The sequence below is a fragment of the Schistocerca americana genome, chromosome 1 (genome assembly GCF_021461395.2).
Source record: "Schistocerca americana isolate TAMUIC-IGC-003095 chromosome 1, iqSchAmer2.1, whole genome shotgun sequence".
Lineage (NCBI taxonomy): Eukaryota > Metazoa > Arthropoda > Insecta > Orthoptera > Acrididae > Schistocerca > Schistocerca americana.
In genome coordinates, this window is record NC_060119.1 from 266,489,688 (window position 1) to 266,631,855 (window position 142,168).

The 142,168-nt window shown below is 39.7% G+C and overlaps 1 protein-coding gene across 1 annotated transcript; it reads right to left on the reverse strand.

The window, feature by feature from the left end:
* Positions 1 to 34,318: 34,318 nt before the first annotated feature.
* LOC124581692 (translation initiation factor IF-2, mitochondrial) lies at positions 34,319 to 117,357 on the reverse strand. The gene is made up of 15 exons (XM_047131291.1): positions 117,285 to 117,357; positions 116,292 to 116,457; positions 116,104 to 116,212; positions 113,129 to 113,312; positions 106,561 to 106,721; positions 104,852 to 105,028; positions 104,706 to 104,755; positions 103,888 to 104,102; positions 69,487 to 69,691; positions 60,882 to 60,986; positions 44,808 to 44,931; positions 44,587 to 44,727; positions 39,585 to 39,749; positions 39,293 to 39,433; positions 34,319 to 34,552 (listed from the first exon to the last, which is right to left on the reverse strand). Exons 1-15 carry the CDS (start codon positions 117,320 to 117,322, stop codon positions 34,380 to 34,382), a joined length of 2,154 nt encoding a protein of 717 aa, XP_046987247.1. The 5' UTR covers positions 117,323 to 117,357; the 3' UTR covers positions 34,319 to 34,379.
* Between the last annotated feature and the right edge of the window lie 24,811 nt (positions 117,358 to 142,168).

The following is a 142,168-nucleotide window of genomic DNA, read 5'->3' on the forward strand; positions in this document are numbered from 1 at the left end:
CGACGAGGTAAAGCCCGGTGGAAACCAGCAAAAGAAATGCCATTAGCTTCGTTCTACGGAAACAGTTTCTAACGTACATTTTCTCGTATTTGGCAAATAATTCGTCCACTAATTCCAAAAGCTCAAAAATCTCTGTTATATGTTTGCTTCCAGTAATCACACACTCTGTGAGTAGCACAGCTGGTTCTAGCCAGCTAAGCAGAACAAATAAAACATCTATAAATGTAAGTGTCTTTGGCCGATGAGCTACTTGTTCTACACAGGTCTGGCTGTAGCTGCAGAATAATCCGGGTACTACTATACACGCCAACCAGACTGCAGACAGCCCTGTAACACTCATTCTGCTGCGAATGGAGGGCCCTGGATCATCTGACGTCAATGGAGCCACACCACATACCTGAGTCAATAGGTGTATGGGCCTGATGGCACTTTTTAACTCACACTTCGTCATGCCCAAATAGATATAAGTTATTTACAGAGGAAGACAACAAGTAAGTCTTAATGTAACATTCCTTGTAGATCTGTGAACGAGCAGTCGTGAAACACTGAGAAAACGGGTACCAAATAAACACTTAACTGTTGAATAATAGTACTAGTAGAAACTACAGTTACTAGTTACTCCAGACACAGTCACGACAAATTTCTCACTCTGCTATCAAGAAAACAGCGCTACTTGTATTCAACGTGCTTAGAGTAGGTTAATTTCGATCCACTGCACGTTTAGACTGTTAAAGAAACTGCAGTAAGTAATATTGGATGCACTGTTTCTAGGTCACTGTGTACACTGGAGGAGCGATCGAAGTTCGTTACAGTTAATGAATCGGCACTAAACTGAGAATATGTAGACACAGGCGACTACTAGAATCTAAATGCTGATGTTGGTCTCCCCATATCGATCTCTTTTTGAATATTTCATTATAAAGAGCGGTTACGACCGATACCCTCGTCAAACTTTCTGTCTCCGTGGTAACACTTGTGTAGACACGCACCAGAGTATACATATATACATATTTTAATTTCTTAAATAACGCCATTTTCATCATGTAAATATGCGTCGATGTTATCTTAGAAAGTACAGGCACCCAAAACTTTTCTGAAAGTCCTGTTATCAACGAGTCTCTTCGCAGAAGAAACAGTGGGTACCTGACATATTCAGTCGATGCAGTAGGCGATCTATAAATTTGTGCTGTAGTCTTCTTATGAAAACTTTAATATATTTGCGAATATCGCTCTGTTAAGAAATTAGTAGATTACTAGCTTCGGCAATGTAAATTGCCGTCTTCACGTTTACAAAAGAAAATATGCCGAGGTTACAGGCTTAAGGAAATGTGAAAGAACACAGTGGGGCAGACAAAAAAATTACATACTCATCAACCGGACAAAGTTTATCACATCATACATCCATTTCAACCACTGTCATTTGAAGACCATAGTGTTCTGTAAGATAATAAATCCCATAAAATTCTGTTCATATGGACAGATAATGAATGTGTCTACTTAATAAAATTAAGCAAAAACATACAATAAGAAAATCGAGTAATTACGATAACACGACAGATGTGCAACAATATACCGGGTGTTCAAAAGGTCAGTATAAATTTGAAAACTGAATACATCACGGAATAATGTAGATAGAGAGGTACAAATTGACACACATGCTTGGAATGACATGGGGTTTTATTAGAACCAAAAAAAATACAAAAGTTCAAAAAATGTAAGACAGATGGCGCTTCATGATCAGAATAGCCATAATTAGCATAACAAAGTAAGACAAAGCAAAGATGATGTTCTTTACAGGAAATACTCACTATGTCCACCATCATTCCTCAACAATAGCTGTGGTCGAGGAATAATGTTGTGAACAGCACTGTAAAGCATGTCCGGAGTTATGGTGAGGCATTGGCGTCGGATGTTGTCTTTCAGCATCCCTAGAGATGTCGGTCGATCACGACACACTTGCGACTTCAGGTAACCCCAAAGCCAATAATCGCACGGACTGAGGTCTGGGGACCTGGGAGGCCAAGCATGACGAAAGTGGCGGCTGAGCACACGATCATCACCAAACGACGCGCACAAGAGATCTTTCACGCGTCTAGCAATATGGGGTGAAGAGCCGTCCTGCATACACATCGTACGTTCCAGCAGGTGTTTATCAGCCAGGCTGGGGATGATGCGATTCTGTAACATATCGGCGTACCTCTCACCCGTCACGGTAGCAGTTACAAAACCAGAATCACGCATTCCCTCGAAGAAAAAAGGCCCGATAACGGTAGATGTGGTAAATCCAACCCATACCGTGACTTTCTCGTCGTGCAATGGAGTTTCCACAACAGTTCTAGGATTTTCGGTAGCCCAAATTCTGTAGTTGTGGGCGTTGACAGACTCTCGGAGCGTGAAATTAGCTTCGTCGGTCCACAACACGTTACTCAATCAATCGTCATCTTTCGCCATCTTTTGAAACGCCCACACTGCAAATGCCCTCCGATTCACTAAATCGCCAGGTAACAGTTCATGATGCTGATGGATTTTGTACGGGTAGCATCGGAGAGTACGCCAACCAAACAGTACTGTACGGAATGCCGGTGCGACGTGCGACTGCACGAGCGCTGACTTCCCCGTGCATAGACGAACCCGCTACAGTCTCCATTTCTTCCTGAACTGTCTCAACAGCATTACGCCTTGTGCTCGGTCGGCCACTACGGGGTCTATCGTCTAAACAACCCTTGGCTTCGAACTTCGAAATCATTCTCGCCACAGCTGCATTTTGTCAACGGATCTTTACCCGTTCGAATTCCCTTCCTATGGCGATAAGATCGTAACGCTGAACTAGCACATTCCCATTCTGATAATACAGCTTCACTAAAAGCCCCTTTTTAGGTAACGTCAACATGCTACGACTGCTGGCGCATCTGATCCTCTATCTCATTACACCTCCTTTTATACACGATTGTCATCGCAGTCACTGACGTTTTGCTGTCCAGCGCCATCTGTCAGACATTTTGTGAACTTTGTTTTTTTTTGGTTCTAATAAAACCCCATGTCATTCCAAGCATGTATGTCAGTTTTTACCTCTCTATGTACATTATTCCGTAGTTTATTAAGTTTTCAAATTTATACTGACTTTTTGATCACCCGGTATATACACAACTTAGAATTTATATACCATGAACAAACCCCATAGTTTGGTCCCTTACTCCCCAAACCAATCTTCCAACCATAAACAAAACATGCCACGTATAATTTCACTTAGGCAAAATACCATGTTGGCTAAGAGAGTAACTGTCGATTAGACACAGAGTACAACGGAAATGCTAAGTGATGAGAGGTACCACCAGATGGTGGTCCGCAACGCATTACCTCAATTAGAAATAATTCAATAGAGTCCCACATTTGTTTTATATTACAATTAACAAAGGTAATTTATCATTAAAAATGGTATGTACTAAGTAATTATAACGGCAAAATTACAGAAACTGTACTTAAAGAGACACCGCGTGCTGTAAGTTGTCATGCATAACTGACTAAAAAATCTTTTGACGTAACGATAAGACAAAAAACAAATTTGTGAGCCATTTGGAAAATAATTTTTCATTTGAAATATAATAGCATCAAGGCTAAAACAACCTATTACAAACGATACGTTGATGATGTAATAGTTCTTTATAATGGTACTGTTGATGAGCTGTTTGACTATCTAGCGGCGCTGAACTGCATGCGTCCCCAAGATAAAGTTCACTTTAGAATTTGAAAATAATAACTTCATATTTTTTTAGGTTTAACTATTACTAAGTTAAATAGTAGACATGCAACTGTAAATGAGAAAGTCGTTTAGTTTCAGAATTTGCTTTCACTATTTACCACAATTTCACCAGTAATTACACAGCATGTCTTATCGCCAGGACATGAGAACAACGAAAGGTAACTTTTACTAATGCTAATAAACGAAAAGCGTAAATCTTCTTTTGTCCGTCAGTGTTAAATACTTTTCAAATTAATCTTTGGCATGAGAGTCGAATTATTATCTATACATTTATCAATAATAAAACATTACTAAGTTCCTTTATAATTATTAAAAAATATAACAGAAAATAATAACAACTGTGTACTCTTAACCTACTAGGAGTGTCAGAGTAGATACTGGATCTGGCATAGTACTGATTACACACAAAAGGCCCACAGTTAACCACTCTTCGCATAATCGACATTGATTCCAGGTTTCATCGTAAGAGCTTCCACATCCTAGGCAGGTAGTGGCATCATCTTCATCATTGTACTGAGGTCGTTGACGGTAGCTGGTTTTCATAACGTTTTGTTTCTCTTTTCTGTCGTTTTTTTTACTCGCTCGCTTTCGTTTATCGATTTGTCGATTTGTTACGGAGTTTCTCGGTTTTTCTCATTTTTTTCTTTTTCTTCCGAAAGGGCTTCATAGGGTGAAGATGTCAAGATTGCTGACTTTTTCCTCTGGTTCAGATTTTCTTTTATCCTTTGCTTTAGGAGTGGTAAAATTAATTAATGCTAACAGTAATTATTTTTGTGAGCTTTGGCGTCACATCTTTTTCTGGCTATGATTAGTCTGTCCACGGCTTGGATCTACAAATGCATTTGAGTTTTGATTGACGTCTTTTGTTGCCACCAATGATAGAGCATTAAGTTCTTTCTCAATTACGTGAGGATTAAATGACTCTATGCATGTAGCTGCAAAAAAATATTTTTCAATTAATTCAACTATTGCAGTAGCTGTGTAAAACTGAACAAAATCTTGAAGAGGCTGAGAGTAGGTAGTGAATAGCTGCGAACTCTTGACCTCCTTGTTAGCAGTTTAGTAAACTACCACTAGACACCAACACGTTACGTTGAAATTCATTTTACTCTACAGTTTGCTGACCGAATGTTACAGTCACCAAACGCACATTGTAGCAGCTACATTAACCCAATCGCATCAAATAAAGAGCTGTAACAGCTTGAAATTGCTGTCTCATTTAAATCATCTGACGAGCTTAGATCTCAAATGCGCGCTACATTAAAGTAGTCCAAAGAATTCAATTTCTAGCCAATAGATGGCTCTTAAATGTATTCTAAGACGAAGCACAGGCCATGAGTGTCATGTGATAGCTGGTCTTGGCAAACAATCAAGATGGCGAAAGTCTAGTTGGAGGTTATGATGAGGCGGCGTCACAGAGGCTTGTGCATAGTGTTTTCAATAGTGCTGTGAATTTGTGCTAACGAAGTATACTGCAGCACGACGTACTTTCTGTAAATAATTGTTTCACTCTATATAATGACAAATATTTACGATCTATGATGGAAAAATTACAGCGAAATGTAAGAAAAGAGAATTTTACGTTTGAACTGAAACTGAAGCGCAACAGACCGGTGGTGATTCGTCGTATTTCATCACAGTTATAGCAACACTAAACGTCACAATGGCGATTCTCGTTTGCGTTTCCAACAATGCAAAATTGTGCTGCTTATTCTTAACAGTCTACGTACTCTTACCCAATGTTCCATACAAAGTAGTTCTAAACTGCATACGCGTTTGGGCTATAATACGTTGAAATTCAGTTTACTCTACAGTTTGCTGACAAAATGGTACAGTCACCAGACGCACACTGTAGCAGTTACATTAACCCAATCGCATCAAATAAAGAGCTGTAATCGCTTGAAGTTGCTATCCCATTTAAATCGTATGACGAGCTTAGACCGTAAATGCAAGCTACATTAAAGGAATGCATATAATTCAATTTCTAGCTAATAAATGGCTGTTAAATGTATTCCAAAACGAAGCACAGGCCATGAGTGTCACATGGTAGCTGGTCTCGGTAAACAATCAAAATGGCGAAACGTCTAGTAGGAGGTTATGATGAGGCGGCTTCACAGAGGCTTGTGCACAGTGTTTTGAATAGTGGTAAAGAATGGAATGAGTGGCGTAACCTCCAAGACCAGCTGGCAGCTGTCTTTCCAGACATACGACATACAATGAAGGGATATAAACAGGTCCTCTTTCAGCTCGTTGACTGTGTATCGTCAACTCCATCACTGGGTATCGCGTGATCAGTGAAAAGAAGAAACCTGCTACACCGAAAACTTGCTACACCGATATCAGGACCAACGTTGCAGAGCAAGTGCTACAGACTGCTCAGCTATCTTGGCACTCTGTTTGCAGGCAAAAAGGTGAGCTGGTGCACACACTTACAACTGGGAAGAAAAAAAGTCGCAAAAAGGTGTGTTGTGTACTACTAAAGAGGAAAAAGAAAAGGAAGTGCACCGCAATGTAAAAAGTGTGGTGTTGCTCTACATTTAGGAGACTTTTTTGAGGTCTACCATACCAAACAAACATGCTATCTGATACGTAAAACAATCATACTAGCTGACATGTTTAAGGGACGATCAAAAAGTTTCCGATTTAGGGAGTTGAAGCAGCGTATATGTAACGTAACGCTACTACGATACGGGTATATAAGCACCAACATAAAGGCAAAAGACTAATGTCTTTCCGACGTGCATGCAGTGAATCTGGGAACGTGAGCTATAGTGATGTTGTTATCAATTGGGTGCAAACATGACGAACGTGCCGTCATTCATTTCTTGGCCACCGAAGGACAAACACCGGTAGATGTCTGTCGGAGAATGAAGAATGTGTGTGAGACTGCATGTCCGTCGAAAACCACCGTTCCATATGCTGCACCAAGTTCTGTACTGGTGGCGATTCGACACGAGACGCCGGCGATGTGGGAGTCCAGCCTCATCCCATTACGGGCAGCAGAGACAGGTGATTGATGAGGTGATTATGGTGGATCAGCACGCAGTCATTCATGTGCTGGCAAAGGATCTCGACATCAGCTTCGATAGCTTCCAATACATTATCCGGCAGGAATTAGGCTACCGTAAGATCTGCAGCCAGCTGATACCCTGGGCGCTGAGTGTCGAACAAAGAGCAAATCAGATTACTGTTTGTCTGAAGCACCTGGCGTGTTTCGGTGCTGAAGGTAACACGTCCCTTAAGTGCACTGCTGCAGGCGATGGAAGCTTATGCCACCACTGGAAAATGGAGTCTAAAGCATAGACGATGCACTAGTACCATCCATCGTCCCTTGTCCCAAGAAGTTCAAGAGCGAGCCATCTGCTGCAAAGGTGGTGCTCACCCTGTTCTTTGACGACCGGGACCCTTTGCTTATTGATTTCAAGAAACCTGTTGTCTACATAACTGGGGAAGGTACTGCCCAAAGCTGGTGGCATTAAGTCGTGCAGTTAAGGCAAACGTCCAGGGAAACTGCCACAAGGGCTGCTGCTTTATGGTAACTCACGCCCCCATATCGCAAATTTCGTAAGGCAGAAGTTACGCCAGTTCAAGTGCGAGACACTCGAGCACCAGCCCTATAGTCCAGATCACTCCCCATACAATTATCATGCCTTCGGTCCCTTAAAAAAAAGCATTGAAGGGTGGACGATTCCTGTCAGATGACAAGTAGTTACAGACTTCTTCACACAGCAGGACATGGCGTTTTACCAAACGGTTATCTTTAATCTGGTGCTTCGGTGGGTGATTGCCTCAATACTCACGGCGGTTTTACCCGATGAACATATCGATTACGGGCTGTACGGTGTTAGAGTGGAAACTTTTTGATCGCCCTTTATACTAAATCTGATTTCACAGCAACCAGTGCGATATACAAATAAGTTGTCATAGGGTGAATCGGAATCAGTGGTAAAACAAAGCGAATAATCATACACATCTTGAAACATATACTTCCAAGGTATTATACACCATCGCGATGTCTCTTGTAGGTAGCTGTACTGTATCATTTCTGTCTCATCCGCTGGCTATGGTGGGTGCTGATAACCGTTGGGAAGGGGTCTTTGTCTAGCCTGTAGATGACGGGTGAATTTTTCATTCTAATTGCCATAGTAAGTTTTCACTCTGCAGCGGAGCTTGCACCATATGAATCTTCTTGGCAGATTAAAACTGTCAGCCGCAGTTGGACTCGAACCTAGGTCCTTTGCCTTATGCAGATGAGGTCTCTACCGACTGAGCTATCCAAACATTCTGTTCTTGAAAGACAAATGTCCCAGTTTCGCGTCTTGATCTGATATATTGTTGTAATCTGCCTAGAAGTTTCTTTTAAATGGATTTTACTCTGACCTACTATGTCGGCTAAATGACGAGCGATATCCTATGGTGGTAGTTGTTTTCCAACATTTGTTGGAAACGAACTTCGTAAAACCCTGGTAGGAAACATCTCTTTGGAAAATAATGTGTAAGCTTTCTGTATCATTTATTTAAACATGAATTACTGAGTATCCTTTTTTTTTTTCAAAAACTTTCGCCTCGCGTGACATTTACTTTAGATATTGTATTCAACTGCAGAGCAAAACTGACTTGGTTGGCCCATGTTGCTCAAGGGAACAGTGTCATAATATCAAAGTTAAATCTTAATGAGATGCTGAATTTGAAATAATGAAAACGAGTCTAATTGGAGGCACAAAAGAAACTAATTATGTCATCACTGAAAACTATTTAATTGACTCTCAGTACTGAAGTACTTGATTAAAGTTACGTAATGTGGAGTGCAATATCTGAGTTCAAAATATCCTCGAAATAAAATACTGCTCAACATGGAAGAAAATAACTGTTTGATATTACGTTCACTGTTCACTGTAAATTAACTGGAATAATTTGGAAATTTATGGTAAGGTCTTAAGGGACCAAACTGCTGAGGTCATCGGTCCCTAAGCTTACACACTACTTTATATAACTAAAAACTAACTTACGCTAAGGACAACACACACACCCATGCCCGAGGGAGGACTCGAACCTCCGACCGGTGGAGCCGCGCGGACCGTGACAAGGCGCCCTAGACCGCTCGGCTACGCCACGCTGCGGGTAAATTAATTTGCTTACTTAATACAACACCTGAAAATTCTGACTTAGTACTGTCTGCTCACAAGAATGCAAAGCGAGAACTCCCTTGAATGAGAAATAACTCACTCCTTGCTCAGCATGTTGTTTTGTGTCTGGTAAGTGACTTTCTCGAGAGCAAATGGAAATCAGAAAAATCAGTAGCTAAAAAAAGAATCTCCCTTTTTTTTTTTTGGTTAGAGCAAAATATTCGCAACTTTATTATGAGGGAGGACGAGTCACTCAATATTTTTGATATTCAAGTCTACTCTTTAACATTGATTTTACACCCAAGACATCATTTTTGTAAGACAATGGGAATCTAACAACAAGAGCAGGCACTGATGGGAACATGTACGTTGTTAACGCATGTGGGATATTTGTGCTGGTTCTCCTTCAAACAGTATTTTCTGGTGTTGAGAACGAACCGGCAGTTTGGTCATTTAACAGTAAACCTTACACAGAACGTTTGGAGCTTGTAATACACGTGCAGCTATTAGGGAAAGGAACATCTGGAACCACTTGCCGGGGACAGACTGCTGGTCCCAAGAATTTCCCACACAGGTGTACAGATAATGCTTTTGGCCGAAGAGACAGAAAAGCTGCCTACCTCGGCCTATCTGTTACACACCTCTAACCACGGCAGGGGCACGAGGGAAATTCAGGATCACCCGGCCAAGCCCTTTCGACAGATACGAAACCATTTATAGAATGGGCGTTTATAGTAGTTCGGCTTGGTTAGAATCGATTTTTACATAGGACTTCAGTGCAGTAGCAAATCTAGGTGATATTGTGTAGCAAAGTCTACATTATCCGTTTGTTGAATCTCTGTAACTGATGTATTTGTAACTGTCATTTATTAGCTTATGGTACGACTTCTTGAGGAACGTGGACAAATGAGTAGCGTGGTTGTTACAACATGTTATAAACGCGTTCACGGCCTGTCTAAAAATCAAAGTCCGGATTAAATAGTGATTCGTATTAAGTGACAGCTCCTAATATTAACTAATACCACTTTGTGGCATGATAACCTCTGCACGCTTACTGAACGAAACTCAGGGTTCAACCCGCATTTACCTACGTAACAAAAGGCCACTGTGTCTTTGGACCGTACTGTCGTTGTTCATTATCGTGCTCCAAGGAGTAGAAGAATGTTAGTGAAGACACGATCGCATTCTGAACATCTAATTCAGCTGCATAATTCTCGTAGTAGTGTCTTCCATAATATCACTATGGCCTGTGAGAGTATTTCTGTCCTTTTTCCGCGGTGTCTTACGCACTGTCGTAGATGGCGAGTGTATGTTGCTTTCCGCTATTTAGCGATGACGAGCTTGCGGCCATGTCGCTGTGCATACTTGTCTCGATTTTCGCGTGTGTTATGATGGTGTCAGCAGCCCACGTATGAGGTGCCTGATGACACTAAGTCTGCTGAGATTATGGGCCCTCGCCAGTCATGCGATAAAGTATTCCTCGAGGGCTTTGTATTTTGTTGGCGCCATGAGAGCGCCGTAACCAAAATCATTATGAGGTACGAACATGCACTGAGCGACTCACGGTGGTGTGCGCCTCAGGTTCAGGAAAGGAATGGCAGCAGTAAGAAGGGGACCATTGGTGAGATAAGGATCAACCTGCATTGGAGAACTAATTTATCTCTATATATTTTATTACAGCGGCGATCCAACAAGAGAAAATTGGAGGCATTTTTGTAACATGTAAAGCAACAGGTAAGTGGAAACTAATGGCAATTGTAAGTTTCAGATGTGTGAATGCAGGAGCAGTTGTCATGAGACAGAGCATCTATACAGATGAATGGGAGTGTGGTTTCAGACCACTTTGGCATTGGATGACAATGCCACCGAAAGTACTAAGAACAGGAGCAATATCTCTAGCGTAGTCAAAATCTAAGAGTAGAAGTAAAGTTGACAGGTGTTACGTAGAGAACATAAGTTAATATTAAGTGTTGTGTGGAAACAGCATGTTGAGTGAAGAGTAGATGCAGTGCTGGTCTATCATACAGGTGTGAATGACAGGAAATGGCATTAACACAACTCTCGCACACAGACAACAGACACTTGACACCATATTTTTAACGCAATTGTAATTGCTAAGGATATCATGTTTAGTCAATACGATTACACATATTTCTTCTTTTCATTTTTGTTACAGTCACTCAAAGAGCTTTTTTTTTTTGGGTTGTTGTTCTATTCATAAGAAATTATTCATTGAGATCGATGTAAAACCTTAGTACTGAAACGTACTACGAGGACTGTGCAGATTTTGGGAGCTGTCAAACCCACTTTGATACATTCTGTCGCTGTTGCGAGGCATCACCCTGCAGCTGGCGACAACAACCACATGACAGCTTGAAGGAGAACACCTGAGGCGGGCGGTCCAGAGACCTGCCGAGTTGAGGGCCAGTTGCCAGTGCTGAATAAATAATGCTGGGACAGCTGGGGATCTGCCTGCCACCTTCGCATCCCTACAAATATGGAAGCAGAGAGACAGCTGTGCCACATGCTGTGGCTGCCATAAACCATACTACCTGTGGTGACTATTGACTATCAATGGAGGCAGCCTGCTGCCTGCTGGACAAGGGCGGGAGGGGGAGGGGCGGGGGTGGCACACCATTTATGTCACATCACTTCTTCAAAAGTCTGGTGGACAGCCTGGTGCTGACTAAATGACAGCCGACAGCAACCAGCCACCGAGCAGTTGTGAATGGGACAGCTGGACTGGATGCATGTCCTTCACATAACGCCACGTCCTCGAAGGATCTGCAGATGAACCTGCTCCACAACAAGGCTCAGAGGAATCCCCCAGGTGGACACACCACTCTACTGATGGCATGCAAATCAGGTGGCCACGATCCGGATGAGTTGCTCCTGCAGTCATCCATTATGATGAAGATTCCTACTGGCAACTTTGGGAACAACACAAGCTCTCTACCGGCGCATTGAGAGAGAGGAAATCAATAGGGGATGGGTTGCACACCAAACGCAACACTGTCGCACCACCTAATCCAAGGGAAGACTGCACTCTTTCAGCTACTTGATTGGGAGACAAGGCAGCATCAGAAGTGTCACTAACTGAATTGGGGGTGTTGGGTGACATGCATCCACTCCAGTGTCTTATTTCCTCCCACAAGATATCATGTTCATTGCACTCAACAATGCGCTGGACTACCAACTGCTGTCAGGTCGAGATGGTGCCGACAGCCCAGCTACCTTACTGATGGTCGCCAGAGCCATCTGCTGCTGTTCCTACATCAAGCACAGAGTGAAGGGCGACCCTCTTAGTGCAAGCTCGCTGCACCCAGCAGTGAGAGAGGACGAGTCACTCTCTCAGTATTTTTCAAATTCAAGGCTACTTTTTAATATTGATTTTACATCCAAGACGTCATATCTGAAATACAGTGAGAAGTTATCAACATAAGCAGGCATTGATGGGAGCTTGTACATTGTTAATGCGTGCGGGATCTTTACGGTGATTCTCCTTCAAATAGTATTTTCTAGCAATTTGGTCATTTAACAGTAAATCTTGTAGTGGATGTTTGGGGCTTAGAATACACATCCAGCTGTTAGGGAAAGGAACATTTCGATACACTTACCGGGAACAGAATGCTGGTCCCAAGAATTTATTGCAACAATGTGCAGACGATCTTTTTCGCCAAAGAGGCAGAAAAACTGCCTACCTGGACCTACCTGTTACTCACCTCTAGCCACAGTAGGGCCAGGGGCTCAAGGGAAATTTTGGTCGTCTTGCCAAGGTGCTTCGACACTGTCATAAACGCCCTTTGTGGGCAGAGATGGTGACCATAAATATTTGCGAGTTTCCATTTTATCTGTGGGCCAGACACTGTTGGGGGAGCCGTCAGATGGTGACATCCCTCTGCTGCTGACATTTTGCAAAGCCTCGGGTCTTCAAAGGAATTTTAGAATGGAATGCAACTTTTATGGCGGCTCTGAAATGATCTATGTTGGGACGCAAAAGCACTTCTATTACTTTATCCAAGGTCACTGGTCGGACACGCTGTAACGTTTGGACCTTTCAGATAATGATCTCTGTGATAAATGTGTTGTTCACTTTAGGGCTAAATGGAGACTCAAAACGCGCTGCCTAATGTGGCTGTACGAAAAAAACAAATCAGAAGTACAATGGCTTCTCCTCTCTGAGTAGGAATTTACGAGTCAGGGACTGGTTGCTTCTCCAGAAAAGAGAAGGCTATTGTCAACTTTGATCAGGACTGCCCGATGGGTAGAGCAGATGAGTTAGAGGGAAGACAAGGAGCTCGTGAAGTCTTCTGATAGGCACAATACCCTTGTGGGGCAGTTGCGTGAGTGCTTTTCTGGAGTTTACTGAGGTTTCATGGAAAGTGAGGAGAGGAAAAATTTGGTCTTTTGATCCAGGTTCCAGTCTAGAGAGGATTCCAGTCTTGACTCTTGATATGATTAGGTTGCACTTGAGACAGTTGTCCTGAGTGTGACTTCGCACTAGAGTTGGCCCTGACTAGGGAGCCTGTAGTGGGGACTTAACTGTGCCGACAGTTTAAACCACAGTCACCTCGAACTACATGCTGTGCCGAGGGCAGTCTTATTCATGTCAGGTCTGCCACCTTAACGTTTGACCTCCTTGTGTGCTCTGCCATATAAGTGAGTCAAATTGATCCATGGTATGACCGGCGAACGGGAGTGCCACACGTTGGGATCTGCCTAATTTATGGGCTTCTTTAGAGAGCAACTGCGATCTAACAGATTGCCAGCTGCGATTTTGCATATTTCGTGTCCGCGATAACGAATTACAGGCGCCACATATTGCCACCCTGCAGACGTTTGAACCATGACTGTCACCTGCTCCAGCTTGCTAGCGTAAACAGAATCACAGTCTTGCCACTTATTCTCAGCAGCACCAACATAGTATAACTTCTGTGTAAAACAAATCCATCAAAGTCTATTCTGCGTTAGATAATTTCAGATTGCATTGTCTATGTTTTGAGCAAGATTCAATAGTGTAATCAGACAGATTTTACTCTTTGCCAATCAATCGCCCCCTAGTGGAGCGTTAACTATTTCTTGTATCTATTTGTGATGCCAGCAGATCATGATTTATTCGTCATCATCCTTAAATTATACTGTTTGTCCTGTTTTATGATCAATAAACCTGGGCCATAATTTTTATAAAATATCAATCCCATGTTGAAATATCAATATCCATCAACAGTTTACTACGATAATGATAAGGTCACCATTCCATTAAATTATTTCAGCATTCAAGTTGATTTAGATTCTGATAAAAATGATAACTTCTCATGCAGGCAAACAACAACCACAATCACGAGGCAAAATCAATTTAGCAGACACATGGACCAGGTAGTCAAGTGGGAGGCTTACTAGTTAACGTGATTGCTGTCAGGGCGTTAACTCTTAGTCGCCTGCAGCGTTTCAAATCATACCGCAAGGCCAGAGTAGTTTTGCAACCAAGAATGATGGAGGAGGGTTTTATTTTAAAGAACGTCGTTTTGAGAAACTAAAATATGATTATTGTAAGAAAAAAAATTACAACATAAGAAGACTCAAACAATTACGAAATTTTCTCAGTGCAAAAATTACAGACTTTCGAACCCATTGCGTTATTTGTGGCATAATAAAAACAAAGAAATCAAATCAACATTGATCATGAATCTTGTTAGTTGTCTGAGGAACAAAGATGTCCTTATGTCCTTCAGTTAATAGTTCTGACAAAAAAATATTTTGTTCTTCCATATGCCTTGGTTACCTTGAAAAATTCGCCCAAAAAGTCTTATCCATCAATATAATAGCTTTAGAAACAAGTATTCATCTCCATAATAAAGTATTCCAGGTAATTTCTCCCAGATTCACAAATATCATATCTCCTTCTCTAAAAGTCAGCTGCTCGCTACTTTGCCTCAATTAAGAGTGCCCCAGCACTGCACAACTGACTGGCGACTGAGTACACCACAGATAACATTACACACAGTCAAGGATCTTATCCACTACTCATGCAGCGCACTCGTACATCTTTGCCCCAGTACAGTAAAGGTGAATTATGTAATATGGCAGAAAACATATAAAAACCTTACAAGTGTTATTAGAGGTATCAAGAATTGAGCAACAAAATTACTACTTTCTGTTCCTCAGGTTGACTAGCTGCAAAGGGTTACATGTAAAAAAAAAATAAAATAAATGCAGGTGCTTGGAGTTTGTGAAGTCGAGGGATCGGCTTGCAGCCCTTACGAATGTAGGAATCGAATGATGGACCAAGTGGGACAGATGTGTTGTTCTAAGTGTGTTGTCAGGAACAAATAACTCTTCATGGTCCATAAGTCAATAGCATTCTAGTTAGTGAGTTTCCGGTTACCAACGTGAGTGTGGGGGTTTATCGAGTGTGCATGTGCTCGGTATATAAGGTCTCAGATGAAATCTCACAGTCAGTAACTAGATGGAGGTGGTATTTAGTGAACGAGGTGGACAAGGAGTCGTCCAAGCAAAGCCAGTAAATTCCATTAGTTTCTGTGGAAACTACAAGTGTGACATTTTTCTATGATATTTGACCTATTGAGATTGAACATATAGGCGGAAGTTGACAGGAGCCGCTGGCGGTGTGTATAAACTGTTAGCGGTCTACATTTTCCAGTGCTTGGTCGGATTTAGGGATCTTACTGAAAGTAGTAATAAAGTTTCAGCTCTTTAATTATGGACTTGGGAGTGGTGAGAATGTTAAACCTCCCTCGCTGTTCAATGAGAAGCTGCAGGACCTTATTTAGACAGACTGAGTAGTGTAGCAGTGCAGAGAATTAATCTTCGTCGGGCGATAAATGTTTCCTGTGAAATTTGCAGAGCAACACGGCGCGTAATTTTCCTCGCGCGTGAACAAAGTGCGGATTTTGGCGGCTGCTACGAGTGCGACTTCTGGCAGTGCTACGAAAGCTCCGAGAACTAATAAAAGGAAAGTTTCAAAGCGTGCTGTTTACTTTTCAGACTAGTTACTTCCATAATTTCTCGTTGGAATGACTCTACACAAGGAGATTAGAGCTGAGTCCAGGGGATAGTTCAATCCAAGCCTAGAAGGGAAATTCAGACAACTTCTGACACAGAAGTTGGTGACACGCTGCCCACGATAATGATATAATAATAATAATTAATAAGATGGATGATCATCTTTTTATTACTGTCAACAATTTGACATACTGAAAGAACCTTCGCTTACCTATACTAAACTGATGCTCATAAATTAAGGATAATTGCAGAATGTGGTGTCACACAACGTGGCACTACACAAAACTGGCGCCAATAGCATAGACACATAGGGAACACACACGACACAGCTCTGTAATTCCACGGTATTGGTTATAAGTTGAGAAAACTGTCCCGAAACACGTGCTACAAAACGCCACTGCTTTCTGTGCATGTACCCCGACATCAATATGGGATATGATCACCAGGCACACGTACACAGGCCGCACAACGGGTTGCCATACTCTGGATCAGGTGGTCGAGCAGCTGCTGGGGTACAGCATCCCATTCTTGAACCAGTGCCTGTCGGAGCTCCCGTGTCGTAGGGGTTTGAAGACGTGCAACGATATGCCGACCGAGAGCATCCCAGACGTGCTGGATGGGGTTTAGGTCTGGAGAACAGGCAGGCCACTCCATTCGCCTGACATCTTCTGTTTCAAGGTACTCCTCCACGATGGCAGCTCAGTGGGGCTGTGCATTATCATCCATCAGGAGAAAGGTGGGACCGGCTGCACCTCCCCCCCCCCCCCCCGAAAAGGCGGACATACTGGTGCAAAATGACATTCCGGTAGACCTGACCTGTTACAGTTCCTCTATCAAAGACATGCAGGGGTGTATGTGCACCAATCATAATCCCATCCCACACCATCAAACCACGACCTCCATACAGGTCCCTTTCAAGGACATTAAGGGGGTGGTATCTGGTTCCTGGTTCACGCCAGATGAAAACCCGGCGAGAATCGCTGTTCAGACTATACCTGGACTCGTCCGTGAACATAACCTGGGATCACTATTCCAATGACCATGTTCTTGACACCAGGCTTTACGGGCTCTCCTGCGACCAGCTGTCAGTGGAATGCACCTTGCAGGTCTCCAGGCGAATAAACCATGTCTGTTCACTTGTCTGTAGACTGTGTGTCTGGAGACAAATGTTCCACGAGCAAGGCTACCTGCAGTACTCCGTGGATGTCTGCGGGCACTGATGGTGAGATATTGGTCTTCTTGTGGTGTTGTATCTGTGGACGTCCCGTACTGCAGCGCCTGGACACGTTTCCTGTCTGCTGGAATCGTTACTATAATCTTGAGATCACACTTTGTGGTACACAGAGAGCCCGTGCTATGACCTGCTGTGTTTTATCAGCCTCCAGTCGCCCTAGTATTCTAGCCCTCATAACTTCATCAATATGTGTTCTTTGAGCCATTTTCAACAGAGTCACCATTAGCACGTCTGAAAACGTCTGCACACTTACTCGCTGCACCGTACTCTGAAATGCACCAACACACCCCTATGTATGTGGACTGCTGCCACTGCCACCGGTGCGATGACCGCAGGTCACATGCACTGCATGGTCATACCCCAAGGTGATTTAAACCTGCAAACCGGCCATCAGATCATTGTTTTTCACCATGTATCAGCATTATCCTTAATTTATGAGCATGAGTGTACGTTACTGTTCATATTAACATTACATTCTCCAATCACATTAATGTAACCACCTGTCGGAAGCCTAAAGAATCACTGTCTGCTGAACAGACTGCCGCAAGACGAACAGGAAAAGAGTCAGTGAGATTCTGCAAAGTACCGACAGAGATGTGGAGCCACGTTGGCTCCAGTGCCGTGGCCAGCTGTGCTAGGTTTCTCAGATGGGAATCCATGGCATGAACAGCCCGATCGTGTTGGTCCCACAGATCCTCGATTAGGTTTCAATACGGGGAGTTTGGTGGCCAGGGGAGTACCGTAAACTCGTAACGGTGCTCTTCAAACAACCCACGTACAAAGCGAGCTATGTGGGGCCTTGCATTGTCATGCTGGTAGATGACATTCTGCCCAGGAGTAACAAACTGCATGTAGGGGTGGAAATGGTCTCCAAGGACAGGTGCACACTTGTGCTGATGCATTGTGCCTTGCAGAATGACAAGATCACCCAAGGAATGCCACATAAACATTCCCAAGGCCACAACGCTTCCTCCTGTGGCCTGGACCATTTGCTTTCAGGCGTTTCACGCTGTACACGTCGTCGGCTGTCTGTCCAACGGAGCATAAAATGTGTTTCATCCGAAAACGCTGCCTGTCGGCATTCAGCTGACGTCCAGTTGCGGTATAGGCGAGCAGATTCCAGCCTTCACCGCCGATGAGCAGTAGTCAGCATGGGTGCGTGAAACAGACACTTGCTGCAGAGGCCCACACGCTGAAAGGTCGTCTGAGTAGACAGTTCCTCGACGGTCAGACATATGTTCACCCGTACACACTTCCGCAGCCGCCATTCACCTCTGTCACCTATGGCCCATGTACACCACAGTTGCATCAGCGCCAGTGTTGGATAGCGCAATTTGCATGCGCTGTGTGTTTTGACCACGAACCATCGTCCTCCTGAATGCGAGTCCAGTGTACTAACCACTGCGCCACCTCGCTCGGTCTAAGATCCATGCTCTTGCATACTTTCTGTGCAGAACCTTGGTTGATATTGCTCTTCTTCAGGAACTTACCAATATATTATTGTTGTGTGTCATATTGCCATTTTTAACGTTAGCGAAGCTTCTACTAGCACTGCAGTCCTGATGCAAGATGGCATTCCCTTCACTAACGTCCAGTGTCTTCATAATGGTCCAGGTATCTCATGAACGGTAAAGGGGATACAGACAGTAAACATCTACGCTCCATCATGATGGATCAAATGACATGAGAATTCTCTGATTTTTTTACACAAAAGACACCCAGTTTTATCAGCACCAACAGCAGTTCGATAATCATTGCTGGAAACTATAACCTCTTCCTCCATCTTAAGGATCAGACGCCAAATTTCAGTAAGTGTCATCAACTGCAAAGTCTGATCACTGGTCTTCACCTCGTTGACACTTGGGAACAGTTTCACTGCCCTCATATCGACTTTACATGTCTGTCCCAGTGTGCAGCAAGAAGATTGAATAAGAGATGTGTCTCTCCCACTCTGCAACTACATGTTGTTAGCAATGCCACAACGCCAGTCAGTTTTTCTGACCACTGTGCCTACTCCTGCTTTATAAATCTTCAAAATCAACCGGTCTCCCGTGGTTTCAGTTAAAGGAAGCTGAACATCCTCCAAGCTGAAAAATGAAGAAAAACTCAACTACGTGCAAATTTTTTTTTTTTTTTTACATAGGTATCACAACTCCGATGCTCTGATGTGGTGGATTCGTTATGCAAAGTCTAGGTTTCAGCCTATAGTGAAATAATATGGAAAGCAGAATCGCTCCTGGAAAAAATCGCCGGCCGGGCTGGCCAAGTGGTTCTAGGCGATACAGTCTGGAACCGCGCGACCACTACGGTCGCAGGTTCGAATCCTGCCTTGGGCATGGATGTGTGTGATGTCCTTAAGTTAGTTAGGTTTAAGTAGTTCTAAGTTCTAGGGGACTGATGACCTCAGAAGTTAAGTCCCATAGTGCTCAGAGCCATTGTTTTGGAAAAAATCTAGCATATCTGCATCAGGGACCTGTACAAGAAAACACTACTGTCCTAGACGCAGTAACGTATACAGAGCTCAAGTAATTTAAAGCTAAAATCACTTACATATGGCGAAAGCGGCTGTCTGGAGTCCCTGTTGAGTCTCCACCAAAAGACGTAGCTGCTGAAGGAAAGGTTTCGCACATCACACACCGATGGAAAGCTCAACTAATCACTGAAGTTGTGAACGACTTCAGCTAGCAAGTGGATACCCAGAGGGGGATTATGGACTGTGTCCATATTTGTTATAGTACCCTATATGACAAACAAGACGTCGACGATCAGGATTGTCATACAGCACTCAGCTCTATCCAGTAACACCTGCATGAAGCAGATAGATACAGCCTAGAAAACCCGTTCACGATCAGCCCAATTGAAGAAGCAATCTTCCACACAATCCGCCTCAGTAGCTCAGGGTAAGCATGGCAGATTGTTACCTGAAGGGTCTGGGTTCGGTTACTGGCCAGGACAGAGAGCTGCTCTGCTTAGAGACATGGTGTTTTGTTGTCCTTAACTTCGTATCGTTAAAATCGGCAGGGATGTCGCTTCAAACACACTGTCATATCATTTTTCACCAACTGAGATGGCTGTATGGGCACAGACCAAAAAGCCAATAAGTTTTAAAAAATCCAATAAGTTTTAAAAAAGCCAACGCTATTGGAACACCCTCAAAGACTCCCATCAAGCTGTTGCACATGATGTGCAGCGAGCCGTCACGATACCAAACACTTTGAAGGAAGGGATAGTCGTTCTTCTCCTAAAAACTGCCTGGAGCAGCCACGTCTATAACTTCCGGCCTATCACATAGCTTAGCACTGATTTCAAAATGGTTACACAGATGACCAAAATTCGCATGGAATCACTCTTACCTGCCAAAAAAGACAAACAACGTTCCACCACCGCGCCGCACGGTGGTCGCTGAAGCATGTCCAGAGCTTACGGTGACATGGGACAGGAGGCGCTTACCACTCCCCAGCTCAGGAATTTAATAGAAGTGATGAAGATAGTGGGTTATGGAGATCGTATCACAACAGTCGTCCATGACTTATTATCAGATGCTTCCCCTCCGATTTTAATCACTAGTCACCACACAAATTCACTCCATACTGATCTGTCTGTTCGTCAAGGATGGCCAGTATTGATGGCCCTGCATGCCAGAGCGATAAAGATACTACTGCATCTCACTGAAAGCAGAATTAGAGAATCAGTGGTCCACAAAAAGTAGTTTGCTGCACAGTGTACACAGATGATGTATCTGTTGTTGTGTCTTCCCTAAAATATCTGGCCTCCCTGAAAAACGTAATTAAAATCTACGTGAAGGCATCTGATGTCCCGATCTACAGCAGGAACACGATCATAATTTCTCTCAATGGAGACTTTGACCAAACATGTGATGTGACATGGGTCAAGCAACAGGCCTTTCACCATTCTCTGGGCATCTACTGACAGAAATAAAATAAAATAAAATCGACCAGTTAAAACTACTACAGCAGAGCTAAAAATTTCGGATTTTAGATAAAACATAAAAAAAAAGAATAATGTTTATGTGGATACTTTCGATTGCTTTGAAATATTGGGTTACTACATAAACTGGGAAAAGAGATCAGTGCTAATTTAATAAAAACAGTTAGAAACTAGCTACAAATATATGACATAAGAATCAGTGCAGCATTGCTAAGACAATACTGTAGCTGTTGCCATGTGGCATGGCCTATTAGACTGTATGCGTGAACGTTCAGGGTGTAAGACTTGCCCCCGTCTGGTCTATGTAGTAGTTCTATGCTGTCATCCTCCAAAATCCGTTGTATCCCAGAATGGCACTACCCCTAGTTTGGAAGTATTTTGCGAAGTGTGGCAGCAATGAAGTACAGTGCTTAACAGCTTAAAAATGGAAGGAGGCACAACAATCAAATGAGGAGAAAACATCCACCATGTTTCTTGAAAGAGAAGATAAATTTGATTGACATGTCTACAAACATGGGATAATAACTGAATCATTATTTTTGTGGTTGCTTTATGGTGAAAAATTGATATGATCCAATAATGACGATGCAGGAAAGTCATCAACTTGTGCCCTTTGCTCGCACTGTCACCAATGCTGTCTCCTTCACCTTCGTTATCTTTGCTGCAGACAGTGAGACCTATTTCTGCCACAGCCTCAACCTCATATCAATCAACATCTCCTACTCCTTCCCATAATACAACACGCAATAACACTATCCTTGCGCAAAGCCACTGTCAGTGCCACGCAACAATCCTTCGTCATTCAGCATAGGCGTGCGTACATTATGACTACTTCGCAGAGAAAGTTGATGCTCTGACTGAACAGATTAGTGAGCTGCTGTCTCGTCGCAACTCCAGCAGTGACTGGGTCTGCTATTGTAGGATATTGTGCAGCTGTACCTCCCTGAACAACTTGGTAATAAATAATGCGAAACAGCTGCCTTTGATGGTCTCACAGCAACTTTGGAGACCAGACATGCAAGTGCACTTCACTGTGTGCTAACCCAAATGTTAATGGCACTCAGGCTAGAAGCATCTGATTGCCGACTGCAGTCTCAGATTCTCTTCATCAGCAAACGGAAGACAGTAAAAATATTTCTTGTGAACACTACTAATGGCATTCAACGTATTGAGTGGGACTTGGGACTGCACAGTTTCTTCACCTTGAATTTCACCATCACTGACGTCATAAGCCCATAATCAGACCAGACTTCTCGGTGTACTGTCATCTGCTGCAGCATGAGTGTAAAACTTGTTGACAGCATCAAAGGTCTTACAACTGCCAGATTCCAAAGCAGCACAGCGATACCTTATGCCAAGCTCATCCAAGTGGTAAGCTGCCAAGGTAATTGAAGTTTCCAGCTATAGTGCAATCTCTAGGTGGTCCGGTCCGAGGGAGCTATGTCACAATACCATTCATTAAATTAAGATGGTTGATGACCCGCCAGTTTTGCGGAGAGCTAGACAATTAGCTCCTGACTGTCTCGCTATTGCAAAGACAGAGTTTGACTCTATGCTCAGAGAAGGTATTATTTGCTCTTCTAGCAGTCTGTGGTGATCATCTATCCATCAAGAACTCAATAAATGTGGCAAATGGTGCCTGCTTGGAAGTTACTATGTCCTTATTGCAAGGGCAGTGCCAAACACATATTTGATACCCCCATTGAGAGATTGCGACTATGCTCTGTGTGATACCACTATGTTTAGTGTGCTAGACTACACAAAAGCCTTCTCACAAATTCACTTGGCAGATGAGGACATCCCAAAAACAAATATAAGCACACCATTCCATTCTCCTTGCTGTAAGGATTGTCATTCCATTTCGCTTACCTAGATAATACTCTCATCTTTTCAGTCACTGGAGAACAGAACTAGCAACACTTAGTAAAAGTTTTTAAACCGTCTTTGCTCAAATGCAGTCATTTCACTTATATTCCAACTAAAATTACTTTGCGTTTAACATTTCAGTAAGTCGAATGGTAGGGGCCAGGCATCAATCACAACTGTTTCTAGGGCTCCAAGTGTTCACTGTGTTGCCTATTCTACTTGAATGGGGTGCAGGGTTTTGCCATGTGGCACAGGCTGCAGGGTTTTGAATGAGGCCAGGAGGTGGGCCTCAAGGGCCATAGAGGAGGGGAGGCGAAGGAGTGCCAAGCACGTAGTGATTTTTGCACTACTATAAAAATATTTTCATGCAAATAGGAGAAACAGTATCTACTGCAGAGGTTAGTACTTTAGTAAAAATTTCAGTTTCTGCACATACATATTGAAAAGAAGTATGTCAGATTCTCAGTCTTAATCAAGTGATCTAAATAAATCGGTTCAAAAGTTACATTCCTTTGCATCTTATAGTATCACATCATACTTACTTTAGTGGTTATAGTTATGATGTTTTGAAATTAAGAAACCTACAATCACAAATTTAAAGAGCTTGCAGGGGAAAATGTGCTTGGTACGTTAAGTTTAATGGGCATTGTGACATATGTTACTGTGCACAAAATGCAGCCATTGAATTGAAATTGTTTTCAAGGGTGTAAGGAGAGCGATAACTCACTACAATGTGGAGTAAATACAATTTACATAGTCGAAGTTGGCCCTGCACAATATGCTGGACTCATTTAGCCCATGTGTTTTGTGTTTCGTTTTCTTAAGCAGTTTGTCAGGTCAGTCACAACAGCAATCTAAGTTGGCATTACAGTAACAGTGGATGATAACAAGATTAAATTAAATGAAATTGTCCATGTAACACATTATCGTAAGACTAAAGCACTGGACTGGTAATGAAAAGATTGTGAGTTTAAATACAGTACAGAACAAAACTCTTTTTTAAACTTATTTGTTATTTTTCTTTAAGAAAACTGTCTTCTAGCAATAATGTGGTCATAAAATTAATGGCTTTCAGTTACCTCTGTATGTTGTGAATGAAATGGCAAAAAATATGGGCACAGGGTACTCAGACTGCCAACATACAACTGCCACTTCAGGTTTATTGAACTCATACAGTAAAATAAACATAATATTGAGTGACTCTACAATTCAAAACAATGTGACATGTATAACATGCACAAACAAAGTTCACATTTGGCACAGTCGCTGATGGGACGTGATCGTAAAAGCATTTCCCATTTGTCATCACTACCGTCAGCCACTGCACAGAGTGTCAACTTCATTTGTGTGTATAATATAACAGTACACAGGGAGATGAGCTTTTCCAATTAATTGCAAAGTTAAAAGAACCCGTCAGCAATGAGGTAAGCTCTTTTATTTCAGTTAACTTGCTGTCAGCTGTGAGGGAGTGCTGAAAAGCAATGCCTTTGAATTGCTTGTGAAACCTCTTAAAGCTTTTTAAATGTGCCAAACATTATTAAAATCCTACATCTTTATTCTTCATGTCTACATATTTATTTCTCAACACAGTCACCCTAGTGACAAAAATAATTCTCCCAATGAGAAACCAGTTTGTTGATACTGTCAGTGTGGAACGATTGACTTTGTTGACAGAAACACAACCTCACTTCTGCTCTTCTGAAGTCCTCGAAGGCGTTCTTTAAGTTTGGCAACAAATGAAAATCAGATGGGGCCAAGCTGGAACTGTATGAAGTATGTTTGGTGACAGTGAACACAAAGTGTCAGACTGTCGAAGATGTAACAGTTTTCGTATGATATCTGGCATTGTCATGCTGAAGGAGTGTGTGCTTCATATATTCAAAACTCAATTAGGGCACGCTGTTTTTCACCTGCCAACAGTTATGTTACACTCTGCCTTGTTACACCCTACAAATTGGCGCCCTCTATCTGCAGAGGCATACAAATATATAGAAATGAAGAATAAAAATGTAGAATGTTAACAATGTTTGTTTTATTTAAAAAGTTTTTAAGTTTTCACATAAAAATTTTGCACACATTACTTATCAGCACATCCTTGTATTAATATTATTGGAGTTTTATTACAATTTTATTTACACCACAATTTTACTTCTATGATTTGAAATTACAAACAGCACTGCAGTGAAGACGAGCTTTAAAATTGATCAGGAACTTTGACCATTCTCCACTGGGACACTTGTGAAGCAATGCCACAATTTGAAGCAGTTTGTCTGTCTCGTCATACATTCGCATGCCGTATAGAAGACCACAGTGCAGATGCTGAATGACAAGTAATGTAGAGAAGGCAACAATTCATAGCATATTCTTTGTGCCTTGATGAAAGTTCTGATGTTACTGATATAGCACCATTGGGTACTTTTGTCCAAGTAGTGGTAATAGGTCTGAATATCACAGAAACACTTCTGGATTTAATCCCCGTGATAGATACATGTACTGGTGAAGAAATATTTTGTGCTGTTGAACATGCTCTTGAGAACACAAATCTGCCCAGATCAAGATGGTTTCTGTCACAACCAATGGAACCTCAAATGTAGCTTGCTGTAATGTGGGATCTGTGGGACATCTAAAAACTAAGTTGAATCCTAGACCAAAATTTCACTCAGTGCATTGTGTTTTATTCTCTATATGTAGTACAGCATTCTGTGAATGTTATATAGAACAATAGTTTCTTGCCAGAGAAGACAATGCCTGTCAAACTCTTCTCTAGCACTAATGAGTCATACATCTTATCTAGTATCTTTTCTGTGTTTTTTGGTTAACAAATGTTTATCCGTTTTTTGTACACCAGTGTTCATATTCATATAAGTGGCTGAGTTGCTTGAAATGCACAATTATAGTTGTTTGGATGCCTAACGCCTTGTTGTGCGAACAACTGTAAAACTGACATTAGTGGCATCCAAAGAAATGTAAGTTATACAGCAACTGCTAAAACCATAGCACTGCCTAACTGCAATCAGCCACAGAATGCTACAACTGACTACATGAAAGGTTTAGTGAACGCATAGGAAATCGCTTGTAAGAAGTGTACGAGAATTCTGTAATTCAAGGGCAAGTGCCCCCTCTTACCCTTAGTGCACACATGAACACAAGCTCAAATTGCCTAGAGAAATCCAAGCAACGTTGATGAGGGGAAAAAAAAATTATATGAACATATCATATGAATGAGTGTTTTAGAGTATCGCTGCGATGGTTTGAGAGAAAAGATGTGGCTACACTTGCTGAATTGAATGGCTTCAAAACTTCATTTACCAGATGAGTTGCTATGGAAAACCATTGACATTTTGGAACTGATTCTAGCCACACTTGGGTGTACCCGTCTTTAAATTTCTGTTCTTACGTTGTTAATTTATTGTGGCACTTCTTCAAACCACAGTTTTGCATCCAGAAGCAACCAATAGTCAATCATTAACGACTTCATTTAAGCTTTTGCATTTAAAGGAACAGTACAGTGATATCGTTTCAAGTATCATCTACCACTGTTGTTGTCACATGATTGGTGTATCATCACATATTTTTCACAGATGGATTCTTTTTATGTATGCAATGTGGCTCATCACCTACACACTACTCATTACTTGGCATACGAGAACGCTTTTCATGTGTGTGCCATCAAGTGCAATACACGGAAGATTAGTAGAGGGCAATCCCCTTAATCGACAGAGAAATGGTGGAAATTTATTATCTTACTATCCATCAGTGGCAGCTGCTGTGTTCGAGCGCAAGAGCACGTAAATCCCTAACTTTTGAAACCCTGCAGCTTTATTGGTTCTTATTCTTTGAATGCCGTTAAATGTAACACATAACAAGCACACTCCTCAGACATCCCACTTCACTCACTATATAGTAAAACTGGATTGGATGTCATTATTATGCTACTACTACTACTACTACTATTATTATTATTATTATTATTATTACTACTGGCAGTGGCTGCAGTTGTATAAATTTGTTCATAATCATAACTGTTATACAGAAGATGCTATTTCACACTTTCAAGTTTATCAGCATCAAAAAGTTTGTGAACATCCAAAATGTATACTCACGTGCTGCCACTGCTATCCATCAAATATGAAAGTAATGTCTTCATAGGAGACAGGAGTGTTTGTTGAGGAGTACTTCAGTTTGTGCTCATACATACATTTCTTTCTGTGATACTGTGGTGCAGAGATACGTAGAAATGATATGCTTTGTTCTTATTTATAGTGCCGTGGATGACTTTTCATCCTACACTCAGCATTACCATTTTTCTCTGTAGTGACACATTACTGTTTTTCTTTGAAAGTGCTTATATGCTGGAAAATAAATCTTTCTTTTTCCAAAATGATGTTTTTATAGAACCTTGGAGACCTTTCCTACGTAAAATTTTCATTGTGTGTTTCAAAACAATTAACAATTTTTATGAGTTTCTATTCATTTTAAGAAACTAATGTACAAGATGACATGTACAATAACTTGGAACAATTGTCAATTGCAGCTACTGACAGAGACAATCAGTCCTTCATTGTTTCTGTTGTCTCACCTTCTTTCTTGATTCAATTACCTAATTGTGTTTTCCACCTATAGGGTAAGGCATTTAAAACTGTCTGTTGAAATATTTGGCAAAATATGCATAAGATTAAAAAAAGTGGTAATAAAGACGGACATCCATTAACATAACGCTTAACCCCCCTGCACCACCCCTGGAGGCAGAAGGGGGGCTGACTTTGGAATCTTAAATACAAACCCCTTTCTTTATTGCTGATTTGGATTCCTGGTGAAAAAATATGTAACTTGTGCATGAAACATTTCTTTTGTTTCACGATAGATTGCACCGTAATTGGCACTCATGAATATGGGGACACAATTGTTGTAAAACGGTAATGACTCCCAAAAATACAGATCCGATTATGAAAATCAAAGTACATGATTCGATATTTGAAAAATACTATCATGTGACACCGTCCACCCTCCCGCAATGCATTATTACTCTACATTTAGCGTTACCCAGGAAGAACAACGTGGCTGTAGTAGTAATGTGTTACCTTCAGGGTACTTGATTTTCGTGATTCCCTTTGCCTCTCTCTATCTCGGGGTGCTTGATTAATGTGAGTCCCCTTGCCACTCACAAGTGTTTCAGCAAATGTTCGAAATGCTGTCAACTGTTTCTATTGCACATTGCAACTCTGTGTCTGAATCACAATTCGACATGTATTAGTGTCTCTGTGCCAATGTTTGCACATTCACTGTAAATTCGCTGCCGCATATCTCCAGGAGTTGTTGGTACATTCATGTAAACTGTCTCTTTTTCCCATCCTCACACAAAAAAAGTTGGCAGAAGTCAAATCAGGTGGAAGTGTGAGCCACGTCTGAGGACCTCCTCATCCAGTCCATCAACCCGGATAGCTTTGATTCAAAACTTCTCGAGCTAGTCATGAATAATGTGGTGGGCACCCATCGTACTGAAACCACATATCCAGTCTCATTTGAAGTGGAACATTGTCCATTAGTGTGGGTAAAACACTATCCGCAATGTCGCTATACATTTGACCAGTCAGATTACCTTCTATGAAATATGAGCCAATTACCTGCATATCTAAAATACTGCAGCAAACACTGACACTCCACGGGCATTGATGTTCAACTTGTGTTACCCAATGGGGATTCTCCACTGATCAATAATGCACATTATGCTGATTCACTTGACCACAATTTGTAAAATTTCATTCATCGGAGAAAAGTATCTATGAAATGAAATTATCCTTCCTGTATCCAGTTGCAGAATTTCAGGTGATTGTGAAAATCATCACCATGCAGTTCTTGATGCAACAATAAATGAAATGGATACCTTGTGTGGCATGCAGTATGCATAGAACACTTCTTTGCAAAATTCCTGAACCTCGCACAATTTGCCGAGAACTAGTGTGAGGATTTGCAGCAACCGCAGCTAAAACACTCACAGTGTTATGTTTGTTTGTCACAGACGGCAGTCAGACTCTTTCTAAAGGTTTAACACTTCCCATTTCAGTAAACAGGTGGACAATACTGCAAAACGTCATTGCAGACGGAACATTCCTATTGGGGAACAGAGTAGCATACCTTTGATGAGCTTCGTCAACATTTCTATGAGCCTCAAAGTATGTGGCAATGATATCGACCCTCTCTGCAGTCATTAACATTGTGGAACAATTGCAACAAGATGTATAAGTCCAAATCACTGAAGTAACATGCACAGTCTGACGCAGACTGAGCACATGATCACAGACTTGCTTCATTCAATTGTGGGAAGTGTCACATGATAGCATTTTCGAAAATATCCAAAAAGTACTTCGATTGTCTTAATCGGATGTGCATTTGTTTGAGATAGTACCATTTTGCAACAATTGTCACCTCATTTCCATGTTTTCCTATTACAGTGCCATATATTATGGAACAAAAGAAATAGTGGTTCCTATTTACCCCCCCCCCCCCCCCCCCCCCCGCCCTCCCTCCTGCCCTGGGGGTCGAGCGTTTCGTTAATGGATGTCCCTCTTCAAGGTGAACAACGTTTATTGCCACTTTTTTTTAAATCTGTGTGTATTTTGCAAATACTCCGACAAACAGTTTTAATGCCGCACCCTGTATAATCATTCTGCTCTTTTCTCTGTGCTTCTTAAAGTAATTGCTTATTAGACAGTGCATGGCTTGAATGTCACCCTTTATCAATTGTGTCAGTATCTCCTGCCATCATTCCTCCATGCATTCTTCTTTGGCTTTTCTACATTTCTGGATGATTTCATTTCCAAGTGATCTACATTTTACCTGTTCATTTTCAACATCATTTTATTAATTCCAGTAACTTATCTGTTGTACGTGGCTGCCTCTTTTCTACCTTCTTTTTCAAAGCTGCATCTGGCCACCCAGGTTTAGGTTTTCTGTAATTTCCCTAAACTGCTTCAGGTAAATGGCGGGATGGTTCCCTTGATAGGGCACGGCCGACTTGCTTCCCCATCCTTCCATAATCTGATGGGACTGATGACCTCACTGTTTGGTTGCCTCCCCCCAAGTCAACAAACTAACCATACTCTGTGAACCACTACAAAGTGCATTGCAGAAGGTACAACCGATTGTACCAGTTATTAGGGTTTCATTACTTTCCATTTATGTATGGTGCATGAGAAGAATGATTGTATGAATGTTTCTGTGCAAATTGTAATTATTCTAATCTTGTCTTCATGATCCTTATACGACCAATATGTTGGGATTGTTGCGTATTCCCAGAGTTACCATTTAAATCTGGTTCTTGAAACTTTGTTAGTAGACTTTCTCAGGATAGTTTATGTCCACCTTCAAAAGTTTGCCAGTTCAGTTTCTTCAGCATCACTGTAACACCCTCCCAGAGACCAAACACCGAGCGGGGTGACGCAGTGGTTAGACACTGGACTCGCATTCGGGAGGACGACGGTTCAATCCCGCGTCCGGCCGTCCTGATTTAGGTTTTCCGTGATTTCCCTAAATCGCTCCAGGCAAATGCCGGGATGGTTCCTATGAAAGGGCACGGCCGACTTCCTTCCCCATCCTTCCCTAATCCGATGAGACCGATGACCACGCTGTCTGGTCCCCTTCCCCAAACCAACCAACCAACCTAGACCAAACAAAGCTGTCACAATTAGTGGTGCCCTTCTCTGTGTAAGTTTAATATACCCTGTTATTCGCATTTGGTGTGGGTCCCACACAGTTGAGTAATATTCTAGAACTGGTGGTACAAGTATTTTGTGTGCAATCTCCTTTGTAGGCTTGATTGCACTACCCAGTATTCTACCAATAAACCGACATCTCCCCCAGCTTTACCCACAACTGAGGAAGGGCATAGTTTTAAATTTTGAATATTCAAAGCACGCTGCCAATCTCTGCACCACTTTGAAATCATATCAAGACAAGAATGAATATTTATGCAGCTTCTTTCAGACAGTCCTTCATTATGGATAAGAGCATCATCTGCAATAAGTCTGAGGTTACTATTAATATTGTCTGCAAGATCATTAACATAAAACACGAACAACTAGGGTCCCAAAACACTGGTTCCCCTGGGGACACACCCGAAGATACTTCTACATCTATTTATGATTCCATCAAATACACTCCTGGAAATTGAAATAAGAACAACGTGAATTCATTGTCCCAGGAAGGGGAAACTTTATTGACACATTCCTGGGGTCAGATACATCACATGATCACACTGACAGAACCACAGGCACATAGACACAGGCAACAGAGCATGCACAATGTCGGCACTAGTACAGTGTATATCCACCTTTCGCAGCAATGCAGGCTGCTATTCTTCCATGGAGACGATCGTAGAGATGCTGGATGTAGTCCTGTGGAACGGCTTGCCATGCCATTTCCACCTGGCGCCTCAGTTGGACCAGCGTTCGTGCTGGACGTGCAGACCGCGTGAGACGACGCTTCATCCAGTCCCAAACATGCTCAATGGGGGACAGATCCGGAGATCTTGCTGGCCAGGGTAGTTGACTTACACCTTCTAGAGCACGTTGGGTGGCACGGGATACATGCGGACGTGCATTGTCCTGTTGGAACAGCAAGTTCCCTTGCCGGTCTAGGAATGGTAGAACGATGGGTTCGATGACGGTTTGGATGTACCGTGCACTATTCAGTGTCCCCTCGACGATCACCAGTGGTGTACGGCCAGTGTAGGAGATCGCTCCCCACACCATGATGCCGGGTGTTGGCCCTGTGTGCCTCGGTCGTATGCAGTCCTGATTGTGGCGCTCACCTGCACGACGCCAAACACGCATACGACCATCATTGGCACCAAGGCAGAAGCGACTCTCATCGCTGAAGACGACACGTCTCCATTCGTCCCTCCATTCACGCCTGTCGCGACACCACTGGAGGCGGGCTGCACGATGTTGGGGCGTGAGCGGAAGACGGCCTAACGGTGTGCGGGACCGTAGCCCAGCTTCATGGAGACGGTTGCGAATGGTCCTCGCCGATACCCCAGGAGCAACAGTGTCCCTAATTTGCTGGGAAGTGGCGGTGCGGTCCCCTACGGCACTGCGTAGGATCCTACGGTCTTGGCGTGCATCCGTGCGTCGCTGCGGTCCGGTCCCAGGTCGACGGGCATGTGCACCTTCCGCCGACCACTGGCGACAACATCGATGTACTGTGGAGACCTCACGCCCCACGTGTTGAGCAATTCGGCGGTACGTCCACCCGGCCTCCCGCATGCCCACTATACGCCCTTGCTCAAAGTCCGTCAACTGCACATACGGTTCACGTCCACGCTGTCGCGGCATGCTACCAGTGTTAAAGACTGCGATGGAGCTCCATATGCCACGGCAAACTGGCTGACACTGACGGCGGCGGTGCACAAATGCTGCACAGCTAGCGCCATTCGACGACCAACACCGCGGTTCCTGGTGTGTCCGCTGTGCCGTGCGTGTGATCATTGCTTGTACAGCCCTCTCGCAGTGTCCGGAGCAAGTATGGTGGGTCTGACACACCGGTGTCAATGTGTTCTTTTTTCCATTTCCAGGAGTGTATGTCTTTCTGCATCCTTGCTACCAAAAAATCCTCAATTCAGTCACAAATTTTGCTTGATACCCCTTATGACTGAACTGTTGACAATAAATGTAGGTGTGGTACTGAGTCAACTGTTTTTGGAAATCAGGAAAAAATGCATCTACCTGACTGCCTTGATCCAAGGCTTTCAGTATGTCATGTGAAAAAAGTGCGAGTTCTGTTTCACATGACTAATGTTTTCGGAATCCATGCTGGTTGTCATGGAGGCCATTCAGTTCAATACCTTGTTATTTTTAAGCACAGAATACATTCTAGGATTCTACAATAAATCAATGTCAAGGATACTGGACAGCAGTTTTTTGTATCAGTTCTACTTACCCTTCTTGTAGACAGGTGTGACCTGTGCTTTCTTACAACTACTGGGCATGGATTTTTGTTCAAGAGATCTACAATAGAATATAGTTAGAGGAGGAGCAACTCAGCCACAAACTCAGTATATAAGCTGACAAGGACTCCATCAGGACCTGGAGCTTTGTTCAGTTTTAACAATTTCAGCTGTTTCACAACACCACTGACACTAATACTAATTTCACTCATCTTTTCAGTTGTATGAGAATTAAATTGGGGCAAATCTGCTTGGTTTTGAGCAAAGGATAGCAGAGCTGTCAATAGAGCAATGTGTGAAGCCTTCAGTGATTACTATAGTAGAATATTGGCAGATGGTCTTTCACAAAACCCAAAGTAATTCTGGTCATACGTAAAGACAGTGGCACCAAAGTCAGTGTCCAGTCCATAATGAATGAGGCAGAAAGTGAAATTCTGATGTGGTTGAGAAGAGCACAATCTGGCACCGACTCAGTGTACCAGTAGCCAAGTTCCTACTTTATCCTTTTACAGGGGAGAGTGTAATCATGTTTCTGGTTATTTGTTTCAGTTGTCAACAGAAGCTTCAGTAATACCATGTTGTCTCGATGCTGCTCCAAAATTAGATGCCAGTCATTGTGTAGTTGTTCATCCATCACTTCTTGTCAGTAGTGGCAGAAAAATGTATGAAGGCTTATTACGCCTGGCCAACCTGGTTTGTATCCAGCCTAAACACCTCTGGTGAACTAAATCAGTGACACAACTTACAGACAACACATCCACCTGTAGTGACTGTGGTGAGGATGAAATTTTACCTCTGAACTTCTTTCTGTTTGGGGATGACAATCTGCAGAACATGCAGCAAGTGGGTGATCTTTGTCTTCAATTGACTGATTATTTTACCATTCAATGTTTTAGTCAACAACTCTCACTCATACGTAGAGATAACACCTTGCACTTAATGCGAGAATGAGTTTTGGTGAGGGATTGTGCACTGTTATTAGACCTGTGTATTCCATTTGACAGTACAACCTGAAGAAAATACTTTTGTGCGACTGCTGACGATGTTAGACAGCACAGTGTCACACTGATAGTAATTTCTTTAGTTGTCATGCTTTTTCTATCGAGCTACTTTTCAATTTTCCTTCATATGCTACACTTCTCAACGTTAATAAAGCCTTAAATACAAGCTAGTGCTGCTACCCTTGTTGGTGGAAGAATGACTCAAAGATTCACTCGATGTATCAAATACAGGAAAAACAAACAAGGAACAATGTTAGAGCTTAATATAAAACCACCTAAATTATTTGGATTTTGATAGACAATAATGCTGCACTCAAATGGGATTCAATGCACAAAATTATTTAGTTAGTATCGATTAACAGAATATTAAAATGTATCAGCAGGTATACATGTCAGCCAGAAATAAATAAATCTGAATAACGACAAATTTTTTTATCTACAAGAAATTATACACAGTGTAGCATATAAATTAGAATAATCAAAATCCAGGGTCCCAATCTGTTTCTTGAGGCTCCTTGATAACTTCATAACACACTAAATTATCACCTGGCTGAAAGCGAATACTTGGATCAGAAAGACGTAGTCCACATTCTACATCTTTTTTGATACTATCTACCTCATTTTTTACATGTCTCATAGATTCTAGTGAACCTGCAACAAACCACAGAAGAACAATGATCAATTTTTCATTTGTTTCGACAAGTAATGTTGTTGCATCTTTTAACACTAACTTATGTTGGGTTAACTATTATCCTGTCTATAAAACTCACTTTGCAGAAGGAAACTGTTAATAAAATACATTAATAAGAGTTTGTCTGAAGACGAGTGATATGCAGGAAGAAATTAAAGCAATGAAAGCAAGCACAAGCTGACAATGATCAAAGATGGAAAAACATCAATTGTGTCTTTTTCATATTTAGTTAAATGTTTCCTACACCATCTGCATAATTTCTATTGAACTGATGTGGAACAAGTCAATTTACAGGGTACATATTGCCATGTACTTGCAGTACCCCTAAAGGGATTGACAAGCCCTCAAAACAACGAAGCATCACGGGTTTGGATATGTACAAGGCATCGCCTTCCCGGACTGTGTCAATCACAAGGCCGACAGACAGCAGGACAAGCGGCACCAGAGGTCCTCCATACCAGGGACCTATTTTCCTCGCCATGTCATGTATGTGGAACTGGATCAGCATAAATTCCTCCACAGCCCAGCTATACAGGGTGATGTCAGTTCACTCCTCTAGAGTTCTGGGCCAATTCATGCACTGGCTTTCAGCAATCCATCAATCACAGCCCAGTCAGAAGCCACTGCAATGGGGCCTATTACTTTCCAGTGATATCTTGAGACATACATATCAGCCAACTATGCCAGCTTCTTAAGGGATTATCAGTGGCATGATCTTCATGTCCCACTATGTTTGTTCCCTGTGTACTCCAGATGTATGCCTGTTAGTGTCTGAGAAGTTGTATTATTTTTTATTGAGATGAATTTTCCTTAGTTACTGAATGTCGTTTACATGTGGTAACATGAAGTTTACTTCATTGACATGTTTTATACCATTTTGTGATGTTCAGAAATATATAAACTTGAGTTTATATATCATGATGAAACTGTTTATGAAGCATTTTCTATGGTGTTTCAGAAAATATTTGTCATTTCATTTTTTCAGTTTGTAGACAGAGTCAGTCCAAACAAATACTGCTAATCAGATGTTGCATGACATGCCACCCAGTGTCATCAGAAAGCATTGGTATATTTGCCATTGCAAAGAAAATTATTTTTTAAGTGCAGTTTTTGATTTCCACTCAATATGGCAACCTCAAATTAATGTAGTATGATATCTGGTGTATCAATATGTACTTATATGGATAATAAATCTGAAAAAAAAACAGTACACAAGAAGTGATTTGTGCGATGCCCTCTCCCATGTTGTCTGCTACTACCATGTCGCAGTGTTACTCAGTCACTGCTGGTGAACCAGTTATTTTTCCTGTTTTACTGACAATGTGTGGTTTGTGGGGCACTCAACTGCACGGTCATCAGCGCCCATACGAAGTCCCAATTTTGACACAGTCCAATTTTTTTCACACAGTCTAATCTAGGCACTGTCACGAATGATGATGATGATGAGGAGGAAATGATGAGGACAATACAAACACCCAGTCCCCGGTCAGAGAAAATCCACAACCCGGCTGGGAATCAAACCCAGGACTGTGTGATCCAGATGCAGCAATGCTAGCTACTAGACCATGAGTTTATTCCTGTTTTACTGTCCCTACCAATTCATCATGACGAACCAAATATAACACCAGATTAATTTGAGACCACACTATCAAATGGGCATGTAAAATTCCACTTTAAAACTCAAATTGCTTTTAACAGGAAACAAACTGATGCTACTCATTAACACTGGGTATTGTGGCTTGTTGACTGTGGATGAATACCAAACATTATTCTCATTGCGTTTTTTTTTTTTTTTTTTTTTTTTTTTTTTTTTTTTTTTTTTTTTTTTTTGAAAATATGCAATATTTATTAAGCTATTGATTTGTTTGTTTCCAAAGATAGTAATTTTGCGAAGGGCAAAAATTGTTGAGCTACAGATATTGGAGAGGCTCAATTACATGTTTCTTCCATCTCAAATTTTCATTATCATGCCCACCAAAAACATCTGAGCATACTTCAGAGGCGTCCAGGAAAATGTAGACACTCTTTGAAAGTTAATATCTTTGGAACAAAATGACTTATTGTGGCAATTTGGTGCAGTACGGAAGTCCATTGTTTTCTCAAGAGATCTCAGCACACGTTTTCCTGCAGACAACAGTGCAGCAATGAAGTAAGATTGTCATTTGCCAAGGCCATACTGAAGTGGTACTGGAAGTACGAAAACATGACAGAGGTACAACAGCAATGGTGTAGTGTATACGGAAAAGAGTGACCAACAATTTATCATATTATGGATAAATTTGAAGCTGACATTACTGTTCAGGATGTGCATACGGAAAGATCTGGCTGCTGAAAAACATCAACAGGTCAAGCTTCCAGTGCTGCTGTGTTGCAACATTTTACAAGGACACCTCATAAATCTGAGAAGCAGGCTACAAGCAAAAGTGGGCTAAGCCAACAAAGTGTATGACAAAGACTGCAAAGTGGAAAGTGTATTACCAATATCACTGCGCATACGAATGAGGATGACCCAAATTGAATGATGGAGTACCGCTAGTAGTCTGAAGGCATGCTTCATGAGGATGAATGGTTTGCAGGGATGTTTATATGGTCTGATGAGGAGCAATTCAAACTGAATGGTACTGTAAACCACCACAACTGTGTATACTGGGCTCCTGAAAATCCTCACATTCACATGGACAAATATGTTAAGCTACCGGGTGTTAATGTGTGGTGTCATTTGTCATCGTGATGTTTGATTGGCACATTCTTCTTTGAAGGTACTGTAACTGGTGAGGAGTAGCTTCATATGCTGCAATCATCGATTTTACCTCCCATCCAAGACGTATTCAAAAATTAAAGACTTTTACCTATAATAAGATGGCGCTCCGCCTCACTACCACAGAGGTGTCAGAGCCTACTTGAGTGAAAACTACCTGGACGATGGATACATTGAAGAGGAGTTCTCGTGTACGCACTACCATCTCCAGACCTTGCACTTCTCTATTTCAACCTGTGGGGGACCTTGAAAAGGGAGTTTATCAACAGAACCCAGCTATACTGAATGAGGTGTCCTGCACTGCTATCACACCGACAACACTGACAGCCATAGTTCGGTGAACAGTTCAGTGGCATCAATTCCATTTGGCTGTTAATGGGAGTCACTTGAAACATATAAAGTAACGTTCCCCCCTTGCAAGAATTGTAATGGTGTGTTTTTACGTTCTCTTAACAGTGACTATCAAAGAGTGTCTACACTTTTCTGGACCTCTCTGTAAATAATACTTAGCTCTTACAAATGTTTGCTAATTGCTGGTGGTGTTACATTTCTTATTCTGAACTGACTAAACTCTATTTTCCAAAAAATAAGGAAGATTCTACTACATGGGTGGCAAGTGAAAGGTTATTCACTTATTTAAAGTACACAACAAGAACAAAAATTGAACCCTGATAGACTCCATTCACAATTTCTTCCCAGTGACTAACTTTTTTCCACTTCAGAAACCACTCACCACCATTTTTAGTATTATTTTTGTTAAATATCATTCTATCCAGTCGATAGGAACACTAATAACTCCATAGAACTTAAGGTTCTCTAAATGAGTGTTATAATCTATGTAAATATGTTAGACAGGTCACAAACAATATCCCCTTGTGATATTTTGTTATTTATGTTTCGTGATAGCTGGTGACTGAATGTGTAAATGGCATTCTCAATTAAGCATTCCTTCTGGAACCCAATATATGCTTTACTATGTAAATTGCATCTATTTAAGTGTGACAATACCCTTGAATACATTACTTTCTTGAGTAATTTAGAGAAGGATGTCAAAAAAAGGATCAATGATAATTACTTTCATTTTTCTTGTCACCTGTTCTAAAAAGAGATTTACAATGGCATAATCTGTGAAAAAATTCCCTGTACTTGTGGTGCATGCATGGCATACATAATGTAAAATATGATTTCTTAATACAGAACGACTTCTCAAAATTCTGTTCAAAATTCCATCTACATTCTATAAGCTTTCGTTTTTGAGAACTTTATAATAATATTAATTTTAGTGACGTGCATTGCGTTAACTTAATTATTTTATTTTAGTTAATCAGCTATATTTAGAAAAATATTTCAAATGGTTTTAATTACATTGCCAGTTTCATTAGTTTTTGTCATGATGTGCAAACTTCAGGACATTTTAATAACTTTTCTTCATAATTGCAGGAAGTCTTACAGTACAGGAAGTCCTTTATTTTTTCTAAAAAACTATATAAAATTTTCTTCACTTTTACAAGATATTTTAATACTTCTAGTTATCCAATGATTTTATGGCTCTTAGTCTCTTTTTTTTTGGAAAGGTAGTTTCGAATCTGGACACAAATTTATAATGATATACAGTGAATTTCTGAATTTCACATTAGCATATTTTCCATTTATACATTAACCAATTCCACCTCTTTTGCACTTATTCTTAAAACATTGTATTCTGGAATCATTAATTAGCCTTCTCGTTATGTATAGATGTGCCTCACTATTGTATGATGTTAAATTGTTATTCTTAATAAGAACTGTCCCAGTATTAACCTTAAGCGATTTAGGTAAATCATGAGAAACCTAAACAGCACTTCCTTACACACAAGTCTAGTATCCTAACACTGTACCAACTCCCGATTATCATGTAGGACATAGGAAACGTATGTGTTCAATGCACATTTCTTGCTCTCACCTTCATATAAAATTTCTTCTCCTCGGACAAGCCTATATAATGCATTCTTCTTCAAAATTCCTTTTGTGCATCTGCATCCTGCTACTGGGATCTTCTTCCGGCCCTCGTTAATGATAAATTCCTGAAGGACATTTGCTTCACCTAGAACACACATTGTGATTGTAACTTAACACAAACCTGAAAATGGGTAATAACTTTCATTGCTGTACCATCATATAGGTGAACATATTTCTGGAAGCCAGCAACAACCTAAATTATGTTAAGACTTTCTTAGTAATTTTATTATGCTTACCTAGCGTTTGTTCAACCTCTTTTTCTGGTAGTTTTGTACTAATTTCTTTCTTTAAATCATCAATAAGTTTATATATGACATTATGGTGACGGATTGAAATATTCTTGCTGTTAGCCATTTCTTGTGCCTTCTTTAATGTACTCACATTAAAGCCATATATAATTGCTGTAATTTATTAGAAATACAGTTATTTGTGTTCATACTAAATGTGAATTAAAATGACAAGACAATCATTTATCTTCAATCTACAGCTTTTAAAACAAGTAATATGAAAATTCACAAATACTTTCCAAAATTTGGTTGATTTTAAGTTTTAACATCTAGTAAAAATACCTACAATTTCATAGAAAGGACTGCTTACTTACATGAAGTAAAAATATTACATGGTTTCCAAAACAAATGTATCAAGCATATTCACATAATGATCCCACTAATACACTTATTGTAAACACGTGTATGTATTTTTTGTGTTAAATAAATAATCAAGAGAAGTCCGACAAGTGACAAAAACCACAGTCTAACATACACAAACGATACTCAAGGCTAAATAGTTATCATCATCTCACAGTTGGAACAATACTAGCTCCCCTAGAGGCAAGAAAGCCACCTGTAAAATTAATGTTTTTGTAATTATTCTTCTACTTGTTCCAAGCTTTAGTAAATTATCAAGAGACATGAATGTCTATGAAATAATGTGAAAACAGCTGAATCTCAATGATTCAGTGGCATAAGCTACAACTTTTCCTCAAGAAAAACTTTCGAATATATGTATAATAGCAGCTTACTCTGCCGAAAGCCAAGAAAATATAAAGCCATATTTCATTTATGAGAATCATGTATTTCTGTTGTGTTTTCTTATTATGACAGGCACTTTCCTTGATACCTAATAATTTTGTACAGTGTCTCATGATTTACACTTCAGTCAACTTTCTAATGCATGAATATTTGTTTGTAACTGTAATTATTTTTCTTTCTGTGTTTATGGCTCAAATGCAGTGACAGACAACTGCAGGATTGGTCTCTTCTGCTCTGGGAAATAGTTTTATTACTTTTGACATTTGATCATAATGTTTGTGTGGTTTTCCATTTGTCGACAGTTGTGGTGGCTTATTTGGTTCATTAAATAACACAGGTACTGCATTCCATACAAGTTTCCTACATTCTTCATTCACTGATTTAACTGTAAATGCAGTTAAGAAAACTCCAAAATGTTGAATAGATATACATCATCTTTCTGCAGAAGGTGAGGCTTCTCTTTGTGAATCATTTCTTTGTGTCTTAAAGGAAATGATATTCTTCAGCCAGTTTCTGTAGCTTACAAAAGAATCATAAATAAACTGTCTTGTAATACCTTCTTTCATACATAACAGGATCCTTAGAGAACTTTAAAGACAAATGTTGTGTCATTTTTAGTTAGTGCCAATTTTTAATGGCACTATTTATGCTCTCTGTTGTAGTAACTACGTTACAAATCAATATAAACGATACTATTCACACTCATTTGATATCATACTCAGATGTCCACTTGGAGCACTGCAGTCATGGTGTATAGCAAAATTCAGCAGGAGTATCTTCACTGTATCATATTAAGCAAAAACTTCATAAAACTGTGGGAATTACACTTCATTACTGTTATTTTCTAGCTAATATAATAAATTTAGGCTTATGTTAGTCATTAACGCTCTGTGTCGGCAATTTCTAAATGACTGTGCACACACAATTTGGTAAAGTATTGAGGAATGTATAATTATATACAGATAAGTGGTGTCTATTTCAAATCAGCTGCTTTGATAAACTGGGGGCTATATGTATTTTCCTTTTTAGAAGAGTTCGATCTGCAAATAGAACCACATCAAATTTATTTGATATGACATTTTGCTGGCCACAATGAAGAACTGTCAATTTCATACAGATAAAAGTTACATGTGGACTGAGCAACAAGAAAAAAAAATGTCATTTTGAATAACGCATTTCATAAAAGTATTTTTTAAGAATACTTGCAAGGTCCAAAAACACAGATTTAACAAATGAACATTCACATTACAAATGCTTGTACTGATTTAAGTTATTTATGACATACAATATGGTACCCGCCAGGTTAGCCGAGAGCGCTAATGCGCTGCTTCCTGGACTCAGGTAGGCGTGCCGGCCCCGGATCGAATCAGCCCGGCGGATTACTGATGAGGGCCGGTGTGTCAACCAGCCTCGATGTGGTTTTTAGGCAGTTTCCCACATCCCGCTAGGTGAATACTGGGCTGGTCCCAACATCCCAGCTCAGTTACACGACTTGCAGACATCTGAACACGTTCGCACTATTAAATGGATTAGACTAGACACAGACAGCTGGGGTACACTAATTCCATCCCAGGGGGTACAGGGTGATGACAGGAAGGGCATCCAGCCACCCTCTGACACTAACAATGCCAAATCAGTAGTAACGAGGCCGATCCCGTGTTGAAGTGGGACACGGGCACAAGAAAATGATGACGACTTACATGGTGAATATAACGTTAATGCCAGTTTTGTGCCCAATCATTACACAAAAAATAAGATTTTTGTTTGTGATTAGACCAAGTTAGTTGAATAAATATAATGAATTTTAAAGGGACATTAAGAGTTGTCATCTCTCAGGTCTCCTCGGTGTGTCCAATTACTGGTGTGCTACCTGCTGTTCAGCTCATTTCAGAGTTGCTATTGCAACCATGAATCACAGATGGTGGTAGTGACACATACGAGGTTTGTCCGGAAAATACGTACAAAAGTTTGATAATAACTTTATTTTACAATTATTCAGGTATTACAATATGGTCTCCTTCAAAGTACTTGTCCTGAGACGCGATACACTTCTGCCAACGCCGTTTCCATTGTTGATAACATTGCTGAAAGTCTTCAGTTGTGATGATGTTCAGTTGCCGTGTCGTTTCCGCCTTGATGGCTTCCACATCTCGCAAGCGCCGCCCCCGAAGCACCATTTTGCATTTCGGGAACATGAAGAAGTAACACGGGGCTAAATTGGGAGAATAAGGTGGGTGGTCTGTCATGGTGATTGAGCTTCGGGCCAAAAACTTGCGCACAATGAGCGATGTGTGAGTGGGCGCATTGTCATGATGAAGGATTCACCTGCCCCCTTTTGCCAACTCCGGTCGACCTCGGGCCACACAAGCTCTGACACGTCAGAACTTCAACGTAAAAATTTCCGTTCACTCTCTGGCCGGGAGGTACAAATTCCTTGTGAACAATGCCCCTAGAATCAAAGAAAACAATCAACATTGTCTTCACATTGGACTTTGATTTTCGCGACTTTTTTGTTCTCGTTTCTCCTGCTAGTTTCCATTCCTTGCTTTGAGATTTGAGCTCCACATCGAATTCGTAACACCAGGACTCGTCTCCAGTGATGACTCGGTTGAGAAAGTCCCCTTGTTCCTCTGCTTCCATCCAATCCTCACAGCACTCAACCCTCTTTGCTTTCTGTTCTGGCGTCAAGAGCTTCGATACAATTTTCGCACACAATTTCTTCATTTCAAGTTTTTGTGTCAGGATTGATACAGCTCATCAGCAATCATTCTGACTGTCAATCTACGATCTTTAAGAACACAAGCCCGAATTCGTTCAACTTTTGCACCGGAACTCAATGTCGACGGGTGTCCTCGGCGAGGGTCATCGTTCACTTCTCGGCCATCCCGGAACCTTTTTAACCACTTGTTCACGGTTGGTTCCTTCAGAGAATTGTCTCCGTAAACCTGTTTCAAACACTCAAAAATCTCACGGTCATTCTTGTCTAGCTTTGCAAGAAACTTGATGTTGACGCGCTGTTCCTCAATCAGAGAGAGCTCCATGCCGACGGCAGGTGAAAAAGGGTAACTGTCAACAAGCTGCCACACACTCCCACCTTCACGCAGAGTGCTCTGACTCGAACTGAGTGTTGATGGGATTGATTACAGCATTAGTCCCACCTGGCAGTGACTACAGCTTGTAACATAAAGACATTATTCAACTTTTATACGTATTTTCGGACAAACCTCGTACATACACAAGGCAAAAAATGACAGTTCATTGGTGGAGCTGTCAACTGTACTCATGTGATTCATGTGAAAAAGTTCCTATGTGATTATGGTCGCACAAAGGGAATTAACAGACTTTAAAAGCAGAATGGCAATTGAAGCATCACACGCAGGACATTCCATTTCAAAAATCATTAGAGAATTAAATTTTTCAGAGACCAATGGTGTCAAGTGTGTGCCAGGAACACAATATTTCAGGTATTCCCTCTTACCATGGACAATAAAGTAGTTGCTGGCCTTCACCTCATGACGGAGAGGTGTGCACGACATCACCTACAGTGCCTCTTCTGGGCTCGTGATCATATCGGTTGTACCCTATACGACTGGAAAACTGTGGCCTGTACAGATGAGTCCTGTTTTTAGGTATTAAAAGCTGATGGTATGGTTCGAGTGTGGCACAGACCCCACGAAGCCATGGACCCAAGTTGTCAACAAGGCATTGTGCAATCTGGAGGTGGCTCCATAATGGTACGGGCTGTGTTTACATGGAATGGATCATTGACCAGAAAGGTTATGTTTGGCTACTTGGAGACCATCTGCAGCTACTCATGGATTTCATATTCCTAAACATGTCTCTGGGCCACAATTGTTCGCAATTTGTTTGAAAAACATTCTGGGCAGTTTGAGCAAATAATTTGGCAATCCAGATCGCCCAATACAAATCCCATCAAACATTTATGGGACATAATCGAGATGTCAATTCGTGCAAAAAATTCTGCACCAGCAACACTTTTGCAGTTATGGGTGTCTGTTGAGGCACATGAGTCAATATTTCTGCAGGGACTTCCAACGTCTTGCTGAGTCCATATTACGTCATGTTACTGCACTACGCTGGCCAAAAGGAGGTCCGATATGGTATTAGGAGGTATCCGATGACTTTTGTCACCTCAGTGTACATTGTTCTAACAATAAGTAGGTTAGTGATATTTATCACAACTCACCACCAAAAACTTCAGCCAGTTCTATGTCAGTCTCTGTGACACCACCTACACCATAGTGTACTAAATCAAGTTTGCATTGTGAATTTGAGTGATATGTTTCCAGAACATCAAGGATGGCTTCAACTGACCCATCAACGTCTCCTGAAACACAGATTACCGTAATTAAATTGAAAAATTTAAACTATACTACTGAGACAAATGTAATACACATCAACTTTTACCTTTAATGATGATGCTAACTCTAGGTCCTTCATCTTCACTCTGTATTTCCTTTGGTCTTGGGCCAGACGGTTTTAATCTGAACCTACCCATTAACCTTTTCTTCTCTAGTTGTTCTCTGTAGGCCTGTTCACAAAAAAGCAACTAAAATAAAATGCTACAACCAAGCAGGTATTCTGTTTTAATTTTTATTTTTCACAATAACAAGTGTGAAATTATGTCCCTTTTCTTAAGGAAAGGAATTAAATTCACAAATATGGGTTAATACTGTACATGCGTTACTACAGAAGCTGCAGTATTGTAGAAAATTATAAAGACTTTTTTAAATTTAATAGTACACATGGTCATGAATTTATAACTGAATGTCACTCTACTGTAATCTGAACCTCCTGTATTTGACCAGAACTAGAACTAATCAGCATGACAAAATTTGACTCATAACAAAACACTGCTGGACATAATAACAGTATTGCAAAACATTGTACGTGATCTGACAAGTGATGAAGATCACTGAACTCTGAATGTGCATTTAGACTTCTCTTGGCGTCAATCAAAGATAGCTTTTCATAATTTTTATGAACAACTCCTGAATTTGGTATAAAGATTGGAAATATTTCAACATATCCACTGATCCTTTATTTGTTATGTCAAGTTTGTAAATTCATATTTTTTGCAATGTTTACTTTGTAGAATTGGAGAGGAAAGGCATTATGGAATACACTGACAAGAAGAAGGTACAAGATGATAGGACATGTATTAAGGTATATAAGGCATGTATTCACAATGTAGAAAAAGACAGATTGCTACTTACCGTAAAGATGACATGTCAAATTACAGAGAGGCACAATTAAAAGACACTTACATAAAGCTTTCAGCCACAGCTTTCATCAGTAAAAGAGAGGCACACATTATTCACACACACAAGCAAGCACACCTCTAGCACACGTGACCACAACCCCGGCTGGCTGGAGCTGGTGGTTGTGTGTGTGAGGAGTGTGCTTGCTTGTGTGTCTCTCTCTTTTACTGATGAAGGCTACTGTATTTACTCGAATCTAAGCTGCACTTTTTTTTCCAGTTTTTGTAATCCAAAAAACTGCCTGTGGCTTAGAATCGAGTTCAAAGTAAGCGGAAGTTCTGAAAAATGTTGGTAGGTGCCGCCACAAATTACTTCTGCCGTCGAATATATATAGCGCTACACAGGCATGCTTTGGAGGCACAAAGATAAATACTGGTGCCAAACCCTCTGCGTCAGTAAATAAAATAAAATAAAAAAAAAGGTGATAGACGAGCTTTTTTATCCGCCACGAGTTTCGACCACTGCATTTTCATACATTATCCAATGAAGTAAATACAAATTCCGTATTGTCTATCTTCAAATGTAGCAGCATTTCAATGTACTACTAAAATCCGACTGGCAAGACTGTTTGGGATGTTTGTCAATATGGCCAACTCTACGTTCTGAATTTTTTCCTACCTGTGAGAAGAGATGGTTCCTTATAGGAACTTTTACGAATTGTGAATTGCAGGCAGTATTCTCTTCACCATAAGAATAATATGAATATAAACATTTTGCCATGTATTCTTTCGTGTTTGCTGCTAACTCATTTAAATCCTGTCTAACTCATTTAAATCCTGTCTGCCTAATAAACTATGAAACTACAGTGAGGCAACAGCAAACGCGGAAGAATATACATATCATGTCATGTTTATATTCCTATTATTCTTATGCCTAATAGTGATACAGTCAGAAATGAAGCACGGCAATTGACTAGATTTTTAAATCTAAGATGACTCTAATTTCAGCGCAGAATGTAATGTGCTAAAGAGGCGTCTGCAAAGATTTTCAAACGGAGAAAATTTTTCGCTAAACTCTCGTTCAGAACATCTATCATACGCTGTCTATTATTTGGTTCTTGTTGATCACTATCAAAGAAAGCAGCAGTGTAAGTAACAACAAATAGCAGTCTCTTGCCATTGTTTCGCTAATGAGACGATTCCTCTCTCTTTTTTTAATTGTAAGCGGCGGTAGCGTGCACAAAAGCAAGCCATGCCGCGAGCGGCGACAGGTCGTAAACACTCATTATCAGAATGCGACAAACAATGCATGACACAGTACAGTAATGCATTTTCAGCTTAGAGTGACGTAAACATCTATAACAAAGAGAACGGCACTTATCAGATCAAAGAAAAATAAGCAATCAGTTCAAACCAGACGAAGTACGCGAAAAAGGAAGGGCACTCACATAAATACGGACAGAGCACCTGGCGCATAGCAATGGCTACCTTGTAAAGCTTAACTGCTAAGCTTACGACTCGAACCAAACTACTGTAGCTGCATCGTCATTCATTCGACCTAAATTGTGTCTCATATTACAATGGACCAACTTTGTTTCGATTTGGAGGTGCGGCCTAAAACTGTTTTCTCCCCTTGAATTAGAGTCTCAAATTTCAGGTGCGGCTTAGATTCGGGAATTTTTTTTCCCTTGATTTCGAGTCTCATTTTTCAGGAGCGGCTTAGATTCGAGTGTGGCTTAGATTCGAGTAAATACGGTATAGCTGAAGGTGCAACCTGACTTGTCTTCTTTACAGTATGTAGCAATTTGTCTTTACCTGCATTTTTGATATTCCTACCTGGATTTTCCATTGTTAGACATACATTAAGATATATAAGATAACATGAGCAGCTGGAAATCCCCCTGACTGCTGTCAAACGATTGGCAGCTACTGTGCATTGGTGTGCTGGAAGAGCTCCCGAGAGTCGTGTACACGTGATACTTATACCAGGAGTACCTCAAGCACTGTCCTCTCCTGTGGATCCTGTCTCCTCTGCAGAAAGTACAGAATCTGTCATTACTTGTCCACTTGTCTGTGAGTGGCACATCAATGGTAGATCTAGGTATCCTGTACAGGGTGGATGGGGACCAGGGAGGACTCAGGATGTTATACTGATCCTTCTAATCAATAAGTTTGAGGTGCTGTCCAGCTTGTTTTCGATAAACCTGTTTTGTCCAGTACCAAGAGAAGGCAAACACAAAAGGATTGGGATCTATTAATCATTGGCAGTTCAAACATAGAGTGAATGATGGTACCCCTGCAGGAAGGGATACTAGGTGCACTCAGTGTGTATGCCTGGGGGCCTCATTCAACAGGCTGAAGAGGCTATTCCAGCAGCCAATGGGAGAACAGGGTGCAACCAACTGCAGATTGTGGCGCACGTTGGGACAAATGGAGCCTGTCGCCTGGGCTCCGAGGTTGTACTTGGATCATTCCAGTGACTGGCAGCCAAGGTTGAGAAGACCAGCTTTGCACGTGGAATTCCACTGAAGCTCACAATTTGCAGCATTCCCCAGAACTGATTGTGGACTTTTGGTTCTGAGTCAAGTGGACAGACTAAACCTGAGACTTCGAAGGTTCTGTGACAAGCTAGGCTGTGACTTTCTGGACTTGTGCCATAGGGTTGAGTACAACAAGGTCCCCTTAAATGGGTCAGGTGTGCCCTACACATCATAGGCTGCTACTCAGGTAGTTGACTGTGTGTGAGGTGTACACAAGGTTTTTTTAGATTAAGCAACTCTTCATCGGATCTAGATAATGATAACTGTAGAAAAGCCAGAAGTATCAGTGTAAGATTGAAAGAAATGCATCCCACAGGTTAGAGTACTAAAATCCTAATGGTTAACTGCTGAAGTGTCAGACTTTGAAGCACTCCTGAAAAGCAGCGAGTCTCTCATAATACCAGGTACAGAAAGGTGGTTGAAACCTGAAATTAATAGCAGTGAGATTTTTGGGGAAAATTTAAGTCTATATCAAAAGGATAGGCAAACAGGAAATGGAAGTGGTTTATTTGTCGTAGTAGACAAGAAACTCAAATCCAATGAGGTAGAAACTGAAGCTGCATTGAAATTGTTTGGCCAAGACTTAGTACAGGGGTGAGTATAAAATGATAATTGGATCCTTCTACTGCCCACCACACTCATTTCTTGATGTATCCAAAAGCTTTAGAGAAAACCTCAGTTCACTTGTAAGTTCCCCAATCATACTGTAATCATTGGTGGAGACTCTAATCAACCAACAATAAATTGGGAAAACTACAGTTCTGTTAGTAGTGGGCACAATAAGACAGTCTGTGAAGCATTATTAAAAGCCTTCCCCAAAAATTACCTAGAACAGATAGTTCGGAACCCGATTCATGATGGAAATATATTGGATCTAATGGCAACAAATACACTGATAAGCCAAAACATTACGACCGTTGCCCACTGTTACGTTGGGTGCCACCTGGTAACATTGCCAACAAATGACACAATAACAAAAATATGTATGTAGAGCAGACACAGACTGGGAATTATCTTAGTGAAGATGTGGGCTGCAAATGGAGAAATCCATTGAGATAAGTGACTTTGACAAAGGGCAGATAATTATTATGCACAGCCTGCGAATGAGTATCTTGAAAATGGTGAAGCTAGTCAGATGTTCACACGCTACTGTTGTGAGCATCTACAGACAGAGGTAGAAGGACGTGAAACTACCACTAGGCGCTAAATGGTTGCACACCAACAACTCTTCACAGATCGTGGGGTTTGGAAGCTTATCTGCTCTGTAAAGTAGGATAGAGGGTGATCTGTTGCATCCCTGCTGAAAGAGCACAATGTTGGTGCACGCACACGTTTCGGAGCACACTGTTCATCATACATTGTTGAACATGCAGCACCAAAGCAGACCATCCCTATGTGTTAACACACAGTTACGACTGCAGTGGCTGCAAGAACATCAGGATTTGACAGTCGATCAATGGAAACATGTTGGCTCTTTGGGTGAACCACATTTTTGCTATAACAGCTCAATGGTTATCTCCACAAATGCAATCACTGAGGTGAACGGCAACTCAAGATGTGCAGCGCACCACAGATTCAGGCTGGTGGCAACAGTATCATGCTATGGGAGGCATTCCTCTGCACTTACACGGGACCTGTGGCAGTCTATATGGAACTGCGTTCCCTGTAATTGGTTCCATATAGACCAGAGAAGCAATCACTATGGTACGATTTGGTCTGGACCCATCCACTATACTGGAATCTGGCAGTTTGTAATCCATGACATACCATCTTTTAGCAGTGTTTTGTTTTGACGGACAACAAATGTTGGGGAAAATGATTCCGAGCTTTTCTTCTCTAATGTTTAATCACATGTTCACCTGAAGATACAGCTTTTAGTGGCACAAAACTGGTAATGATTCAGTAATAAAGGACCAAATACAGCCGAAGTGGTTACTAATACCCAAGATGAGTACTCATAGCTGTGATCGCCACACCTACAATGTTGCCTGCAAGATCACAATTACAGAGGCAATCAAACAATCATTCTTCCCACACTCCATACATGAAGGGGATGGGAAGAAACCCAGTAACTGGAGCAATGGGGCATATCCTCTGCCATGCAATTCATGATGGTTTGCGGAGTATAAGCATAGAAGTAGATATCAGGGAATAACTTCCTTGGTACCTGTTAGAAGGAGCCTGGAATACATCCAACAAATAACTGACAATGTTGGTTGCTTCTCTGTGATCAAGAGATCAGCAAAAAAAATGAAAGTTACACTGGGCTATCAAAACAATAACAAGAACAATGGACATACTATGTGTCATATAGAACAGCTAAAGTATTGAGACAATCACTTTTTTCATTCTACAGTGACATCCTCTATAGTGTTTGACAGGCTATTTGTGACAACTGTACAATCATGATACATCTGAAAAATATGATTTCTAGACTACGAGTTGGTTTGCTGAACAGTATTTTAAGTTTTGCTAACACTTAATTTTCACAATCTCACTTAATATGTTGAATATTTGAATGCATCTGTTGAGACACTCTTCTTGTGAAAATATGAGGGTCGTCCAAAAAGTAAGTTCCGTTTCTATTTCTATCCGTGGCAGCGCTACGATTGCAGTTCCGAGCATGCTCGGCAGTTGCTCTGACTCAAGGAGAAGACATGTACCCCATTTTCTGATCGCTGCTGCTGAAGTGTGCTTTGTAGTGCTTCTTTATAATGTCAGCTGTAATTGAAAATGCTGCCGCGTGCGAAATCACATCTGTGATTTATTTTCTAAATGCAAAGAAAGTTAAACCAAAGGAAATTCATCGGCAAATCTATGAGGTTTATGGACAAAATGCTATTAGTGATTCAATGTTTAGAAGATGGGTCAGACTGTTCAATGAAGGACATGATCCAGTGCACGATGAAGAACGAAGTGGATGCCCATCTGTGGTTACTGATGAACTGGTTCACACAACTGAAGAGAAGATTAAGCACACACTTAGTGCCCTTGCTATGCAAGTTCCGCAAATCTTACGATCACTGATTCATAAAATTGTTACTGAAAAACTGAACTTTCAAAAACTTTGCTCACATTGAGTACCCAAAATTCTTACTGAACAACACAAAAAACAACGGATGGCAGTGCACTTCAGTTTTTGACACACTACAATGAAGAAGGCGATGGTTTTCTTTCTTGGATAGTCACAGGAGATGAAACTTGGGTATCGTACCACACCCCAGATACAAAACGGCAATCAGTGGAGTGGAGGCACACTTCATCCCCAATGAAGATTAAGCCTAAGCAAATCATGACTCCTTGAAAAGTCATGTGCGCCATTTTTTGGGACAGAAAAGGCCTTTTGCTGACTGATTTCTTACCATGAGGCCAAACAGTCAATGCACATGGTTACTGCGAGACCATTAAGAAATTGCGCCATGCAATACAGAACAAGGGCCGAGGATTACTGTCAAAAGGTGCTGTTTTTTCTACAATAATGCCCGACCTCCACGGTGAATATGACCAAACAACTCTTACAGGAATTTCACTGCGACACGTTTGATCATCCTCCGTACAGCCCAGACCTTGCTCCTAGTGACTTTCATCTATTCCTAGACCTAAAATCTGGTCAACACTTCAACAACGATGATGAGCTGAAAGAACATGTTACCACATGGTTGAATACACAGGTGGCAACTTCTATGAAGAAGGCATACAAAAGCTTGTGCCACACTATGACAAGTGCCTACAAAATTTCGGTAGCTATGTAGAAAAGTAGTTTAACAGCTGTAGATTTTTGTACAACAAATATTTTTTTCTGAATCTGTACACATTTGTTTTATATAAGCAAACAGAACTTACTTTGTGGACACACCTCGTAATTTAAAGCTAGAAGTGATGTGAACAGTTGTTTTCAAAACAGAAGTGCAATTGTTACAGTTATCAATTTCGTTTATTATTTTTGTTTCTATTATTATTTTTTTACTTGCTACCCAGTTACACAAAAGAAGAAGAAAAAACTAATTTAATAGTGTTGCATAATCTTGACAATTCACAGTGATTAGAAAGGATTTCCTTCATATAATAAATGGTTCATCACAGTATTTTCAACCTCCCCCTTGTTGTCAGTCACTTACACTACAACTGTGACCTATCAAAAATAGCCAAATTTTGTGAATACTGTACGAAAAAGCAATGGCACATTTATCTGTAGTCCCTTGGATTGTAACCATATATCATTCATGTTCCATTTTATCATCCGTCTGATACCATTGTGACACAGCATGAACATAAGATGAATTTCTCTACTCTTAAGAATTCAAATAAACACAATAATGTTACTTGTAAAGTAAATAAAATTATTGTTGTTTATTTGTTCTAGAAGTTTATAAAAAAGAAATACAAATCAGATGATTAGTATTGCCATCGTTTTCACAGCAGCAGACTTAAATTCATCATGGTTCAGCAAATTTCCATGAAACATGTATAAATTAAAAACAAAAACTTTCCTCGTGAATCAATCTACCCATTAGTCAAAATTGGATCAAAATCCTTACAGTAGTTTCTCCGATTAGTCTAACCCCCCCCCCCCCTTACACACACACACACACACACACACACACACACACTTGCTGGATTTGTGATGGTACACACCAGTACCTCTGACAAAAAGTCAAAAACATAGTTTTGAGATGCAGTACAACACAACTTTTGCTGCAGTTGAAGCGATGGAAAATTGTGCACACATGGTTCGAAACTAGACTATAACTGATCTAAAACATATGCAGTGGCAAGCAGTTGGAGATGGCTGTGCCCAGTTGTATGATAATCCTCTTCCTGCCTGCTCCACAGCTCTGCAGGTGCTCCACTACTGCGAACTGCCATATATCCCTTCAGTCAGTTCAGAGACAAGAGGCATACAGTGAAAACCTTTCAAAGCTATGTACTGTTTTATAAACCATTAATTAAAACATTTAAATTTCTTCCCTTTTTCAACAGGTTATAGTACAAACTTGTATGTGTTCAGCATTATTGTAATTTCTTTTTTGTACCAAATTGTAAACTGAAATATAAGCACCATCAATAAATCATGCAAGAAAAAATTGTAGGTGCACGAGGGAGTTTTATTTTTTACCCACATAAACATTATCATCACACTTTCAAAATGCTCATAAAAGTGTTAAAATAATGTTTTAAGAAGTCTAAATTTCAGAACCACCCCAAGGAAGGTCATAATATTGGAACCTCTTTTTTTATTCATCTCCTAAGAGTCACCAGGCACATTTTCTCTGGTGTTTTGGCAGATTTTTGTAATTTGTTTATTGCATTGTGCAGCTGGAATCAATCCAAACAAATAGAGCTCATCATGAATTTCAAGACCCCTACCGTCGATGGAAAGATCAGTTTGCTTCCCATTACAACAAAATGGTTTTTAAAGTGGAATTTTATGTGCCCATTTGACAGAGTGGGCCCAAATTAGTCTATTGTGATATCTGTTTCATTGATATGTATTATTAGGGACAGTGACACCTGAAGAATAACCATCACTACTGCAGCAGTTGCAGCACAATCATGGCCTGCACTGACTGCTACTGCCAAGCATGCAGCACTAAATGAGCCACTGCTGGACTGCTGTTTATTACCTGCATTTTACTGCCCCTGTTAATACATATTGATAAAACAAATATTGGACTAGATTAATTTGGGAGCGCTCTGTTGAATGGGCACATAAGAACAGTAATTATTTGGCCTGACTCCACCTACACAATGCAAAAAATAAACTGCAAATATCAACTGAAAAAGCAGAATAAATGCCCCTGACAACTCTTACGAGACACGACTACGACTAGCAGAGTGACACAGAGGGAGAGAGAGAGAGAGAGAGAGAGAGAGAGAGAGAGAGAGAGAGAGAGAGAGAGAGAGAGAGAGAGAATGAAGCTACGAACAATCATAAGACACCTATTTTCTATTTTAGTGATGCCTTTGAATGGGAATAAAACTTGTTTTCTTTAGAAAGCAGACAAATGTGAAAGCTATGCAGCATTTCACTAATTTATGTTTCCTAATATGGTCTGATGCAATAAAACATGATAAAGTTCTCTGTACAATATATGAATTATCTTACAGTCCCTGTTTATCTGACAAATCAAACCATGAGAAATATGTATGTATTTTCATGTAACAAACAATAACCATTGAAGCTAAAAATATCTCAACAGCATAAAATCAAACAACGGAAAATCCAGGATGGAATGTTTCAGTTGCCTGAGACTGCAGTCGTGTGAGGTGTGTGTGTGTGTGTGTGTGTGTGTGTGTGTGTGTGTGTGTGTGTGTGTGTTGACAAAGGCCTATGGCCAAAAGCTTTAATAGTGAGAGTCTTTTTGTTATGCCTGTCTACAAACTTTGTTTAATATTGCAAAAGTTTATTGTTAAGTCTATTTTTTATACTGTTGACACTGACCATATAGCAGAGATGCTGAGTCATAGATAGGCATAACAAAAAGACTCTCATTATTAAAGCTTTTAGGCATAGGCCTTCGTCAACAATACACACACATACGCACGCATGGGTGTGTGCGCGCGCGCGCGCACACACACACACACACACACACACACACACACACGCAACATCTCACACGACTGCAGTATCAGGCAATCTCAGGCAACTGAAAAATTCCATCCTGGATTTTCCATTGTTTGATTTTATGCTGTTGAGATTATATATATTTTACAAAAAAAATTAATGTTTTGTATTGGACTATAATGATTTTCAACAAAAATGACACCAACAATTAAACAATATTTTTAATTCTTCACATTTTGTGTTTTGCGCACCATGCAGTCAGTCCCAAGTTATCAGAATATGTATTTGAGGATTACAGAACAAAACAACATGCTATATGTGGGTATGACACCATCAAAGGCTACAAGACTGTTTATGGCTTCTGATTTATGATCTTAGTGAGCACACAGACACTAACAAAGAAGTGTAGGACTATTTGTGATATGAGAAATTTTATTAAGAGGTACCGATAAGCCTGATGGTTTCATATCTCACCTGCTATAAAACTAATAATATTTTTGGCGTGAAAGGTTTATTGTTCAGTATCTCTGTCAGCTAAATTTTATGACCAGAGCACCATTCATTTTTCTTAATGATCAGCACAACCTCCCTGCATGGCCTTTCCATTCTTTCTTTTTACATCCAGTTTGATGTTTTACTCCTGTTCTTTCTCCTTCGAATTTACGTACATTGGCATTAACTTTCTTATGATCAGTCATTCTAATACAGAGCAATTTTCTACCTATTTTCTATTTACTAATGCTTTGTTTGTTGTCAATTATAGATCTTCATCCAGCTTACTATTCATTTCCCTTTCTTGTGTCTATTTTATACAGGGCTATTACAAATGATTGAAGCGATTTCATAAATTCACTGTAGCTCCATTCATTGACATATGGTCACGACACACTACAGATACGTAGAAAAACTCATAATATTTTGTTCGGCTGAAGCCGCACTTCAGGTTTCTGCCGCCAGAGCGCTTGAGAGCGCAGTGAGACAAAATGGCGACAGGAGCCGAGAAAGCGTATGTCGTGCTTGAAATGCACTCACATCAGTCAGTCATAACAGTGCAATGACACTTCAGGACGAAGTTCAACAAAGATCCACCAACTGCGAACTCCATTCGGCGATGGTATGGCCAGTTTAAAGCTTCTGGATGCCTCTGTAAGGGGAAATCAACGGGTCGGCCTGCAGTGAGCGAAGAAATGGTTGAACGCGTGCGGGCAAGTTTCAGGCGTAGCCGCGGAAGTCGACGAATAAAGCAAGCAGGGAGCTAAACGTACCACAGCCGACGGTTTGGAAAATCTTACGGAAAAGGTTAAAGCAGAAGCATTTCTTAAACAGGAGATTGGAAAACCGATGGATCGGTCGTGGTGGAGATCATGATCAACAATTCATGTCATGGCCTCCACGCTCTCCCGACTTAACCCCATGCGATTTCTTTCTGTGGGGTTATGTGAAAGATTCAGTGTTTAAACCTCCTCTACCAGGAAACGTGCCAGAACTGCGAGCTCGCATCAACGATGTTTTCAAACTCATTGATGGGGACACGCTGCGCCGAGTGTGGGAGGAACTTGATTATCGGCTTGATGTCTGCCGAATCACTAAAGGGGCACATATCGAACATTTGTGAATGCCTAAAAAAACTTTTTGAGTTTTTGTATGCGTGTGCAAAGCATTGTGAAAATATCTCAAATAATAAAGTTATTGTAGAGCTGTGAAATCGCTTCAATCATTTGTAATAACCCTGTACTCTATTACATTTGTTTGTATTGTCTGAATCCCATATCTGACTCTGTGCCATGCTCAACAATTTTTATTCCTATGAAAGCATGTCTTCATATTCATTGAGTTTCAGATACTAACCCTCAAGCATTCATTTTTTGATGCAATCTTGAGAGTCAAACCAATTGTGTCTGCATTCATTCATTGTTTGATGCAACCTTGATAATCATACCAACTGTGTCTGGATCTGTTCTCTCTGTAATAGTCCAGTGTAACATACTGTTACTACTGCACTACGTGTAGTGTTTGTTTTACTCCCTTTTCTCATCAATCTTCCTTTCTGTAATTCTATGACTTTTAGTTCTATTTCATGGCATGATAAACAGAGACAATGTTGCCATTAGTAGCAGACTGCAGAATTGAAGCTATGAGAAATAGCCTTCTTCCTTCCCACAACTATCTTCATCTATTCTGTCTTGACACACTGTTACTTCTGAATCAAAGCAGCACTTTTTTTTCCCCCCAGGAACTCGAGTCATGTTTGCTTCTACATCAATGTAAATGCTCATAAATGTCCTCTACTGATACAGTTGTTTTATAATTCCAGCTATACCATTAACTGATGAAATTGCATGGTACCCAGTAGCGGCCAGTGATCATGTGCTAATGCGCTACAGCACACTGTAAATATCCCGTTTAAATTATTCCATTTCTCTTCAAATGAGAGCTAGAAATCACATTATAAGCACATCTTCCTCTTTGAATGTGTGCTAGTGTGAAAATAAAAAGGACAAAAACATGTTTTGTAGCATTCTCTCCATGACAACTATGTAGAAACAAGTGTCGAATGCTGAAATGATAGTCACCCACGCTAAAATCAACTCAAAGAAGACACACAGCTATCTGTTTTCGACTGTGTATGCTCTGATGTGGCATTATCCCTTCTGGCACTATGGATGCTACATTGCACACAGTACTGGTAAGTATTTTTCTTTGAAAGTGTGCGTTAAGTATTGTGCATGCAATATGGCAAATTCTGTAGATGATTTGCTGAAGAGCCCTTTCCAATAGATCTTTAGAGTAGGCAGTGAGAGTTAAATAGTTAGGCAGATCTATTCCAAAATTTAATCTAGCAAGAGGAGGGCATGGGACAGGACTCACTGATTTGGCTCGAATTAGTTGAGTGCATGCAGGTTCAAGTTCCCAAAATATTTCACCTGAGTAGGTTGCAGGAAAAGGTAAAATGCTATCTAAGATTTAATATGCAGACTATGAGGAACTTTTGAACAGCAGTTGTCATATGGTGCCATGGCACAATGGTCAAGCACACCGATGCAATTCGTCGACTCGGGTTTGATTCCTGCTGCTATCATCATTTTCCCTCTTTTTTCCATTTTATTTAATTCCTCATTATGTTAAACTAATAATTATAAATTATAAAATTTAAATATATGTAAGGAGTTCAATTTATATATGTAAAATTAATATACAGTGTAATCCCGACTATTTGTGTGTGAATTATCTGGTTTGCGGGTTATTTGTGCATCTGGAGGGAGGGAGGGAGGGGGGGGGGTAAAGAAGAAGAAGAAGAAGGAGGATGTGAAATATTTTTTCTAGCAAACAGCAATAAACAAACCCCCCCCCCCCCCCATGTGACAATAAGTGCCATTCCCATTGTTTCAATGACTGCCACATATCAACAGAATACGGTTTCCATTGTTATTGGCCAGTTTGTTCCGAGTAAATTGAAAACTGATGTTAATTGGCTTTTAAGTGTCAACAAAACAAGTTACAAGAAATCTGTAAAAGAATGACAGAAATACGAAAGACACATGTGTTGACATTAAAACAAAAATTAGAATTAGGTGAAAGATCTGAGAAGGGGAAACAGCTGCAAAACTAAGTGCTGGTATTGGTTTTCATGGTGGCTATTCAAACTTGGAAAAAAAGTCCCTGAGAATTCCAGGTGTCATGACCAAGATGGTGTCAAGAAACTCCTGATAAATTATTGGCAAGTGGGGAGTGGAGGGGAGGGGAGGAGGTTATCATACCACACAATAATGGCTTTCCTTTCCTGTCAATAATTTATATGCAATAATATTCAAATAATTAATAGACTTTGAAGTATTAAGTATTTTAAAATTTGTGATTTATGAAAGTCAACAAAATTAAACTCCAATGCTAGGCAGAATCCAGAATTCCTTGATATATTATGAAATTCCCTGAGATTTGCCTGATTTTTTTTTTTTTTTTTTTTCAGGTAAAATATAATTCCCTGAGAATGCCAGGTTTCCCAGAAGAATCGCCACCCTGGTACTGAAATGCAGAATTTCCAGGACATTCAAAAGGATAAGCAAAAAATACAGACTCTTGCCAGGACATGCAATTATAGTTCTGGACCATCTGCACACAAAAGCATGAAGAGATCTATATTTTATGAACTAGATGCTGCTCTTTTGTAATGGTTTAGCCAAAAATAAGCGGGTGTGATGTATGCCAAAAAAGCTAAATTTTTTCATGAAGTTGTAGTGTTACAGGGAGAATTTAATGCCCTACCCGGATGGCTAACCAGATTCAAACAATTTCACGGTATACAAAAACTTACTGTTAAAGGAGAACTGCCTAGTTCAAATGTTGCGGTAGCTGATTCTTTCCAGGAAGAGTTAAAGAAATTTGTGGAAGCAGAGAATTTCACACCAGACCAAATTTATAATGCAGACAAAAGTGGTCTGCATTTGAAATGTATACCATACAGAATTCTTGCTTTCAAGTAATCTAAAGAACGCATTACAATTTTGTGACTGCTAATGTTTCTGAAAACCACAAAATGAAACTACTAGCGACTGGGGGGGGGAGGGGGGGGGGGGGAATCAATCCTGAGCATTCATAGATATCACAGCTAAGGCTCTCCCTGTGCATTATTGTACACAAAAAGGAGTATTTGGGGGGGGGGGGGGGGGTAATGAAATTTTTAAAAACTGGTTCCACACATATTTTGTACCACAAGTTCAGCAATTTCTAGAAGAGAAAGGATTGGCACACAAGGCTGTTCTACTGTTTGGTCTCTTGTATATGACGATGGTCTTACTGCGACTAAGTTTTCACCTTCTAACGTGACTGTCATTATACAGCCAATGGTCCAAGGCATAATTGCATAGGTAAAACAGCACTTCTGGGCTGGTCTATTGAGAATGCTAGGTGATGAGGATTATTTGGTGGCATTCTGGAAAAAGTTGACAATTCTATACGGCATACACATGATTTCTGATGTCTGACAGGAAGTCAACCCACATACACACATTTCATCATGGAGGAAAATTCTTCCACATATAGAAGTGATTTTCAAGGTTTAAGTGATGAAGAAATACAACTGCACAAACAATGAATCTGGCAATGAGTTTAAAAGGTTTTGAAGATGTCAATGAAGAAAACTTACAATAAGTGGCTACAGACTGATGCATATAAACCCAGCTTCCACTACACAAGTGACACCGACATGTGCCCGCTGCTTCACTAAACAACAAGGGAGAGGACAGTAAATACAAATGTGAATGGGGGGGTTAAGAACGGTGACTTTGTGCTGCACTGCAATGTGTTAATACTCTTCTGGAATATATAGGCCACAGGGGTTTCTCTACAATGATATTATTGCCACAAAACAGTTTGAAATGCAGTGCGAAAAATTTTTAAGGAACAAACATGCCTACAATAATTATGCACAGTACTTGGATAAACTTTTGAACAAAGAATGTATGTTTAAAAAATCTTAATTATTTGTGTTTTTAGATTATTTGTGGATCTTCCCCTGCACATTCCCCTGAATAATTGGGAGTACACTGTATTCAATTTAGTCATGATAACTACCCTCATAAGTCGAAAGACTAAAGGTGGTGTTAAAAAAAGCAGGTATACGAGGAAATTTGCTTGAAAGCACGTTGACAAGAGTTGGCTCTGCAGATGTGATGTTCAAAATGCAGTTTTTGCTTTTCATGTTTGTTATTTGGTAGAAGTGATGCATGGGATACAGGATGAGACCTAAACATCTTAATGCAATAATAATAATAATAATAACAATAATAATAATAAACCATGGTGGAAATCATAAGCACACAATGTATTTGATCTTAGTGTATTAGGTAAAGCTAATATTACACCAATATTAAACTGCGCCTATCATGACGACATAGTAGAACACAATCTGTTTATTTTTCTAATATTGTAGCACATTGGTAAAATTTTTCACGAGTTTCCCCTGTTGGTACAACTAGAACATACTGATGGAAGAAGGTTATTACTTGATGTTTTTCTCTCTTACAGCTTCTGAAAATGAATGTGTAAACCAAACATAACTGAAACCAAAGAAACAATACATGGAAAAGAACATTAAATATAATTTTCTGTGTTTTCATATGTTATTTGTGTTACAAAGCAAAAAGTGTAGAACAAAATGAAGATATATTCTTAGTTACCTTACGATATTGTTCTGTCTTTTCTTCAACTACTTCTTTATCGGCCTCCATCTTCTGCTGCATCTGCTGCAGTTCTCTCCATTTCACAACTTCATGTGCACGTTTCTGGCCAGGAAATATAAAAGAAGTTAACCATATAAGACTGAGACAAAAGTAAACAGTAAAAATGTCACTTTAAATTGGAATGCATGTTTATTACGCAAAAAGGAGATGCATAGATTGATGCTAAGAAGAGGTATGGATGTGTTTAAATGATAAGTATGTTTGTACGAGGATGAAGAGGCGAGCGACTGTGCTGGCACAACGTAGCCACAGAGGTGTCTTTCTCTGTGTCTCTAGTATGAAACACTGAAGTAATGAAAGCTACAAACAGTTTTTCTATTGATTGTATTTGCAATTTTGTCTCCTGAGGACCTGAATGCAAGTACTAGCTTAAGAACATGCCATCATCTTTGTCATGATTCTCATCTTATTCGTTAGCCAACTTCATCTAACTTTTTCTTTTGTTTCTGTATTTCCTGGTTTTCATTCTAGTGATACGGCTGATTTTAAGGACACAGCCAACTGTTTGGCTTATATAGTTACTTCCTTGCTCCACTAAGTTACTAATATTTATTACTATTAATAAGATTGATAAAGATTACAAAAACTATGAAAATGTAGTAAATAATACCATAAAATAATGAGAAATGCCAATGTTTCAGAATTTCCTCAATAGGAGATATCAAAGGTGTAAAAGAAAGAAAACTTCCTCTTGGGACACAGAGACGATTTACCACATCATCAGGGTAGAAACTCAAGTCACAGCCACAAAACCTGGATGGCTCAGAAGTTAAGAACTTGTATACTAAGGTGATAAAAAAAAGCTGAAGAAACAGAGAAAGAAGCAAACAACATGGAATGTAAAAAAAAAGAAAAGAAAACAGATAAAAAAGGGAGTGATAGAGTAAAGATTACGAACAATTAGGCTGTGCTGTTTTGAAGAGTAGATGTCAGGAGGAAATGCCAAAATGTTTCACAGGATGAGGCAGTTTGTGACAGGAAAGCATATTATTAAGTTGGCAACAATAGAATGTAACCAGTAAGGCGTATCTGTAGCAGTTGTGATCACAACATATGAGCATCTTGTACTGCAATGATGTCTTTTCTGTTTTCTCTTCTCATAACAGAAATTGCTACCATAACTTTGTTTTTGATTTGCACTCAAAAAAATGGATCCAACAACGGAATAACACTTCAGCTTTGTGAGAGATGAAACACCAATGAGAAAATGACAGATTATGTAAGAAAAATGCTGATCCTATCCTAACCTAACCTAACCTAACCTAACCGAAGACTCCAGTTGTAATATACAGTGTAACACAGAATTCTGGAATGTACTTCAATTAGTGGCTTATAAGCATAAATAGTAACTTTTACAGTATTATCGAAATTCAACCTGTTCCCTGTTCATAAATGTGATGACAAGAATTGTCAGAATAATGATCTGATTGGTGTCACTGCAGATACCTGTTACAAATTCTATTACTTTAAAATATTTCATTTTATAAACTTTTGTGAGCAGGAATCAATAACACACCAATTCATTAATGTCACTATGAAATTTACTCAATTTTGTGAGCATGTATGATTAAGATTTTTAAAATTTCTTATTCTCAGTTTATTGTTGCAGTTGAAAATCATTGTGTGAGCAATATTTCTATTGTGTCACATGGCAACAACCTGCCAACAGGTTTAGTCATTAGAAAGTTTGGTTTTCAGTTCACTTTCCTGTCCACCTTAGCATTTTTACTTTCGAGCAACAGCTTTGTGATAGCAAGAGCTTGTCCACTATGTATCAGCAGCAATTGTAACACTTCGAAGAACAGTCTGATAACTTGACAGGTGTGTGTGTGTGTGTGTGTGTGTGTGTGTGTGTGGGCGCGCGCGGATATATATATATATATATATATATATATATATATATATATATATATATATATAATGGAAGGAAACATTCCACGTGGGAAAAATTATATATAAAAACAAAGATGAGGTGACTTACCGAACAAAAACGCTGGCAGGTCGATAGACACACAAACAAACACAAACATACACACAAAATTCAAGCTTTCGCAACAAATTGTTGCCTCATCAGGAAAGAGGGAAGGAGAGGGGAAGACGAAAGGAAGTGGGTTTTAAAGGAGAGGGTAAGGAGTCATTCCAATCCCGGGAGCGGAAAGACTTACCTTAGGGGGAAAAAAGGACAGGTATACACTCGCACACACGCACATATCCATCCACACATACAGACACAAGCAGACATGCTTGTGTCTGTATGTGTGGATGGATATGTGCGTGTGTGCGAGTGTATACCTGTCCTTTTTTCCCCCTAAGGTAAGTCTTTCCGCTCCCGGGATTGGAATGACTCCTTACCCTCTCCTTTAAAACCCACTTCCTTTCGTCTTCCCCTCTCCTTCCCTCTTTCCTGATGAGGCAACAATTTGTTGCGAAAGCTTGAATTTTGTGTGTATGTTTGTGTTTGTTTGTGTGTCTATCGACCTGCCAGCGTTTTTGTTCGGTAAGTCACCTCATCTTTGTTTTTATATATATATATATATATATATATATATATATATATAAAATAGAGGGAAACATTCCACGTGGGAAAAATTATATATAAAAACAAAGATGAGGTGACTTACCGAACGAAAGCGCTGGCAGGTCGATAGACACACAAACAAACACAAACATACACACAAAATTCAAGCTTTCGCAACAAACTGTTGCCTCATCAGGAAAGAGGGAAGGAGAGGGAAAGACGAAAGGAAGTGGGTTTTAAGGGTGAGGGTAAGGAGTCATTCCAATCCCGGGAGTGGAAAGACTTACCTTAGGGGGAAAAAAGGACAGGTATACACTCGCACACACACACATATCCATCCACACATACAGACACAAGCAGACATATTTGGTCTTTAAATATGTCTGCTTGTGTCTGTATGTGTGGATGGATATGTGTGTGTGTGCGAGTGTATACCTGTCCTTTTTTCCCCCTAAGGTAAGTCTTTCCACTCCCGGGATTGGAATGACTCCTTACCCTCACCCTTAAAACCCACTTCCTTTCGTCTTTCCCTCTCCTTCCCTCTTTCCTGATTAGGCAACAGTTTGTTGCGAAAGCTTGAATTTTGTGTGTATGTTTGTGTGTCTATCGACCTGCCAGCGCTTTCGTTCGGTAAGTCACCTCATCTTTGTTTTTGTTTTTATTTTTATATATATATATATATATATATATATATATATATATATATATATATATATATATACACACTCCAGTCCTGTAACCCGGAAGGTGTACACGATCAAAGGCAGAGCCACGTGTGAAAGCACCCACGTGATCTACCAACTGACCTGCCTACACTGTGACACATTCTATGTGGGAATGACCAGCAACAAACTGTCCATTCGCATGAATGGACACAGGCAGACAGTGTTTGTTGGTAATGAGGATCAACCTGTGGCTAAACATGCCTTGGTGCACGGCCAGCACATCTTGGCACAGTGTTACACCGTCCGGGTTATCTGGATACTTCCCACTAACACCAACCTATCCGAACTCCGGAGATGGGAACTTGCTCTTCAATATATCCTCTCTTCCCGTTATCCACCAGGCCTCAATCTCCGCTAATTTCAAGTTGCCGCCACTCATACCTCACCTGTCATTCAACAACATCTTTGCCTCTGCACTTCTGCCTCGACTGACATCTCTGCCCAAACTCTTTGCCTTTACAAATGTCTGCTTGTGTCTGTATATGTGTGGATGGATATGTGTGTGTGTGCGAGTGTATACCCGTCCCTTTTTCCCCCTAAGGCAAGTCTTTCCGCTCCCGGGATTGGAATGACTCCTTACCCTCTCCCTTAAAACCCACATCCTTTCGTCTTTCCCTCTCCTTCCCTCTTTCCTGATGAGGCAACAGTTTGTTGCGAAAGCTTGAATTTTGTGTGTATGTTTGTGTGTCTATCGACCTGCCAGCGCTTTCATATATATATATATATATATATATATATATATATATATAGGGAAACATTCCACGTGGGATATATATATATATATATATATATATATATAGGGAAACATTCCACGTGGGATATATATATATATATATATATATATATATATATATATATATATTACCAAAATTAAATCACTGGGGTGTTACAACAGACGTCTTGACAATCCTTGATGAGGAGCACATTAATGTGGAAAAATATGACGCATCTCAATGCAGATCAATTTTTAGTGGATAAATGAGAAAAAAATTGAATGGAAGATTGAGAATCATCATCCAACTACACAGTAACGGTGTCACTGCGAAACTGTACCAATCTGTGGTCTGGTGGCCTTAAAATACAAGTATAATTGTTTGTAAATAAAACATGAAACATGAAAATAAACTCAAATCCTTCTATAACAAGTAGTTTACTGTCATGTGGATGTTACGAAAATAATGTTTCTTTACAGACAAACCACGAACACAAAGAATATTAGAGCACAGTTGGAGAAATAAGGACAAGTTCCGTCTGTGGTGAGACCATCAGAGATAGTACAGCTTGGAAGCAAGATGAGAAATAATCTATGATCTTTTCAAAAAGTATCATTTCAGTCTTTGTCATAAGTGATTTTGGGAAACTATGAGAAACCAAAATCTGGGAGGCAGCATGGAACTCCAGTCCCTTACCTCACTATGTATGACCAGGTTTGCCTCTTTAACATGTGATTAAGTTTACTAACAATAGGTCTCTGTTGTTTATTGATGAGGGGTGGGGTTCACTGGTGACAGTAAGGCAACTGTGCACATAAATGGTTAAGATGGATCACTTGCAACAGGAGGGACAAAGCACACCTAAGTATCGTGCTAAAAAAAAAAAAAAAAAAAAAAAAAAATCAATATCCATTCTTTGGGTCTTTACGTAAATCTATCTGTATACGGTATGGGGATCTAGCATTTGTACAGACAAACTGAATGTGGTAAAAAGCTTCTTGCTTAATTGGTACAATATATTCAACAAGCTAATGGATATCATGAGTATGGGTTGTGGAAAAATAAGTAATGACTGACAAGTCAACTGTAGAAGTTTTCTTCCTTTCAGTCTAGTCTCTTAAGAAAACACCTTTCACACATCCCCTTTCCAAAGTCTCATCTGGCACATGGTATCCCTTCCACCTTACTGCGTTACCATTAAAATTGGCACCTAAGACCGTCACCCGTCCTACCACAACTTGAAGGTCTGTTCAGTCCCTCATCCTCACCAGTCTGGTCCTTTGTTATCACACAATCTGAGATCAAATCTTACTTGACAGCCTCTACTTCTTTTGAAAAGTCCTTTTACTATGTGACCAAACTTCCTGAAGGCCACCACTGCAATAGAAACTCTTGTCCTTTAACAGCTGGAACAGCATTCCCACAACCAGCTGAGCAAGCTGTCACAGCTATTTGTGTCTTACGCCTGCTTTGTGTTACATATTGCCAAGAAAGAGACTACCATTCTCATCTGAACCCTCCTCCCCTCTCTTCAACCCCTCACAACTTCCTGACAATGTCTTGTTGCCCTATTCTGCCTTCCACATCACCCAAAACTTCCTCCACTCTCCATGAAACACATGCTCCTGAACACCCACACCGTAACAATGCTGTCAACCTTTCTGCCAAAACTCAGACCCCTGTACAAGTCTCAGTCCTTTCTAAATACCAGATCTTTGGCCCGAAACTTAGTTCAACAATGCTGGACTTTTAAAGAACCTACTTTCCTTTATTACTTCTCTGGTGTGGAAACATTATTTTGCCACGTATCCCACTTACAACAGGCAATCAAACTCCTACACAGGACCACGTTTAAAACAGTTCCAATCTCCTTCTCTTCCAACCACTCATCTCCCCTGGTAATCTTTCAGGAATTCCTCACTTCTGACATGGGATTGCCTTCCTTTCCTAAATCCCTCCCCAGTGAGACCAACATTGCTCCTATGGAAAAAAAAACAGTTATCCATATTCTGAGAATCAATCCACCCCACAGTCAAAGGCTCCACCACAGTGGTCATGAATCGCAGTGACTATTTGGCCAAGGGTCTCTGCCAACTTTCCAACACCTCTGTATATAAATCTTACAACCATGATCCCATCCTGAAAGTCGAAACATGACCTCCAACAGCACCTCTAGGTCTTAGATCCATCCCAAATCCTGACACCTGAATTCACCTCCCTCCTTACACCACTAACTCTACACTTCTACCTTTTACCTACTCCTTATCCTCCAAAAATGAAATCCCATAGGTCACCATGCTGGATGTCCCATTGGGGTTGGGTATAATGCTCCCACAGAATGAACCTCTGCCTTCATTGTCCAACACCTCTATACTAATGACCATAACCTACCATCCTACACTGACGACAAAGCTCACTTCTGTCACTGCCACTCCACAGTTCCTATCTCATTACCACCAGATTCCTTGTTGGTCACTGTGGATGCAACGTCATTGTACACCAATATCCTCCCATGCCCATGGAACACTACCTTCTCCAGTGTCCTCCTGATACCAAACCCACCATCTCTTTCCTAATTTTCCTAGCCAACCACATCCGGCCCACACTCACTCCACTTTCAAAGGCTAAATCTTCATCAGTCCAGGTAACTGCTTTCTGTAATTGATAACCAATAATCAGTCACACCACAGCCGTGGGAGTGTACATTTGTGTGTGTGTGTGTGTGTGTGTGTGTGTGTGTGTGTGTGTGTGTGTGTGTGTGTGTGTATTTTTACTAGAAAAAAGGCAGAGCTCAAAAGCTACTGTGAATACAGCACCTTCCCCCACCCCCTCTGTGTTCTAGTCAGCTATAGGGGAATGGTTGCCTTTCCCTTACTTTACGTATTTCAAGTTTTTTTCCCTATTTTTTGGGGTGGCAGAGAGGAAGAGAGGAGGAGGAGGAGGAGGAGGAGGCGGAGGAAAGTGAAGAATATACAATAAAATCTTTGACTACCTGCTTCAATTCAGTAACAAAGATTAAAGTGATGATAATATCCAGACAACCTGTGCAGAAATCATTACCACAATTGGGAACTCAAATTAGATAGTAGACTGAATTTTAGACACCTGGGAATCTAGTTACACAGCCACAACAATTTGAAGTTGGAAACACTGGATTATAAATGAATTGTGAGCTCCCTTGAGTAAGACAATTATGCCCTTACACTCTTCCGCAAAAACAAATCAAAATGTCGAATGCACTAATAATTCCAGTGATGTTACATTAAACTGAGAGCTTCATCCCCCGAAAGATGAATTACAAGACTTAATACTTCTTCAAAAACTTGCCAGAGGATAAGGACAAGCTGATTTATGTGTGCAGGGCACGCCCTAACGTCTTCAGGCCAAAGGTGTGCTAGTGGAAGAATTTGAGGAAAGGTGTTTGTGTAGCAGATGACAGATGCATGATGTAACAGTTGGATGAAATTTTGAAAGACACAAAGTAATTCGGAGGGGGGAGTGGGTGGAGGAGCCTGAAGATAACTGGATTTATTTAAGTTCCTGAACAAAGATTACGAGAGCAACATATAATTAAAAGTCCTCAATAAATGGTCAATAATATTACATGAAAGAGTACATAGCACAGTGGTTGACAGCGTAGGAGTATAAATTGAAACCAAATGGCCTCAGTTGTTACTGAACGCTTTTTCACACATCTAACTTCAGCTAGTGGACGACACTGTGTTCAATGTGTCTACAAGTTCATAAATCAAATTAGTTACAAATACTGGTAAGTGGTTGTCCCCCGTATATCACCATAGTCACAGGGTGACATTAGCATGGACATAATATGTCAGTGTATCAGCACAAGGTAGCGAAGATTAAGATTGGCAGCAATTGAAAACACCTAAATATTGGTCTGAAGTAATATATCATGTTCAGAGTTCTATCAGAACGCCTACAGTCATCAACTTTAATGCCAAGAGTCTTTCGAGGCTGAATGTTAATAGTAACTCACAACAAAAAAAGAGAATCTATTATCTTTCATTCTGGTCTCACATGAAACTGTTATCTGTCTCACTCCTCAGCAAATGATTTTGCAGTCCTGTTCTAGATTTAATAACGACACTTTCACAGAGTTGAATGCTTTTTGTTTCCAGAAACTACAATGGTTCTAAGAAATACAAATAAAAATGGACAAGTATAGTAAAGATGAATTTTTAGAAACAGAATACTACTTTACCACGTAGTACTAAAATTTAGTGTAAATTCTGTCTTGTTATCTGTGGTTGAATAATTAATTCTTAATAATATTTCACTGACTTATACTCTGTCACAGACGTTTTCTTTAAATATCTGTTCCCTAGTGATTATCTTTTAAAGAAAGGTGAGAGTTAACTGAAATCTCATGTTTTACTAGTATAAAGAGTTGTCAAATTACAGTCACAGTGAGTTGTATCTCTGATAAATATTATCCGTGTGATGTGAAGCAATTGATACTCTACATCTTCTGTGCCTTCATATTTGTAGAAGGCTTTAAGCAATTAGATACACCGACTAGAACTTTTGGTACAAATATTCAATGACACCATGAATAAAATATTTACCTCAGACTCAACTTCAAGAATTTCATCCCCAGCTGATGGAAGTTCCCTCCAGCCCAAGACTTCTACTGGTGCTGATGGTGGTGCTTCATGCACTGGCTTTCCCTGGTCATCAAACATAGCTCTTACTTTAGCCCATGCTGTACCAGCCACTAAAACTGTTCCCTTCCTCAAAGTTCCTCTCTTCACAATTGCTGTTGAAAGTTTTCTGTTGAATGTACAGCAGATTAGAAACTAGCTTTCAAAACCTTTACCTTAAACTTATTTATGATACAAAGGTTCTCATCTTTCAGCACATAGTATATTTCAGATAAAATTCGGAGCTATGTACTGAAGTCCCTCCTGAGAGTTGTCAAGAGTCATGTTTTATATGGAATCCAACATCAACAGTAAATGTAATTTTTGTTCTCATTATACAAAAAATGCTGTACAAATTGTAATTTTACATGACCAATGGAGAGAGCAACTCAAATTAGCTTGGTGGAATAGTCTAAGCAATTGATGGTCAACACCAAAATACATAACACACACACACACACACACACACACACACACACACACACACACACACACACACAGAGTGTTCCCCCTGAGAGTCATCACACACATTTTCTCTAGTGTTTCGGCAGATGGCTGCAATTTTGTTTTTGTAATGTGTACCTGGATTCACCCCAAATAAATACTGCAACTGTTCACTATGTCTTTCATGTGACGCCCAGTGTCGAAAGAAAGTGTTGGTCTCTTTAGCATTATGAACAAATTTATTTTTAAACCGGAATTTTACATGCCCATTTCACAGAGCGGTCCCAAATTAGACTAGTGAATTATTCATTTTACCAATATGTATTAACAGGGATTTTAAAATAAAAAGCAAAAACAGTACTCCAGCAGTGATTGGGCAATGCCGCTGCATGGCAGTAGCAGTGAACATGGGCCAGCACGCTGATCAGTCGCTGCTGGATTACTGTTTATTCTTCGTGTTTTAGAACTGCTGTTAATAGATGCTGATAAAATGAACATCATACTAGACTAACCTGGGACTGGTCTACTGATTGGGTATGTGAAATTCTGCTTTAAAAATATATATTTTTTTTTTTCATAAATGGAAAGAAATCAATGCTTTCCATCAACAATGGGCTTGTGATGAGTAATATTTGATTGGGCTGACTCCAGCTAGACTTTGCAAAAAAGATATCGCAAATATCTGCCCAAACACCAGAAGAAAAGAATCTCATTACTCATAGGTGGGCATCATAATGGGAAATACCATGAGCATACTGGACTGATTTCCTCTGAACATGTTTTCCAATTGAAAATACCTTTGGAAACAAGAGAACAATTACATGTGATAACTCTATGGAGGGCTTACCATACAAAAAGCAGAACTTGCCAAATGTCATGACAAGCTTGATTAAAAGTATAGAAAAATTTAACTAAAACTATACATAATAAAATGTCATCTAATTTACATAATACACTATTTAAAACTGTTTTGTGTGATATTCACACACATACTTGTACATCTCTCCATGTCCGCTTGCTAACATTCAATGTAAATAGTATTTATCACCATAACTGCTAAGAACTGACAAAGTTGTTTGTGCACTGTTATACAATTATTAAATTTAATAATTTTCAACAGTGTTTTGTGCTGTTTGTGATGAAATACCAATTTAATAAACTTTTGAAAATGTCCGCTTACTGTGTTTTTTTAGAGTTTTCTGTGTGTTGAAGTCATTTAGAAAATTCATTCTCTAGTTTTCAGCTGATGTTTCTTATTGTTTCTGGTGAAATATTTAAGTAAAATTTTCATTCACTGTTTTAACTTTGTTGATTGTTCCAGTGGCAGCTTGAATTTTTGGTTTTAGCTAGTACATTTTGTGAAGTTTTGCTGATGTTGGTATTAATTGTTGTTTAGTAGTTTAATAGAAGTTGTTGCTGTCTTACTAGAGAGATAATTTAGAGACTGCTATTGTCAGTTCTATAAATAGTTCTACTAGTGTAACTGAACTTAGGTAACATAGGCATTTAGTTTTTTTCAGTAATTGTAAAATTTTACCATGGGTAAGAAGTGTCGACGCTGTCATAGGTTTGTGAGTAGTGGGTTACGGTGTGGGATTTGTTCAAAGTATTTTATTGAGGGGAATGCAGTGGGGAAGCCAGTGGGCACTCTAGTGAGATCCTTTCCTGGGAATACAGAATCTGTAGTAGAAATAAGTTGATAGAGGAGCAGGAGAATAAGATCCGTGCCCTTCAGGTACAGTTTCAATACACAAAGGAGGAACTAGGTAAGTTGAGGAGGGTGAAGGGTGCTGGGGAATGGGAACTGGCAGTTGGCAAGAAGGCAGCTAGGAGGAAGAGGTATTCAGATAGTTGTACTTTGTGTATATGCAATAGGTTTGACCAACCGTTGGAGTTTAGTGGAGAGGAGCCTCTTGTAGGTGTAGGTGTAGGAAACATGCAGCAGTTCTCAGCAGTTAGGAAGCCTAAGTCAGTTGCAAAGTCGAACAGAAAGAAGAAGGTTCTGCTGCTAGGTAGTTCAGACAGTAGAGGTGTGGGCCAGCAGTTGCAGGAAGTGTTGGGGAGTGAATACCAGATCATCAGCATTGTGAAGCCTAGTGCAGCGTTGGCTCAGGTGACTGACAGCATACCGTATTTACTCGAGTCTAAGCCGCACTCGAATCTAAGCCGCACCTGAAAAATGAGACTCGAAATCAAGGAAAAAAAATTCCCGAATCTAAGCCGCACCTGAAATTTGAGACTCGAAATTCAAGGGGAGAGAAAAGTTTTAGGCCGCATCTCCAAATCGAAACAAAGTTGGTCCACTGACAATTTAGGTCAAATGAATGACGATACAGCTACAGTAGTTTGGTTCGAGTCGTAAGCTTAGCAGTTAAGCTTTACAAGGTAGCCATTGCTATGCGTCAGGCACTCCGTCCGTATTTATACGGGTACCCTTCCTTTTTCACATGCTTCATCTGGTTTGAATTGATTGCTTATTTTTCTTTGATCTGATAACCGCAGTTTTCTTTGTTATAGGTGTTTACGTCACTCTACGCTGAAAATGCAGTACTGTACTGTGTCATGCATTGTTTGTCGTACTCTGATACTGCGTGTTTACGGCCTGTCGCCGATCGCGGTGTGGCTTGCTTTTGTGCGCGCTACCGCCGCTTACAAAAAAAAAAGAGAGAGAGAGAGAGAGAGAGAGAGAGAGAGAGAGAGAGAGAGGAATCGTCTCACTAGCGAAACAATGGCAAGAGACTGCTACTTATTGTTACTTACACTGCTGCTTTCTTTGATAATGATCAACAAGAACCAAATAATAGACTGCGTATGATAGAAGATGTTCTGAACGAGAGTTTAGCGAAAATTTTTCTCCGTTTGAAAATCTTTGCAGGCGCCTCTTTAGTACATTACATTCTGCACAGAAATTAGAGTCATCTTAGATTTAAAAATCTAGTCAATTGCCTCCCTTCATTTCTGACTGTATCACTGTTTAGCATAAGAATAATACGAATATAAACATGACATGATATGTATATTCTTCCGCGTTTGCTGTTGTCTCACTCTAGGTTTGTGGTTTATTACGCAGACAGGATTTAAATGAGATAGCAGGAAACACGAAACAATACATGGCAAAATGTTTATATTCGTATTATTCTTATGGTGACGAGAATACTGCATGTGATTCACAATTTATAAAAGTTTCTATTAGCAACCATCTCTTCTCACAGATAGGAAAAAATTCAGAACGTAGAGTTGGCCCTATTGACAAACATTCTAAACATTCTTGCCAGTCGGGTTCTCGTAGTACATTGAAATGCTGCTACATTCGAAGATGAACAATACGGAATTTGTATTTACTTCGTTGGATAATGTATGAAAATGCAGTGGTCGAAACTCGGCACGAAGAAAAAAAAGCTTGTCTTCCACCTTTTTTTTTTTGATGACGCAGAGGTTTTGGCACCAGTATTTATCTTTGTGCCTACAAAGCATGCCTGTGTAGCGCTACATATATTCGACGGCAGAACTAAGTTGTGTCAGCACCCACCGACATTTTTAAGAACTTCCGCTTGCTTTGCACTCGATTCTAAGCCGCTGGCGGTTTTTTGGATTACAAAAACCGGAAAAAAGTGCAGCTTAGATTCGAGTAAATACGGTAGGGGAGGTATGAAGGAATTTTACGAATGAAGATCAGGTAGTGATAGTGGGTAGGAGCAGGGAATAGCCTTGATAGAGATGGGGAATATGATGTAGGTGATGACCTGGTAAAGATAGCTACTCAAACTGGTGGCAGTGATGTTCATTTCATGCAACTGTTTCAGTGTCATGATGGAATTCATCTTAATGAGGCTGTTACATGTGTTAACATGGGGCTGGAGAAGGCACTGATGGCAGAGGGCATGGGTCACATTGCAGTGGTGCCAGTTGAGTCTATCAGTAGATAGGGTTTCACTGGGCACGGTTGGCATTTCAATAGGTATGTGAAGGGGAGGCTGGCAAAGTTATAGGTGACAATGTAGTGGGGTGGGGGGTCACTCATGGAAAAATTCCTGTAGCAGTTGGTGTTAGAGCTGCACCTTTTATTAGGCTGAAGTCAATTGATATGTATACCTGCTTAAAGGAAGTCCTTATAACTAAGGAATCACCTTCAGAGGACATCATGTTTCCAAGTAGAGAAGGAATTAGCACATTTCATACAAATATAAGGGGTATTAGATATAAAGAAAGTGAACTGCTTCTACATCTACATCTACATCCATACTCCGAAAACCACCTGACGGTGTGTGGCGGAGGGTACCTTGAGTACCTCTACCGGTTCTCCCTTCTATTCCAGTCTCGTATTGTTCGTGGAAAGAAGGATTGTTGGTTTGCCTCTGCGTGGGCTCTACTCTCTCTGATTTCATCCTCATGGTGTCTTCGCGAGATATACGTAGGAGGGAGCAATATACTACTTGACTCCTCAGTGAACGTATGTTCTCGAAACTTCAACAAAAGCCCGTACCGAGCTACTGAGTGTCTCTCCTGCACAGTCTTCCACTGGAGTTTATCTATCATCTCCGTAATGCTTTCGCGATTACTAAATGATCCTGTAACGAAGCGCGCTGCTCTCCGATGGATCTTCTCTATCTCTTCTATCAACCCTATCTGGTATGGATCCCACACTGCTGAGCAGTATTCTAGCAGTGGGCGAACAAGCGTACTGTATCCTACTTCCTTTGTTTTCGGATTGCATTTCCTTAGGATTCTTCCAATGAATTTCAGTCTGGCATCTGCTTTACCGACGATCAACTTTATATGATCATTCCATTTTAAATCACTCCTAATGCCTACTCCCAGATAATTTATGGAATTAACTGCTTCCAGTTGCTGACCTGCTATATTGTAGCTAAATGATAAGGGATCTTTCTCTCTATGTATTCGCAGCACATTACACTTGTCTACATTGAGATCCAATTGCCATTCCCTGCACCATGTGTCAATTCCCTGCAGATCCTCCTGCATTTCAGTACAATTTTCCATTGTTACAACCTCTCAATATACCACAGCATCATCCGCAAAAAGCCTCAGTGAACTTCCGATGTCATCCACAAGGTCATTTATGTATATTGTGAATAGCAACGGTCCTACGACACTCCCCTGCGGCACACCTGAAATCACTCTTACTTCGGAAGACTTCTCTCCATTGAGAATGACCTGCTGCATTCTGTTATCTAGGAACTCTTCAATCCAATCACACAATTGGTCTGATAGTCCATATGCTCTTACTTTGTTCATTACACGACTGTGGGGAACTGTATCGAACGCCTTGTGGAAGTCAAGAAACACGGTATCTACCTGGGAACCCGTGTGTATGGCCCTCTGAGTCTCGTGGACGAATAGCGCGAGCTGGGTTTCACATGATTGTCTTTTTCGAAACCCATGCTGATTCCTACAGAGTAGATTTCTAGTCTCCAGAAAGTCATTATTCTCGAACATAATACGTGTTCCAAAATTCTACAACTGATCGACATTAGAGATATAGGTCTATAGTTCTGCACATCTGTTCGACGTCCCTTCTTGAAAACGGGGATGACCTGTGCCCTTTTCCAATCCTTTGGAACGCTACGCTCTTCTAGAGACCTACGGTACACCGCTGCAAGAAGGGGGGCAAGTTCCTTCGTGTACTCTGTGTAAAATCGAACTGTTATCCCATCAGGTCCAGCGGCCTTTCCTCTTTTGAGCGATTTTAATTGTTTCTCTATCCCTCTGTCGTCTATTTCAATATCTACCATTTTGTCATCTGTGCGACAATCTAGAGAAGGAACTTCAGTGCAGTCTTCCTCTGTGAAAAACTTTGGAAAAAGCCTTTAGTCTGTCATCCTCTGTTTAAGTACCATTTTGGTCATAGAGTGTCTGGACATTTTGTTTTGATCCACCTACCACTCTGACATAAGACCAAAATTTCTTAGGATTTTCTGCCAAGTCAGTACATAGAACTTTACTTTCGAATTCATTGAACGCCTGTCGCATAGCCCTCCTTACACTACATTTCGCTTCGCGTAATTTTTGTTTGTCTGCAAGGCTTTGGCTGTGTTTATGTTTGTTGTGAAGTTCCCTTTGCTTCTGCAGCAGTTTTCTAACTCAGTTGTTGTACCATGGTGGCTCTTTTCCATCTCTTACGACCTTGCTTCGCACATACTCATCTAACATGTACTGTACGATGGTTTTGAACTTTGTCCACTGATCCTCAACACTATCTGTACTTGAGACAAAACTTTTGTGTTGAGCTGTTAGGTACTCTGAAATCTGCTTTTTATCACTTTTGCTAAACAGAAAAATCTTCCTACCGTTTTTAATATTTCTATATACGGCTGAAATCATCAATGCAATAACCGCTTTATGATCGCTGATTCCCTGCTTATGGATGTTGGCTCTGAAATTATTGGTATATCAGAGCACCACTTAAATAATTTGACAATTCAGAGGCTTCCTTTACCATGATACAGATTAGATGGCTGTTTTTCAAGGACTTCCTTTCGGGGTGGCAGAGTATCCATGTTCGTAAAAAACCAGCACAGACGTATCACGGCACTGCACCGAACAGATATCTAAATGTTGTGCAGGAGCAGTTGAATGTAATGAAACTAAACTTCTAATTGTTGTTTGCACTAACTAACACTAAAAGCCTTTTTTACTCAAACAAATGTCACATGTAATTACAAACTTGTAGGAAAGTTAATCCAACGGCAATAAAGGATTTTTTTTTAAACTCGTCAAGGAACAAGAGTAGGAGGATGTTTATACTGCCGATAACATAGATGACAAATATAATGCTTTCCTTAACATATTTCTCATACTCTTTGAGAGTTGCTTTCCATTAGAACATTCTAAACAGGGTACCAGCAGTAAAAGGCAGCCTGGGTGGCTGACTCATGGGATAAAGATATCATGTAGAACAAAGTGGGAATTATATCAAAATGTTAGTATTAGTCACAACCAAGCTACAGTTGTCCATTACAAACAGTATTGTAAGGTGCTTAAAATGTTATTAGGAAGGCAGAGTGTATGTGGTGCGCAAATAGAGAATCTAATTCACAGGATAAAATTAAAACCATATGGTCAGTTGTGAAGGAAGTGTCTTGTCAGCAGCACAAGGTTGATGATATAAAGTCAGTTTGTAGTAAAAATATTTCTGTTACTGATAAATCAAATATATGTACAGTATTTAACAATTATTTTCTGAGCATTGCTGGAGAATTAAATAAAAATTTAGTTTTTATAGGGAATCATATAACTCTCTTGGAAAATGCCTTTTCGAGACTGATGTTTGAAATACCCCTCTGTGATACTGACAAGGGGGAGATTGAGTCAATAATTAAATCACTGAAGACTAAGGACTCGCATGGATATGATGGAGTGACTAGTGGAATATTAAAGTACTGTGCTCCATATGTTAGGCCTGTACTTAGTCACATCTTTAATGGTCAGTTTCCTGAACGATTAAAGCACTCAGTAGAAAGGTCACTTTATAAAATGGGAGAGGGAGATAATGTACACAATTTTAGACCTATTTCTATGCCATCAGTGTTTGCTACAGTTATTGAATAGGCTGTGTATATAAGCATAGTTAATCATTTTGTATCACATAATTTGCTAACGAATGTACAGGTTGGATTTTGACATTGTTTAACGACTGAAAATGCTATATTCTCTTCTATGAGGTACTGGATGGTTTAAAGAAAAGGTTTCAAACACTAGGCATATTTTTTTTTTTATTTAACTAAGGTGTTTGATTGTGTTGATCACAAAATATTGCTCCAGAAGTTGGACCATTACAGAATATGGGGGGAGTAGCTCACAATTGGCTCCCCTCTTACATTAATAACAGACAGTGTTGAGAATGGCTGTGATGTGGGGTATGAGTGGAGTACGGTCAAATGGGGTGTGCCCCAGGGATCAGTGTTGGGGCCACTCCTGTTCCTCATTTATATATGACATGTCCTCTAGTATTATGGGTAACTCCAAAATATTCCTGTTTGGTGATGGCACTAGCTTGGTAGTAAAGGATGTTATGTGCAACACTGGCTTGGTTTCATGGCTTGTAAAAAATAAACTAATGCTAAACCACAGTAAGACTCAGTTTTTAAAGTTTCTAACACATAATTCAACAAAACCCGATGTTTTAATTTCACAGGATGGGCACACGATTAGTGAAACTGAAAAGTTCAAATTTATAGGTGTTCAGTAGACAGTAAACTGTCATGGAACACCCATGTTCAGGACCTTGTTCGAAGACTTAATGCTGCCATTTTTGCTATTCAAATGGCATCTGAAGTAAGTGATCGTTTGACACAAAAATTAGTCTACTTTGCCTTTTTTTCTCTTTGCTTGTATTGTATGGTATTATATTTTGGGGTAACTCTTCCAATTTTAAAAGGATATTTTTGGCTTGGAAACGGGTGGTTCGGGCAATTAGTGGTGTTAAGATCACGAACCTCTTGTCAACCCCGTTCACTACCCTGGGTATTTTGACACTGGTCTCCTCAATATATATATATTCTTTACTGTCATTTCTTGTTAACAATATCAGCTCATTCCCAAGAATAAGCAACATTCACTCAGTTAATGCTTGGCATAAATCCAACCTGGATTTGGATCAGACTTCCGTCACTCTTGCGCAGAAAGGTGTGCAGTTCACTGCTGCAACCATTTTCAATAAGCCACCACAAGAATTCAAACATCTTAGCAGTAATCCACGTGCTTTCAAATTGAAATTGAAGAGTTTTCTCATGGGTCACTCCTTCTATTCCGTTGAGGAGTTTCTTGAAAAATTAAGCTGATTCTTACATTATATTGTTGACTGTGTTTACTGAAACTTATGGCTTGGCATTTTTGAGTTCACAAACATTTTATTATTATCTGTTATTGCTTTTATGTTGTAATTTCACATACTGACAAGTTCCATGACCTTGGAGATTTGCTCCTCAGTTTGGTCATACGGAATGTGAAGTGTAAATAAATACACCGATGGTGACCTCACCAACTGTGACAGAGGAAAGAACAGCTTGTTTCTAAATGGACTTAATAACTTTGAGCAGTAATACAAACTTATTCTTACATCTTACACTCTTAGTCAAAGAGTAATTTTATTGGAAAATGGAAAAAAATTGACTGATGTAATCCATTAGTACCAAATAACACCACTGCAAGCAGTAATGACAGTCTTAGTAGAGATGACTGCCTCGAGTAGCTCTCTGCTGTCTGAAGTGCCGAATAAGGTGACGCCATTTAAATCTCATTCTAAGGACAGTGTATAGTTTGGATCAGTGTGAAAGAGTTTGCATATTTATTTCTTGCAGCAGCTTTTGTGTTAAGTAAAGTTTCTAGTAAAAAGTAACTGTTGATACATCCATTTCAGTAGATGAATTTATTTCCGTTTTACGTGCTTGCAGATCTAGTGATCTTAGGCTATAGTGAGAAGGCAGCAGAGCAAATTTTAGTGTTTCTTTATTCTCCTTGTTTATATTTTGCATAGATAAGAACCTTTCATATTTTGCATAAATACCATCCTCTGTAGCGCCAAAGTCGCTTTTCTTTTGTGGGAGTCTATACTTTCTTGGTTACTCCTGATTGCTTTGTTTGTATTTCTTGAGATTTTATTAAGTTTATTGTTATTTTATTTTTATGCAGTCCAATATGGATAGGGACTGTGCTAGAAGTGAGCAGACACAAGGAGAATTGGCTGCTGTCTATAAACAGTTGAAAAGTGCTCTGGCCATGGTCGATAGGCTTCTTGTTATTGCTCAAAGCTGTGGTGACACTGGGGCACAAGTGACAAGAACTGTGACACCTTGATGCCACTGGAACCCCTTGATGATCTGAATGTCACTGCACCTTCTGATGCACAACAACTGATCAGTCCATCTTCACTTGAATGTGAATGGAACACAATGATGAGTTCATACATCACATCCAGTGTTGGTAATATTTCTGAGCCAGCATGGGATGCCTTCCCATTGTGCCGGCGGCCAATTATCCTGCCCAGTCTAGACAAATTCAGTGGGTGGGTATGATAGTACTTGAGAGCTCCAACAGTAGGCAGGTAATGCTGTCGGTATATTTGCTAGGGATCTCGTCCAAGATGTGGAGGAAGCCCTGCAGGTGGCTAGCGAGTGCAATCGGTGCAACTGGCTGTAAAATAGTCACATATGTAGGCATTAATGACGCCTGTGGTTCTATTTAGGTTCTGAGGCCATTCTCAGTTCATTTTAGCAGATGGCTGCATTAATGAAAGCAACTAGCATCACACACAGGGTTCAGGCGAATCTCACTATTTGTAGCACCCTACCTCAACCCAAGGTTGACGTCGGTCCTCTGGTTTGGGGTTCAGTGGCAGATCTAAGCAAGAGGCTCAGATGATCCTCTGATGGTACTGGATGTGAATTTCTCAACCTCCGTTACCGAGTGGAGAACCGTAAGGTTCCCCTTATTAGGTCAGTCGTGTACTACATCCAACAAGCGGCTACTAGGGTTGAGGAGTAAGTGCCTGCCAAAATCAAAGATACATAAGCCACAAATTCTCAGAGAATGCTTGGCCTTGCGGATCAGAAATAAAAAAGATTAATATGATATTAGTAACCTGCTGGAGTGCCAAGGAAAGGTCCCAGAATTAAAACTGCTTATTAAAGGTTATAATACACAGATAGTATTAGGAACAGAAAGTTGGTTGAAACCACAAGTGAATAGCAATGAAATCCTAAGTTCGTCCGGAGTATTTATCGTAAGGATAGCTTATTCACCAATGGCAGTGGCGTATTTCTTGCAGTAAAGAATTCAGTAACATCTAGTGAGGTCACCACAGCTTCTGAATGTGAATTAATCTGGGTGAAGTTAAGGATCAAAGGATGGTAATTGGATGCCTTTATAGCCCACCTGGGTCAGGAGCTGTAGTGGTACAGTGCTTCAGAGAGAACTTCCAAAATATTGTTAGTAACTTTCCTGATCATGCTATTGTAATAAGGGATGAGTTGAACCTGCCAGATATAGATTGGAAGAGGCAGGCTATCAAAAATGGTGCCAGAAACATTATTCTGAATGTCTTGTCCAAAAATTACTTCAAGCACATAATTAGGGAACCAACTTGAGAAGGTGAAGTCTTGGAGCTCCTGGCAACAAATGGACATCAATTTAATGGATCAGTTAATGAAGCGGAAGATGTCAATGATCATAAGGCTGTGGTAGCAAATATGACTACTTGTACTACAAGGAATGTTAAGAAAGGAAGAAAAATATTTTTGCTTAGCAAGAGTGACAGGGTGTAAAGTGCGGAGTATCTGGGTAGTCAACATCAAATACTCAATGCCGAAGACGTAGAAGCGCACAAAATTCAAAAGTATAATTCAATATGCCTTAGGCAATTATGTTCTGAGCAAGGTCTCAAGGGACCTACTGTGGTTAATAGGCGTGTTACAAAATTGCTACATAAACAAAGAGAGCTTCATCACAGATTCAAGAGGAGTCAAAATTAGCAGAGAAACAAAAGCTGAATGAAGCACAAATGACTGCAGGAGAGCAATGAGAGTAGTGTTCAATAACTTTGAATGTAAAACTTTCTAAACCGATCTGACACAATCCTAAAAGGTTTGATCTTACTTAGAATCAGTACAGGGTTCAAAATCATCTATTCAGTCACACATTGACTATACAGGCATTGAAATGGAAGATAACCAAAAGAAGATCAAAATACTGAATTCAGTCTTCTGAAACAGTTTCACCATGGAAGACCACAATACAGTCCCTCCTTTCAACCATCATATGAATCAAATATTGAGACAGCTGACTGTGGAACAGGAAAGCAACTACAGTCCATAAGTAGCGGAAAGGCATCAGGACAAGACGAGATATCTGTACGATTATACAAAGACTACGAGAAAGAACTTTCTCCCCTTCTAGCAGCAGTTTATCATAATTTGCTGGAGCAAAAAAGTGTACCCAGAGAACGGAAAAAAGCATAGGTCATTCTCGTTTTCAAGAAGAGACACAGGACAGATGCACAATATTATATGCCTATATTGTTGACATCAATCTGTCATATAATTATGTAACATGTTTTATGATAAAAAATTATGATGTTTTAACAGAGTAGAATTCTCCTCTATAAAAAATGGATTCCGCATATAAAGATCGTGTGAAACTCAATTCGATCTGTTCCTCCATGAGATCCACAGCACTGTACACAATGGTGCTCAGGTCGATGCCAGGTTCCTCGACTTTCGGCAAGTATCTGACACTGTTCCACACTGCTGTTTAGTGAAAAAGATATGAGCTTACTGAGTATCTGACCACATTTATCACTGGATACAAGATTTCCTCGCAGACAGCACTCAACATATCACTCTTAATGGAACAAAATTGACAGATGTAAAGGTAATATCTGGAACACACCAAGGAAGTGTGATAGGACCATCACTGTTTACAATGCATATAAATGATCTAGTAGAAAGCATCGGAAGCTCTTTAGGACTGTTAGCAGATGATGCAGTTATCTGTAAGAAAGTAGCAGTGCCAGAAGACAGTACTGCTTAATCCACTACTGTCCAACTTAGCTATTGATGACAAACTGCTGGAAACAGTGTCAACCATTAAATACCTAGGAGTAATTATACAGAGCCACCTCAAATAGAAATACCACGTAACACAAATATTAAGGAAAGCAGAGGCCAGACTGAGATTCACAGGAAGAACCTTAAGGAAATGTAACTCATCCATAAAGCAAGTGGCTTACAAGGCACTTGTTTGACCGATTCTTGAGTATCTAACATTGGAAAATCCAGGATGGAATGTAACAATATTATGAAAAGGAAAGTTGCTACTCACTATAGAGCAAAGATGCTGAGTCGCAGATACGCACAACAAAAAGCCTGTCACAAACAAAGTTCTTGGCCAGTAAGACCTTCATCAAAAATAGACACCACACACACACACACACACACACACACACACACACACATATATATGACTGCAGTCTCAGGCAACTGAAGGCACACTGCAAGCAGCAGCACCAGTGCACGATGGGAGGGTATATTTCGAGAGGGACCGCTTGTCACTGCAGATGCAACAACCACGGATGGCTAGGCTGTATGGAAGGGACTTCTTGGTATGGAATGGGTGGTAGTTGTCGAACCGGAGGTATTGGGGATGGTTAGGAGATCTGATATGGACGGAGGTACTGATGTAACCATCTCTGAGGTGGAGGTCACCATCTAGGAAGGTGGCTTGTTGGGTTGAGTAGGACCAGGTGAAGCAAAAGTCAGAGAAGTTGTTGAGGTTCTGGAGGAATGTGGATAGGATGTCCTCACCTCGATCCAGATTGCAAAGATGTCATCAACAAATCTGAATCAGGTGAGGAGTTTAGGATTCTGGGTGTTTAGGAAGGATTCCTCTAGATGGCCCATGAAGAGGTTGGCATAGTATGGTGCCATGCTGGTGCCCATATCCATACACTGGATTTTTTTTTGTAGGTAATGTCTTGAAAGGAAAAGTAACTGTGGGTGAAGATATAGTTGGTCATGGTGACTAGGGAGGAGGTTGTTGGTTTGGAATTCATCAGGCACTGGTAGAGGTAGTGTGCAATAACGGTAAGGCCATGGGCATTAAGGATGTTAGTGTAAAGGGAGATGGTGCCAATAGTGATGAAGGGTACTGCGTGGTAAAGGGACAGGAAAAGAGGAGAGTCAGTGGAGGAAATGGTTGGTATCTTTTATATAGGAGGGTAGGTTCAGGGTAACAGGGTGAAGGTGTTAGTCTACGAGAGCCACAATGGGGTGTCCTGGGTGGTTGGGTTTATGGACTTCAGGAAGCACATAGAAGGTAGGAACGCTGGGAGTGGTAGGGGTGAGTACAGAGATGGGCTCCAGGCAGTCTTTTTTACTACTCTCCTTTTCCACTATCCCCTCCCTCTCCCCACCTCTCTACTGCCCAACATCTAAATTCTGACTGCACATAGTTGCCCTCTCCTCTCTCTAACTCATCCCTGTGCACTCCCCAGCTGCACTTCACTGTCCACCACCTCTACCCTATTGTCCCTCCCTCCCACCCCAGCCTCCTCCTTACCCCCACCCAGTCACCACTCCCAACATGCACTGGTGCTGCTGCTCGACATATGGCTTTAGTGGCCTGAGACTACAGTCTTGTGTATGTGAGTTGTGTTTCCATGAGTGTGTGGGTGTGTGTTGTCTATTTTTGATGAAGGCCTTACCAGCCAAAAGTTTTATTTGTGACAGTCTTTTCGTTGTGCCTATCTGCGACTCAACATCTCTGCTATGCAATTTTGGAGTATTGTTCATCAATCTGGGACCCTTACCAGGTAGAACTGATAAAAGAGAGAGAGAGAGAGAGAGAGAGAGAGAGAGAGAGATCCAATGGAGATGGTACATTTTCTTATAGGATCATTTAGTCAGTGCGAGAGCATTACACAGATGCTCAACAAACTCCAGTGGCGGACAATGTGAGAGAGGTGTTGTGTATCACAGAGAAGTTTTCTTTCGAAATTTCGAGAGAGTACTTTCTGGGAAGAGTTGGACAACATATAACATCCCTCCCCCACATACAACGAGAAGATTCAAGAAATTAGAGCTGGTACAGATATTAATGATCACTCTTCCCCTGTGCCATTCGTGGGTGGAACATGGAAGGGGGGAACAGTTAATGGCACCAAAAGTACCCTCCATCCCACACTGTCAAATGGCTTGCAGTATACTGATGTAGATGTAGACACTCAGTAACCCACAAAAAGTCTTCAGGTCAATTGCTTGTGGCTGATTATGTTGTAGAATAAAAGAGGCAAAGCTGTAACAGACCTACAAAAATGATCTGGATGCATCTCGTGAGCTGGGTGTTGTGTGTACAGTTGTCTGGTGTGTATTAAGAAAATATTTGCATCTCAACATACTCGAAGTAACAATGGAGTGTGAACTAAGAGACAACGATAGGCTTGTTCATCCAAATTTTTGTAGAGAAATGTTACATCAACAGAACAAAGATGAAGATTTCATTGGAAACGTTATCTTTACTGATGAGCCAATTTGTTACTGAACCCTTTCCACTCCTGTGACACGTGGCACTAGGCACTGTGAATTTTGTTTTCCAAAACAATGTTGAGCCTCATTCGACATTATTTTTCTTAGTTCTCTCATGTTCCATTCTCAAATCTGACTGTACTAGGCATATATGATGAATATTATTATCATCTAGGGAAACCTGTGTTAACTTTGTGTCAAGCTGTAGCAGTTGTGCAGAGAGAAAGGTTGTAATCATCATGTTCCAGTTAGTAGGCCTGAAATGGCTAGTTCTTCATGAACTTTCTAGGGAAGAGAATGTACAGATCTTAGAGCAACCTCAAAGTGAAAATGAGAGAAAACGCAATTGTGAAGATGACAGTGATTCATTTGGAAACAATTCAAATGGAAATGACCATGAAAACAGCTCTCTATCCTATTTCAAAAAATATTACAGGATCAAAAGTGTTGGATGATAACGCTAATGTAAGTATATTTGAATGAAAGTGCACATTTTGTTTTAATGTATACCCTAATTTTTGATCCATTACCTCACTGTTTCCACAGAGACTTGTACTATTCTCTGTTGTTCGCCATTCAGGCCGTGGCTATTTAAATAAGAATGCACAGAGATGGCTGTGTCTGCATAACGGAGTGGAAAAGTTTAAGCAATAAAGTTAATCAACACAATCATGGGAAAAATTTTAAAAAATTTCTTAATAAAAATTTTTAACAGTCAAGATCACAGGTAAAAAACATTAAGTGATGACTACTTCAGCTGATTATACAATCATCTTCAGATCTGAAATAATAACAGAAAATTGCTGTAACATAAGGTACAAGAAGGGATTACAGACTCCTTAATGATACAGGGAAGAAGTTAAATATCTACCAATTATAAAAACATGCATAACATCTGCTTGTAAAATGAGCCTAAGACACAATTACATTACAGTGGATGCTCTTGCAAGAGCCAGATCTCATAAAATAATGGCATATACCACTGAGATAAAACATTAGGTCTACAAGACCTAAGAAGTAAATATACGACATCAATACACAATAGAACATACGACTGCATACACCAAGCCAAAAATCAACCAAAACATTATGAACAGAAATGCTAGTGTGTCCAGTAGCATGTGGTCCCATTTAGACTAAGCGTCTAAGCATGCTTTTGCAGGCCCACAAGTAAGAAAGAATTTTTATTTTTATTTTTGTAAAATATTAGATCACTTGTCTCCATCCACAGCGGATACTGCCTTGCTGATGGCACCTTCTGTGCTGGATAGGGAGGCTGATGAGCTCTGAAGAAGCTGGGGGCTATGCTAGCTGTAACATAGCTACTGCAAGGTCACACAAGCCGGAATGGTACCAGCAGAGGGTCCCAGCAGAGGTGTCAGACAAAGCCCGCCTCACACTGTAGGATAGGTGGGGCTCTATAAACTAGGCTGTCAACCCTACTAGTCGAGCTCACTCCAAAATGAAAGCCTAGTCCTCCAGGTTGAGAGTTGAGTGCACAGTCAATGTCCCTGCCTTGTAAAAACCTATCATTACAAGTAATTTCACACGGAATGCTGACTTTCTTTATGAAGATGAACTGCACCAAGGAACATGAATATGGATCTACCGATGCTCAAAAATTTGGAGCACGAAATGTGCATACACTGCTGTAGATAGGTGCTACAAACAGCATTGCGGAAGAGACACTAAGGTATGGTAAGGCAGTTGCTCCACTTCAGGAAATCAGGTGGAATGGAAGAGATGAGATTCACAACAGTACATTTTTGATACATTATCCAGCAAAACATAAAAAACAAGGGGGAGCATGAAGTTGGATTTATGGTCTTCAATGGTATCAGCAGATGTGTTATCGCTTTCACCCCACATGGCTTCTATGATCTGCTACATGAGGTTTGTGATAAAATACCTAGATATGATTAAAAAATAGTTCTTAGTGACTATCATGCCAAACAGGCAAAGAAAAGGCTTTCAGAAGCATGTTTGGTACGGAAAATCTGCATAATGAAACTAGTAATAATGGTGTGAGGGTTGCCCAATTTGCTTCTGTGAATAAGTAAGTACCTGCCAGGCACTTAACCCTTTAATGCATACTATAGCTGATAAGCTACAGACCTCATTTCTTCGATTTATTCCATATGGAGAAACATTTTTGATCAAATTCGTTATGTAGCTAAGTGTATACACTCCACTGCAGTTTCTAGTAGTTCTTCATAGTGATCATAGATGGCAGGACGAGCTGAAGCAGTTCGACAGTGAGCTGTGTGGACATATTGCCAAGTGTGTGTTTTGGCGGAAAGTTGAGGTGTGTTTTTGGTGTTTGTGCACTGATTTCTGGGTTTGAAAATTACTTTTTCATTTTGAAAACGTAAGTAGATATGGTGTAAACAGTTAATTCGAGTGTCTTTGCGATAGATTTGAAATGAGGCCTGTTTTTGTGTATGTAGCTTATCAGCTACATTTTCCATTTACTGCATTTCAGGCGCTGACGTAAAAATGTCTCGAAAGAGTCAAGAAGAAATGCTTATGGAATGGTTAGAGATTCCACTAAGCAGTGATGACGATCTTGAGTGTTTCTCTGACGATTCCATTCAAGATGAGACATATGTTGCTCCAGAATCTGTTGATTGTGATAGTGACAGTAGTGACGAAGAAAGTCAAGTACCAGTAATTAGGACTGAAGATGTTTCTGGAACAAGACAATCTGATGTTATAATGAAGGAACTGACGTCACAGTTGTCTGATAATGCTCTGAAACTGCCATGCAGCAGCAAAAATGTTACCAAAAACAGCAGGAGTGTGGTTTGGAAAGATAAACAGTTGATTATTCCCGAACTGCAGTCAAAATTTCATGGCAATACTTCGTTACCAGAAGAAGTAATAAACTTAAATACTCCATACCAATTCTTCAAACATATATTTCCATCTAAATTCTTTGATCTAATTGTCGAAGAGTCTCATAGATACAGTGTGCAGTGTAATCCTGATAGACCAATAGATTTATCCTGTGATGACATAAAAAAATTTATAGGCATCTGTCTCATAATGTCAATAGTTCATGTACCTAATACGAGGGATTACTGGGGAGAAGTTACTGGTACTCATCTGATCAAGACAACAATGACAGTGAATCAGTATGAGCAAATACGTAAGTTTCTTCACTTCAATGACAACAGTGCAATGATACCCAGGGGTGAAAAAGGTCATGATAGACTCTTCAAGATAAGACCCATAATAGAATTGATGAGATCTCGGTTTCAAACAATACCTGTTGAGGAGTGTGTTTCTGTTGATGAACAGATATGTTCAACAAAGGCTAGAAGTTATTTGAAACAATACATGCCAAACAAGCCTCATAAATATGGATACAAATTATTTGTTATTAGTGGCATATCTGGTTATGCCTACGATTTTGAGATTTTCACTGGAGATGAAAATGAACCAGAAAAAAGAGTGACTGGGGAGGAAGACTTGGGAGCAAGTGCAAATGTTGTAGTTCGACTCAGTAGGATACTACCAAGAAATATGAACCACAAACTGTACTGTGACAATTATTACACAAGTCTGCCACTGCTTGTATGGTTACATAAACAAGGAATTTACTCACTTGGGACAGTCAGAAGAAACAGAGTGCCAGACTGCAAGCTCCCTTCAGAAGCTGAGCTGAAGAAAATGGCACGAGGTGCATCAGTAGAGCGCGTCGCAACAGTGGATGGTGTCGACATATCAAATGTAGTGTGGAAAGATAACAAGAGTGTGATGTTGCTTTCTACACTTGCTGGACAGCAGCCTATTCATGAAGCAGGGAGGTATGACAAAAAAACAAAGTCAAGAATAACAATACCTTGTCCACAAATAATTAAGCTCTACAATAAACATATGGGAGGTGTTGACCTTCTTGACAGCATAATGGGTCGACATAAAATTCTTGTGAAAAGTCGAAAATGGTATATAAAATTGTTTTACCATCTCCTGGACATGGGAGTAGTCAATTCCTGGCTGTTGTATAGGAGAGTAGCAGAAACCAAAGGGATTAGGAGAACTATGAAACTCTCCGAATTTCGAATGGAAATTGCTCACTGTTTGTGTCGCTCAGGTCAAACTTCAGCAAAACGTGGAAGGCCAAGTAATGAACTCGAAAACGAAATACAAGCTAAGAAGACAAAGGGGCCCACAGCACATGTACCTCCACAAGATGTAAGGCTGGATCAAGTAGGTCACCTGCCTTCGTACTTGCAAGTGAGACAGAGGTGCAAAATGCCAGGATGCAAGGGATTTTCCTGGGTTCAGTGTAATAAATGTGCAGTTGCATTGTGTTTGCACAAACAAAAGAACTGTTTTCAAACTTTTCATGTAAAGTGATTATCACATGCTTGGGTACAAACCTGTTGGAACTAGATACCTTATTGTTCATATATAAAAGTGTATAAAATATACAATAAATGCTCAATATTTACAACATTAATGTCCTATTTATTATTTTAGGATTTTTCCCTTCCTATACAAAGTATTTAATCATAATCAACAATTAAATTACGAGAGATTTGGTCAAAATTGAGGGAGCAAAATAAGCACATTTATTGTGGCTCGTAAGGTGTTAACTCAAAATGTAGCTGATCAGCTACAAAGCGATTTTCAACAATAGTGCTTTGTTAATTTAATTTAAAAAAATTTTCAATATTTTTTTCGAAATGTAGGCACTATAAACTAAACATGGTAATTTTTACAGCTTGAAATAAAAAATCATGCATTTAAGGGTTAAATGTGATTTGCAAAGGATCCATGTAGATGTAGATGTTCCCCAAGGAAAAATATCTATAAAGGGATCTGGAAAATATTATGATCAAATGTAGCAAAACCAAATAGACAATATATTGGTATTGAAGAAGTGGGCATCTGATACAGAAACTGTGCGCACTTTTCTATGAGTTAATTCCAATTCTGACCATTATCTAATAGAAGCCAAAATTATACAGAAACTTGTGATGGCTGCCATAGAACGTAGTACCAGAGTAAAGAAATGGAAGATAGAATGGTTGTAAGATAGGTCTACTGCTCATGACTATCAGAACAGGCTGAGACAGGAGTTATAAGAAAACGACGGTGAAGACCATACAGACAAACAATGGAACTCTATTTAAAATGGCATTTTCACAACAGCACATGAAATACTGGAGGAAACAGGGACACCTGGAAATAAAGACTGGTACGATGATGAATGTAGACAGCCAGTGCAACAGAAAAAGAAGCAGGACTAAAGTGCTTACAGCAAAACACAAGATCAAAACCGGCATTACATAATGAAAAGAGAATAGAGACAGCATGGATATTAGCAAACAGGGAAAGGCATAACGAGAAAAATAGTGGAGATGAGAGTGCTACCAAAGAAGGTACTCAAAATAGACTGAAAACAACATATAAGGACAAAGAGAGAAATTTGCTGACAAATAAACACAAATTGATAGGTAGCTACATAGGCACAAAGTAAACCCAGATGTGTGTGTATGCTGATGATGCAGCAACTATTAATAGAAGAAGAGTTTAAATAGAGAATAGTAGGTGAACTGTACAAAGCCACATTGCCTAGAGGTGTTGCTGTTAATGAAATGAAGACTAAGTACATGATTTCACCAGGAAGGCAGTAGGTTTCAATTTTGAACATGTGTGTAACTTTGAATGTCTCGAATATAATGTTAACTGGACAAACTGTAAATCAACTGAAATAAAAGTGTGCATATTAAGTGGTAATAGATGCTTCCATACATTTAGGAAATTGTTGGCCTCTAGGTCATTAAATAGACAGCTGAATCTGCGAATTTGTCAGGCCAGTAGTAAACTAGGGATGTGAAATGTGGACACTAACCAGTACTGAAGAGCAGCAGCTCAAGATATCTGAACAACAGTGTTCTGTGCAAGATCTGCAAGTAGCTCAGGATAACAACAGTTTCTAGAGATCTAGAATGAACATTGGCCTGTATCGCCTCACAGAAGGAGCTGACATTCTAAGAATAATAAAACATAAGAGGATAAGCTGGCTTGGACATGTCCTTAGGAAGGATACTGGAAAGACAACTAAAAATGTTTTTGAATGGAAGAAGACAGAGAGGAAGGCCACGAAAGTGGTAGATAGACAATGTGGAAGATGATATAAAATCTCTAAGAATCAGAGGATGGCAGAAAACTGTACAGAAGAGGGCAGAAGGGAAGAAACTTGTTGAAGAGGCTAAGACCCATGAAAGGCTGTTATGACACGAGAAGAAGAAAAGAAGATCGCTTGTCTCCATGCTGCCTATGTCAGAAATTAACAACAACTCTAGTACTTTAAGCAGTGAAAATATGCAAAGAATTTTGGAACACTGTTGTGACAACCCAAAAGTTAATACCTTTTGAGCACTGAGCAAGAGCAAAGTTTGTGGTCTTTTCTTTTTCCAAGAGAAAACAATCCATCGAATAGTGTACTTAGAAATTCTGAAAAACTTGTAATCCAGCTGAGTGACAAGGCTGACCAAGAAGGCAGCTTACATTTCATGGAAGATGGCAAACTGTAGCGCTACTTCACTGATCTCCACGATTTCATCACAACTGACCACTTTCCAGATAAATGGTCTAGATGATGTGTACCAGTTGCATCACCCCAACGTTCACATAATACTAGAATGCTACATCCATGTGGATCACTACTATCCGTGCAATATAGCACCATTCGCTTTCAGTGTGCACGCACATCCCTAATGTGACCAAACAGGTGTGTGCCCCATTAAATGTGGCTAAGGAAACATGGTGGTTAGCTATATCGCAATGCAGCATGAGCCTTTGCACGCTGCAACTTTGCAGCCTATGGGCATCTGAGGGGCTTGCAAAGCTGCTCAAATGGCTGTGTCATTAGGCGAGGTACTGTCAGTCATCTTCTGCAACATCCACCACAATGTACAAAGCGTATTTGTCCTCTCTCAGACATACCGTAGCCAAGTGGACTCCATGCAATTGGGCACATCTTTGCAGTGCTCTATCTGACACCTCCAGATTTTTTCTTGAGGGGATTCACCAACGATTTCATGTGTCTGTCACCCTTACTCGCATCTCTAGCACAGCTCAGAGCAAGAATCTATGATGCAACTGAATAAGACACATCTGACATGCAACATCAAATTTGGCAAGAAATCAACTTCGGATGGGATTTGTGCCACATATCCAAGCGAAATCACTTTCAATGTGTTTAACTACAAAGCGAACACTTTATACAGTTTATTAAAAAATGACACCAAAACTAGTTTTCAAGTAGTATGAATATGTTTACATGAATTTCCAAAGTTGTAAAGCCCTCCTACAACCACCCAGTATTTGACAGTACACTGTTGTGGTTTAGTGAGAGGCAAACATTTTGTGTCTGCTGTTTACATGTTTGCAAACCACGGTCTGTATCCCTCCTCACTTATTTTTCCATAACAATAACGAAAACATTTCCAAGATACCTTGTCACACATTAAAGGCCGAGCTTAGCCGCCACAGTGCTGACTTTCAGCAGAGTTTATTTCATTAGGAAATTATGAGGGTTACAATTCACATTACAAACGATCAAAAATGACAACTGCTCCATGACCGTGACTCAATGTTAGGGAGTTTTTTAGGAAAATAAAGTGGGAATTATATTCACAGTGTAATGAATGCTAAATAGTCAGGGATGGGATGGTAGTAGAACTTAGTGTGTTTGTTAACTGTACATTTTTAAAATGGGAGGGGGGTTCCAGTTTGTTGCATCCCAACCATACTGAGATGAAGAACAAAGTAATTATGATTGTTCTCAAGTACAGGCATGTAGATCAACTAGGAGGATGGGGCTGAGGAGGATGATAATGATTAGTTTTTTATATATGAATACAATCTTAATTTCTAGTCACAGCTGCCTACATTTTCTCTGTTAAGACTCCAGATGATACTGCTATTTCCTGCACCATATTTCTGTTCGAATGTATTGTGTAAGTGCACGCAGAAAAACAGATAAACTTGACTTCATTGCTTTCCATAATAATTCAGCTAAGTAGTGCTGTTATAGTACCCTTAAAGGAAAGTTCAGAAGACACTATTCAGAAAGACAACATGAGAGGTATTTCAGCTATTCAATTTGCACAGGTTTCCTTACTTCATATACAGTGGTACCCTTTGAACAAAATATGAGCATGAGTCTAACATGTAATTGGATTGTTCAGTTGTCTATGATATCTATTTGTCAATTGTACAACTTTCTAAATTATGGAGGTTGGAGAGGGAACAGAATGCCAGCACAAAGAACCTAATATCTTGAATAGCTACAAGGATCCTACCAAATGCAACAATCCCATCCAATGGACAGATTACTCTTGTTTCATAGTGCATCACAAAAAGGTTTGCTATTTAGTCCATGCCTGGCAGCTCCCCTCTATCATCAAAACTCTGGGAGTAAAAACTCCCTTTATCATATACTAGTACCAGCTACACACTGGTTCCATCTCATTGTGTTTCCATGTGTTAACAAACTGTGACTTGAGAGACGGAAAAATAATGAAAACAGATGCACACAGCGGGTATCATAAAAGGAAATGTTAAGATGAAAGAAATATTTATTTGAAGCAAAGGATTTCATAGGTGTGTCTACATTATGTGTTGTGTTCAAGATAAAAATATTTCATCCATTGTTTATTGCAATTGTATGATTTCGAGATACTGTGACATTATCACGTAACATTTCCATAGTACAAGGGGTCTTGCAACACGTCATGTTTACAGTAAACTGAATATTGCTAATCAGCCTGGTACCCATGTCAGATTGGATTGATAGAGGAAATATGGAAAATCCAAAGAAGAGTAGGACATTTCTACATGTTCATTTACTAAGCATCGCAGAGATGATCAGCAAACTTTAGTGATAGACACTACAAGAGACGTATTCTGCAGCACAGTGTGGTTAACCAAAGTCCCTAGAGCATATGTTTCTAGAAGCATCCACCAATATATTGCTCCCTCCTTTGTATATAGGGTGTATCAAAAAGAATCACCCGATTTTAAAAAGTCATAACTATTATGTTATTTGAGATATATGTGTGAACAACACACTGTTGGAAAGAGCAAACCCTCAAACTTTACATGGTTCCCTCTCAGTAGTAGCAGTGCACACCCATTTCAGTTCTAGTAAAAATGGCGTCAGGGAGGACAACAGGAAGCAGTCTGTGTTCTACATTTTGTGTAGTGCAGGTCAGCAATAATTGTTCATCATGACTTTTGTACTAGGTATGGTGTGGATCCTGCTACTGCACAGAGCATTAGACAATGGCATAAACAATTCCAAGAAACCGGTTGTTTGTGTACAGGCAAGGAGTCCCCAGAAAACCATTCACCGTGCCCCAGAAAACCATTCACCGTGCAGCTCGACAGCTCAACATGCCCCTGATGTCCGTCTGGCATGTGTTGTGTCAACGTTAACACATACCGTACAAAATTCAGCTACTGCAAGCTCCTCGTGACGATGACTAACGGCAACGTGTGGAGTTTTGTAATTTTGTTCTTCACAAGATGAAGGAAGACACTTTTCTTCCACGCTTAAGTGTTTAGTGATGAGGCAACATTCCATTTAAATGAAAAGATGAACGGTCATAATGTGAGAACATGGGGTACGGAACAACCACATGAAGTTGTACAACATGAGAGGGACTCTCCAAAATTTAATGTGTTTAGTGCAGTTTCACATGAAAAGGTGTATGCCAAGAACACTATTACAGGAAACACATATTTCAGTATGTTTGAGAACTTTCTTTTCCCACAGTTGGAAACTGATTTGAATAATTTCATCAACCAACAGGATGGGGCGTCGCCACACTGGCATCTGGAACTGCAGGAATTTTTAAATCAAAGGATCGGTCACATTGGACCAAATGATTCAGCCTTACATTACTGGCCTCCAAGGTCACCGGACCTGGCTATCTGATTATCTCTTGTGGGGATTTATTAGAGACTCTGTTTATGTGTCTCCATTAGCAACAACAATGAATGAACTGCGATATCGCATAACAGCACCTGTGGAAGCTGTAACTCAAGACATGCTCACTGCAGTATGAGAACAATTTGAATACCGCATTGACATACGATGCGCCTCTGAAGGGGGCATACTGAATGCCTATGAAGATGTATGGGGGAAAAAAAAAAAATTTGAGTTTCTCATTCATCAAAACACAAAACTCACTGCGTATGTTTATTAGTTTCAGAAATACAGATAAGCCAAATCAGATGATTCTTTTTGATACACCCTGTATATCGCAGAAGGACAATGAAGATAAAATTACAGAGATTCGGGCCACATGGGGGGGTTACCAGCAATCATTCTTCCTGCGAACCATTTGCAACTCGAACAGAGAAGGGGGAAGTGACAGTGGTACACAAAGCAGCCCCCGCCACATACTGCAAGGTGGCTTGTGGAGTGCTGATGTAAATGTAGACGCAATGAATATTTATAGACTGTGTAATGGTATTGCTCCTGCTGCCACTGAAGAATACCATCAGCACTTTGTAAAACATTAAATTGTTGGTTATTATTTGTTTTTTTCCCTTTAATATGCATTTTAACACAATGGATGAAAAAAAAGGAAAATGAAAAAAAAAATGAAAGAAACCAGCAAGAAGCGAACTACACGCTTCTTATGAGAAAATTCCAACAAAATGAACAGGAACAGCAACACACTGATACATGGCCAACCATTAGCACATGACTGCTTTTTGTACATCCTGATGTTCGATGAAAGGAAAGGCAAACCTACAATTCTAGCATTTGTAGACTTAGAGAAAGCTTTTGACAATGTTGACTCGAATACTCTCTTTCAAATTCTGAAGGTGGCAGGGGTAAAATACAGGGAGCGGAAGGCTATTTACAATTTGTACAGAAACCAGATGGCAGTTATAAGAGTCGAGGGACATGAAAGGGAAGCAGTGGTTGGGAAGGGAGTGAGACAGGGTTGTAGCCTCTCCCCGAAGCTATTCAATCTCTATATTGAGCAAGCAGTAAAGGAAACAAAAGAAAAGTTCGGAGTAGGTATTAAAATCCATGGAGAAGAAATAAAAACTTTGAGGTTTGCCGATGACATTATAATTCTGTCAGAGACAGCAAAGGACTTGGAAAAGCAGTTGAACGGAATGGACAGTGTCTTGAAAAGAGGGTATAAGATGAACATCAACAAAAGCAAAACGAGGATAATGGAATGTAGTCGAATTAAATCTAGTGATGCTGAGGGAATTAGATTAGGACATGAGACACTTAAAGTAGTAAAGGAGTTTTGCTATTTGGGGAGCAAAATAAGCGATGATGGTCAAAATAGAGAGGATATAAAATGTAGACTGGCAATGGCAAGGAAAACGTTCCTGAAGAAGAGAAATTTGTTAACATCGAGTATTGATTTAAGTGTCAGGAAGTCATTTCTGAAAGTATTTGTATGGAGTGTAGCCATGTATGGAAGTGAAACATGGACGATAAATAGTTTCGACAGGAAGAGAATAGAAGCTTTCAAAATGTGGTGCTACAGAAGAATGCTGAAGATTAGATGGGTAGATCACATAACTCATGAGGAGGTATTGAATAGAATTGGGGAGAAGAGGAGTTTGTGGCACAACTTGACTAGAAGAAGGGATCGGTTGGTAGGACGTGTTCTGAGACATTGAGGGATCACCAATTTAGTATTGGAGGGCAGCGTGGAGGGTAAAAATCGTAGAGGGAGACCAAGGGATGAATACACTAAGCAGATTCAGAAGGATGTAGGCTGCAGTAGGTACTGGGAGATGAAGAAACTTGCACAGGATAGAGTAGCATGGAGAGCTGCATCAAACCAGTCTCAGGACTGAAGACCACAACAACAACAACAACAACAGTGTTCGATGAATGGGTCTATAGCGGACATTATTAACAGAAATCTTGTAATGATTTCAGTACAGTGTGTGCAACATCTGTAAAATGGAATGAGTATTGTGGGACTTGAATTTGCCACTGTCCAAAGACTGACCACAGTGTGCTTCCCTTTACTGATGAAACCACATTTACATGGCGTACAATAAAAATAATACACGTAAGATACATCATATAACAACCTAAATGGTACAATTGAAGCATTTTAACCGAGTACACTTTTCTATCAATAACATGTCCATAACTCCTCTTATCTCGAATATTTAATAACAGCTCTCCCACAGTCATTGTTATGTGTAGAAAATATATTGAAACAGACACACACACACACACACACACACACACACACACACACACACACACACCCGCGCGCGCGTGTACAAATGTAACTTGCACACACATCTGCAGTCTCAGAGAGCTGAAACTACACTGCGAGCAGCAGCATCAGTGCATGATGGGAGTGGCGGCTGGGTGGGGGTAAGGAGGAGGTTGGGGCGGGGAGGGGGAGGGATAGTATGGTGGGAGTGGCGGACAGTGAAGTGTTTCAGTTTGGACAGAGGGCAGGAGAGAAGGTGCGGAGGGGGGAAGGGGTAAGTAGCGGAAAGGAGAGAAATAAAAAGAATGATGAGTAGCAACTTTCCTTCTCTGGTATGGTTACATTCCATCGTGGATTTTCCATAGAATAATTTTTTGGCCATACAAAACGCAATGTATTTACACAATGATGGGAACCCCTTCACAGTTTACCACATGTGTCATGCAACATCTCAAACCACTTAACAGGGAGTATTATTTAGACAATAAGATCTTCAGACCTAAGACCAGTAAGATTATTGTTTATGAGATTCATGGATTTAGATAAAGATGGAAGAATACAGAAAAAGGTGAAATATGGACATCAATGAGGATGCAGTAGAAGCAATGGATACACGAGGTACGCAGCTCATGGTTGGGCAATATTGCAGTACATTAGCAGAACTAACTGCGTGGCCAGGGATATAACATGATTCACACTCATCATTCATCTCTTGTGTTTCTATCTGAACTGCACATTCATCACTTACTGGACTGAGCAATATTACTTTTGTTGCTGTTGTTGTTATTGCTATCTGTTGTCACAGTCTTCTGTCAAAGGACTATCCCTTCTTTTAGCCAAACTGTGCCATAAATTTCTTTTCCCGATACTCAATTCAATACTTTTTTCCATTAGGTATCCAATTTATCTACCTACTCTTCAGCATTTTTCTGTAGCACAACATAACATATTGCTGTTTTTTAAAAGAGCTTTTCATGCCACTGCCCATCTGAATTTTATAGTTCATCTGTTGTGATGAAAATCAGTTACTTTTCGAAATGTTCTTGTGTATTCAGCCAGGCAGCCTCGTCCAAATGGTACAGTATTTTGGGAAGTTTGCTTATTCCATCTTCAGGTGATCCTGATGACTGACCACCTTGCACTGGGTGTCATCTTCTGTACCTTCTCTCTCCTGCCCCAAGACCGCAGTACTTGTGTGTGGCTCTCCTCATGAAATGGAGAACAAAGTGCATCGTCATAAGATGAGTCGCTGTTCTTAGTTTCTATACTGCCACAGCAAGGTTGTCTGTAATGCAAAGGAGACGTGTCTACATCATCTCAGCTCTTTAGATGAAACTGTGTAAGTGTACACAGCATATACTGTAAGCCAGCTCATTATAGATACTGTACAATGAGGTGACAGAAGTCAGGTTATACCTCCTAATATCTTGTCAAATCTCCTTTCACTGACTTAGTGCAGCAACTTGATGCTACATGGAGTCAACAAATTGTTGGAAGTCCCCAGTAGAAATATTGAGCCATCTTGCCTGTAAACCCGCTCATAATTGTGAAAGTGTTGCCAGGGCAGGATTTTATGCAAGAACTGACCTCTTCATTATGTCCCATAAATGTTCGATGGGATTCATGTCAGGTGATAGCAGTGGCCAAATCATTTGCTTGAATTGTCCAGAATGTTCTCCAAAGCAACTAAGAATAATTATGGCCTGCTATTCATTCTATGTGGTTGCTTGTAAGGGTTGGGTTGTTTGGGAGAAGAGACCAAACAGCGAGGTCATCGGTCTCATCGGATTAGGGAAGGACGGGGAGGGAAGTCGGCCGTGCCCTTTCAAAGGAACCATCCCGGCATTTGCCTGGAGCGATTTAGGGAAATCACGGAAAACTTAAATCAGGATGGCCGGATGCGGGATTGAACTGTCATCCTCCCGAATGCGAGTCATGTGTGCTTATGGCCTGCTGACATGGCACAATGTCAACCATAAAAAGTCTATCACTGTTTGGGAACATGATGTCCATGAATGGCTGCAAATGGTCTCCATGTAGCCAACCATGCAGATAACCCAGTCCATTCCATATAAACACAGCCCACACCATTATGGAGCCACCACCAGCTTTCACAGTTCCTTGCTGACAACATGGGCTTCATGGGGGTCTGCACCACATTCGAACCCCGCCATCAGCTCTTATCAATTGAAATCGGGGCTCATCTGACCAGCCCACAATTATACAGTCATCTAAATGCCAAATTCTGCGGCACTATCCCAGTGGAAATGTTCGCTGTACATTTCACATTGATTTCTGCAATTGTTTCTCACAGTGTTGCTTGCCTGTTAGCACTGACAACTCTACGCAATTGTTACTGCTCTCAGTCCTTAAGAGAAGGCCATAGGCCACTGCGTTGTCCTTAGTGAGAAATAATGTCTGAAATTTGGTATTCTTGGCACACTCTTGACATTTTGGATCACAGAATACTGAATTCCCTACTGATTTCTGAAATGGAATGTCCCATGCATCTAGCTCCAACTACCACTCCACATTCAAGAGTCTGTTAACTCCCATCATGAGGCCATAATTATGTCAGAAACCTTTTCACATAAATCACCTGAATACAAATGACAGCTCTGCCAATGCAGTGCCTTTTATACCATGTTTACACATTACTACCACTATCTGTGTGTGCATATCGCTGTCCCATGAATTTTGTCACCTCAGTGTATATACAAGGGTAATTCAATAAGGAATGCAACACTTTTTTTTTCACAAAGCAGGAAGCTTTGATTCACAATTTAAATTCACCATACAGTTCACTAAATCTTTGGCTATAAAACACAATCTTTCACCTTAATGTCCTTTTAACTCTTAATGTGACCCTCTTGAGTGCAGACATGATGCCACTCTTCTGATCTGCATCTCACCCACATTCCTGCTGCCTAAAGACGTATCCACAATCGCTGTAGTGCTTCCCATGCTGTAGTGCTTCCCATGTTATCATGGAGAAGAAGATGTGCCTTAGCATTTTGGTGGCCACAAAAACAGTGAACCCCTTTCTTCAATTTTCTGAGGGTCTCACAACAGACTTTGGAGTTGGTTGTTTGAGGATAAGGGATAACATCAAACTTAAAATCCCCTTCAGAATCCCACAAGACTGTAGCCATGGCTTTATCAGGTGAGGGTAGAGCTTTGAACTACTTCTTTAAAGGAGGCACTGTGTTCTAACACTATATGGATTGTTGCTGTTTTGTTTCAGGCTCCAAGTAATTAACCCTGTTTCATTGCCTGTGACAATTTTTAACAAAAAATTGTCACCATCAGTCTGATAATCAGCAAGCAATTTGGCATAAATTGTTCTTTTTCCCATTAATGCTCTTCAGTTAGGTGTTTCCAAACGCAGTGGGTGCAACCCTTTGAATATCCTAACAGTGTGAGCACTACCAAGAAAGATGTCCCACTGAGCACTAAGTTATTTGATTTTTATTTGTTGATCACCTTGAATAAGTGTGTCTGCATGTTTCAATGCAGACGTCACACCTGCGTGCAGCTAGCCTGTCTGTGGAAGACCACGCAGATTTCCATCTCATTAATCTGCTGATTAGAGACGTTTTGCCAGAGCCTTACTAAGTTTTTATCTACTGCCCAATGTCCATAGACATTCCTTAAATGCTTGTGAATATTTGTGATGGTCACAGTGTTGTCATCTACTGGGAGTTGCTGAAAATATAAGACATGATACAGGAATGACTAAGGATGTTGCAAACAAAATACAACTTTTTTTTAACAACAACTGGCTGAGACAAAAATGTGTTACATTTATTGAACACCTCTTGTACTTGCATGCTTTCAGCTGCCACACTCCTTCACAATGAGAAGACGCCCTAAGCATCCTCACATCAATAATAAATCTGAGAAAACTGGAAAAATTCTCCAAACCCATAACCCCTGCATCCCAAGAAAAAAGCCTTATTGAAGTCTATTAAGGATGCCCTAAGACTCCGGAAACCAGGAGTCTACCGCACCCCATGCCACCGTGGGGAAAATGTACGTAGGTCTGACCATCCGGATGGGACATGAAACATACATGAAGCACAAGCATCCAACACATACAGAACAACCAACAAAGGCAGCTGTCACAGAGCACTGAAACTTCACATGATATCACATGAATTATAATGGCACCAAGTTGTTAAAACAGCCAAACACATTCTGAGATTGCATTTTTTTAAAAAATATGTAGAGATCTGGCCACATGATTAGTTGATAAATAAAGACAGCAGTTTCCAAACTAAATAATGCTTGGGGCAGAGTCTTGAGCATACTCAAAGCACTAGGACAGTCTGTGGGGATGGCCACTTATGCCAAACTAACTGAGATCTGAGATCACACCATGTAGACGTGCCACATAGACAGACCTCTCAACCAAATCAGCAGCAAACGTCATTGCTCAATATAGCAGAGCTACATGTCCTAAGGAAACACAAAGGCTGTAGTTTCCCCTTGCTTTCAGCTGTTCACAGTAGCAATTGATATTCCTGTAATGCAGTTGCACACATGGTAAATTCATCTGTATCACTGAGGCACATATGTATCCCATCATGACAAGATTCATGGTTTATGAGGGGAGGGGGGGAGATGATGATGATTATTATTATTATTATTATTATTATTATTAATATAGAGGGAGACTGTTATTATCATTTATTACAAATTAGAAAGGAATTGGACAATTTGTTTTAACAGAATGGTAGCATTACATAATTGAATCAGTATTCGGGCCCAACACTATTTTCTTGACATTAACTGTGGAGCTTATGTAGTGGTGTGATCTATGGGATTCTAATATCTGAAAATTACTTGAGGACATTCAGATTTGGGTAAATCAAACATTGTGTGTGTTCTAATATGAACTGACAGACACTGGAAGGACATTTGGTATGGAAAGGCATTTGGCATATGTAGGCTGCCTTGTGACCCCTCTTTTATGTTTTGTGGAGATTATTCTTTGAGAATTAGAACTGAGTGCTGCTGTTGTAGCAGTTAATGATACCGTATTTACTCGAATCTAAGCCGCACCTGAAAAATGAGACTCGAAATAAAGGAAAAAAAAAATTCTCGAATCTAAGCCGCACCTGAAGTCTGAGACTCGAAATTCAAGGGGAGAAAAAAGTTTTAGGCCGCACCTCCAAATCGAAACAAAGTTGGTCCATTGTAATATGAGACACAATTTAGGTCGAATGAATGACGATGCAGCTACAGTAGTTTGGTTCGAGTCGTAAGCTTAGCAGTTAAGCTTTACCAGGTAGCCATTGCTATGCGTCAGGCGCTCCATCCGTATTTATACGGGTACCCTTCCTTTTTCACGCGCTTCGTCTGGTTTGAATCGATTGCTTATTTTGCTTTGATCTGATAAGTGCCGTTTTCTTTGTTATAGGTGTTTACGTCACTCTAAGCTGAAAATGCATTACTGTACTGCGTCATGCATTGTTTGTCGCATTCTGATAGTTCGTGTTTACGGCCTGTCGCAGCTCGCGGCATGGCTTGCTTTTGTGCGCGCTACCGCCGCTTACAATAATAAAAAAGAGAGGAATTGTCTCATAACCGAAACAACGGCAAGAGACTGCTATTTGTTGTTACTTACACTGCTGCTTTCTTTGATAATGATCAACAAGAACCAAATAATAGACTGCGTATGATAGAACATAGTTCTGAACGAGAGTTAGTCGAAAATTTTTCTCCGTTTGAAAATCTTTGCGGCCGCTTCTTTAATACATCAAATTCTGCCTGTGTCACTATTAGGCATAAGAATAATACGAATATAATCATGAAACGATACGTATATTCTTCCGCGTTTGCTGTTGTCTCACTCTAGTTTCGTAGTTTATTAGGCAGACAGGATTTAAATGAGATAGCAGCAAACACGAAAGAATACATGGCAAAATGTTTATATTCGTATTATTCTTATAGTGAAGAGAATACCACATGTGATTCACATTTCATCAGGTTCCTATTAGCAACCACCTCTTCTCACAGGTAGGAAAAAATTCAGAACGGAGAGTTGGCCATATTGACAAACATCCCAAACAGTCTTGCCAGTCGGATTTTCGTATTACATTGAAATTCTGCTACATTCGAAGATGAACAATACGGAATTTGTATTTACTTCGTTGAATAATGTATGAAAATGCAGTGGTCGAAACTCGGGGCGGAGAAAAAAAGCTCGTCTTCCACCTTTCTTTTTTTAAAAAAAAATTTATTTACTGACGCAGAGGTTTTGGCGCCAGTATTTATCTTTGTGCCTACAAAGCATGCCTGTGTAGCGCTACATATATTCGACGGCAGAAGTTAGCTGTGGCGGCACCTACCAACATTTTTCAGAACTTCCGCTTGCTTTGCACTCGATTCTAAGCTGCAGGCGGTTTTTTTGGATTACAAAAACCGGAAAAAAAGTGCGGCTTAGATTCAAGTAAATACGGTAGGTCTACATAAATGTTTACAATAATACTAAAGCAGTTTTATAGCAGATCAGCATTTAAGCTCAGTTAAGTCTCCTCGTGAACTAAAAATGGAACACAGAAAGTTTAAAACAACTTGTAATAAGAACTTAGAAATATACAAACCCTCTCAGCATATCAGTTTTAGACTCAATAACAACACCCTCTATCATCCCTTTAGGATCTCCTTTTAAATCCATCAACTCAGCCTGTAGAACTATTGCTTCTGCTAGGACATCCAAGTTTGTTCCATGGAGGGCTGATATTGGAACCACTTGAACATCTCCACCTTCATCTTCTACTTGTATTCCGTGTTGCAGCAACATTCTTTTTGAGCGTTCCTAAATCGAATAAATCACTTTCACACTCCTGAAGGCCAATAATGCACAAAATAAATGATTCATTATTTTCTGTTTCTCCAGATTAAAGTTTCAGACTACATTTTTACAATAGGACAGTAGAAACAAACTTTTGTACAGTATGAGCAAATAGAAAGGAAGTTCAAATACTGCTTTTAGACTACAAATATCAATAAAACAGCAGTTTATTCGTAGACTCTCTGAATAACTGTCCACAAAGCAAACTTCATAACACATTTTTTTCTATAAACCATTAAAAATTAGAGTACTACAAACTTGCATGCTATACAATATAAGCTTATGTGCTGGTCACAGGATAAACAAATTCTGTAATAATAAATCATGGTAAAATCCTTATTTCAGTGTTAATGCTGCACAATTAGAGCTGCTACTTTGTGTTCACCCATGTAGGTAAGAATGACAAATCACATCTGCCATGAACAATGTCATGTGAATGCTTGTGACAGCACTGCAAAGTATCAAGAGTAACTGCTACTGACATAAGTCAATTGAATGTTTCAAATTACTATAGTAAGAATAGCCTTTACCACTCAAATAAACCAGAGAAAGTTAATGTTTACCTACTATGTCAGCTTCAGGTTTGTCAATCTTGTTAATGGCAACAATTATGGGTACTGTGAGAAAGAAAAACAAAATGATAAGTTATGAGACACAGACATTTATCCACCATCATTATAATAATCTTTTAAATTTTCTACCAAGACATTTACCGTTAGCCTCCTTTGCCATACGAATTGATTCAACAGTCTGCTCCATCACACCATCGTCGGCTGCCACAACCAGTACCACTATATCAGTAACTTCCGCTCCTCTTGCCCGCATCGCAGAAAAAGCAGCATGCCCTGGTGTGTCAAGGAATGTAATGGTGTCTCCACTTGGCAGTGTCACTAAATTGGAAAAGTAAGGGTGCAAATTGAGCAACAACGCCATAACACCTGGGAAACAAATTTACTACTCATCTTAAGGAACTAATAATTCTGAAAGCTAGAATAGCTCCACACTCTTTTAAAAGCATCTATTGGCAGCACTAAACATGTCACCTCCTGAAGGTAAGTACTGGCTAGAAATTTTGTCTCTGTTTTATAATGCAATCTAAATTCTGTCATGATTCAACCCTCATGCAAAACATTAGATTTTGATATTTGGATAGATATCCTAAACAGAGGCTGTAAGAAAGGAGAGATGGACTACCATAATCAGGGTAATGTCTACTAACACAGTGTGGTTTTGAAATTCCAAGTTGTGATCTGTTTCACCTCACTCATCATTAAAGAACATTTTATTTATGGCCCCCCACTCCCACCTGGTTTACTGTACTAATTATCAGTCTATAATTATAGCTATTAAGTAACATTTTACAGTATTTCACTGTAACAGACACCTAGACAAATTTAAGTCATATTAAGAATGTACTGGAATGATCACTTACTGATTCCAAATTGCTAGCAGTATTAATGAGGTATAAAAATTACCATACATTGTAAACAATAATGGTACTACAAATAATGTATTTGTTTAAAAACATATATAAAAGAAAATAATACAAAATGTTAACTAAAATGATATGTACTGCTGTTTAATCTTAGAATGTATCTAACCAACTTTTTCCATTTTATGCATGACAGCAGTGTCATATACAGCCCAATATTTGTAATATAGGCCCTCAGCTACATAATTTAATTTATCATCTTGTAAGTTGAAATCTGAAGATGCTAGTGCTGGTTGTATGGAACACACAAAAATACAAAAAAGGTTATGTGCAACTTGCAGCTGCTCTACAACTTCACAATTTTAATTTCAACTAAATTCTTGATTTATTCTATGTTACTCTTCTAAACACTTTTTGAAGACAGATAAGTATTTGCATATTCCTCAGTTTTTATTCTGTTTCATTGTTTTTAATTGCATGCCTCTCGATTCAAAGCTCTAGCAAAATTTTAAATTTTCTGTTAGTTGCCTGCATCCATACACACACTCCTAGCGCGCTCTCTCTCTCTCTCTCCCTCCTCCACACACACACACACACACACACACACACACACACACACACACACACACAAAGTGAGGATAGAGAAGAAAATTTCCAGCATTCATGTTATCAGTTTAGGGAAACACAAAATGCAAAATCTGGATGGGTGGGGGAGGATTTGAACCCCACTTCTTCTTTCAAACAGAAGTCCAGTGATATACAATGAATGATATGTTTTCAGAAAATAGCATTCAAGTAATAATGCTTGGTCTTCCGATCCCATGAAATTGCACCAAATTCATGTCAGAAAGGGTTACAATATTGCCAAATGTGCAATAATGAATGCAGATGCATCAAGCAGTTACAGAAATAATACAGATAATATTAAACAAAAATTAAAATAACAAAAAGCGGTTACAAATGTAAACAGCTATTAAGGATACAAAATACCTGAAAAGGCTCCAATATGTTGTGTGATGCCTCCGAATTCAGACTCAACTACTGACGTATGACGCAAGGCATCCAGCAATGTTGTTTTACCATGGTCAACATGACCCATTACAGTCACTACAGGTGGTCGTTTCACTAAAACTGATGGGTCTGGTGGAGGACTGTGAAATTAACAGACACATCAGATTACAGAGTCTCCTGAAAGATAAATACATATTTACATACTTGTACTTTTTCATTAAAGCAAAACACACACACACAAAACAAATATTAAACATACACCACAATACCAACAGACGATGAAGAATAAACGTATGCTAACAGTTGATAACACTACACACTGAAAACACACACATTCAATACATAGTGAAAATTGGAAGTCAAGTGCTCAAGTAAATGTGGTCAAAAAAACATCAAAAATCGCCTATTTTGGGCATGGGAACCGAGAAATACATCTCCATGACAACACACATGGATTAACAACTTTGGAAATGGCAAGTAACACCAAATAATAATTTAACCTCAAGAAACTTTCATTGCAGAAGTTGTTCCCAACCCGAAAAACAAGAGAATAAGAAAAGAAGATGTAGTAATAGTAACATACTTGTAACTAATATATAACACTTTTATATACATAAAACAAATATGAAACAGGTCGCTGAAGACGCTTCACAAATAAAAGAAGTGACAGACACACAACAAAAAAGAAATGCCTTTCATTTAGTTGTAAATACGGACTATAACATTATGAAAACAGATTAGTCAGACTCCTTTGTAAATATCTTCAATGAGATTCCTTATTACAGAAATAAAGTCTAAAATCAACAAACTCAGAAAGTGTGTGTGACATCTCTCCATCTACAGCAGTAATAAAAATGGAATTTTTTGTAGCTGCAAGGCGTTGATTACTTCTGTTACACAAGTTTTGAGACAGAATTTTTTGTATCACATTAATGAGAACAGTAAACAGAAAAGAGGGAGTGTATACACTGGCAATGACTTTATGAGAATCCAATAACAGTACATGTAACAACTGCTTCCAGAATTTGCACATATTTTGTCTTGAGAAGGCCTACTGCATTACTTGCAGCCATAATGTCGTCAGGTATCTTCATCAATGAGGCTTATGAGGACATCAACTAATGTTTTTATAGTTTTTCCTGCCTCGCATCAGCATTATTTCAGATATTTACTTGTAAGTCCTGTCAGACGGAGTTAAGTAGAAAAAACATTTTCCACACAGGTGTCAAGTATCACCTTCTTCTCTGTCATCATTAACAGTATTATGTCGACAGAAGAGTCCCAGTATAGTGCTCTTTATTTGTGGACAAGTCCACAACATTTGGCTCATCCACCAACACAGCATTATTCACAACCTCTACTTAGTCCACCTTCTTTGAAAATGAGTGACAGTGTTCCAAATGCGGGAGAATGGGCGAGATATCTGATGGCTCTTATGCAGGGTTGCCATATGTCCCAGAAAACCTTGATTGTCCAGATTTGAGTGGTGTAAATAATATCCCAACTGGCTGAGCAGAAGTCCCAGAGTTTTAAAAAATAATCCCTTTACATAGATGGCAAGGAAATACAGTTTAAACACCTCCCCAATCTCTTCAAACTACAATCAATTATAATTGTCGAGACTCATATATTATCAATTGCATTATCGATACTTTCTATATGTTTCTGGTGCTACCTCTTTCCATTCCATTGGAATATTGAAAAGAATCTTGTTCAATGTTCTATATTTTAAGAAGAGCCTGTAGGAATCCATCACATTCAGTCTGATATTCTGGTAAATGATCATTGTTATCAATATCTAACATTTTTAAGGCCATGTCAACAAAATGGGAAACAGCATTTAGAGATGAACACACCAGAGAATTTCCTTCAATGAAACAGATCAAAGTGAACACGACACAGAATTCCTTTTCTATACATCCATCCCCCACGACAAACTGTTGAAATACCTCGACCCTGTACATTCATCACAAAGGTACAATAGGTATAATAAAATCTAAATTGTAATTTATCACAAAGTATTTCACATTAAAACTATGCCAAATATATTTGTATCACTTATTTCATCAAAAGTGCATCATATTTAATTGCTAATATCCTTCTGTCCCAGTGGACAGTGGAAGAGAATTAGAGCAACCCTATCCTTATTTGATTTCAAGCTGACATGTTTAGCACACATAAGGGACAGACATTCTGCACTCAGCCACCACTGTAATGTTGTCTTTCCCGTGTGGTCTGTTTCCTGACAGACAAATTCTCATTAATGAAACCACTTTATAAAATGGGTGAAAGGGATAATGTAGACAATTACCAGCAAATTTCTTCCCTACCAGTGTTTTTGAATGTGTCAAGAAAATTGGCAAAAGCATTTGATTGTGTGGAATGCAATAGTTCTGCATACGTTGCAACATCATGGCATTAGGAAAATACTCAATAATGACTCACTTCTTAGCTGGAAAGTAGGAGGCAGAAGGCGAACAGCCAGTCAACAAATAGAGTAATGATTTGGAGCTGACTTGGACGATGTAAAGCGGGGGATGTTACATAGTTCTGTTCTGAGTTTGTTATTTTTATATACCAGGTGTAGAAGTATCAAACCAGAATTTCCCTATAGATGGTGCAAGCCATCAGTGTACGGCTCGTGAGACCGCATCTGCAGCGCCATCTGCTTCCTGTAACAGCTGATGACAAATGTCAACACACAGTAACCCAAGTTCCATATATCGGTATCTGTTACAAACCCATAAACATGTCAAGTTTAGTGCCTACAGACTATGATTTGTGGGCTGCATAGGTTTTCTGTTATCATTTGACGAAAACTGCAACAGAATCATTTCGAATGCTTGTTGAAGTTTTTGGTGAACATTCTCTTGGGAAAACAGTGTTTTGAGTGGTTCAAAAAATTCAAAAGTGTTGATTTTGATGGGGGAAACAATGAGTGTGGGAAACCACCGAAAAAGTTTGAAGAGAACAAATTGCAGGCTTTATTGAATGAAGATGATACTCAAACTCAACAGGAACTCATGGAACAATTGATTGTGATATAGCAAGCCATTTCCCTTTTGTTGAAAGCTAAGGGAAAGCTGCAGAAAGTTGGAAAATGGGTTCTGTATGAACTGAATGAAAGATAGCCAGCAAATCAAAAGACCACTTGGGAAATGCTGCTCGCCAGATGCAAAAGAAAGTTGTTTCTCCATTGAATAGTGGCAGGTGCTGAAAAATGGATATATTTTGAGAATCCTAAGCATAGTAAATCATGGGCATCCACTGCAAGACCAAGCCACTTTGGAAGACAATGCTCTGTGTTTGGGGGCATCAGAAGAGTGTCATCTATTATGAGCTGCTAAAAACCGGTGAAGCCATTAACATTGATCACTACCAACAGCAAATGATCGGTTTAAGTCAAGCATTATGTGAAAAATGACCAGAATATGGATAAAGGCAACACAAAGTCATATTGCTCCATGATAACGCCCCACCAAAAAATCAAAATGGGTCAGGGAAACGATCGAGGTGATCAATTAGGAAACACTAGGTCATGCGGCTTATTCTCCAGACTTGGCTCCATTCGATTATCATCTATTTGCATCACTGTGATACGCTCTCGCTGGACAATGCTTCTATTCATATGAAAATGTACAAAAATGGTTCACTGACTGGTTCACTTCAAAAGAAGAATTTTTTGACGTGGCATTCATAGCCTGCTGCAGAGATGGAAGAAATGTATAAATATCAATGGAGTTATTTTGAATAAAATATTGTTTATCAGTTTCAAACAAAAGATGTCTAATTATTGTAACCAAATTCCAGTTTCATATTTCAACACCTGGTATTTTTCTCCTTGCAGCTGTCACTAGTGTTATTGTGAAAGATGTAGAACGTAATATAAATGATGCAACTAATGTGGTAGTCTGTAAAATCAGCACATGGCTTTCAGAGAACAGTTAACTGAAACAGAATGCAATTCATACTGTATCCAACATGGGACTCCTGTAAAAGCAGAATTTTAGTATCCCGAGGTAGTCTGCCAGTGAAGTTGAACATTTTAAATTCTCACAGTTGAGGATAGACGAAAGACTTTCTTAGAAGTGTGCAAATAATCTAGGACTAAAGGAGACCACTCACTGAATAGCGGAAGCAGTGAGAACTTAACCCTTTTAGTGCCAAATACGATCTGATTGTGATCCAGATTTTCGGCGAAAAATGCCAGTAACGATCTGATCGTGATGCCTTTCTCATTCATTTTTTCCGCACTTGAAGGCAAAGTTGTTAGTATTTCCTAGCGAATGAGAAAGGCATCACGATCAGATCGTTACTGGCATTTTTCGCCGAAAATCTGGATCACGATGACATCGTATTTGGCACTAAAAGGGTTAACAGGCACAAACAAAAGCGAATGAAAACTTGCCATCTTTTCAAATAAATCCTTTGTTGAGCTTGAGAACAAATACACACACCTGCAATTTGGCGAGTGGTCTCCTTTACTCCTCAATTATTTACATTCTGCCAGAACTTTTCTACTACATTTTTCATGGAAGTATCACGTTTACCGAAAGTGAATGCTGCCATCTTCACAACAATGCTCTCCACATTTCCATCACTGAAACGCGAAGGAATGTTTACTTCGCTTACGTTAACTCTTGTATGGTGCTGTATTTTGCACTAACTCTGGGCACTCACTAAGAACATTCTTAGCCCAGAAATGGGTGGTAAGACTCAACTGTGTTGTCAGTTTGCAAATTTTGTGTAGACTGTTGTTCAGGTGTCTCAGAATTCTGTCATGGTGTACACATATTCTATCATAAGATTTGATGTTAACAATGTTGATACATTTAAAAGAAACTGCAACACTGCTCAGTGAATACTATGAAGAAAATCAACCTCAACACTTTCTGAAACATAGTACAGAAACGTTTGCAGCGTGTAACAGGTTTCATTTTCAACAGGGTTCCATCAGAACTGGAAATACAGGGTGATAAACCCCAAGTATTCACATCCAAGTTGAAACGTTCCCTCGTGGCACTAACTACATTGTACAGGAGTTCCTTCCAGTAAATGACAACTTTTCTGTGTAATATCAATATAATAGAGGGAAACATTCCACGTGGGAAAAATTATATATAAAAGCAAAGATGAGGTGACTTACCGAACGAAAGCGCTGGCAGGTCGATAGACACACAAACAAACACAAACATACACACAAAATTCAAGCTTTCGCAACAAACTGTTGCCTCATCAGGAAAGAGGGAAGGAGCGGGGAAGACGAAAGGAAGTGGGTTTTAAGGGAGAGGGTAAGGAGTCATTCCAATCCCGGGAGCGGAAAGACTTACCTTAGGGGGAAAAAAGGACAGGTATACACTCGCACTCACGCACATATCCATCCACACATACAGACACAAGCAGACATATTGAAATATGTCTGCTTGTGTCTGTATGTGTGGATGGATATGTGCGTGAGTGCGAGTGTATACCTGTCCTTTTTTCCCCCTAAGGTAAGTCTTTCCGCTCCCGGGATTGGAATGACTCCTTACCCTCTCCCTTAAAACCCACTTCCTTTCGTCTTCCCCCCTCCTTCCCTCTTTCTTGATGAGGCAACAGTTTGTTGCGAAAGCTTGAATTTTGTGTGTATGTTTGTGTTTGTTTGTGTGTCTATCGACCTGCCAGCGCTTTCGTTCGGTAAGTCACCTCATCTTTGCTTTTATATATAATTTCTGTGTAATATGTTATTTATTTGTATACTCTCACACAATTTTTTTGTTTTCTCTTAGTTCTTTTGTTTACAAACTTTCTAATCAGCTTTCTGTAAAGGGACTTTTTTAATGATTATAAAGTGGTGGATTGCATGGTCCCACATATCTGATAGATAGATAGATAGATACATAAATACACAAATAGGAGTAGCTTAGCTTCATGTACTTGCGAAGCACAATATTTCTCTTTTAGTTTTATAAGGCTGTTGTGTATTCTCTATTGGATTATGGGTGGCAATGGCATGGATCAAAAAGACCAACATTTCTGATGAACATAATGTTATCCATAATCAGGAAATAAGGCTTGCCTCAGGTGCCTAACGGACCAGCCCCACGGATAGTCTCTGTGCTGAGATCGTTGAGGTGCCACTATTCACCAGATGGTCCATTAGGCATATAGGCCTCGGTTGATCCATTTACCAGCATGTGCACACAGTTGCCACATGAAATCAATGTGTCTTAGCTAAATATTCACCACATCCTATCAACATCACAGAATTCATCTCTTAATTTTTTTCTGAAGGCAAAAGATGTTTACAGTTCCAAGTACCATTGACAAGTTAATTACAGGTACAGAAAACTAGTACAAATAGCGAAGGTCAAAGGCCTGCAGAAGAAAATAATACCTGTAGTTAATTGCCTGTATGCGTGTGTCATTACGTTCTCAACGTCACTTTCAATAGATCATAATCATGGCAAACATAAATGTTTAGCAAGTTCCAATAAATAAAAAAAATAGTCTGACAAAGAAATGCTAAATGTTGATATCTATATTACACACAGAGAAAAATTTGTACCTTTTCACTGCATCCTTATTTTTTTCAACAGTTTCCTTAACTTGGCCAGGTGGTGCTATGACTCTGTACTTCATACCACTTTTCCTGACAACTTCTTGAATGACTTGCCAGTTGTCAATAACAGAATGTGGATGCGTATAGTCAACCGAATTGTCCACAAACATCATCACCTCAAAAATGTGATCTTTCAGAACAGAACAACAATGAAAATTAAACCACCCATCAATACAAAAATTATAAAAAATGGAAATTTCTACATTGTGGACATAGTATGTTGCTTCATTAAAGAGTACGTACTCATCTCTAAGTAAATTTAGATTCTAAATGACATTTTAAGGTTATTATATCTTAAATGACCAGTAAGTAAAATCTTTTTTAAACTATTTATTTCATGTAAAGGAAGAAAACATATTCTTTCTATTAACTATTATAAAATTGTTGTTTTTCTGCTGTATTGAGATATATGTAGCCCATAGTTTTCTGTAATTACCAAGTCTCAAATAAATTTACAAAATAAATTGTGACACATTTTCTTTTATATTTCAGAACAATAAATTTATACACACGTAAAGTAATTCAATACTATGTGGATGCACAACAGTGAAGAAAAAAAAAAAAAAAAAGGGTGAGTCCCCAACGAAGGTCTTATCACATACTGTGCTAGAATCTGACTTTGGACGACATCTTCAGATGAAAGACAACTTCCTTCCTAATATTAGTTGTTACCAGTGATGTAATGGTATTGTGGCCTTGTGATGTCCTAATTGGGCAGTGAATGTGAAAGTTGGTGTGTGGGAAGAGGACATTTTGGAGCAGTTGTGTTGCTTGAGAGAATTCTCTTCTGATAAATTTCAATACTACTGGTCAGTTGTTATTTTCAAAAGTTCATTATGTATGTTGGTTGTGTTTTGCTTGTGACGAATGTCGGTGGAGGCGTGTGATGTGCTGAGCACCATAACCTTCCTCCAGAAGTATGGTGTACTGGCAGAATACGTCAAAAGCATGAAATTCCTATGAAAATGATTGAAGAGGTCCATCTCATGACAGTGACAGTTTTCTGTGGACAATTTGTGACATTTGAGTTGTCGAAAAACCTGTCCAAAGTATCTTGACAGGTGACATTCTTTATTCGTGCAACTATTCATTCAGTTACTGATTTATTGGAAATGGAGAGTGTGAGAAGTTTATTTTAAAGGTGTATTACTTTTACTCTTTTATAAAATCAATTTTAATTTGTCTAGTATCAGTTGTAGGAAAATGATTAAGGTTAATGGAAGGGGAGTTTGGTTTTTAGCAGGAGGGAGAGAGATAAGCTGGAGAGATTGTTTGAGCACAAGCAGAGAGGAACAGGTATTTTATTTATCTATAGCCTACTAATTTTTGCGTTCTTTGAATGGTGTTCAATGATATGTGTCTGATTTTCACTAATTACATTTTTTAGGAGAGTATGTTTTTAAGGTTCACTTATTGAATTTTTGGATTCTATTATGAACGTATGCAATGATTTCATTGCAGTGATTTCACTGCAGCTATACTGGTAAACTGAAGTTACTGATACCACATAAACATTCACACCAGAGCATTACTTGGTTTATTTGTAAACATGGTTTCTTTGTAGTTAATAGGTATTATGGAATTCACTTGAGCTACAAATGTAAAGTGTAGATGATGATATTGGTCTTGTCATAAACAGTTTGTTTTGTTTTAGATTTAATTTTTGTAGTTATTGTGGAGTTCATCTTAGCTATATGAATGAAATGAATTTATCAACACCAATTCGTATTTTTCTTCTATGCAGATGTCAATGTTTTGTCATTATAAGCTTTACAGGTTATGTGAACTTATCAGTACCTGCATCAGTTCTTTCTTGTGATTCAGTATAACTATATAGATGTGTTAATTAAAGAAAGTGATACCAATGTTGTTGTGTTTTCTGGAGTATTTATGTAATGTGATGGTCATATCTGGAGGGGGGCTTTTTTGTCTGGCTTGTCCCTTACAAAGAAAATCCCAAATTTCAGTAGGTGTCCTACTAGTCTCCATTGTAGACTGATTGCACTTCCCCAGTATTCTATCAAAAAACTGTAGTCTACCACCTGCTTTACCCACAACTAACCCTATGTGACCATTCCATTTCCTATCCCTACAAAGTGTTACACCCAGATACTTCTATGAGTTCGTCAATTCCAACAGTGACTCATTCATATTATAGTCATAGAACGCTACATTTCTTCATTCTGTGAAGTGCAAAATTTTACATTTCTGAACGCATAGAGCACATTGCTAATCTCTGGAGCATACTGAAATCTTATCAAGATCTGTCTGAATATTTATGCAGCTTCTCTCAGACAGTACTTCATTATAGATAGTTGCAGCATCTACAATAAGTCTGAGCTTCGATTAATATTGCCTGCAAGGTCATTAATGTACAACATAATCAACAAGGGTTCCAACACATTTCCCTGGGAGAGACACAAAGTTCACTTGATACCCCATATGACTGAACTTTTGACAATAAGTGAAGGTGTACTGAGTCAAACGCATTTTGGATGTCAAGAAAAACTGCATCTACATAGTTGCCTTGATCCAAAGCTTTCAGTAGGCCTATGTCATTTGAAAAAAGTGTGCGTTGGGTTTCACATTATTGATGTTTTCAAAATCCATGCTGGTTGTCACTGAGGAGGTCATTCTGTTCAAAATACCTCATTATGTTTGAGTTCAGAACATGTTCTACAGAGCTATGACAACACTGAGATGTTACTGTAGAGACGTTTACAAAACTGCAACATGTGACTGGGTGAGGTAAACAGGTGAAGCTGTCATACCCAGCTCACTGTACTGTCAGAGATCTTATGCCAATTAAAATATAGGTACATTGAACACTGGCGAATAATATTTTAATGCTTTACAAGATTTGTCATATATAGCATCTTTCCCAATATCTCCTTTAACTTTAAAAGGAATATGAAGCTTACCAATGCCTTTTCCTATGGCATTGCCTAGTTCTTCAACTGTCATGTTTTTCCATATTTCTATAGTTGGAGCATTACTTTTTGGGGTGTATTGAATAATCCTTGGCGCTTTCTGTTAAAAATAAAAATATATATCAGACAACAAGTCTATTATATAAGGGAATTTTAATTTGTGTGACAGTAAAACTTACTTTCTCTTCCGCTGATCTTCTCTTTTTTCGAAGCCAGCTTGTAGCATATAATGATCTACATTGATGACACAAGTGAAGATCTGTCACTTTTGTTTGAAAACGGACAATTGTGGGCATACTACTTATATTTTTCCACATGGGCTTGTGAAGAAGTGATCCTCTTATGCTATAAAATAAGTACATAAAATTTTGAGTCTAACATTCTTGGAGATTTACCATTAATCTTTGTATTACATTCACAAATGTTGACAGTATATCATTCCACATACATAAGAAATTTAACCAATGTCAAGGAACGCTTTATCTTAACATGTCTCAAGTAAAGGCACTTTGCTACTATGGAAATCTACTGTGGGTAGGAATTAATTTCTTCATACTAAATACAATTCTGTTTTTGCCTGTAATGTTATACTGTACTGAACATACAAGGGGGAATGAAAAATTTTATACAAAAACAAAAGATAATCTAAATACCACTTGATATCAGGGTGGACTATGGTCACAGTAGATAATTAACAATAAATAAATCAAAAACAAGATGTTCCCACAATGACATAACGGTGTTGGTTCTAGTCTCCTAATATGTCATTCCAAATTAAGTGACTGGAAAGAAAGAAACAAATCCAGTGTTTTGAATTACACGTGAAAAAAAAAAACAAAACAAAAAAAAAAAAATCTCAGTAACTAGCTGGTTCATACAATGAAAACGAAAGTGGTTCTATGTATCTCAACTGCTACTTCCAAATATCCGAACACAAATATATAAAAGTTTGTTAACGATCCTTTCTAGTGGCTCAAATAAGGAAATACAATAGAACCATATATATTACATGTTGAGGACGACTACTACAATAAGCTATACTACCAACGTATATGAACTATTATTTTCCACTATATATTTATATAGCTCTCAACATGAGCTTCGCAAACGATCTAAGAAGCCTTAAAATAAAAATTAAAAAGCCTATAACTTCAGTTTGCAAAATAATTCACCTGATTAAGAAAAATGATTTAACAAATACTGTAGCCATAGCGCGATTGTTGTATACACAAAACCGTAAACATGTCAAACATGTTATGAAAGACACCACAACCTTCCAAAGCTAGTCGTGCCTATAGAGATCACTAGTGATACCGCTTGCTGTAAATATCTTAGTACTACCTTGTAAATCGCTGATCTGTGTAATCGATACAACACAGGTACACTCTCTTACTTTAGGACAATTATAAATACATAGAATAGTACAAGGATAGTCTTGTCCATTTTGTTGGGCACAGAAAAGACTACATCTCGGCAGTATTCACCTTTTCTGAAACGTGTTCTCAATGTGTTCATACGATCAATGTACATGAAGTAGTGACAACGTGCTCCAGACCACAGTTAGACTGTGGTCCAGACGCTCGCAAGATATCGGGAATGCGCAAATAGGGTATGGAAGCGGTCAGGTGGCGCTGTTATCGATTTGTGTTGTGCATTTGAAGGGCATGCGGTTCGGAGTGTTGTCAGTGTGTGGCGCCGAAGAGAAGAGTGTCGATTTCACCCCTCTAAAGCATATTTTCAAAAGATGATCAACGTTCGTGGATTAAAATCGAGGCTGCCCCTGAGAAAAATGCATCAGAATGTTATCGAGGATTACGTGGAGCCTGTTGCGAGAACGCATTACCATATAGGACGGTCATACGACGAGTCGGACTGCGACTGAGGATTTTTACTGCACAGATCGGCTTTACATTTCTCAAGACCAAATTGGTATCGCGAGTGGTCTCGTTTTCATCGATGGGCTGTCCGTAATTATCTGTAAAGGTTGGTCTCAGTCATCAAATGCTATGGCGCATGCTGAAGAAACGTCTTAACATGAGAAAAATACTGTCCTATTGGATTCCACATTGACTTACGAACGGACATGGCACCGGTATGTTTTGGCTGGCATCCTCCTGGACAGATACTGCAACGAAGGAGACATACTTCTGGAGCATATCTTCACCATCGGTGACATGTGGATATGAGCCTATGAGCCTGAATTAATGCATCAATAGAATGAATGGCGTCACCCAGGTTCGTCACATCCACAGAAATTTCGAGAGACACCCAGTTAGGTGAAGCTATAGTTGACTGTGGCATGTGGCTAAGAGGGTGTTATGCATACTATGCTTGAGAGAATAAATTGTCAACACTGATTAGTATTCCCGATTCCTTAAGTACATCAGTTTCCAGCTATGTGGTGCAAACTTCTACGTTTATTGTGAGACAAGTGCATGACAACAAACATTGTCATGTTGCAAGCCATGTGGTTTGAGTTGCCATGTCACAGACTGCACGGCCCCTTCCACTGAATGTTCGTGTCCTCCCTCGGCCATGGGTGTGTGTTGTTGTTCTCAGCATAAGTCAGTTTAAGTTAGTTTAAGTAGTGTGTAAGTCTAGGGACCGATGATCTAAGCAGTTTGGTCCCTTAGAAATTCACATATTTGAACATTTTAATGTTTCAAACAGTGTTAAACTCTTACTGCAGTTGTGGCATTGGTAGTTCTTGGAACATTTTTCGTACTCGCCAGACGTGAGTCCCTACGACTTCAACCAGTTTTAGAAATTTAAAGAACCCATCCCAGGTCGATGATATCCTGACATGGCATCTATATCCAAGCAGCAGGGTGCTCTATTGCTGTCATCAATTCGCATATTTTACTGTTCGCATCGCTTCTGACTAATCTTTCATTGATTGTATCAATACCCATTTGTATTGTGATGTACTGTGAAGTTTCGAACATTCGCGAGTGCCACAAAAAACTCGTACATTAATCGTAGGCTTTTACTAAATTTGGGAACAGCTATCCTATCCTAGTTCAAAATAATCATCCTCTAATTTCATTGTACAATAACGTGAGAAACAGATAAGTTTGAGTATTTTCGGATGCTTATAAAAGTATATTTTCATAACTTACCGGTGCGATTGTTTTCGATATGCATTTAATTTGTAGCAAATCAGCGTTTGTGGTTCATAGTTCAACCAAAGAATACACCACTCCCGAATTTCATTGAATATCAATGCAAATAAACGTACGTTTTTGAGAATTTTCAGAAGCCTCCGTTGTCCTTTGCATAATCTACTAGCAATTTGTAGATAACCAGCGTTTATGATTTAGCTGCTGTAGCAAATTTTGTACCTAAAATATTGTGTTAAATTTAGTTTTCCCTTGAAGAGGAGTATAAAAACACATTGTCTGCATTAATCGTAATTAATTCTGTTTTCGAGTATGCTAACAACTGTAATTGACATCAAAACGTTCTAGGAAACTAGTGATTGTTACTGCAGTTTTTTTTTGTTGCCTTACTGGAAATCTCGATTTGTGTATTTGCTTCAGTTCTTATAGCGACTTAGCAACTTTTTAACTTTACGCATTATAAACTAATCAGTGGACTTAATTTAAAGTTCCTGGTTCATTGCCTTGTAATACATCACATCAGCCAAAATGCTATCCCACTGTAAATGCTGTTCTCAAACAAAGGATGAGTCGGCTGACGTTCTAAAGTAGCTGGAAATCGCCTTGCCTACTGTCAAACGAATGGCAACTGCTGCGAATCGGTGTGATGGAAGAGCTCCTGAGAGCCGCGTACCTGTTATATCTGTACCAGAGGTACCTCAAGTACTATCCTCTCCTGTGGATCCTGACTCCTCTGCAGAAAGTACAGTATCTCTCATTACCTGTCCAGTTGACTCTGAGTGGTGTTTCAATGGTAAATCTAGGTTTCCTGTACAGGGTGGACAGGGACCAGGGAGAACTCAGAATGTTGTACTGATCTCCCTAATCAATAAGTTTGAGATCTTGTCTTTCATTGCTTTCACTGAAACTGGTAGTGAACCACTGGAACTCATGTCTTCTGTTTTGGGAAAATATGTTTTGTATGTATAAAGAGGAGGCAAACGCAAAAGGGTAGGGATCTATTAATGGTTGGCAGAACAAACATACACCAAATGATGGTATCCCTTAGGGAAATGGCAGCGAGGACAGGAAAGGACACTGTGTTCTATTAATGTGCATGCCTGGTAGGCTCATTCAAAATTCGAAGAGGTTATTCCAACAGCCATTGAGGGAATGGGGTGAAACCAACTCCAGATTGTGGCACAGATTGGAAAAAATGACGACCGTCATCTGGGCTCTGAATTCATTTTTTGGCCATTTCAGCAACTGGTGGAGAAGCTTGAGAAAACCAGCCTTGTGCATGGAGTTTCAACGAATCTCACGATTTGCAGCATTGTCCCCAGGACTGATCATGGCCCTTTGGCTTTGATTTGAGTGGAACGACTGAACCAGAAACCTTGAAGGTTCTGTGATCATTTAGTCTGTGACCTTCTGGACTTGTGACATATGGTTGAGAATTGTAGTGTCCCCCTTAATAGGCCAAGTGTGGACTACACATCAGAGGCAGATGGTAGCTCAGGTAGCTGATGTGTGTAGGGCGCACACAAGGGTTTTTCAGATCAGGTGGCTTTCCATCCAATCCAGATAACGACAGCTGTAGGAAACCCAGAAGTATCAGTGTAAGATCGAAAGAAATGCCTCCCACGGGTGAGAGTATTAAAATCCTAATGGTAAACTTCCAAAGCATTCGCAACAAAGTGTCAGAGTTTGATGTGTTCATGAAAGCAGTGTGTGTCACACAATACCAGACATAGATAGCTGGTTGAAACCTGAAATTGATTGCAATGATATTTTTGGGGAATATTTAAGAGTATCTCGAACGGCTAGCCAGATGGGAAATGGAGGTGGTGTCTTCTCGCAGTAGACAAGAAACTCAGATTCACTGAGATAGAAATTGAAGCAGCATGTGATATTGTTTGGGCAAGACTCAGTATCAGTGGTGGGCATATGATGATAATTCCATCCATTTATCGCCCACCAATCGCCTGATGTAATGGAAAACTTTAGAGAAAACCTCAGTTGACTTGTGCATAAGTTCCTCAATCTTACTATAAACATTGGTGGAGACCTTAATCATCCAATAATCAATAGCGAAAATTATCGTTTTAGTAGTGGTGGTCATGATACGACAGCCTGTGAAACTTTACTGAATGCCTTCTCTGAAACCTACTTAGCGTAGATAGTTAGGAACTCCACTCATGGTGGAAATATATGGGATCTAATGACAACAAATAGACCAGACCTCTCTGAGGATGTCCACGTCGAAACTGGTATCAGTGTCCATGATGTGTTTGTGGCAACAATGATTACTGAAGTACAAACGACAACTGAAACAAGCAGAAAGATATAAATGTTCAGTAAACTTGAAACTTCCAGCTCAGGGCAGTAGCACGTAGGGGAGTTCCGGCTCAAGCTTAAAAAATTAGTTGACCATAGATAGATATGTACCTCGTAGAACAGTTCATAATTTGAGGGAACCTCCATGGTACACAGATAATGTGAAGAAACTTCCAAAGAAACAGAGGTTACCGCATAATAGGTGTAAAACGAAATATAGTGCTATAGACAGAGAGATGCTTGAATGAAACATATTTGGCTGTCAAGAGAGCAATGCGGTATGCCTTCAATGGCTACCATAGCAGAATATTATCAAGTGGTCTTTCAAAGAACCCAAAAAGATTTTGGTCATATGTAAAGGCTGTCAGTGACACCAAAGTTAGTGTCCAGTCGCTAGCAAATGAGACAAGAACTGAAACTGAGGGTGGCATAAAAAAAGCTGAAATCCTTAACTCCATTTGAAAATGTTACTTTACAAAGGAAAACCGACGAGAATCATCCCTATTTAATCCTCGTAACACTGAAAAGATGAATGAAATATTAGTGTCACTGGTATTGAGGGACAGCTGAAATCGTTAAAATTGAACAAAACTCCATGCCCCAATGAAATCCATGTTAGATTCTACACTGAATTTGTGATTGAGTTAGTCCCTCTTCTAATTTTAATCTATCGTAGATCCTCTGAACAGAAAAAACATGCCTAGTTCTTCAAAAAAGGCACAGGTCACACCTGTCTACAAGAAGCGTAGTATAAGTGCTCCACAAAACTACCGTTCAGTATCCTTGACATCAATGCATTGTAGAATCCTATAACATATTCTGAGCTCAAATATAAAGAGTTATCTTGAACAGAGTGCCCTCATCAATACAAACCAGCATAGGTTTCGAAAACATCTATTATGTGAAACTAAGGTCGCACTTCTCTCAAATGTCATTCTGAAAGCTTTGGACCAAGGCAACCAGATAGATGCAATACTTCTCAGTTTCAGAAAAGCGTTTAACTCGGTACCATACCTACATTTATTGTTAAAAGTACAGTCATATGGGGTATAAAGTGAAATTCGTGAGTGGATTGAGGTCTTTTTGATAGGGAGGACACAGCATCCAGGAGAATCATCATCAGACATAGAAGTAACTTTTGGTGTGTACAGGTGTATGATGGAATCCATGCTGTTCATGTTGTATATTAATGACCTAAGACAATACATTAATAGCAAAATCATGCTTTGGACACAAGGCAGTTATCTATAATGAAGTACTATCTGCAAGATGTTGCATAATTATTCTATCAGATCTTGATAAGATTTCTACATGGTGCAGAGACTGATAAGTTGCTCTAAATGTTCAGAGAATTAAAACTGTGCAGTACAAAAACTAGAAAACATAGTATCCTATGACTATAATTTGAATGAGTCATTGTCACTCACACAAATACCTGGGTGTAACACTTTGTAGGGATATGAAATGGAATAAGCTCATAGTTCAGTCATGGGTAAAGCTGGTGGTAGACTTTGGTTCGTTGGTAGATACTGGGGAAGTGCAGTTAGTTTACAAAGGGGATTGCTTAAAAATCACTTATCTGAACGGCTCTAGAATATTGCTCTAGTGTGTGGGACCCGTACCAGATACGAGTAATAGGGGACATTGCAAATTTACAGAGAAGCACAGCACAAACGGTCTCTGGTTTGTTTAATCTTTGGGAGAGTGTCACAGGGACACTGAAGGAACTGAACTGGAAGACTATTGAAGATAGACGTAAACTGTCCTGAGAAAGTCTATTAACAAAGTGGAAATACGAGGTGTGTTGGAAAAGTATGAGGCTGATAACACTGAACATGAACCAACAATGCCATTATCTTCCCCTTTGCGTGGCTGTCAGGTTGAATTGCGTCCTTTACACAGAACCAGTATGAGTTCATTACTGTTGTAACACGAGTGTTGAGAGCATTTGAAGTGAAGTCGTATTTGTCAAGTGCGTTATGAACAGAGACGGACAAAATCACGAACAATGCTGTGCCACTACTTCTATGATTTACTGAATGTTACAAAGGGCTTATGAACGGCGTTCTCTGTCTAGATCACATGTCTTCAGATGGTGCAAGTCGTTTTAAGCAGGGTGAGATAATGTATAAGAAGAATATCATGCTGCAAAACATTCAGCTGCAAGAATTGATTACAACGTGGAAAAAGTTGTTTATCTTGTGAGAGCACACTGTCAACTGACTGTTGGAATGATCAATTGCGAGTTAAAGTGGAACATGTTTAGCATCCACCAAATTTCAACATAGGATTTGGACACGTGAGAAGTGTGACGAAAATAACTTTGTAATATGATGCAGAGATAAAACACCAACGCCAAGAGTGGCACACAACAAACTCTCCCTCCCACCCACAAAGTGAGACTTGGAGAACTCAAATAAAATCTACGCTTAGTTTTTTTGATCAGTCAGGGGATCGTCCACCAAATATTTCTACCTTCAGGACAAACTGTCAATCAATATTGTTATTTGGAAGTCGTTGAAAGACCCAGGAAAAGGCACAGCGGACCTTCTACAATGATTTTTTTAGCTATAAATAACATTCCCCTGGATTTTCAGCCTCACTATTTGCCAGATCTGAGTCTCTGTGGCTTCTTCCGATAGCTTAAAACTACTTGTAAGAGAGTAATTTTATTCTTGGAATAGTATTTAGAAGAGTGTATGAGACGTAAATGTAAATGTCATATGACTAGGGCCTCCCCTTGGGTAGACCATTAGCCAGGTGCAAGTCTTTCGATTTGACGCCACTTCGGCGACTTGTGAGTACATGGTGTTGAATTGATGATGATTAGAACAGCACAACACCTTGTCCCTGAGTGGACAAAATGTCCGACCCAGCTGGGAATCGAACCCGGGCCTTTCGGATTGACAGTCTGTTGGTCTGACCACTCAGCTACCAGGGACAGACAGTGTATCAGATAAAGTGAAGGGTATTACAGCAGAAGCCTTCCAGAACTGTGACAAAAATTGGAAACGTCTCTGTCACTGTGTAGTCACTGAAAGGACGTATTTTGAAGGGGATTACATTAACGTCTAAAATGAATACAGTTCAGTTACAGAGATATCATTATTTCTGTAACACACTTCGTACATTGGACCAGCACTCCAAGATGTCTCCAGTATGTTTGACTTTGTGTGGCACGATGATCTCATCTACAAACTCTTCATGGAGGAGGCTGTAGGACGAAACATACAGCTTTGCTCTGTCTCAACTGTTGCACTTCCATATGTGTTGGTGGGACGGTTTTGTCGCATCTAGATGAAATCTTCCTTTATCATACGTTGGCAACACATACCTTTCACTAAATACCTGATTGGTTGTTGGTATGAACATAATAAAAATCTATATCATCAGATTCTATCATTGCACAAATAGGATTGAGTGATTAAATGTTCCATACGCAACAACGTTTTTTTTTAAATATGGTAAAGTGGTAGAGAGGAGAAATTTGGATTTAGATGGAATACAAACATGAGGGATGTAATAGGACTCTTGCTAATTTTGGGAGAGAGGTTTATTGAAAATGATGTGGTGCAGGATATAGTGGGAGTGGAAATATAAATAGGGGTTGTGAGAGCACAAATACTTAACAACTCATAAACACATTTAATAACTACAGAATTCAATAAATCAGAGTGCACGAGCAAGGTAAAACACAAGGAAAATGACCAGCACTTAACCCAAAAATATGCATGAACTCAATATTTAGCGTATATAGCAGATGGTGAAATTCCTGCCCTTCAAAATAATTATAACGTTACCACAACAAGGAAGACACAAAATGATATTTAGGCAAACCACTAATAATTATACAACTGGAAGAAATGACAAGAAACATAAAACAACAAGATTCTAACTCAGGACAGAAAGCTCACAGTTTTGGAGCTCTGGTATGTCAGCTGACAGACCGGAGCCCCAAAACTAATACAGTTACAGTTAAACAACAAGAGATAATAGTGATTAGATAATTAAAGCCCACAGGACCAAGCGAGACAATGCTGGTGAAAGGACAAAATAAAACAGACCAGAAATTAAAACAATGCCAGAAAATTGGAAGACAGAAAGGTAAATCATTTAAGCAAATAGAAAATAAAATAAGGTGCACCTCTAGGATCTAATTCACACTGAATCTTCCCCGACGAAAATTTATTTCAGAAAACATCAGTAGGATTTGCGGCAGCCCCACAATTCTGGCAATATAATATCTAACACACTTTAAGCGGAAACATAGCCAGACACAGCCCTCTGCCCAACCAAAGTTTTCTACCAAGCACAACTGGCCCCACTCTTTTCCCATACACTGCTGTACAACACCACAAACCACAGCTAATATCTGCTTGGGTCACATGAGAATTACTTTCTCTGGAGTCAAAGCGCCAGTCACCATCCACTCATCCAGAACAACCACTGATGCCTGCTGTTGATAACAAGTCGCTGCCAGCTTAAGGCCAGATGCCACCGAGCTTGATGAAAATCTTAAGGAGCTTTGAAAAACTTCTCAGGTACTCGAGTAGCAGACATGGCTGCTGCGTCCCTCATTATCTTATGTCATGCCTGATGACTCCCTGTGTAAGTGGAGTGGAACCTCATGACTGAACACTAAACATGAAGTCTGCAGCCCGTGTCCTAGTGGCTAGTGTTGCTGCCTCTGGATCATGGGGTCCCGGGTTCGATTCCCGGCCGGGTCGGGGATTTTCTCTGCCCAGGGACTGGGTGTTGATGTTGTCCTCGTCATTTAATCATCATCATCATTTGTGACAGTGGCTAGATTGGACTGTGCAAAAAAACTGGACTGTGTAAAAATTTGTAGGGGCACTGGTGACCATGCAGTTGAGCTCCCCACAAACCAGACGTCACCTAAATATGAAGCAAAATTGTTATGTTCGATTTGAGTAGTGTAACTATGAAGTTTCTGACCCACTTTGTCAACATTTATAACGTCACTTGTGCAGCTTCCTACCATATACACTCATGAACCAAAACATTATGACCATTGCCCACTGCGAGGCTGAATGCCCCCTGATGCTGTTGCATGCACTTGATGCAGGAAGGAAAGAACGTAAGTGGAAGAGAGACGAATGGACAGTCATTATAGCGGAGGCATGGACCGCAAGTACGGAATCGACTGATTAAGCGGTTTTCCCAAAGGACACATCGTTGTGGTGCTACAGCTGAATCAGCGAAGCTGGTCGGCTGTTGGAGATATACTGTCGAGAGCACCTGTGGAAAGTGGTCGAAGTATGCTAAAATAACGAGTAGACTGTATGGTACTGGATGTCCACATCTCATCACAAAACGTAGAGGTTGGAGAATTCCCCACTGTGTAATCCAGGATAGGCAGTGATCTGTGACAGATATGACAACAGAGTGCAGTGCTGGTGCATGCACAAGTGTTTTGCAGCACACTGATCAAAGGCCAATGTTAAACCTGGGGCTCCCTATCAATCAACAACTATGCATTCCTGTGTTGACCCAGTGACATCGTCAGTGTGATTGCTGTGGGCACAGATTCACCAAGTTTTCACTGTGTATCTATAGAAATGTATCACCTGTCGAATGAATTGCACTTCTTGTGACACCAGGTCGATGGCTGGGACCTTACATGTGGTCATCCAGGTGAAAGGTTGCACGAAACATGCACCATGCCACATTTGCAAGATGGTGAGGGCAGAATTATGCTGTGGGTACAGTAAGCTGAGCTTCCATGGGATCTGTGATGGTAATCGAAGTCATAATGACAGCAGTGAACTATATGAACGTTATAGCTGACTGTCTGCATTGCTTCATGCTTAAAGTCTCCCCCTCCAGCCATGACGTCTTCCAGTAGGCTAACTGTTCATGTTGCACAGTTGGATTAGTGCTACAATGGCTTGAGGGGCATTGTAGTGAACACACATCGATGTCTGGGGCAGCAAATGTGCCTGTCTTTACCCACTGTGACGCATATCAGTCGCCAGCTGCAGGCCCATAAACTACCATTCCATAACCTGCAGGAAAATTCTTGACTCATCTGTAGACATCTGGTGCCACATACTTCTGGAATCCTATCAAGGATTTGTAGAATCCATGCCAAGCAGAACCTGTTCCGTACTGTGATTGAAAAATGGAACAATACAATATTAAACAAGGTTTATAACGTTTTGGCTCATCAGTATACATGCTTATGTTGTATAATTCACAGGAGGAGAAAGCTGTAAGAGTCAAAGAGGGTGCAATCCATGAGGTTATGGTGGCCTTATACTGGCCATTAAAGCGAGACATCCAATTACAGCCCAGTATTTTACTGGCTACAAAAATGAAATAGGCCATCAGTATGTAGTGTCTGTCTTGGTCCTGCAAAAACGAATCTGAACAATCTGTACTATTTTATAAATTGGTGTCATGTTCTAAAATACTCCATCATTGACAGTAAGTACAGAAAGATGTTGACAACAGTGACGTAGCCTGTGAGTAATGATCTAAATTACAGGTGAAAGTGCACTTGTCAAGAAGCATAATTCGATCGTTGTGCCACACTTTCTATAAGGCATCATGCTAACCAAATTAAAAATTTCTAAATATAAATTCACTGTATTACTGTTTGGTAACACTACAAAATACATGTTAGCTAAATTAATATGCCTGTCAAACGTCATGAAGTTATTACTACATCTAAAATATCTGTCAAAAATACATAACAATTTTGACAATCCTGTGGTAAATTACAGTATTCCCACATTTGTATTATTTACCAACAATACGAAAGCACAAACAATGTTATTTCCCCATTTGAAACATGTACAGATATTAACAGTAGGATGTTGGAATTATTTATCAAAAATATGTAAGTGTAGATACAGTGATATTCCCACATTTGTATTATTTACCAACAATACGAAAGCACAAACAATGTTATTTCCCCATTTGAAACATGTACAGATATTAACAGTAGGATGTTGGAATTATTTATCAAAAATATGTAAGTGTAGATACAGTGATATGTCAATTTACGAGGGCAGTTCAATGAGTAATGCAACACATTTTTTTTCTGAAACAGGGGTTGTTTTATTCAGCATTGAAATACACCAGGTTATTCCCCAATCTTTTAGCTACACAACACTATTTTTCAACGTAATCTCCATTCAATGCTACGGCCTTATGCCACCTTGAAATGAGGGCCTGTATGCCTGCGCGGTACCATTCCACTGGTCGATGTCGGAGCCAACGTCGTACTGCATCAATAACTTCTTCATCATCCGCGTAGTGCCTCCCACGGATTGCGTCCTTCATTGGGCCAAACATATGGGAATCCGACGGTGTGAGATCGGGGCTGTAGGGTGCATGAGGAAGAACAGTCCACTGAAGTTTTGTGAGCTCCTCTCGGGTGCGAAGACTTGTGTGAGGTCTTGCGTTGTCATGAAGAAGGAGAAGTTCGTTCAGATTTTTGTGCCTACGAACACGCTGAAGTCGTTTCTTCAATTCCTGAAGAGTAGCACAATACACTTCAGAGCTGATCGTTTGACCATGGGGAAGGACATCGAACAGAATAACCCCTTCAGCGTCCCAGAAGACTGTAACCATGACTTTACCGGCTGAGGGCATGGCTTTAAATTTTTTCTTGATAGGGGAGTGGGTGTGGCGCCACTCCATTGATTGCCGTTTTGTTTCAGGTTCGAAGTGATGAACCCATGTTTCATCGCCTGTAACAAACTTTGACAAGAAATTGTTACCCTCAGCTACATGACGAGCAAGCAATTCCGCACAGATGGTTCTCCTTTGCTCTTTATGGTGTTCGGTTAGACAACAAGGGACCCAGCGGGAACAAACCTTTGAATATCCCAACTGGTGAACAATTGTGACAGCATTACCAACAGAGATGTCAAGTTGAGCACTGAGTTGTTTGATGGTGATCCGTCGATCATCTCGAACGAGTGTGTTCGCACACTCCGCCATTGCAGGAGTCACAGCTGTGCACGGCCGGCCGGCACGCGGGAGATCAGACAGTCTTGCTTGACCTTGCGGCGATGATGACACACGCTTTGCCCAACGACTCACCGTGCTTTTGTCCACTGCCAGATCACCGTAGACATTCTGCAAGCGCCTATGAATATCTGAGATGCCCTGGTTTTCCGCCAAAAGAAACTCGATCACTGCCCGTTGTTTGCAACGCACATGCGTTACAGACGCCATTTTAACAGCTCCGTGCAGTGCTGCCACCTTTCGGAAGTCAATGAAACTATACGAGACGAAGCGGGAATGTTTGAAAATATACCACAAGAAATTTCCGGTTTTTTCAACCAAAATTGGCAGAGAAAAAAAAAATGTGTTGCATTACTTATTGAACTGCCCTTGTAATTAGCACATCTAAATTGTCAGTATTATTGTTCTATAAAACACATGTTAGCTAAAATAATTTGTCAACTATTACAAGAGAGAATTAATGTGTAACTTATACTTGATACCTAAACCCGATTGTGGAATAACAAATTAACTACTACATCATATTTCCACATTTAAATCGGTTTTTGGCTCTATAAAACACATATTAACTACAATAATTTGTCATATAGTGGGAGAGTGCAGTTATTGTGCAACTTACACTTTTTGCCTAAAAAAGACTGTGGAAAAATTGGAAATTTTTGGTAAGATCTTACGGGACCAAATTGCTGTGGTCATCGGTCCCTTGGCTTATACGCTATTTAATCTAACTTAAACTAACTTATGCTATGGACAAAATACACACACCCATGCCCAAGGGAGGACTCGAACACCTAGCAGGGGGAGCCATGTGGACCATGACATGGCCTCAGACCGCTCAGCTACCCCACACGGCAATGACTATGGACTCTCAAATTAAGTGCCCCAATACTATTACCATGTATAAATTGTTGCTTATCACTACAAAGCATATGTGGGTAATTATTTTTCTGCTTTAATAATCGACACTTCATGTTTTAAGCCTAAATTAGGCTTTGTTACAAAAATGAACTGACAAAGCATCATTTAAGCTGAGGAGTAAAAGACAATGCATCAAGAAACATAGAATTAATATTATTGACTGACTAATATACATTTTTATTTCTTTTTATCTTGAACTTACCTTTGGTGGAAAGTTTAGCCATGGAGATCACGTTTTCAGATACTTTAGCATAACAAACTGTGTCAAAAACGGTGAGTTTTGATGAGATATTTAATGTGTTGTCTCACTTAAACAGCAAATTTCCATAATATCAAGTGTAACTTCTATATGCACCAAAATACGATATGTAGACACAATATGTTCAAAGACCATGATGGACAAGCTTCTACACAGAGGAAAGTTCGATCTCTCGAAAAATCAGTTTTTACTAGAAAAGATGTGACTATCTCATTTATCAAAATACTTCAAGGTTTCTTTTACAATAGTAAAAAACGCATGTGGCACTACTGATGTTGTTTAACTGTTCTACAACAGTTTATTTAGCGCATAGTATTTAAGTACATTTCAGTATTAGGTCACATTATTCTACATTACATAACATTACATACATTCACAGACAAATGTCTAGTCCTGGGGGGGTCAATGTAGCTTCATGTCCATGGGTGTAAACCTGAAATTTGCCCCACATGTGACCCCTGGGTGGTGCTAAGAAGGCAACAAAATTGGCAGCCAGATAATCTGTCTAGATCTCTTGGCTATTTGAGAAGTACGTAACCGAGAGGAAATGACACTACAACAGTAAAAAAGAAATAAACATTGTTGTTTATTTCTACTACTGATCTGATTTACAAATTACAGTGCATTTGCCAGCGACTGACTTCTGCTGACAGACACTGGGGACTATATGAAACTTAGATAAAATAGCATACTGAAGAGTGGTAATATACATAGGTAAGAAATGAGGCTTTCTGTGCTTGCATCTAAGCTATTTAGATTACTTTTCGAAGCCACCCAAACGCCAAATAGTCACTCTACACTAGGATACTAACTTTGTCTTGCAGTACAAAATGTTTGTCATCTACTGCTGATAATGCTAGGTTGCAATAACACACAGAGGTTACCACGTGATACTTCCCCCATCTATTGATATTTCAATACAAAACTGTAAAATTGTTGCAAATGTATCCACTTTATATTTTGTTACGCATAAGCATCAAACAAAATTGTAACAAAGTCCTCCATACATCATAATGTTACAGCAAAATCGTAAAAAACTGCATTGCACATAGCCAGCTACAGATAATTATGAAATAAAATTGTAGCAAATTCTCCTATTCCTTGCCATTTTATATTAAAATTGCCTTTTTCTGCAGTTAAAACGCGATTTCTCTTAACTTAGTTGCTGTAATACAATAGAAAATCTTCAGTTATAAAAAATTGCTACTTCTGGAACAATGATGATCAGCTGACATGGTGACTGCTATTATCTTGATCATAATGAATATTGACATCCTTAATGCATGATTTTACACAATAATTAAAAAATTATTTGCTGACGGTTGGTGTCAGCAGTAAGAGTCCACATAATGTTGTAACACCAGAAACTGACAGTGTTCATGTCCTAACCTGACAGTAGGTGTAAACTACTGGATCTTAAAACTGTATTTTATCACCAGAAGCTGGCAAGTGTGTAGGCAGATTTAAAGAAACCAATAACTGTCTGCATTATTTTTCAAAATCTTCCACAACCGAATTGTATCACTTTGAATGTACATGTGCTGATGTCAAGAAGTCTCAGCTTGTTTGAGGTGGTGCACATGCATTTATGTCAGCTTAAGAAAATATGGCAAGCTTGGAGATGCAGTAAAGAAGGATGAGGGAGGTGTAGAAGGGGAGCTGCATGTGCATGATGAATCATGCACTTAGGGTAATATGATTCACCATAAGAGGAGATAATGGCAATCGCCACATCAGCTGGCCATCATCACCAAAATACAATCCATTTTTAAATTATCGAAGATTTGTATAGCGTCACAATAACAAAGCTAAGAAAAACTGAAGTTGAAGATGCAGAAAAATAACTATTCGAATATAAAATAATTATATATGGGGCAATTTCTTACAATTCTGTGTGATGATTATCTCTAACTGTTATTGTATAGGGCAAATTCTTACAATTTCGCTGTAACATGGTGATGTACAGGACAATTTGTTACGATTTCGCTGTAACATGCTACTATATGGAGCAGTTTGCTACAATTGCATTTGATGCTTATCTGTTAACTGAATATGAAATGGGACTATTTGTTAAAATTTTTCTGTTGAATGTACAGGGCTATTTGTTTCAATTTTGCTGCACAGGTCGATGGATAGAATGGAGTGTCATGTAGTCTGCACTGTGTGATAGTGTAAGTTAGCCTTACTGATAGAGGGTGAACGTTTCGTACTTATTTATTACTGCTATTCAGTAGAGTATTCAAGTGAAGTATCATGTGGTTTCCACTGTATGTCAGCAGAAGTCAGTAAGCAACAAACGTTCTTGAACCTGTATGTTATATCAGTAGTATCAATAAGGAATCCATGTGTGTTTTTGAATTCGTTAAAGGTGGTACAGAGATCAAATTATTCTCATTGACAAGTGTACTTCAAAGTGTAAGTTAGATCAGCAGTAGTTCCTTGTGTTTTTGTGATGTTATAAAACAAATTTTAAGGATTCTCATAAATAATACTGAAAATTTTTGTTTCCTTTAAGATGTGATACAAACATTGCTCTATTCTTGTTGACAAATGTGGCTTACCCTATAAATTAGAGCAGCACTGCCAATATGCAACTCACGTGTATTTCTTTTTACTGATACACAATAATTAAGCTACGACAATAGCACCATGTGTCTTCTGTACAGTTATAGTAGAAATGTTTACATATTTTGATAAACAATACAGACAGTTTTGTGTAGCTGCAAAGATTCTATTTTCATTTGTGGTCTGAGATATGTTGTTATCTTGTATATTATGATAAGGATGTTAATGTATTTTGTACTTGGTCTTTATGTATTTTGAAAAACATTTTATTTTGGTACAAGAATCGATTTTTCGAGAGATCGAATACTGTTCTGGTGGAAGCTGGTTCAACATTGTCTTTGACTACATTTTGTTTACAAATCTTATTTTGTGTATTCCAGCATTATGCTGGCATATTAAAAAATTTGCAATCTACGTGATACAGAACATTATAGACCTGGCCAAAACATAAAAATTTTAATGTTGTTTGTTGTGGCAGCATGTCTGAAAATGTGTCATCGGTTGCCAAACATGCTACCACGAGAAAGTTCAAGATTAAAGTAATAAAAGAATACCTTTGCCACATATGGCATGGTTATGATTGCACTTCAAATGGTTAACTGAATGGGTGGTCAGATGTTCTTCCTGTTACCACCTTGTTACCCTCCAGGACCGAATATGTGTTCCGCAGCTGCATGTGTGCGTATATGTGTATGTGTGTGTGTGTGTGTGTGTGTGTGTGTGTGTGTGTGTGTGTGTGTGTGTGTGTACTGTTATTCATGTTGTAAGGAGTGTGTCAGAACTCTCCATTGCATTGAAAACAATATATCCAACTTAATGTTATTCTTTGCATTGTGTAAGCACTGAGATGTGGATAATGGCAATCTGAGGGCGAACATGGGAGCGCGATTCTAAGCATTGTTGTGAGATGAGGTCTGGCTGTGATGTGTCACTCTGCCCTCTACATCTACATCCATATTCCGCAAGCCACCTGACGGTGTGTGGCGGATGGTACCTTGAGTACCTCTATCGGTTTTCCCTTCTATTCCAGTCTCATATTGTTCGTGGAAAGAAGGATTGTCGGTATGCTTCTGTGTGGGCTCTAATCTCTCTGATTTTATCCTCATGGTCTCTTCGTGAGATCTACATAGGAGGGAGCAATATACTGCTTGACTCTTCAGTGAAGGAATGTTCTCGAAACTTTAAAAAAAGCCCGTACCAAGCTACTGAGCATCTCTCCTGCACAGTCTTCCACTGGAGTTTATCTATCATCTCCGTAACGCTTTCGCGATTACTAAATGATCCTGTAACGAAGCGTGCTGCTCCCCGTTGGATCTTCTCTATCTCTTCTATCAACCCTATCTGGTACGGATCCCACACTGCTGAGCAGTATTCAAGCAGTGGGCGAACAAGTGTACTGTATCCTACTTCCTTTGTTTTCGGATTGCATTTCCTTAGGATTCTTCCAATGAATCTCAGTGTGGCATCTGCTTTACCGACGATCAGTTTTATATGATCATTGCACTTTAAATCACTCCTAATGCGTACTCCCAGATAATTTATGGAATTAACTGCTTCCAGTTGCTGACTTGCTATTTTGTAGCTAAATGATAAGGGATCTATCTTTCTATGTATTCGCAGCACATTACACTTGTCTACACTGAGATTCAATTGCCATTCCCTGCACCATGCGTCAATTCGCTGCAGATCCTCCTGCATTTCAGTACAATTTTACATTGTTACAACCTCTCGATACACCACAGCACCATCTGCAAAAAGCCTCAGTAAACTTCCGATGTCATCCACAAGGTCATTTATGTATATTGTGAATAGCAACAGTCCTTCGACACTCCCCTGAGGCACACCTGAAATCACTGTTACTTCGGAAGACTTCTCTCCTCATATCGGTGATGGCAGGTCTTACCACACTCAAGAACTGATTTCATTTATATAGCCAAGAGACATTTAGATGGCATAACTATGCTTGAATATGGAAGTCAAGGTAAAGCATAGCGCAAAAACAATTGCAGAGTTACGCTTGTGAATGTTAGACCGAGTTTGCACTAATCCCATATTTTACTTGTCAGTTGCAGAAATCTTCACATCCATTAATAAGTAAATGCTGTAGTTATTGACTGTTAATGTAATTTTGAAATTGAAATAATTTGTTAATCTGGCAGTCAACTGTTGTTGATACCTGTGTCATTGTAATTGTCATCGTCTTTTATTGTTTTTGGGTTATGATGAATCTGAAGTTTTAACAGACTTAACCCATGAAATCCCTTCTCACAAGTTATTTAGTAGTTAACAGGAGCCTGGCGAACTGTTTCTTATTAAATTCATTGTTACCAGCAGTAAGCTTCATCTGCTGCAAATTGCTGTAAACAACATGGAAAAAGGAAGTCATCTAAAGATGTGAGCGCAAAACGTAGGGCCAGAACAGAGGCACTCACATACCACAATATGTGATGTACTCTAATCCAGTAAATTCCGTTGCATAAGTCAGATTCTGTATCACTTGTAAATTCTTATTCAAAAACGCAGTTATATAGCTTAGGTACTCATTGTTACAAGTTCATTTGTTGCTGTAGTTTTTCATATTCAAATACGCAGTCATGTTAGTTTTAAGTTTTCATGTAATGGTCTGTTGAGGGCTTAAATGACAGTGAAACTTACACTCATACAACATCCACACAGTGTTACACAGGTTAGATTCAGTTTGCTGATAGCTCAGGTTGCTTATCGAGTCCATTTTCAAAAATAAACATAGACATTATTGACTATAGAACATAGGCAATATTGGCTGTAACTACGTTACATATTGATTGCATATATGTTACAATGTGACATTGAGCAGAAGTTTTATCAACGCTTGTTACTGACGTAGCTGAAGTGGAAGGGCCCAGCACTTACCTTGTGGTATGTGGAGAATCACCTATAAACCACATTCAGATTGATGGACACATGATACTTGTCATTAATCTGCCAGGCAAATTCGATCCTGGGCCAGCTCATCTCTACATCCTGGAAGCAGCATTTTAACATGCATGGCTACCAATGTGCATTATTACTGCAGTATGATATTTTATCGAAATGTGTTTTTTTGCAGTTACAGGAGAGTTTAGGCATGGAAACAGCATTGTGGCACTCAATTTGAGAGTCCACAGTCATGTTTTAGGCATCAAGTAAGGTACACAGTAACTGAGCTCTTCCAGTGGCTGACAAATTATTTTAGATAACATGTTTTATAAAGAACAGTAACAGAAGCAATTCAGGCATTGTAATGATACTGACACAATCATTGTGGGTGTGCTTATGTACATTTGATAAGTAATACAGACGCTTTAGACAAAAAATACTGTAAGTTACAACATTATTGCCAATACCTTTACATATTTCAGATGTGGAAATAACTTTCTCATAAAACTTGTGTGTGTGTTCGTGTGTTTTCGTATTTATGACAGGAATTTTAGAAGTGGAAATACTGTAAGTTGTATACAGTTGTAGAATGCAGACAATTTAATTTGGAAATATTTAATTTGTATTTCCATTGTGCATTACACCAAGTGTGGTACAATGATTGAAATATATTTGTTGACAGGTACCAATGGGTGAGCTAAGTGTATTTTGATAAATAACACATTCGTTTTAAATATCCATTGTGCCTTGTACAAACTGTGGTTCAGTGATCGAACTATGCTTACTGACATTGGAGATATCGGGTGGCTAATTCGTTTCAATGGCTAGTGCAACATTGGACTGTGATTGGCTGTTTCATTATAATGTCTGCTAAAATGCTGGGCTGTGACTGTGAGAGCAAAATATGTGTATGTATGTGTGAGAGAGAGATGAAACTTATGAGCATAAATTTTTGCTGATGATACTGTGATCAAGTTGCTGCTGACATACCATCTCTCCCCCTCACATGCATGATGACGTCATAGAAAGAGAAATAAGAAGAAAAATTAGGGTTTAACATCTTGTAGATATCAAACTCATTAGAATTTGAGCACAAGCTCAGAATGTTCAAGAATGGGAAAGGAAATTGGTTGTGCACCTTGAGAGTTATCGTCCCAGTAATCTGCCTGGACCTTATTTAGGGGCATCACAGAAAACCTAAATCTGATGATCCGGCATAGATTTGAGCTTCAGACAACTATAGCTTATCTCCATCTGTTAGAGAGATACAACCAAGTAGTCGGCAATAACTTTTTATTTACTTAAGCTCGGCAACCAATCAACTGAAAAATCTAAGCCAATAAAAAGAATGCTAACAAAGATCAAAGAGTAAAGTAAATTGTCCGAGGGATCGTCGCCACAGAATAATGCTGCGTTTCACTGTGCATTCACAGATGTTCTTCTGGCTACTCCAACAGAACCACAATCCTCCTGAATGCTAATTCAGTGTAATAATCATTCCGCCATCTCAGTCGATCGTAGGAAGGGGATGTAGATTATGACATCATGGAAACGGTACTAACTTGCGCAAGAGACGTCACAAATAAAACAAAGTACTTTGGAGTCACTATAGTCATGCTACTCATCTCATTGCCCAGATGAATTCACAAAACTCTATATATTGTTATTTTTTACCATTATGCAGGGCTTGTAAGTGAATCTTGTATGGTTTGAAGCATTAATATCGCCTGAAACACGCCAATTGAGCCAATGCCTAACTCACAGCTGGCGTGACGAGTAGATTTCTGCAGACAACACGCAATAGTCCGTTGAAAGCGATCTACATCTTGAACGAGCATAAGGAGGAGACCTACCGTTTCCACTCAGGATGGAGATTTCGCTGCGCAGTTGTTACTGAACTCTGCCTGTTGTTGATGAGTATCTCCCTATCGATGCAACACAGTATGGATAATAAATGACAGAGATAACTGCACCACAGAGACCCCTAACGGCAACCACATGAAGTGCCTGCTTACAACTGGGGCCATGGCAAATTTTCAGTTTCCATGGTTAGGTAAAAATGTATCACACATTTCTATCTTCGTTCTTGTAGAAGATACAGTGTTATGAGATCGGATGGACCTTTTTGGAACACCTTTTCTAAGGATATGTCTTAAAATAGGCACACCAACTTTTGATGAATTATAAAAAGTTATTTGTTTTAATTATAGCTATGGGAAGCTTCACGCAATCAAGACCAGTTTCAACTGTTACAGGTATCTTCTGTTTTCGTGCTTCCGCAGTTGTCACTCCCATCTTTAATGAAATTTTATTCTGGAGCGAATTGCACGCTGTTGTGAAAATGTATGAGAGTTTGAAACTGTATCATGGACTGGAAATTGAACTGGCACCAGGTCTTCCATGTGAAATGCTTTTAGCGACGCAAACATCCAGAAAAGACTCACTACCCCCTCATAGTAAGTTTCTAGTCCAGCAAGTTATGTAGTAATGTCTCTCTGAAATTTAGGAAGTAGAAGAGAGGTCTGTCAGGACTGAAGCTAGGGGGACGGGCCATGCAGTGTGGCTGCATAGCCATGTCAGTAAGAGCACTATCATGAAATGCAAAATTCCAGCTGTGAGTAACGAGCTGGTACACAGTTTAATTCGGTAAAGAAATTTCACTCTCATCTTTTCGAACAGGCATAGCCATTTTAGCTAAACTTAGAAATGTCGCTGTCATGACACACACGTGACACTGATATGTAACTTCTGGATACAGAAGTATCATAATGTAGCTACCGGACATTAACTGAGGAGTGGTGACCACAAATGAGACAAAAAAGCCACGAACCTCGGCGATAAGAAAGCTATGAGCTATATGGCCACCTGACAGTCCATCAGTGGCTTGGCTTAAATCTAGGAAACGTTTTCTATGTACCACACACAGCCTTATTTATACATCACAGCACACAAGACTGCACCCACAGTTATAATAAATCGTACACCTCAGTGATTGACTACCATTCACAGAAGAGCTCCTTCTGGAGGAGTCGACGACCTGGAAGCCCCTCAACCGACAGTGCTTCCTAAGTTGCAAAGTCGGAAGAATACGCGTGGAGATGGGTCCTCTTGGAAAAACAGACTTTGTGTGACTGTGGACATCTGCAGACTCCACTAACCTCTTGCAGGTGAGTTCTGTCAAAACACCTACACTATGATGGATCTACGCAGAGCTAACCCAAACTCAGTGGACATGGATGCCAAGAGTTTATAAAAACATATGTCAGAAACCTTAGTGATTAATGCTTGACATCGAAACGTTACTAAATGCTCGTAGCAGCATATATCAGAAAATCCTTGATTAGGGAGGTATGAAAGGGTTTATTATTCATGGCACAAAGATGACACATTTACCAAACACATTTATGTGTATGAAACGGTTTATTATCCATGGTAAAAAATAATACATTTACCAAACAAGTTTTCATCTACAAAAATTTTCGAAGTGAGCTCCTCCTGCTTCCATGCACCCCCTGAGCTTCCTTCTAAATTTTGCTGTTTGATTGTGTTCTATACTTTGCTGTATGCTATTGACAACTCCTGTTGAGTTCTGTATTTCGTCAATCCTCTTTGTATACACACCCTTAGAGCAGCAACATTAGGTATGAGAGACGAATACATCAAGAATTTTAAATGTTCCCAAAGAAAAAAAAAATCCGTTTGAATCAAAGCTGCCGATCAGTAAGGCTATAGAATGGATTTCGCTTGACCGACCCAGCTGTTATATGATGAATTATATGATGAATGTATACTCTTTCGAGCAATTTTATCTGACGATGAAATATTTATATGACAGTTAGTCATTACCTCTGTATTATAGAGACTGCCAAACCACTGTGCTTATTCTAGAGTTAGTCACAATAGGGAACTGTAGTACTAGTACATATGAAACCAAATGGTTGTATCACATGTTTGCTGCTAGTGCAAGCATTTCTACTGATGCCACTAAGGCGACATGTGCGTGGTTGATGATAATACAACACCTAATCCTAGAACAGATAAAATTTTCGACCAGTCCGGGAATCGTACCTGAGATCCTCGCATTGCACTCACTCATGCTGACCACTGAGTATTCGCCTACTCAGCCGGACTACCAGTGCAGCTGACATACTGAGTGAACAAGTACGATTAAAATTTTAGTTTCCATAAGAGTGAAAGAAAATTAAACAGATAAAAAACGTAAATGAAGTAAAATCGTAAAAGTATGCTGAAGGTCATAACTAATGACTCGATGTTTGTTGGGCCATTTTCTCTTTGGCGTAATAGAAGCGATTTGGCAATACCGCCACAGCATAATTTAGAAAAGCCGTGGCGCACCAGTAGCATAATACGTAGTAAAAAATCTAAAAATAGCTGTGACCAAGCCTTTTTCACTACACCGAAAAAAACCGACATCTGAGAAGAAACATTTCTTGCAAAGAAAAGAAATGCACTAGTGTTTAACAGCTTTTAATCCAAGTCCATTCCTGATATCGAATCAAATTTATTAAGATACGTACGTAACACGTGTAAAAATACATGAAACATTTGAGTGAGATCTGTCTATAGGCGCCGGCCGAAGTGGCCGTGCGGTTAAAGGCGCTGCAGTCTGGAACCGCAAGACCGCTACGGTCGCAGGTTCGAATCCTGCCTCGGGCATGGATGTTTGTGATGTCCTTAGGTTAGTTAGGTTTAACTAGTTCTAAGTTATAGGGGACTAATGACCTCAGCAGTTGAGTCCCATAGTGCTCAGAGCCATTTGAGCCATTTTTTTTGTCTATAGGCTTCATATTAATTTCCGAGAATGATTGCCTATCGAAGTTGCAGGGTGTAAACGATACATATCGAACGTGCATCGTAAATCGATCAATCGACTCCGGTGGCGGGCGTTTTGATCAGTTATTGGTGATCGTCACTTTTATCTGTTTTCTGTCGTTCCCTTAGTTGCTCTAAATTAGATACCTACGCGAATTATTTGTGAGTTTCTAGGGAAACCCAGACGATTTATGTCGTTATTGAGCGGGATGTCTGGTGTTCTTGACGTTTGTTCGGCGGATTCCCTCAAATGGAAAAATCTAATTCCATGTTTTCCCACCGTAGAAAATTGTTCGACTTTTTGTCGCATTTATGGAGTACTACCGGACGAGGAAAAACGGGACTGTGTAGACTTTAGTGGTGCGAACTGTGTAAAACTTCGTAAGGACAGTTTCGATGCTGAAATACCGTTACAATTTCCTTGCGGACAGTGCGGAAAACGAACGAGTAGCAGGAATATATGGTTCTACTCTTCCAAATTATCCATCCAGACCACCCTAATGGACTTTCACATGAAGACAATACCGATGACGAGTAAGGTAAGTCGTCTCCTTTGTAATTACAAGTGCTTTCGTAACGCTCTTCTTTTGTCGTTGCTGTAGTGACGACCGTAAACATAACGCGCGCCACTAGAATCGCATAACTGATTTACAATCGCACGTTCTATATGTGTCATTTGGACCCTGCGACTTCGATAGGCAATTATTCTTGAATATTACCTTAATTTCATTCCAAATCTATACGGCACTTATGGACAAATTGTATGCCCTATCATAATTGCGTGACTTGGAGAAGTCGTATGTTGGTGACAAAAAATTCGTTATGCGTATTTGAATGCTCACTCCATAGATATTCCTACTCTATGTAACGGAGAACAGTCTTGTCCTTACTAATGATAACAAAGACATCTGTATTCATTACTAATTTTATCTGTGCAGTCCACAGATGCAGCTTGTGAGATGCGACTCTCGAGAGTGCCCTATTTGTTCGGCGATCAGCCTTCTTCTGTGTCGTTAAGAGACTATTTTCATGGTTCTAATAGAGACAACCCTGTCACAGCAAACTCTTCATGCTGCGACGTATATTTTGCTTTTTCTTAACTTGGTCTCTTTGATATGTTCTATCGGAGTAATAGCAACCGGCATTCACA

Bases quoted from the DNA above. Each gene is read 5' to 3' on its own strand.
- LOC124581692 (XM_047131291.1), bottom strand. From the start codon at position 117,322: ATGGCTACAGTATTTGTTAAATCATTTTTCTTAATCAG. The intron at 116,213-116,291 runs GTAAGTTTTACT...TATTTTTAACAG, and splicing joins GAAGATCAGCGGAAGAGAAA to AAAGCGCCAAGGATTATTCA. The intron at 106,722-113,128 runs GTACAAATTTTT...TTAATTTCACAG, and splicing joins AATAAGGATGCAGTGAAAAG to TCCTCCACCAGACCCATCAG.